Source organism: Danaus plexippus, assembly GCF_018135715.1.
Source record: "Danaus plexippus chromosome 18 unlocalized genomic scaffold, MEX_DaPlex mxdp_20, whole genome shotgun sequence".
Classification (NCBI taxonomy): Eukaryota; Metazoa; Arthropoda; class Insecta; order Lepidoptera; family Nymphalidae; genus Danaus; species Danaus plexippus.
This window is the reverse complement of record NW_026869853.1, coordinates 145,831-288,895: the sequence shown is the minus strand read 5'-3', so window position 1 is coordinate 288,895 and position 143,065 is coordinate 145,831. Positions and strand designations below refer to the sequence as shown.

At 30.5% G+C, this 143,065-nt stretch overlaps 3 protein-coding genes and 1 long non-coding RNA gene across 10 annotated transcripts; 1 reads left to right on the top strand and 3 right to left on the bottom strand.

Annotated features, from left to right (window-relative positions):
* Positions 1 to 9,237: 9,237 nt before the first annotated feature.
* Positions 9,238 to 12,302, bottom strand: LOC133320376 (silk gland factor 1-like). The gene has a single exon (XM_061528575.1). The coding sequence runs from the start codon at positions 12,285 to 12,287 to the stop codon at positions 10,971 to 10,973; it is 1,317 nt and encodes a 438-aa protein (XP_061384559.1). The 5' UTR covers positions 12,288 to 12,302; the 3' UTR covers positions 9,238 to 10,970.
* A 10,578-nt stretch (positions 12,303 to 22,880) lies between these two features.
* On the bottom strand, positions 22,881 to 34,182 carry LOC133320375 (uncharacterized). 3 transcript variants are annotated; one of them, XM_061528574.1, is made up of 8 exons: positions 33,250 to 34,182; positions 32,542 to 32,622; positions 30,222 to 30,337; positions 29,088 to 29,144; positions 25,497 to 25,588; positions 25,192 to 25,305; positions 24,900 to 24,944; positions 24,687 to 24,827 (listed from the first exon to the last, which is right to left on the bottom strand). In XM_061528574.1, the coding sequence occupies exons 1-7, from the start codon at positions 34,007 to 34,009 to the stop codon at positions 24,920 to 24,922; spliced, it is 1,245 nt and encodes a 414-aa protein (XP_061384558.1). In that variant the 5' UTR covers positions 34,010 to 34,182; the 3' UTR covers positions 24,687 to 24,827; positions 24,900 to 24,919. The 3 variants fall into 3 exon arrangements, with proteins under 3 accessions (XP_061384556.1, XP_061384558.1, XP_061384557.1); XM_061528572.1 differs by lacking the exon at positions 24,900 to 24,944 and having other exon boundaries at positions 22,881 to 24,827; positions 33,250 to 34,181; XM_061528573.1 differs by lacking the exon at positions 24,687 to 24,827 and having other exon boundaries at positions 24,926 to 24,944; positions 25,143 to 25,305.
* Positions 34,183 to 35,458: 1,276 nt separating this feature from the next.
* Positions 35,459 to 93,063, bottom strand: LOC116773175 (hypoxia-inducible factor 1-alpha). Of its 5 annotated transcripts, none has more exons than XM_061528570.1 (12): positions 92,776 to 93,063; positions 72,177 to 72,364; positions 70,865 to 71,034; positions 68,498 to 68,668; positions 66,566 to 66,765; positions 65,283 to 65,389; positions 54,044 to 54,188; positions 41,065 to 41,354; positions 40,786 to 40,991; positions 40,414 to 40,714; positions 40,202 to 40,344; positions 35,459 to 37,378 (listed from the first exon to the last, which is right to left on the bottom strand). In XM_061528570.1, the coding sequence occupies exons 1-12, from the start codon at positions 92,805 to 92,807 to the stop codon at positions 36,824 to 36,826; spliced, it is 2,508 nt and encodes an 835-aa protein (XP_061384554.1). In that variant the 5' UTR covers positions 92,808 to 93,063; the 3' UTR covers positions 35,459 to 36,823. The 5 variants fall into 5 exon arrangements, with proteins under 5 accessions (XP_061384554.1, XP_061384552.1, XP_032521468.2 ...); XM_061528568.1 differs by lacking the exon at positions 92,776 to 93,063 and adding an exon at positions 84,251 to 84,653; XM_032665577.2 differs by lacking the exon at positions 92,776 to 93,063 and adding an exon at positions 84,251 to 84,651 and having other exon boundaries at positions 41,095 to 41,354.
* LOC133320377 (uncharacterized) lies at positions 74,232 to 76,916 on the top strand. The gene is made up of 3 exons (XR_009753750.1): positions 74,232 to 74,355; positions 75,396 to 75,454; positions 75,930 to 76,916. It is a non-coding gene; the product is annotated as an uncharacterized LOC133320377 (long non-coding RNA).
* Positions 93,064 to 143,065: the final 50,002 nt, after the last annotated feature.

The following is a 143,065-nucleotide window of genomic DNA, read 5'->3' as shown; positions in this document are numbered from 1 at the left end:
ATTTTAATAAACCATTATAGGAGATTATTACAATTTATTTGACGAATATTGGAATATCTTTTTTTCAATCTTTCCGAAATAAAAATCTAATTTATAAAAACAAAAACCACAAATTTCTCGGCATACCATTTTATTATATCGGGATTCCGTTTAGCAAATGATTTGCATAAAAAAGTGTGTAATAAAACTCATAATATAATATCTCGACTTCATCCAGCAGCGTTGCATAATATCGTCCATATCCTGGCGTCGTGATTAGCCGAGACGATTTTTCCATTCAATTGAACTTATGAAAAGTCCAACGGGGTCATTGTAATCATTGTTTGATCTCATTACACAACCAAATCTAATAAACCTTTAAAGTTGTTACTCCTTAAATTTTACCATCTACATTTTCAACAAAGATCTTCATTATTCAGACGGATTTTTTTAAAACAATATTTTGTTTAATATTTTTCATAGGTATATTATTTTATGTTATCAAATAGAATGTATTAATTTAATTGACTTTGATTTTGAAAATATAAATATCCCTGCAGAGAATAAACGCATTTTCGAAATATTATAGTTAATATACCTAATGGAAATATTAAATTCACAGACGAAAGTATTTATGCATCCCTGTTAAATAGTTTTTAATGTTTATCTATCATCTACAAAAAAACTATGAGCTGTCTTTAGAATCGGTAGAAGTAGAAACATAAATGTTTTATCTTTTTGAATGAATGAAATGAATTATTACTGTCATACTTTCATCAAATATGTTTAAAACTTTAATTAAGTAAAATAGATATTACTCGAGATCCTCGCTGATAATAGTACATTTTTATATTTATTACTTAAGGAGGGTGGGTAGGTAAGTAGGTACTTAGTACACCGGTGGCCAAAAAATCATATTGTAAATTTTATTTTATCACCAATATATAACCTCAATGTGACTACCAAAATGTTTTAATTTTAGACCAGGAACGAGTAAATTGTCTTCAGGAATAAAATGAAATAATAAAACGAATTAATTTGAAACATGACATTTAATCCTTGGATAGTATTGAATTTGCACACATTTTGTAACCGCCAAAAGAATGTTTCTCTATAAAAACTAAGTCCGTATAAGTAAAGGAGGTGCTATACAATACAAATAAATAATATAATTATACATTTAGAACTATTACTACAGTTTTATAATTAATACTATTCGTTATCCGAAATATCCAACAAAAAAACAACAAATGCATCTTATACTAAAACAGTAGTTTCTTCTGTGTCACAAGTAACATGAGGCTATCAAATACAAATAGAAGCCTTCAGTTTTGATCAAAGGAGTTCGTGGCGACGCAAGTAAGAATTATTCAACGTACATTTGTCTCCAGAAGACGCGTCTAGTATTGACTGTGTCTATTGCGCATGCCTCCATTCAGGCTTGTACATGGACATAGAAATGCTAGATGCGAACAATTATATTTTAATCTATAGACAATTTTAATATGTAAAATGTATTCGTTATCATAAATTAATTTGATTTAAACTATAAGAGAGTCTGATAATAATTTCAATAGACTCTATACTGGCTCTTCCATTATTTAAGTTGTTTATACTTAGTTGGCAGAGTAACGGTACGCCAACTTGTACCGGCCTGGAAGGGATGCAATTACGTAGTGGGTCAGTAAAGATGTCCCTGTAACTCTATATTAGTAATTCATATATTTACATTTTGGCAACATTTATAAAAATATATAATATATCATTTAAAATTATATTTGGTTAGAAGATGATGTGACATAAAAAATTCAGCCACATTATACATTTTATTCAACCTCCTTTATTAATTAACAAACTTCAACACAATTAAATCGGTTATTACAACTTATTAAGTCAGAGCTCTCACATTTAGTCTGAATTTATTTATATCCTGAGATAAATTAATTGATACAAAAACTTCTTCCCGCCATATCATTAACTGTTGAAGATTATAATTATGCATCTGGCCGAAGAAACAAAAACAAATACATAAATCAAAAAAAGAACAATCCATTAGTGGATCCACAATAAAAAAGAAGCGCCGTCCTGATTGGACGAGAGTCGGCTGCGATCATACGATTGGCTGTAGACGCACGTTCGGGAATCCGATACTTTTTAATAATGGCTCCTTTAGCTAATGCGATCTTTTATATTACGTTTAGTATTTTATTACATGGGCCTAATGTGGCTGTGAGAGAGCGGTTTGTGTCGGATTTCCTGCGGTCAGACCGAGGGATGGTGGATGGGGGAGTTCTGTTAATTTTGGTAATTTCGTTAATGGTTATCAATGATTCCATTTATATTAAGATCATTGCTAATGCTTTAACATTACACATTTTGGTTAATTAATATAAAATTACTTTTGTTATTTTTTTTTATTAACATGTACATATGTAAAGGTTAACAGCGCCATCTATGGCACGTGATTAAATTTAAAACGATCTGGAGACGTCTTAAGAATATGAAAAATATTCATAGAAAATTAATAGCAATCATCGCAATAGATAAAAGGAAAATCACAACACAATCTAAAGAGGCGGGACTAATCACATCACAAGCACTGTAAGCATTATCTAACAAGTTATTGCTCAAATACTCTATACTAGACTCATTGATGGTGTTGACAAACAGAAGTATCGACTATATGATAACAAAGAATCGATATCGACCGGCCCAGCGATACAGCGAGCAAATACTAAGACGATAAAAACAGCATGCCTCAATTACACTCACCATACTGGATTATTTATTTTTAATTGCTCTATTCTTCTAATAATAATTAATTAAAATATATTAATATATATATTTATTATACTTTAAATCATGGCAACCCTATTATTTGTGGAAGACCTCAATACGCAAATAATATAAGACCTTGAATATACATTATTAATGTCAATGGAGACGTCACGATCCTTTGATTTCATATTTATAATTCAAGCATATTAATATATTTTTAATTCAACCTCTTTAAACATACCTTTAAAAATTACTATCTATATAAAATATATCAACTTTAAGAAATATTGGCATTTAGATATATTTTATATAGAAATAGAATTGTTGATAAATTACCATGACTATTTAATTGTCCTTGAGGCCTCATCAAAATGAATTATACTGTCCCCACTCTTACACGTGTTCACAGTATTGTCAGGACAAAATTCAGTAACAAATACTTGTTTAATAATATCGATAACTCGAATGATTCGCTTCAGAAATATGCATAAATTATATCGATTAATGTTTGTCCATCACTAACAAATTACCTGTTATTCGTATAAAACATACTTAATAGGTACATGGAAAGATGATAGCAGCAAGTTTTCTATATTTATATGCCTATAAATATATGGAACATATAAAATATTTGACGTACCCATTGTCTGTCACTTGTCAAATCAAACGTGTATATTTTGACACGTGTTTGTAATTTACTACAACTTGATCTGTCATTGTACCGCGCATGATATCGTTATTTTAAACGTTAGTTCAAAATTACGCTACTGTGTATTTATTAAAGTTATTCAAACACTTATTATGTTTATTTGTTTTGATCTAACCACGCTATCGTTTATGAATTTGGCATGTACCTGTACGGATTGATATTGGTTTGTTATATTTTTTATAATTCACTAACTTTTATAGATAATTTTTGTTGAAGTAGATTGATCGTGTAAATTTTTTATCGATCATCATTCGAAAATTCTTAGGAAAATTTGAATATAGGTTCTTATATATATTAATATATTTTTCTAGTTAATTGCATTGCTATTAGCTGAAACTAAGGCAACTTTTACGATTGAGTTATCATGTATGACTTTAAAACTTACATTACTGGTGTTTTAGTAACAACTTCACACTAAAACCGACTATTTCAAACCAATACATCTTTTAGAATTACGAAGAAACAAAAAGAAATCGAATGAAATCGTAAAATATATAAACTTGGACTTTATTACATTATTAGTACATTTAAAGTTACTTTCAGGTTCAATAACCTCGACACATATACTGTGCAACAAAAGATAAACTTCGCCAATCGAGTCTCGACTCTCGACAAACGCAACATGCAATTACTCATGGTTAACGCGGAACTTATTCCTGGAATCATAAATATAACTGTCAATGAACATTATGAAAGAACAACATAAATTTCTCAAGGATATACCGACTATGTAGGAAAAATATAGACGTGAGTTACCTACACGGAGGGAATCAATTCGGCGTGCCCTCCAACTTTTCCGACGGCGAAGACCGATAAATCATAATGCTTGGACTCACTGTGAAAGCTGAATTTCGATTATAAATTCGTTTTATTTATAAATAATTTAAAACAATTTCTTTTTGTGTTTTAGAACGCATTTTTTTATTTATCTGTACTAAAAAGAATGTGGGATACAATAATAATTATAATATAAAAATATTGGTTCATTACAGCGCTTACACAATATGTAATACAACGAAACGATCTCTTATATTACATATAATTCTATAAATGTGTAATATTTATGATGGTTCGTATCGATTGCCGCGGAACCCTATTCAATGTAAAATACAAGGTCCGGTGTTCATTCCAGCAATACAGCTAAGTGCCGTTCGCTGATGGATGGTGTTTGTTCAACAAATAGTTTTCAATTCTGTGTCGCCGACCGACGTCCAAGATTTCACTTCACAAATTGATATTAGGGATCGGAGACCGGTAACTCCGAAACTAGCTTAAAACTAGGATAACCACGTCCGTTTTAATGGTATCGATAATGGAATGAGAATGCCAGCTGAGATTTATTATCCTTCAACAATAGACTTCAGTTAGGACCTAGCTTTGATGTGACAGTATAGTGGTGGTCAATAAAATTGAGTTGGACAATATATTGTGTTAACTATAATTTAATATACAATAAAAGTTACTGTTCTTATTATGTTTGTAAAATACACAAAAACACTTTGACCTGTCTTTGAAATGTCTAAATATATCTATCAATGTTCCATTAATACATATGTATACCTACCTAAGTATCATTTTAAGTATGTTGCTATTGTTTCAGACTAAAACTTTTTATTCAGCCATAATTTCACAACCGGCCATGTTTGTTAACAACAAAAAAGGTTCTACCATGAGCCGACTCCCTCGCAGGACATACATCAAACCTACGTCTTCCCTATCATCACCTGAACCCAGACATGTACACTTCTTATATTCATTATAATTTTATTTTATTACGACGCCGACGGTAGCTGTGCGCTAATAATATAATGGATTAATGTACCGTAATTTTACTTTTCGTTTCCTTTATAGAGTTAGATAATATTCACTGGAGGTGTATAATATTTATATAAAAAAAAATCAAGTAAGCAATGAAATATTTGAGTACCTCCATATTTTCAGAGTCTTTTCTTTTTTTGTCTTGATCAAAACAATATAATATGTAATAATTTACTTACATATACAATTGCAAACTACATTCCATTTATTTAACAATAATGTTAATTACAACGAAGATTAATTTTTTTCACAATTACGTAATAACAAAGAGGGTAGGTATGTCGGTGGTATCCAAACCTCCTTTTCCTGTAATTTGGTTATAGACACTCATGAACTTTGTTTTTATAAAACAAACATTAAAATTAAAGCTAAATATTAATAAGACAAACATTTCTAGATCATATATATTTGAATAAAATATTCTGTGTAGGTAATTAAATTACTTTTCTAACCACATTTCATAAAATTTATATATACATACATAGACATCTATAGATAACAAATTCTTAACCACAGAAAATAAACAAAAAAAGTCAAATCTTAAGTACAGTTTAAGGAAATAAAGGAAAAACGAACGCTTAATAAAATATTATGTTAAAGAAGTTTGTATGAAAAAAAAATTGTTTATTTATGTAGTTATTAGTATGATAAAATAATAAAACAGCTATAATGTATGAGAATTCATATGTATGTAATATATTTATATAAAGGGAATTTACAATATTATATGTTCTACATTTGATTATTAAGATATGACCGAATCTGCTGATAGTTTACGGTTTTAGTATCCAGATAGATGCATAAAAATAAAATTCAATAAGTCAAAGTCTAGAAGAAGGGTGTCTTTTATAAACAAACGTGAAAAAATTCGGAAGAAATCCAATGAAACGTATACGTGAATACGCTTAGATTTGTACGCTTACTATAAGTTAACGTCGTCGTACTCCATACAAAGCGTTTCCCGTTTTTCACTCCATAACCTACTTTAAAAATACAATGCGCGATGAATGAATCACTCGATACTCTCCGTATGTAAAGATGTGCAAACTTTTGGTAAGGACAAGCAACTTAAACTAATCAGATATTTAGTAAATAAGATTTAAAAAACAAAATTACTATAACACAGGAATTACATTTAATATTCGTGTTAAATAAATTATTAAGAAGCCTGATTTTTTTTATAACACTACTCTTTTAGTATTTAATATGCGAAAAATCATATATTTTTTTATTAGAAACCAAAAACTGATTATGTAAAGTTGAAAAGTTTATTTCATAGTGTGATTTAATCTTATTTTTTGATCATATAATTGTGATGGGATGCTGTGAGTATCTACTAAGTGGTTTTGTATGTAAGAAACGATGATTTGTCGAACTTGAAGTGCTGTTACGTCACATCGGACGCAACACTAGAATGCTTGCTTAATACAATGTTTATTTAATTGGCCAATCTTACATCTAGTTATTAAATAAACATGAAGCTTTTTTTTCATTTAAAATTAAAGTTTTCTGAAATCTGACACTGTTATAGTATATACAATTGTAATTTAAATATATCTCTACATTAATTACATTTAATACGGAAACAAAGTTGGGTACGAATTCGAGTTTTTTGTACGCTCAAGTAAGTATGTGACAAAATTTATACAACCGTTGAAAATTCTTTTCAATATCGGCAGCTTCACAAAATCGACATGAGACTCATTTGTTAGCAACCTCTTTAAAATATAATTAAAACAAAAAAAAAAAACAAATTTGTTTCGATCGTTAGCACAACAAACCTACAATAACAAAATACAATACATTCAGTTATAATGAAAGTCGGTTTAAAAGCTCGTTAGCCAAATTAGGATTATTACAATAACAATATTTACAGCACGGACTACGCTAGTTTGGTATTGTGATACTGTTTGGGCACAGCAAATAACATGAGGCCGAAGATTCAGAGTCATCTTTATATTGAACTACAGTTATATCTAAGATGTTACATTAACACAACACACTACTAACTCGCTGACATAATATTACATTGGTTTGGATAAAAGTAAACAAAATAAACAAAAATGCTACTTCGAGTGATCACAAGACTTACATGAAAAACTTGCAGCCCTTATTTAACGTGAATAAGGTTCAGTTTCGTTTAATTTTTTTATGATGATTCTCTGATGACTTGTGAAGGTTTTGAATGGCGAGTGTGAAGCCCGGTAGCATGGTCCAACGAGTGCCGTGTTAAATAAATTGCCCACACACAATAGGGTTGTTCTCCAGTCATACACTAAACTATTCTTTAACCACGGTTCACTTCAATATACAATATTTTAAATAATAATTATACCAAATAATATATTTGTCATAAATTACTATACGATTTATTTCTATATGAGAATCGTATCGGGGAAGTTCACGTGATACTACCGTACAAAGCAAATGCAAGCCACGTCATTAATTTAAATATTTGTTGTGTAGTAAATTTTTCTAATAATTTGAAAGTAAATAAGTATTCAAATTAATGTGAATGAATGAAGCATAGCCATTCATCGTATAGAAAACGACAGTGGGTCAAGTCGCTTTATGGAGGTTGTAAACCTACCGCGGAGCCTTCGTTCTTATGGCAATAACTTCTTTAATATATTAAATATTTATACACCACACAATCACTATATTTAACACTGTTTTGTATTCGTCTAAGTTTTCTTTATAAAAGAAAAAAATTGTTAAGTATATTTTTTTATCTTATTTAATAAAAACATAATTATCACATTATTATTATGGTCAGTAGCGTTGCTTCAAAGATGTAATGCTTACAAACATTTCTATTATATCAGCTTCCTTATTTTTTATGACACGGTAACTTTAATACGACTTGTAAATAATTCGCTATTCATGTGAGGCTTTACAGAAAAACTGAGGTGGAGATAAACTTATAGCCACTAATGAACGTAATTTGCACTTACGTCGGCGGTTTTTAGCTATAAGAATGAACACCCGGACGTATGGTGGGTTTAAAAAATGTTTTATAATATTCATTGTCCTTTAAGTTATTGAGATTTAACCTTATCAGAGGACTTGACACACATCAACTAAATACTTCCTTCAAAACACAAAGCCTGGATCAGATAAGACTTCAAAAATTTTATATTACTCAGTGATAATATACGAAAGAGGTTGATTAAAATTAAGAAGACAATTTATAATATATTATACGCATTTTAAGCTCAATAACATGTAAACCATCATTCGTAACATCGAAACTACGCCCCGGATGACGAGTTTCGGTCGCTTGTCAAACTGAGCTATAGTGTCTCTCCTAGAGTTTGTGAATTAAGTGAACACCATACTAAATTTAGGCCATATTATTAAATATAGTAATCAATAATATAGTTTTTTATAAACAATACAATAGCTTAAATATTTTTAATATAATATAAGTGTATAATTTTAACCTTAAAGCGACACGGTTTTTGATTAGCGTGTAACATTAGTTTGCAGTTTTGCCGATACCTTTAAACAAATTAACACCATTCTACGTGTTAACCCTTTGTGGTTTATGGCTTTATGATGTTGGATCGTTGCTGGCTGAGATAACTTGCGCAACGCCGACAAAAGTGAAAATAATAGTAAAAGTTAACACTGACTGCGATAAGTATTTTTTATTGTTTGTTACACTAGCGCCGACGTCAGTTGCCCTTTAGGTTAGATTATTTTAAATATCTGCTGTTTTGTTCATGAGAACAGTGTAAAGGCTTTAACAACAGGAAGACAACAACAACAAAAGCTTGTGATTGTTACTGTGGTCGGCCATTGTTCATTTCATTCTAATCATAGGCACATTTAAATTTTTAAATCCCAAAAAGTTTTTATGCATCCTATACCATATAGTATTTAAATATACTTAAACAATAGTCTGCTGTATGTATGTATGTATGTGTAAATAATAAAAAGCATTTATTTTGTAAACTTAATTTTATTAACTCTGAAACTAACAGATGATAATACAAGTGACCTCTCTAGTATCCTATAACAATATGTATTTATAGCTACAAGAATGAATTTAGCATAAGTATCATATTCAACAGCAGGCGGCGTACGTGCGTAGTTTACGTAACGTAATATAACCGATCACGTAATGATCAAACATACGGATATATCATAACATAGAAATCATTATAATCCATATATATCTATATTAATTATAAAAAACAACGCCCAGTGAATTTTCTTATTAAACGCGGTAGCGTATTTTATGTTTTGTTGATACGTGTGATGTCATCATCAAAAATTATTACGGCTGCGACTTTTCACAAGGTTACGTCTCAAGGCGATCAACAATTGAAACACTCACTTCAATGAATAGACGTTTTTGTGGAATCTGAATAGCATTTAATATGATCGGACATAAAGATATTTTTTACATATAAACAAAAACTATAATAATCGATTGATTCTCATCAATTAAGACCGGATGGTTTGATCACAGCGCTGCGTACGTACGCCTTTCATAATAATATAAAATAATGCTAAATTTACACTTGAGTATAAACATATATAGGTAGCGTGCTGAACATAGATAGGTTCTCAGTTTACACCAAACACCATAATTTAGAAGATCTTATATATATATTTACAACTTAAAAACTCCTAAATGCCATGTTCACAGGACAAGAACTCCGCCTTTTCCTATCTATTAGAAGTAAATATATTTTACAAATTTGTTACAAACATTGCACTGTTCGTTAGATATGATACGATAAAGACTTTGTAGAGCGGAAAACTCGTAGTTCTCATGGTTCAGTTGTTAAAACGACTCCGTATTATATAGCCGGTTCGAACTCTAGAATTTTCCGTTCCATTAAAGATATCTATCGCGCATTCTTATACCAAATCTTCATATACTTTTATTTTTACAAAATAATAAATCTAATTCATATTTCAATAAACATTTTCATTTTCTCCATCTACACCTCTGTAACACAAAGCTATGTGCAATCTCATCGAAATAAAACTAAGAATTCTTATTATAATATAAAGTTATTTACATTCATAATTATCTCTCTCGTCCCTCTACAACATAAATAATATAACTATTATGTAATGTAATTTACATTTTTTATTACATCTGTCGATATTTATGGACTTTAATGAGAATTTAAATTATATATTTATTATATTTAAACAAAAGACATCAACGCGTCCAAATAGCATATCAGTGGGTGTCAACAGATAAGGCCATAGTATCGACTATCGATCGTATCATCGCCACGATTACTGAACACATTATATCATAACGAGATGATTGTTTGGGCGGAAAAATATACGTTTTGTTGAATGGGACCAAACAAAAAACACAGACGTAGAGTGACGCTGTCAAAGACGAGTATTCAGTTACGATTCCAATAAGATTTGGTATACGAATGGACATCGGTTCGCAAACACTTGATAGTCTGAATGTTCGGTTTAGGCCTAACTGTGCCGCCGCTCGGGGCTCGTCACCCGTGCCTGAACATCTACTACTAAAATGCACAACGACCCAAAAATATGTACACAATAATTTACCCCGAACGGCGCTATCACAAGAACACAAATCACTCACACGTGTCCGTAAAGTTAGTGAGATTAGTCCGCAAAGTTAGGCATAGCGGGACTTACCCGCGGCTGGTGCAGGGCGGGCCTACGCCAGCGGGTATTGTCACAAGGGAGGCTGCGCGTGCGCGTGGGCATGATGATGGTACAACGGAGACTGGTAGTACTGGTCGGGCGCGTGGCCGTAGCCGTAGTTCACGTCGTACATCTTCAGGTCGGATTTGGTGTCAGCGCCAGGGAGGAGTCGTGTGATGCTGAACGGATGAGGCGCGGGAGCGTAGCCTGTGGGTTCCTGTTTGAGCTGAGCGTAGTGCTCGAGTGAGAGCGGCGTGTGCTCGGGCAGGCAGAGCTCGGGCGCCGCATGGAGCTGAGCCAGCAGCTCGTCTCGCATCTCTTTCTCTTCACCAGGCACGGCGCCGCCGCCACTCTTCTCATGTGAGTGCTCACGCTTGTCATGCCCTCCATGGTGCCCGTGACCCTGAGCCACCTTCTGAGCCTGTCGTAGAGATTCCTTCTTCTCATCTTTGAAGCGTTTTTGTCGTCGTAAGAAGCAACCGTTCTCAAACATGTTGCCGCTGTCCGGGTGCAGCGTCCAGAAAGATCCCTTACCTGGCTTATCAGGAGTGCGCGGCACTTTCACGAAGCAGTCGTTGAATGAAAGCGAATGCCTTATCGAGTTCTGCCAGCGCTGCTGGTTTTGTCGGTAGAACGGGAACAGGTCCATGATAAACTGGTAGATCTCGGACAACGTGAGCATTCGCGATGGGTTATTCTGGATGGCCATCGTTATGAGAGATATGTATGAGTATGGCGGTTTCGCGTGAGTGTAGGAGCGTCGGTAGGTCTTATCGTTGCGGGCTCGCTGCAGCGCCGACGTCGGCGAGGCGGCCTCCTGCTCACGAGGTAGCGATCCGTAGGGTACAGCTCCGCCGCCACCCATACAGGACGCCATGGTGCTGGGCGGCGAGTAGCCGACCCCAGGCGAGACCATGCAGGATCCTCCAGCGACCATGTTGTTGGTGTAGAGGTTCGGATAGGGCTGCGCCGGCATGCAGCCCATGCCGTTAACGTACGGCGGCGCGAGGCCCGGCGACAACGAGGATAGCGACGTGGACGTCGGCACGTCGCCGTAAGACAGTTTCTGCGAGATCATGGCTAGCGCATCACCCGCGCGTGCACGCCGGCCAGGGGCAAACACTCGCACTGATTGAAAGAGTAAATAGAAGCTAGGGGCCCGGGCTCCCCTCCACGGACGTGGGGGCCGGGGGGCGTAGTCGCCGAGACTCCGCCTCTCGGACCGCGCAGGTCCCCCTCGGAGCCTCCGCACCCCGCGCGGGTCCCCCTCGGAGCCTCCTCGCCCCGCGCAGGCTCGGCCGCGGCCGCCCGCTGCTAATAATACCGCAGCTCGGAGAGATAAAAACATGGAATAATCATAAGTGCGTTAGCGGGAAGGTGAAGTTGTGTGGAGAAGAAAATGTTAGCGAAATATACTTTGAATGTCACGATCAACTGACACTGCGGCGACATAATACACGTAGACAAAAAATACGTTTATATTTAAACATTAATATCACATTTGAATAATCTATTAATTTATTTTCTTTCGTGAAAAGGTAATAAGTATTGTAAGATAACGTACCAAAATTTCAGTGATTACGTTCCGCAGCCAAAGATATCACTTTTCTTGTTTGTAATCTTTTACAAGGTGGGTTGATAGTTTTTAAATAATTCCATATGTTTCAAAAATTTCCATATTAATGAAGATAATAAATTCCCTTAAAGATAAAGAGAATAAATTGCATTTGTATTTCTCTACATACTTTTAGATAGGTGCATCTTAGCCGTCGGCGTGTAGCAAGAATTTGATAAAATATGAATGATTTTAATGTTATATTAAATTTTATTTAAGGACATAATATTACGGACACATATTTATATATTATGTATTAAAAAAAAAACAGTAAAAATATATATAAAAAAAGTTTATGGACTTACAAAAGAATTTTATCAAAGTGCTTTAAAGAAAGATAAAATTATCTATAACATATACATACATATATGTTATCAGAATATTACCAATCAATAACTTAACAAATAATAATTACGTTTTTATTAGCCTACTACCTCAATTTATGTTATCATGTACACATACATATAGCATTGCACTGTTATATACATGAAAAAATCTGCTCTACAACACGAAAGAGACTTTTAAAAAATTATATTATTTTTTTTATAATCTGAAGGTTTTATGACGTCGGTTTAGAAACAAGTCACATTGGCAGAATATACAGATGAATGCTAGGAAAGGTCATAAGCGTAAGAAATACGTTTACGTTGAGATATTTATCTTTGGACAGTTATATGATTTATATTAAGGCTTGAGTCCTGAGTGTTTTATAATATAAGTCTGTTATATTGGTAACAATATAATAATTATGTAGAAAATCAATTTGTTTGGAACATATCTTTCTTTGCGAAGAAATAATTAAGTCTGTTAGTTCCTGTAATTAAGTTCCTCTAAATTCTTTTCATCTTAAATACTCTGCAAATACTCGCATAGCTTTAAATAATATACCTAGCATGTTATATTTTTGAAAAAACCTTAAAATATAATAATGAATTATAAACTTAGTTTATGAGAAAATCTCGAAAAAATTGCGAAATAATTTGAATAGTTTTCATAAACATACAAAAAATATCCCCTTATGAATTGCACATATCAGTAGATGACTAACAATAAGTAAAATATAAAAAGAAACGAAAAATAGTACAATTGTAATGACTTATTTTAAAAGATATAAGGAAATATTCTGAACATGTATTATATTATATTTATATGAACCCCTTTCTAATATATAATATGATAAATTGAAACGAAGCCGTCACCCGACACCGGATACAGGCTAATGGTCGATGCGTGTATGTAACATGACCTCACGATATACACACGGACATACACATCACTAGAGGAGCTCCAGGGAAAATGCAGCTGTCTATATACAGACGATAATATAATAACGTCTCCCTTATTTGACAATACAAAGATTTTTATGTCTTAATCTTTTGAACTCTGTACCTAGCCATATTTTTCACTACTTATTACGTATTCTGTGCCACTATTGTTGTAAATGTAATAGATTTTTGTGTGTGTTTTTGCTAAATCATATAGAATCATATAGAATCTGAAAAAGTCGTGGTGGCCTGGAGGTTAAAAGGCCCGCTTCTCACACGTGAGGGCGCGGGTTCGAAACCTTGCAAGTACCAATGTGATCTTTTCCGAATCATATGTACTTTCTAAGAGTATATAGGCACCACTGACGGACGGTGAAGGAAAACATCGTGAGGAAACCTGGACTTATAATTTCAAATTATGATATTGAAATCGTCAACCCGTCTTGAGCAAGCGTGGTGATTAATGCTCTAACCTACTCCATGTGAGAAGAGGCCTTTGCTCAGCAGTGGGCTCCGATAGGCTGATGACGATGATGATGATAGAATCTGAGATATAATTTGAATTTAACTTATATTTAGTTAGAGTAAGTAAGCTGCTTTCATCTCACAAACCAAATAGAGCGTAATATGTGGTTAATGTATGGAAGTGACACACAACTGATATATGTATATGTATTAGTTTTGCACCTGAGTATATATATATATATATACTTTCTTACTTACTTACCCTTACGTATTTAAGTAAGTATAAAAAGAGGACAAATAAATAATCAAATTTATTAGCAATAAATACTTTGGCATATATAGTTGTTTAAAGTCATACATGTATGAGTAAAAAAGTATAGATATAACAAAATCTATAAAAAGATGAAACATACATCAGTAAGATATTAATATAATCGCAATTATTAGTAAAAAAAAAAAATTAAATAAAAAAATAACAAATAAATTTTCATACAGCAAGTTTTATTTTGACGTAAATATTGTATCAGTTATTATTAAGTGACAGTTCCTGTCTCAATATCTCAGTCGGATCTGTGATGATATGTACATCACCAATTAAAATCGCTCACAATCAATACTAACAAGGCAATAACATCCGTACTTGATAGACATTATGTCAATATCAATTAATATAAATACTCCATTAACAACATCACATTAAGAAGCGAAATTTGTAAAATTCTCAAAACGAAACAATGTTACGGATAAAAACGAGGACAATAACAAATATATTTATTTCAAATCGCAAGTAAACAAGACAGTTAATGAGGTAAACAAGCGTCTTCGGAACAAAGCTAATTAGTAAGCCCCGAGCTGAATTAATAACTACTAGATATTCTTTATAACGTAAATATTTATTTTGGAAGTTAACGATATATTAATAAAACTTTAACCTTTTGTTTGTTACTGTAAGCGTTTCGTCTGGATAAAATATTTTTATGGAATAAGTGCATACATGTACAGCTTGCTGCTTGTGACTTGTGATAGATTTTTTCATTATGGATACTTTATACTGTGAATGTATATATTAAACTGAAACAATAAAATACTATTAAATAACATATCTATAAATCAATATCTGTATCTAAAATTATTTGTATTATTGATTTAGTACTGAATAAACTATTTAATCTTGTGCATTTTTACATGCCGTTTATATAAGTTAGGTGACGGACCCGGCGCCCGCACGGTGAATCCGTCGAATGCTGACGAGTTCCGTCTCATTTTGTTTTCGTACCCGTTGCTACAGATCTTAGCTTTAGTTAAAATGTTATTACCAAGCAAAAAGCTGTGCTACGGAATTGTGAAATTTGTATGTGAAAATAATGTCTTAACACTAATTAACCAGATGTTTGGTTTTGTCTTGGCCTTAAAAATAGATATTGATTATTATCTGAGAATAAAAAAGATTTCTAAGTCTATGGTATTCAAAAATGCATGTTAACTTCTGAGTTACAATAGTGCACGAGAGCTCAAACAAGTTCAATGATCCAAAAACTCCAGTTTGGGCTGCATTGAACACTTTTCTTCCGTTTAGGAATCAATTTTTGGGACATCTTAAGTTCGAAATCAAACAAAAAATGTATTTTAATAACTGAGAGGAATTTGTTTTTTATATAACGTAATTAATTAAACGAATCTTGGCTTTATAAAAAATAAAAATAGATAAGTTTATATTATTTAAGCAATGACAGCGAAACTTTCTTTTAAAGATGTATATTTTTTTTATTACGTCCATTGTCAGACACGTGACTTTAAAATATCACAAAGGTGAGGGAGAACAAAGGCTTTCAGATAACAGTGACCATCACCTTAACGAGATAAGTCAGGTAAATAAGCTAAATCCTGTAAACAGAATCACGTAAATCCAACCATTCATGTCAGTTGGTGAAGACGGAGCTGGAAATGACGTGAGAACTCGTCGAAATTTGACGACACTCCCACAAAGTCATTGATCGATTCATTGATTTATTTTTTTTTAATTACTCGACGATTTTTCACCAACGACAAATTGAATTCGTAAGAACGTTCTTAATTTTTTTCCTAAAAAACCTCTTTCTTTGTTACCACCGTATTTAAAAATTACATTTATTGATTGCCAACGAAAGGCCGGATATATTTTCCAATAGAAATCGATATATGTGAGTTAAAATAAATGAAAATGAAAGTTTGTGTGTTTTAGTTCGTGATGTTTGAGGTTATGAAGTTAAAGTGGAAATTAATTAATTATACATCAAATTACAATATTGTTAGCCATCCAGCGAGCTTCCATACTTCAGAGAAGTGGCTCGTTACACACACTATTATATTCGAATGTTTGGTTGCTTTTAGTTTTAATGTTTTTTTATCTAACTGTAGATAACAACCATTTTGTTTCTGAATTAATCACGAGTATATTTTAAATATATATATATATATATATATATATATATTTGATTAAAGCTCTTTATCATTTAAGAGACTGAGTTATATTAGGTACTAAAAGAAGTAGTCTATAAACAAATCTATATTTTCCCAATGGAAAACTATATTTTTTTTGTGTCCAATCAGTGAATTTGGCCAACAGTATTCAATTTATAAAAATAAACAGCTCTAAAAGGTAGGACGGAAATAATATAAACAAACTCTAAGCAAAAAATTTAAAGATACTATATTTTAACTCATAAAACATAGCCTTTACGTCTAAGTTAAAGTCGGTTAAAAATAAGGATTTAACTCATCCAGAGATAAAAACGTAAAATTCCTATATCAACTAATACTAAAGTCATAACTGAAGGTTGATATTTTATTAAGTGAGTTAGTTTTCGGGTTTTCCGACCCAGTGGGTGGTCCGCATCCAACCACTTAGCGGGTCACAAAAAATATTACCAAAAATATGGAAATATTATTCACAACAACTGCTTGTGGACATACCTTTACACTTAAAGTCTTGAATAATTTAAAAAATAAATATTTTTTTTTTTTCTAGAATTTTAATTGTATTATAGACTGCATAATACCTAATAAGTCGAGGTTATTTTTAATTTCCTAATAGTAACAGGTCATATCCATGTTAAGTATGTCGTTTGTTTTCCTAGGTCAGGTACGATGCGCCGGCGCACAGGTAAGTTGAAACCTTTGAGAGCTTGTTTCCTTTGCTTTTTCAAACGATAATGAAATAACATTTCTCCTAAGCGGAGGTAAAACGTGACTTAGTTGCATATAAAAACATGTTTATATAGCCAGCGTCCTTCATCATCTTGATACTAATAAAAATATATCTCAAACCAAAGACTGGGTACCAAATTTTTGAAATTAAATTCAAAAACGTTCTTAAGAAAACGCATAATATCGACAATTACCTTTCATTAAATTAATCAATCACTTTTATTACGAATTATGTTTATTTAATCTTAATAAACAATGATAATCAGCCTCTTCAAACATTTTAGTTTAGGCTATTTCAATTTGTAAAAATGTGAATATTGGAAAAAATAAATTGTTAATCAATTAACGAATATTCTATCTCAGCTGTTCATCTTAAATTTTTCCTTATAAACAATTCTTTAAAATGTTTAAACATTACACATGATACGTGAAACATAGAAGAGGAACAATTATGAAGCCGTATTTTGATTGCTCTACAAGTTAACAGTCGTTTGAGTACCTAGCACTAATGTTTTGGCAATTTTAGGCTCAATACAATATCGTACCCTTTAAATAAGTAAGGGTTACGGATGCAATTTTATACAACAATAAACTTAGTGTCCGAGTGCTTTATTTGAGCAAGAATAGAATATATATTTTACTAAAAACGTACCTATAATAAATTTATGTTTTTTCAACCAATACAACGCTTAAACTTTTGATTGATTTTAATATAACTAAATGCCAATTAATTGGTATTAATCGTAAGTAATCCTAACGATTCCGTAACACCGGTAGCCCCGGGCGAAGAGTTCGCGAACATAGCCGCGAGCCGATAATCCTGGACAAGTGGCCTCCGAGGTCCATGGGAACCTCATTACAACCCACGGCTTAAAACTGTGGGACCTACATTATTTCTGTATTAATTCAAGTTACCCTAAGTATCGTTAAGCCTTGTGTTTCGCGGTGTAGGGTACAGTGATGTATTTTTAAGTGGTGTTTCATTGATTTGCTTTTGACTATTCCGTTGTATTATTTCTGTCCTTTGATCTTTTATTGTGATGATATTTTCACTCATATTCATAATCTATACTTAATTTTTACTTCATTCATAATAGAAAGCATCATCGGTATCACGTATTCATCTTTTTGTATATCTGTACCCGCACGATCGTAAGGGAAGCAATGTAAGTAAGGAATGTAATGATATCGTAAACTTGTGGTAAGGCTACTGAGAACACAATAGAATTGGATTTTATATCAATTAAGAAATTATGTTTTCGTAGTTTATAATTTAGATTCTCTGTAACTTTCATTTTATACATAAACTGTTAAAATTATGACTGGCTTATTTTTATCTCAGACCTCGTTAAGGTGTGATGTGGGGGTGGATGCATCTAATCAATGGGGGGATGGTGTTGGGGGTTGGGGGAGGGGTGGTAAGTACACGGTAGCGGGCGTTAAGTGGCCCTCGCACTAAAACCATCATAAACTCATGTCTTGAATAAGAAGTATAGACACATGATCTTATGGTGTTGAATTAATATTAATTTTAATAGTATTCAAAATAGAAACGACTTTCGTTCGTTCCAAATTTTGTTATTATAATTTTCTGAATTTCAGTTTTTTTTTATTTCGATAATAAATAACACAGTGAACTACGCTTTTGCCGATCACATCTACATATTTGGAAATGCTTTTAAAAGTTTAAAAATAGTACAAAAAATGGGTATACAATTTTCAATCGTTTTTATAACTTTAAAGCAATGTTTGATAGAAAAATATAATCAATATTAGAATTCAAGATGACTGCTACGGCAGTCTCCTTTGTCTATACCAGACCACCCGAGCTCAAGTATTCTTGAACTCTTGACTAGTTCCTTGAGTCGGTCACTTCTACTTAAGTTTCAAAATATTAGACATTTTAAAACACATTTTATATGTATTCTATTAATTTGAAACTTATTTCTCTTACACTTAAAATTATTGATCAGTTAGTTATAACGAAATAATAATAAAATCCGGCATTAGTATACATAAGGTATCCTTTGTCATATCGTTGAAGATTAATTCAATATGAACAATAAAACTTTTTATATTTATAAAACAAAATAACTTTTAATATTTATAAAAAGGTTATTTATATATTCTATTTAAATCACATACTGTACATTTAATGTACTGAAAATATATACGTAATACAAATCGCGAAAAAAAACCCGCCTATTAACATAATGATCACCCAGCAATGGGACAAAGTCGGGTTATTTACTATGTCTGGGTAAATCAACCCTTGATAAACCAGAGCTAAGAAAAGGCAATAAATGTTTAAGCTAGCAATTAAACGGGGGCAAAGCAAATACTTCGTGGGTGGTATGTTCTGTGGTCTGTAGACTATGGCCCAGTCGGTGTGAACTAACCATGCGAAGTGTTGAATTTTGTGTTGTCATGCTATTTTTGAAGGGCACCTTAAAGGTAAGAAATCGTAACCGATGTTTGTTTTTTCTTACGATATTTATAAGAATTTAATATATATTGGATTTTTAATACATTAAATAGTCAAGATATATCGCAGGACGTATTGTTCTTACTACTGAGAAGATTTTAAACATTTTTATTTACCAACAAATTATAGTTATTACATTCGTGTACCACACAGAAATCCGGTGTATTTCGTTGGTCGAGTTCTAATGTTTGTTAAACTTCATAGTACGCCGTTTCTAAAATTATAAGTAGTTACTGTTTGAGTATAGTCGAACACGAATTCAAACACACAGGTCCATTTGATTCGTTTCAGTCTAAAAAGTACCTGGGAGTGATAATGATCATTACAACAACAACAGAGTCCTCGAGGAACGATTCGTCACAACAATATTAATTTAATTAAAAGCAAATAAAGCAAAGAACGCGTGCCGACCGCTCGCCCTCCTCGCCGGGCACGAGTGGTCGGACGACGGATTCAAAAAACGATTTCGCTTTAACCGCGCAATACTTTATCTATAATATATTGTACGATTCAAAATAATCTCTCCCATTATACTATAGGGCGCACATTACAAGGACTTATTGTTCATGAGAAAAGCGTTCTGGTAACAAAGTCGCCGCGAAACCAAAGGGTCAGACGTAATTGGAGTACAATTTGTTTATATTGGGGTCTTAGGAGATAATAGAATACTTTATGATTAATATTGAAGATCCTATGGAAGTGATCAATGACTTTCCCACGAATACTAAATTAACAAGTCAATCAAAATATCTACCCTTTTATCTTTAAGTGGAAATTAGGAAAATATTTATACAATTCGCTCATATAAAATATAAATGTAGCTATTGCAGTTTTGGTTTAGTGGCTTGATACATTTTTAATAACATTTTCCTAACGATTAAAAACCGTTGACAGCTTTAATGAAGTGTATAACACGATTGCTCCTAATCTTTTTAAGTCCGCCACCTGGCGCTGAGCACATTATGATTCTGATCCCTCTGACAATACCTGGATCCACCTACCCTCTCTATCCCACGCAACCCCAATGCAACTTGTAAAAATATAATTATAATAACATGCACGCGCTCAACTTCCGCAGTATTTTTTATTGAAGAGGGTAGTGTAACTGCCAGTTTGACGTGAGCTTTTTAGTGTTGCCAGTATTAATATGTAATTTGTCGGGATGGGTTTTGTGATAAGCGAGTTTGATTGATTAAATAAGTGTGCGCGCCAGATAGGTGTTTAATGCGTTCGAATGATACGAACTTTAATGGAGCGACTCACGATGCGTCGGCTAATATTTTTTGTATTTTTATAATTCATTATTAGACTTTCTGATGAATTTAGCCCACATGATAGTAGTTTTATGCTGTAGTATTGGGTACATATAAAATAAAACATTTAAATTTTAAACTACAGATGTAATTAAAAATTTGAAAAATAAATATCTACCTACTAAATACTTTTCAAATTATTGATTTTGACGTCGTTACAAGTATAAATATAAACTCATAATTTCAGATGTTTTCTACATATTTAAAAATTATCTAAATAATCTTTACGTGCTGTAATCCGATCTCACTAATGAGGACAGAATTTATGTGCACGTTTTAATCCTTCATGTAATGCACTTAGATTTTTTATAGCTAGCAACAAAATATACGATATAGAATAAATATGATTTTTCCATAATTGAGATTGGTCAACTGTTACCCATTTTGTGTAACCGCTATAATTTACAAGATAATTGCAACACCTACACTTTAGATTACAATAACTATCAAAAACCATAGACGCACGAACCCTCGTCATGGCGCGGTCTCCACGCAGGTGGGGCTTAATCAAATTATACAAATTGCAACATACAATATTCATGGGCTAGGGATGGACTCCACTGCAACTTCACTATTATATTATGAATGTATTTACCATGAATATCATTTACAATTTCCTATTTAAGTACATTTATATTCTATACTACACACATCTGTTAATTTTCTTACTCTACCTGACGTAATTTAGCTTGAAAATCGATTTTAACTTAAAATAGGTTATTCAGTCTATTTTTATATCCATAGAGATAAAAAGTATTTATATACACGCGAATTTGACTAATATGTCACGTACATATTAGTGAAATTAATTCTGATATGAACATATAGCTTCTGTACATTATATACAAACTATGTTCTCTCAGCCTCTCGCATTATTATCGATAAACATGTCATCCCTACCCACAATCGACAAGTGTGATTAATTCATGTACAATAATGAGGTCGCTTTTTAGCTCGCCGCGAGCAGCCGCCATTGATTTGTGCCCAATTTGTCGCTGCGGTCTCTGAATATTTGATCTGTCTGCTTTATATTTAATTATTTAAAATATAAAATGAAAACTCCAGTCGTTTATGAAGCGGTTGTTTCCGCTTATTAAGTATGAGCTTTATGTTGCCAACTCATTACCTGTGTTGTCTGCACCGAGCGCATGAAGCTGATGGGAGAAAAATGAAAATATATCGAAAAATCTATAAACTGTTTGTGAAATTTATTAAATTATAAGAATAACATAAGAATTCTGTCAACTTAATTTCCTCGGTAAGTTTATATATGAATGTATACGATGTGATAACAAGGAAGGCCATTTCAAAGCATTTATAGATCTTTTTTGGTGGCGTTTATCAAGCGTGATGACGTCACAGACGCCTAAAACAACAGATAACTAATTACCCCAGTAATGAGACAATCAAATGATTTCCCACAAAACAGAACGGATATTCCCACCCATCCGCCACGCGGCGGGCGCGTGCGCCTGCGCATTTAGCGTTTATTGAAAACGCTCTAAAACAACACCCCAGCACACAAGGGTTAAAAAGCAGTTGAACCACCGGTCGTAGTCTATATTTAAACAACATTTCTTTTGTTTGTGACATTATAAATTATACACGGACATATTGTTACGTTTTATTAAAACCTTTACATAACGTGTTATGTGACATTACAGAAAAACAAAAAACTGTATTGAGTATTGAAAGTGCTGGTGATTTTTGGTAGTTTATTATGTTAAAAAATAAAATGACATATAATACAATAAAGTAATCAGCTGTAAAAATAGCGATAAAACATTGAATCAAGCGAATGGCACACGAAATACAACATATTATTTTATATAATAAAAAATAAACGGGCGGATATAATTACGTTTAAGGCACCACAGATTATATTATATTACAGATAAGTATCTAGCGTACTTATATGCAAATGTCACTTTAAATCGACGTAATAGTGACATTGACATATAAATACTTTTTTTTTTCATAACAAACATCGTGACATTTACATACTAAAGTTTATTAATAAGTTAATCCTATGTGTTTAACCTACTTATATTAAAAAAATTTGGTATAAAAGTTGAAATTATAATATACTCATGTATCGGTGGTCGCTACGAGCGAATCATTAAATAGTTATAACAGACTCGCGTTGTTTAAGCCATCTTTATATAGATGTTAGTCGAATTAATATTGAAGGACAAGAATGACAAATGCTTACAGACTAGATGTGACAGAAAGCTAATGTAAGGTAAATAAAATTGTATTTTTTTTTTTATTATAAATTTCAATAATCAAAATATATTACGATACTTAAAAATACTACGTTACAACCTACATCACTATAACTATTCCTACATATTTCCTGTAAGAACTTCAATATATCTAACTATTTTGAGTATTAGGACATTTTCACAGAAGCACACACATAGAGAGACCAATGTATATCACACACAAACAAAAAAAATATATAAAATTACAGAAATCGCTTCCTAATGATAATTATAATGAAATTATTGTCCTTGTTGATGGAAGGAAATAAAAATATCCTTTGTCCGTTCATTAAAACATGACATGTAGAAATGTTCAAAAAAAAAAATTTTTTTTCTTTAACAAAAACAAAAACCAATCGTTATCTCGTTAAAATTATTAATTAACGAATATCTAAATCTTATGATGTAATTATTATAATAATCAATATTTTTCGAGCAGTCTGTAGGTCGACTAAGGTTTTGTTTCTACCTTCCTATAAAGTTACGCCTATTAATTATTTTTCATAACTCTAAATTATTGTAAATTTACTTATATTTAATGCAGGTGAATATGAAGGGAGCGGATTGTATTACATTTCACTATATCAAACCAAACAAACCAAACCAAAACCAAAACAAACCAAAAATTTATACGAGTACGTATAATGTCATATTTGTAGCATATATTTGTGCAGTTAAATATTAATTAGTTCAGTTAGTTTTCTATTAAAAATCATATTATTGCTTTGTTATTAGGAACGTAATTTTTTTTTAATTAAATTTTTGGGGTTTTCATAGTGATTTCTCTATCACAGTCCAAATGAGCTTTCAGATTCGATATAAGTACTAGACGCCTTCAAACCTGTTAGTTACTGGAAAATACTAACTAATATTTGGTTTACACAACACTGGCTTCTTCACACAAATCATTTTGGCTAGTATATTTTTTCTGTATTCTTATTTCAGAGCGATCCGAAGTGAGATTCGAGTAAATTATCTCAAGAGAATAACTTGGTAATGATCAGACAAATTGTATCAGAGATCTAATAAAATCCTTGGCAATGTAACAGGCAACCTGCCTTAGGGCCGTGCGCTACAAATCAGTAACCGGGCCGAAGAAACCCGAATTGGCTGTGTTGGACAAATTATTATTGGACAGGACATTCGTGAGATTAGTCAAGGATTTAGCTGAATTGGACGAGCTGATACGTCTGGGTCGGATGTCATTTTCATTTTCGCTCAGCAATGAATCCTCTCCGTTCGCCACCTGAGGACCGTTGAATTTCGATAGCAACTGCGTCACGAGACGTTCCAATCTGCAAGTGAGGGTAGTCTTAAAATATAGTGACGTCACAACTATCTACATACAAAATATATACTTCGCTTACACTGGCAGCGGCGACATCTGTTAAAAACTGATATTAGTATCCCATCTGAAAAAACAAACTATGATAGTGCGGAAGCTAAAAATGTATTACATTGAAGGTAGGAAGATAATTACGATACATCTAGTGGGTGTGTTTATATCAACTAAACTCCAAACCACTTATGCTGGAAGCTTCATAGTTTTTAAGGGTTTTCATGCATTAATACTATGTAAATATCTATACAAATTATAAATTAGTTCTAACGTCCAACTACGTGCGTCACTACACGTGTGCATGTAACCGCTGTACTGACTTGTGAGAGTGTTCTTCCGCGTTCTGTTTCGATCTCCTCATCTCTGTGAGTTCGCGTCGTAATCTCGTACGATCGTCTTCATCGTTGCCGTTCACGCGCGTTTCGCCGTCCAAACTACACGAACGCAGGTATCGCGTGAGATATAGAAAGATATACAATTCTTTTAAAATAAAATATATCCTATAAAATAAAAAATGTGTACAGTCTGTTTAAGTGTATCTGGGTTTAACGAAACTCTCATCTCGTTATTTTTTGTTCTAGTTTAATTTGTATATTTTTTTCGTCCCTATATAACGTCTACTCACCCATTCAGTCTTAAATGTCTCAGTTCGTCTTCTAGTTTAAGGATCTTGTCCACCATGAGTCGTTTGTCGGCCTCCCAGGCGCGTAACGAGCCCTGTTTCAGATAACAATTATTACACATAAAGCATTGTAAATCTATATAGCTAAAGATTAATTGTATTGAGAAATTCGTTAACAAGCCTAATATAATCTTTGTTTAATGAAGAAAAAATCAACATATGTTTTGAATTCTAACCAATCAAATGATTTTTCTTCTAATTTTTGTTACATTTTTTTGCCTTTAATTCTTGGACTGAGCCTTTTATATGGAAATAAATCAGAAAACATATTAAAATGATTTGCTTCCATAGTAACATAGCTTAGCTCATATTGGCTATACTATATTCGTATATTTTTTCCACAATTATAGAGGGCGCTGTTGATTGCTTACTATATCTATTTATTAAACACTTAAAAGTTTTATTTGAATTCGAGGCAAATAACTAGTATGGATGAGTTCACGTTACATTTTTCTCATAACAAAATCCCCGTCTATTTTCTAACCCCTTCCATGTTTTTCGACATGACTTACATTCCTGATAGCATTATATGCGAGCGAATTAAAAAAATATTAGTCATCAGTTGAAGGGAGTAGAACAATTACCAAGTACAAAAAATTTATAATCGCATAAAATATATTGAATATAAAATGTCCGTGCATTAAAATTTTAGAGCCTTAACAAAATTCCAATACCCTTTATAGTAGCGAGCTACGCGAGGGTTCACAAAACGTAATAACTAAAATATAAGACACGCACGCAAATAATAAGTACGAATATGAAATATATACAGGTACGTTTTACAAGACAAGTGTATATCATATAAGTTGCAAAAATATTTATATATAAGTATGATAAAAATTTAATAATAATATCTTGAAAGAATTCGACTTCTTCATTAGTACATAAATATATTAGCTAAGAGTTTTTATGTGTCTCTCATCTCATGTAGAAGTATATATATATATATATTATATGTTTGTTTAGTGTATAGTTTTTTTTCAAGCCTACGAAGCTTATCTACGCTACTTATGTGTAATATATTTCCCTTGGAGGTAGAACAATGTTTAGTTGGGCATGTAATGTATGCGGGGACACGGCCGGCGCGAGACCTGATCAAGGACTAGGCAATACTGGAGTATCTATTATCATGTACAGGTGAACTTATTGTGGTGATTATGAACATAATGTGTATTGATTAAATTAAATTCATTTTATACGTTGCAGTATATACGTTAACATGTTTATTATAAATGATGACTAATGTCTTCTATGTATCAATTGTACGACTCAAAAACTGTATATTATAAACTTAAAATAAATAGCTTTATATATATGTATATATATATATATATATATATATACATATATATACTTACCAATTCATTTTGAATTTATACTAGCGCCGGTCTTATTATTTACTGTAATTGAAATGTCTTTTTTTTAACCATCTCTATTTTATAATGATTTTATTCGTTTAATCTAAACATCACAGGATTCATATTTATTTGTGTAGAAATATTTTTTTTATATGGAAACGAAGTAATTTTTTCGTCATTCTCAAAGTTTAACATACGAGCGATATAAGTTACATTACAAAGTATTCACTGGTAATTGTCTAAACGAAAAATTATTTACATTTCTTTATGTTAATACGTATTTTTCGTTTACGTAATAATACTCGGTACCATCATACTCATGGCTATTTATATATAATAGTTATAGTACGCGCTAGCTTCACAGAACATGAAACACGTTTTATTAACGTCTCGTATATTTAGCGAGCCTACTGCATTATAGCCATGGTGCGAACGTTTTTGCACGCAATTAACTCATTACGATGCGCGAGCGAGAATTTTAAACGCAAATAATCTCGGTTATTGAGATTTTAACCGACTGGCATTTAACCGAGTGTCGCGTAACAGAATATCGAGGATTTCGATTACTTCCAACTGATGTTCATAGAAACGTCTGAATATATTTTCATAATTTTAATCTTTAAAATGATTTACAGAAATCAAAATGGCGGATTATAATAGCTGTCGCTTGATTTATAAGTTTTGTTCATTTGTACCAACATTGTAATAATGAAAGGGCGCTACAATGATGACTGCACATCCGTCATGTTGGTAGTGAATGTGGAAGGTATGTGACGTCACCAGGGGTGGCGCCTCGCTGCAGCCATCCACTCACATCTGCCAATATTGACACAGCCCGCCCTACGCACCCGTTCATATTTCAAATGCCCGATGGGGAAACCGGTAAAGACTACAAAATACTGAACATTCGAAACGCATTTGCACCGATATAAAAACAATTATTAATTTTATTTAGCAATTCACTTTACTTGGATATTTCGCTTAAATACGATGTTCATTATAATCAAAAACGTGGCAAGGTTTGTATTTAACGAAACTATTTTTTCATCAATAAACTAAAGTATGAAATTTTTGTAGATGAAATTAAAAAATAAAAATTAAAAACATTTTATCCATTATAATATTTTCGATCATTTCACAAAGTGTTAAGAATGCGATAAAAAATACTTCAAATATACGAGTTTATTTAATTATTAATAGATTATTTTAAAACGACGTGACGGTGTGATTGTAGCCGTATTCAACTATTGGATCGCACGTATACAGCCGGTCGGGATGAATCGATGCGTTCCACGTTTGACGGCACACGCTGATTTTATAATACCACCACCCTCTAAACGTAATCCAATTAATAAAATACAATTATTCAATAAAACACAAAACAAACACGGATAAGACGAAATACAGAAATAAAAATACAAACTGTTCGTTAAAAATAACGTCTTTCCACTTACCACAACGCATTTGACGTAAAATTCAATATGGCGTAATGGCGGTTCTATTAAAGCGCGATTTACAATAATATGACAAAGAAAAATGTATGTTAAATTGACACGAGACACGTCAATTACTACGTATTATTGAGGTGTTTCGCACAAGAACTGTGACGGACAGACCGACGAGTGCACTTCACGACCACCCACACAGTGTAAATATACATTAATAGTACAGAATAAAAACAAAAAAAAAATTGTTGAGTATTTGTGTTACATTCCGACGGAGGGTTTCGTTAGGTTATTTTTCTTATATTTGTCGAAATTAATATATATATATTTTTTATATAATTTTGATAGATATGATTTTTTTCTTCTATGATTCTTATTATAGTCCATTAACCATGTCTCAGAGAAATATTTTCTTTTCTTACTTTGAGCACTTGCAAACTAAAAAAATCTTATGTATATAACTTGTGCACTAACAAATATTGCTTAAATTATTTTAAAGTTGATATTTAATTCAAAAATATTTAGATATAGAAAGAATACAATCGATAAAATATATGCATTAATATACTTATTATATAGACAAATACAGCGCCATCTCTTCGATACCATCAAAACAAAATAGTGAACCAGCTTAAACTAATACTGAACAGAAAATGAACAGCGCCATCTACCGCTATATTTTGTTATCGCTTTTAATTACTAGATGGCGCTATTCCGAAAAATTAAATTACCTTTATTTCATCGAGAGTTCTCTCAGCCAGCTTCGACTCGGTTGAAGATAATCCGCTCTGTAACAAATTAATTACACAAATAAAAGAAGTATTTTCTTAATACGTTTAAAAATCATATTTCAAATCTTGCATTAGTAGGTATATTTGAATAGTAAAAAAAAATTGATTTTATCAACGATAACGCAATATAAAAATATTGCGTAAATTATTGACATGGCCTTGTTTGGTTTAACATAATTTTCACATTATACTGTTGTTAGTAATACGTATAGTTATTTTTCATGAAAACCTGCTTGGAAGAAAAAAATATTTTATTTACAGTCAGTCTCTTTACTAACGATGTAATCGGTTTGCCAATTTCTGATCGCATGACAGGTTATTTTTTTAGATAACATTATCTATAGATAGCGAGATAGAATTGTACATCTTGATACGAAGCTATAACAATGATGCTTATAAGAGAATTACAGATACATAATATACTTGAAACAAATATACACATAAATAATTTTAATGTTATATAAGTGACTGTTGGCGTTTATCCAGAATACTGACGAAAGGACAAACGATCACACCCAAGTATTTCTACGTTATTCACGTCACTGTGCGTTATTTACGTTAAACCGTATTTAATACTCACTCTCTAATCTGACAGCGTAATGAATTATTGAAACGCGAAAGCGTCCACTGAAACGAATGGTTTAATCAGACGCTAAATACCAATAGGCTTACTATAAGTTAGCATCGTCACTAAATACGGAGCGTTTCACGTTTATTAGTCAACAACATTGATACTATATTGAAAAACTATTATATCTCCGTTTGTTGTGTAACGATTGAAACTTATAATAAGCGTATTGTTTGTATTAAACTCACCTAAATAGATTTCAATCATATCTAAAGAGTTCGAGTGGTACGGACCTTGCTCAAAGGTTAAAAATGTGACATGTCAGCAGTATTCCTGTTCCTGTCACTATTCCATGTATGTACACAGAAGCTAGTACACATTATATTGCTTTATCTGACAGTTTATTTGGTATACATTTTGACTCGGATCAAATGGAAATTTTTAACCAAACGATATATGAGAGTCAGGTCTCTAGATTATCGTATATTTGTATGTATAATACGTACGTCTGTCTTCTCAACGAGCATGGCTCTCAATCTGGCGTACATTGCTTCCTCTCTGATCCTGGTAGCGTCTCGAATCTCCCGGACCATATCAGCGACACACCCGGGCGAGTACATACCTTGTTATGGAAATTTACACATACATACAAATTGTACATAAAAAATATTATGACAAATGGTATATCCACTTCCAACAGAAAATTAATAGTAATGTGAGACCGTGAAAAATTTCAATCGTCTCAGATCTTCACGAACTCTACAATAAATACATTTATAATACTGTAAACTCAATACAAATGGGTTTAGTAGTTATCGTAAATAAGCACAAAATAAAACAACAGTACAGCTAACTAAGAATATTTAGTCCTAATCCATATACCTCCGTTGTTACTATGTGTGACGATTCGTGAATGAAAAACTTTGAAACTGACAGTAATTTCCGCTATTTGAACTCGTGCTAGGATACTGTTATAAGCTGTGTCATTTCCTATAGTATACTGCAGCGGAGGTTTTATTTAAAGACGGTAATTTATGGCATTTGACAAACAATGCTCTTAAATTACTGCAACGTGATAACGGTTCATGTTATACAAATTAGTAATAATCGGATGTATAAACAAAATCTATGAACCCAGTCTCTAGTTTTGGAGATATAATTTGTAAAAATCATCTAAGCTTCATTTCCGAGGCCCTTGAAGAACTTGGACGAGGTCGCAGTTAGCTAGCAAGATAATAGAGAAGATATAAAATCTTAAGATATATTTACCTAATTAAATTGCATAAAAATATGAAAAATTCTAAGAGAGGCCGGAAAAACAGCTCCTAGTTTAACTTAGTTAAAAAGCACCAGACATTTTGATATACATAAAAGTCGTTTAAAATGCTTTTCCCTTAGTACGAGTTATAAGTAATACCATCAGTATCACCTTTCATGTCTACATTTAGCTTAGTTCGCTTTCCGTTCGTCGTTTCAAACTCGGACTAAATGTGTAAATGTTGTCAAAAAATTAACTATAAATCCGATGACAGGTCGTCCTGTTGAAGTTACGTGACGAGTTTCTACTAACTTATTGTCCATAACTAGGCTTAAAATGTATATATATACATATATATCTATATTTTTCTCCAAGGTTGATTACATGAATAACGAGAAATATAATTTACGAGTGAAAATTTTATAAAATACTAAAATATAAATTAATATAAGAGTTATTAAAGTAATACTATAATTGTATTAACTAACTAAACATTATGGTTTGCTAACGGACGTTCACATAAATGACTGCATGTTGCTTTAACGGTTACAGACAACGATTTTATTTATTCTGTATCCTTTCATTATTTTTAATAACATGATAATTAACGCAGTAACATAAAAAATACGGTTTTTAAAAAGATTACATTCGATATTTAAAAAAACGCAACGTTGCATATTGAAGTACTAAAAAAATATATATCAATATTAACTTCACGTTCTTAAAAACTTTCTGTAATCATATTGTAAAGAAACCGTTAGGTTAACTGTTTTATTGTAAACGTCACGAATTATGAGTACACCAAACAATTGGTAATCAATAAAGCTATCTTAAATAACTGTCTGATAAACTTTCAATGTATAATAGCGGAAACTATTTTTATCGTCGTCTGTTCGTTCAAAAAAATACCTTATAAATTGGTTTATTTTCAAATCGTGGGAGAAATTATTGAAAAATATCATTTGAGAAAAGCATTTAATAAGTATATATATATATATATTCGATAATCTCACGCCGACAAGGTTATCAGACTAGGTCGAGGACTGCAAAAATCGAATAGAAATACTATATCAATAAATAACCCTAAGTATGAGTTTACATCTGTAACTTAAAACTTACAGTATGCACGTTATCAATTAAAATATCACCGTCATGATTCATGTACTACAATTAGGTAGTTACGTGAGCTTATTATGATGAAAAGTATTATAAAAACAGCCATATTAGCAGTTACGTATTAGTGGGGAAAAATAAGAAAATGTAGAACACACGACATAGACACTTTTCTTGTAACAGGTATATATATATATTGTCTCACTTACTTTCTAATCACGAGTTACTTAGTACTGTAGTAAAGACAGTTTATTAAACAGCTACTTGGCAATGAAATAAAGAATAATAATTTTAATAACAAAAATTTATTATAATTTATTATTATGTATAAAATTTCATTGATTTAAATATTTTAAATAAAATCTTTTTAGGTATTTCTCCACTATTATGTATTTATTACATTATGTATGTCATCTATTATATATTTGTTGAGTACTAAATAATATAAATCTTACCATTGCTGTTAAGATTAGGTGCTCCCAAATTTCCTGAGCTTTTAGGAAAATAACCATTCTGCCTCAGATTATCTAGTTCAGCTGTAATAAAATATAAAAAAGATTTCACTGTACTTAAAACCTTATTTAAAAACTACACAAAGATGTTACAGGACATACTTTAGGGTATTAGAAAATATGTTCATCTTCTTAAATTACCTTAAATTAAAATGTTATTTCACTGTAAATATTTTAAACGAGTAAATTATGTATAATATACAAGAAAAAAAAATCCTCACAAAGTATATATAATTTTTTTAACAACTTTTCGACTGTACCTATAAGTATTATAGTTAAAAATTTAAAAAAAATATAAAAAAGATCTCAATTCCAAAGTATCCATTACACGAAAACAATAAAAAAAAGCTTCAATGCATTAGTATTGTTAACAAATCAAATGATATTTGTGACCTTGTCTCATCATGTTATATGATCTTGAGATAATGTGTGGGCAATGTGATATTAAAATAATATTATAGTTATAAGAAAGTGGGCAGGAAGGCTAATATATGTATTAAATATATATAAAAAAACATGATCAAAAAGGAAATAGTGAATCACAGTATGAGACAAGAAGACTAGAAAATTACCGAGTTTGATTTCAAAAAATTCTAGTTAATAACAATTATAAAATGAACATTATGTTTATTTAAATCAATGAGTACTCACCTCTAGTGTCCTGTAATTCTTTCGTCAATCTACCATTGGCTGCTTTTAGTGATGCAATTTGATCCAAAAGGCAGGTTAAGAGTCGGCTACCCACTTGACTTCCTGACAGACCAGAACTAGAACAATCTGAGTCTGCATCACCATTAGCTTGCCTCTCAGCGTCAGGCAAACCCCTCACACAGGGGTCACTGAATCTTCTTGTGTTATTTGAATCTTCTTTGTCATTTCGCTCCGGGAAATCACAGTTTGAATTTGTATCCGCCATTGATGTCACAATAGGAGGTAGACTTGCAAAATCCTGGCTGTCCGAGAAATGTTTCAGTTCCAGATATGATTTTTGGTTCATATTATCTGCTGGAAAGCTTGCTACTTCTTCGACTTTGCTTTCATTGCGCCGCCGAGGAAGCGTTTTCCGGCCTTGCATTTCTTGAGTATTTGAATTAGGATAGTCAGAGTAAGGTGGTGGTATAAAAGAGTTGTAGTATGTGGGCAATGGTGGTAGAGACATCGGCTCTGGTGCACAACTGTACGTGTTAAATTTATATGGATTAAAGCCGGGAGAAAATTGAGGATACATGTTGGAATTCATGAAGGGATCATACATTTCTAAGCTGGGTGGCGGTTCATGGATGTCACGCATTGTTTTGTCAAGCCATTTCGACAAGAACGTCCCTTTACTACGCGATTTTTTCCGTTTTCCACCCGGGCGGTCGTTATTTGACGGCGAATTACCATTCGCTTGTTTTGGTGTAGAAGCCATTTACACTGATGAGTTAAACAATTATATAAAAGCAGGAACCATAGATAGTATTAAATTGCTATTGTTTATAATTTCACTAAAACAATAAATAAAAGCACTTATTATTCTCGACTCAGTTTGCATAAATTAAAATATTTAACACAACTCCACAGTCCACTGATTCGAATATAAATGTCAACTGTTTGTCAGTTACTAAAAATAATACATATTTTGACACTTGACAACTACAAGACTATAAAAGCATTCAAAGATAAAATAAGGACGATGACTAGTGTCACTTTATGCACTGTAAATTTTTAATATTTTTTTTTTAATAAAAGTAGTAATCGAATCATTTATGCATTACAAAATATATTGTCAATAAAGTTATAAAGAGGAATCATTGTGAACTGTATAATTTACAAATAAACAAAATAACCCTAAAACGGAATGTTTTTTTTTAGTTTTGTTTACATTTTTGTAAAAAGTAAAACTAGTGAAAATAATAATAAATTTGAAATCTAAATGTATTTTAGTTATTATTTATAAAAATAACTTATTATACTATATTAAGTAGATTTTTCTTTGTAATGTTTATAGTTTATCTTATTTTATTTACAAATTAATTATTTGAAAACTAACCTTCTTATTAAATTCAAACGCAGTTAACCTATTTAGTGCTACATATTATGTTTTTAAAATGAGAGTTGGTTTAAATAAAATAAACTTTAAAAGAATCACTGTAAAATTTCAGAAGTTCAATAAATTTTAATCAAATTGCTAAAATTGGAATTGGAAAATGTTTGCGATAAAGGTAACTTTAAAATTAAAAGTTACAAATTATTAACAATTTAATCAAGTTGTTCTCCTTTAGCTTTTCTGAGTTCTTAATAAACTTGACTTACTTATTATATTTTTTTAGATGTTCCATCTAGTAGCAAACGAAAAAAACTAATTCAAAGCAGAACTTTAAAGTGATTTAACTTTTTCTTAACAGATGGCTTCTGCCAGTTTTTTAAAACGATAGGGCACTGCTTATATTTCTTTATGTTTATGTCAATTATTAGCTTCTATTTGTAAAACATATATGACAACGACTTTTTATAGGAAATATTTACTCTTGCTAGAGATGATGAGAATACGTTAAAAATATCTACCCTAATTGAGATACCGAATATCTCTTAGCTCGGGATTGTTACCGGAAAGATATATCAATTTCTCATTTGTTTTTCTGAGGCCCCTATCTATGGTTCATACAATTTTTAAATCCAGTAAATTACAGCTTTCCTTATTAATCAGATTACCCTACTAATAATCGAATTGTTTAACTAAAATTCGTATTATACAGATGGATCGCTTATTTTATTTCTACATTACTGTTTTCATTAACAAATAGATAATTCAACTCTTAGAAATAAAGATTGCAGGTATATTATCACGGTTTCCTTTATGAGACAAATAAAAAACACATTATGGACCGAAATTTAATCTCAATATATATAAAACAATTTGATTTTATTATGTATCATTTTACAATTCATTTTTAAATGTTATATATATGTGTGGACTGATGATATTTTTTCTTTCATAGATAATAAAACATATTTACTATGTACTCTATGGCACAGAGTATATTTTAATACAATACAATAAAAATTAAAAGCGATTAGTAAAGGTGAGGAAATATTGGCAGTAAAATTTAAATAATAGTGTTAGAAAAAACAATTAAAAAAAAAAATTAAAAGTATATCAACTATTTCCAGAGCAAAACCATAGAAATATAACTAGAAGCTACAAAAAAAAACACATATCTACACTTATAACTGTCATATTATTTTGCAAATAGTTTATTTAAAATGATCTAACAGAAATATAATAAGTGTAGAGAAAAAAATAATATTAATAACTATAAATCATAGCTTATTAATCTATTATTGTAGATGAATATTCTATTGAGATTTTATAATTTAAATTGCATTCAATTGATTTAATTATTCTGTGACTGTATACATTGTACTTAATATGTAAGGTGCAAGATAATGAACAGATGACTATTATTATTATTATTTAATTTTAGGCTCATAAAAAACATATCCAAATATATATAATTTATTCGAGTGCCAAATGCAAAGTGATTGTTATTAAATCACCGTAATGTACTAATTATTGTATATTAATTTATGTATTGGGACCGGGGTATTTTTTTTTCAACTATTGATCTCTTAATCTATCTGAGTATATAATTTTGATCATACAATAAAATTGAAACTTAATTATAAAAAACTATGAACATAATATTGTGTTATGATAATATTTTCTTCTGTCTGTTATAACTATACCGATAAAGTATATGGAAGACTTAAATGGTTATAGTTTTTAAATTTTTTTTAACATATTCAATCTGTATGTCCGTGTATGTTGTTGTGGACACTAAAATAACACCCAAACCTTATATAAAACTATTTATTTTTAAATCAACGAACCATTCCATTCTAAGTCACATTATATCACCGAGGATTCCACAGATTATTATCAAAATCAGTACATGATGGTTATATTTATACAACACTATAAGGATCCCTCGGGGGAGTCCAGAATTTGTTAGATATACGGTTTGTGAGGTAACTACGTGTGGAAAGTGGAATCCTTGTGGTATCTAACTATAAAAGACCCTGCATTCATTCCAGTGATTTCAAATCGAGACAACGTTTATACATCCAGCACCGACAACATTGGAATGTTATTCCCTCAACGAATTGGTCAATTCATAGTGAAGACGAATACAGGATGTTATAAACGTTATCGCAATAAAAATACAACGTAACAAGCACACGTTTACACCAATTTGACGTCGTCGAATGCTGTGAGGAGATCGCTCGTGCCTTGCAGCATCTCAGAATCAGACCAGAAGTCGGCAGATTGCAGCTGGATGTTGGAATCCATCAGCATATCTGACGTCTGGAGAGGATATCCGGGGCTAGTTTGCATTTTATTCGTCAAATACGGATCATAACCTTGCATTACTCCGGAGGGTGATAGGAGAATGTTGCTATTCGGGCTGTACATTTGATAACTACCGGCGGGTGATAAAGATTGGGGAGTGGAGTAGGGGCTCAGAACGCGATCTCTTTGGATTGGACTTATAGCTGGACTTGATGGCAGGGAGTATAATGGACTTCCGACGTTTAAAGTCAGTGGGGACATTGGATTTGATATGTTTGTGCTTATTTGATTGGTTATCGTGTTTCGGAGTTGCTGATTGGGCTGCATCATGTTTATGACCGGCACCGGGATGTTTCGGATTGGGCTTTGGGGCGAGGCTGTCGGTGGAGTGACTAGCATCTGATATTTTGGCAGCTGATTCGTCGTCTTTCCATTATTATGGACATCCTGAAACATAGAGATTTTAGCTATTTTATTGTAATCGATATATATTAACTACTAAACCTTATTTTAATGATAATGCACATTGATTGATTTTTGGGTATAAAGGAAAATTTATATTAGCTTTAACCTTGGAATTCGGTTAATGAGGTATAATTTTTACGAAGACAAATGTTCACAGGATTTAATTGAAATACAAATATTATTAACCATATGAGTTCAGACTTTTTTTTGTGTTTTATTGAAGCAAAACCAAATTTAATGCAAGTTTTTTTTAATAGCAAAACATCAAACCCACAGCAGCTAAATTGGCTCAGTTTTATCTTTATTCTGTTTGGCTTTTATTCGTTATCTTCACATACAACGATCCCTACAATTTCGGGACGGAATTCTATTTAATTTTGCCCAGCCTTTTTTTCGGGTAACCATCGTTTCTTTTACATTGCCAGTATGACGATGTGCTGATTAAACTTTATATTCGAAAATCAAATCACATTTAAATTTAGAATATTTTAACATTATAAGACACGTTTAACGAATTTTAATATGTAACGCTATTTTTTTTTCCTTCATAATCATAATTCTCAATTGAGTCATACAAATATCTAAAGATAACTTTATTTCAGATAATCTTATATATATTTTTAATTAATTTACATTATTTGATTACAAGTTCATTGACCTACGGTCTGTATGATGTAAGTTTGTCGATAATTTCTCCGAATCTCATATAATTATACATCCGAAGGCCAACAGCTCGAACGAGAAAAACAAAAAAAAATTTAAAGCCGTTCCGTGCGCAGGCGCTGCATTCTAAAAACGATTCTGAATAATTTAATTTACTATAATTCATATAACACGATAAATTATGACCATCGGAAAGTGTTTGAACCGGTCGTGATACTGAGACTTAACTCCTTTTATTACTATCAAAGACCTTTCATAGTAACAGTCTCGTAGATATTTTTTTCGTGCCCGAAATAAATAATTTCAAAGATCTTTCGTTAAAAACTATCCATGTGTTATTTTGCAGGCTCACGTAATGTTTAAAATATCACTCGACTCTTGAATCTTAATTAATGAAATCGGAAACTCTGTTCCTTAATTATAAATTTAATAATAATTATTATTCTATATGAAAGTAAATAAATTCCGAGTGGTGATTTAAGAGCCGATCAATTTCATTTTGCTTTAAACCATTCTCGTTTGTCAAGTTTAAAAAATAAACAAATTTTAGATACCTTCCTCTGAATAATATATAACTAGCATTTATTATATATTTTTTATATTATATTTTATACAATCATAATCATCAGCCTATCGATTTCAAACTTATAACTTGATTATAAGTCCAGGTTTCCTCGCGATGTTTTCCTACGCCGCTTGTCAACAGTAATATTAAAGTATTTCTGATAAATTTTGATCGTATAACATATATTACCCGAAGACGTAATAAACAAACTGATCACGTTATAATAAAGATTAAAACGCGGAAATAGTATAGAAATATAAGCTGATAGTTGGTACACACATAATCAGTTTGATAATTCCTATTATATATATCAACTCAGATATTAATTCATACATAATACGTATGAATTAAATGAAATACATTTAAATCAATGTATTGTTATGTATGAAAAAATTATACCTTCATATAAGTTTAGTTTAATTCCAACCAGCCAAAGCTAATACAGGATGAGGGAAAAGGGGGTGGGGGGGGGGTTGAGATAAATAAAATCAATGTGCACCATAAAATGATGTGATCTCAATAATTTTAATCAGAACACATTCATGCTTATTCGTTTTCATCACGTTTCTACATTAAGACTTTACACCTAAACAACAGCTTCAACTCCTCTACATCAGTTACGACTGTATATACTATAAGATATCAAACATCCTGTACATCGAGTATTCCGCAGCTATAATAGAAACACAATATCTGTTCACAAATTTATATAATAAATACTTTTCTCGCTAAAACTTTTACATAAAATTTATAAACCACAACAGAAACAGCTACACCGTCACTAAGTTGTACTTCGTATGATTTGGCAGTGACAACGGTCAAACTAATGTCAGTTTGATGCGAAACGTCGAACAACTTGCAAACTACCCGCGCTAAATAAACTATGAATGTCAATAACAGCATACCATCCGTACAGTTTATGTATAAAATGTAATAACAACATTATTAAAATACAAAAAAAAAAAACACGTAACCATAAATAAATAGAGCAATCGCAAAAACATATGTCTAATTATAAACCATTATCTCAAAAAGGATTCGACACTTCGAAAATTATTTATAGCCACAGAGATATGTATATTTATATTGTATACCTAAAACTAGGGTAGGAGTAGAACAAACCTATTTATATAGTCTGTGTACACGAGATTAAAAGTCCTTTAATATAGAGCCGGGGACAATTACGTTGCCACTAGATGTTATTGTCACAGATGTAGAATAATGGACGCGGTTATATCACATTAAACGACGCCACGATACAAGAGAGGGGGGGTTCGGGTTCAGAGTCGTTATTATCACAGTAATATGGCGGAGACACACCGGCCGGTTATGTATTGCAGCGGCCGACCTAACACCGTCCTGTGAATTGGTGACGTCAAAACACTTGCGTGATTTTAATAGGACATTGATAATTGATGTTATGATAATTAAGCAACACTGCCAATATATATCCGTGCGTACGATGAACCGATAGTCTGTCACGAGGCTAATGTATCTCTGTCTTAAGCTTTCAGTTTATGCCGCGGCCGACTTTGGACTATACAGATGTAGCCCGCGTCGACATCACAACCGCTCACCAGGAGGTTCATAAGGACGCTTGAGGTCTGATTCGTTGTCGGTGACGGACTACGCTTCACGCGTTTCGCTGAAGGCTCTTCGTCTTTGGTCAAAACACGCTTAACACCAGTGTCCCATGTTGATATCTTGCTTGGAATAAGACCTGGAATGATTGTTGTCATTGAGATTTTTCGTATTAATTTTGTTAATTTATTATGATTTGAATTCTGACCTTGATCTGAATATATATTTGTGATGAGATCTTGCGGTCGTGGCCCGGTCGGTGGCGCTGCTAGTAAGCGCTGCAACGCTGGTGCGGGGCTTTGAACTTCAGTCGGTTGAGGTCTAGCCTGACACACGTTGTCAGGCAGAGCCCCCCACATAACTGCTGGCTCCAGAAGGGGAAGCTCATCAGTAGTGGGAATGAATGGTGAATGTCCATCGTCGATGTCATTCTCAGACTTGTTACTATCAAACGCATCCAAAGACAACTCGTTCAGAAGCGACGACTGTTCGCACGATGATTCGGTTTCCTAAAAGAGCCAAATATATTCAAACGATCCGTTTCTCTATCTATAACATCGCCATATCAAAGATACTGCACCTGTGGCTCTGGGGACGAGAGTAAGGAATCCGCTATCAACGAATCTACTGGTGATCCACTAGTCAGGTCGTCACCAAGTAGACTGCAATAATTGTCACTTAAAATGAATTCGTCAAACATGTCAAAAGGGCTGTTCTCTAAAGGAATGCAAGCATCTCCAGCCGTCGGCGCCAAATGTGTGAGGTCCTCCGGCTCGTCTTTAAGCACTGAAAAATTTATATCAGCGTTGCAAAAGAAAATTTATTAATGAGTAATTTCACTAAAGCAAGCAATGAGTACCTAAGCTTTTGCAGTTCGTTTGCCACTCACTTGTAAGTCCCTCGTCAGGAGAGAACATGAGAAATCCTTTATTCATTTCCTTCTTTCTGGGTGCAAATATAAGTTCAGTAACGGGTACAGGGCGCTCTTCTTCTGGAAGGACAGCGGCCACTATAGCACCGTTAGATGGTTCAGTGGCCACACAAATCTGTGCTGGATTAGCTTCTGGTATAGTCGGAGCCACGGCAGGCTTCAAGTCTGCGTGCTGCACTTGGTGTGCAGCGAACACCTCATCTTTGCACTCGATACCGCTGTGAACAAATCAAACACAACATAGATGTGGCACTAAAACTGAACACATTTCATATACAACATGGTCTACAGATCGCGATTATTAATAACAATATGTGTAAGAACGTCTTGCATACCTATGGTGTTAATTACATTTGCAGGTAAGCGAATGTTTGGAGTTAAACAATGTGTGTGACATTGCAACAAGGTACCAATGTCGCTGATACAGATATGTGCGGTCGAGTAATGAGCCAACAATACCTCAAGGCCGCTCTTTAAACGAAAGATCATCTAATCTATTCAGTCATCAATTAAAGTTTTTTTCCATTGAGTTAAATTGTTTTTTATTCAACGGAAGATGAATGTAGCGAATATTCATTAAGTTAAATGTATTGTTTGTAACAGACGTTAGACTTAACGGAATAAACCTTCCGTAATAAAGATTTAATCATTATACATGACTGTTTATATAAAATTGGTTCAAGTGCGCCATTAACTAGAAAATGTCATTCTGATGAGATAACCTAGGGTATGTTTCTGAGGGATACATTTACGTCAATTGAATACAAGACGACGAGACCGACTATGGACATACGATAACAATTATGTTGATTAGGAAAGGGTTCATGTTATAATTAACCTAACAGATATTATAAATGCTGTGTGTGATGGAAATGTTACACTCATTATACAGATAGTGGCAACGTTACGCAACATACCAAACAGTTGTTTTCATAAACATTAAAATATGTCAACATAGCATCTTAAAATAATACCAAAAATTACCGCTATAGAATTCTGTTATTAGAGAACTTAACAATAATGATGTAATTCGAAGGTTAACAAAAAACTTCAATTGAACGAAACACAAATAAGAGTATGTTAGGTCATTTCATTTACTCGAGATAGTTTTGAAAGTGAATACGCTAGAATGGGATAGCCGTATTGGATGGTGGGCTGTTTAAGAGAGAGGCATATATTGTAGTAACAGTAACCTTGCTCTCTCACCCCCTGCCGAAAACCTCCCCATGTTATCTTTATTTCAAGGCGGCCATTCACAAGGATTGTAGTGAAATCGAATGCGTGCGCGCGCAAGAAACCACGAGGCAACTGTTATATCGATCGCCGGCATCACTTAGATTACCGACTGTCTGACCATTTTATATACAAAGCTCCCACTTCTTGAACGATTCACTCATAAATAACCTGACAACATTCTGTCTAAACGTAGAAGTCGAACGAACTTTTGAATATCTTTCCGCCTTAATGTCACAGATAATAAAGTCGTCGAATGTTAAGGAAGGTCCTATGATGCTGTGCTGGCCGTGACCTTGACAGTGATACAGTTCAATGGGCAGCTCAACTCAACATTATGTACTCCATTGAAAGAGTTTCATTTGCAGCGAAATGTTTTATAAAAATAAAATAGCATATATGTAAATTGCTATTCCAAGAAAATACTTTATAATATTCAGTTATTAAGTACGATGATTATAAGATGCATTTTAAATTAGAATTTATTCCGATTACTCACTTTTTGTTTAAAAAAAAAACATTCTTAGAGATACGGCACGAATATTACGTAGTTTTGTAGAAATTATACAATTACTGAATGTCTCAATTTTGAATTCGATTTACTATGTTACTGTACTACTGTGTACTGTATACAGGAAAATTAATGGCTTAAATCGAATAATATTGATCGAGCATAAATTGTTTAATATAACATGTTATGATATATAAGACATATGTTAAGAGGAACGCCGGGAGTCTGCGGTGTACCAGACAATATACTATCATGATAAATATTTACGTTTCAGTTTCAAGGTCGCTTGATAAGTTATACCATTGTAATAGGAAGACGTTACAAGTGCCCTAGTATTAGTGTGTATACGAAGTGTTAAACGAAATGCGACACTATTGTTATCAAATATATATATTTTAATGTCGATTCATAACAAGATTATCGACCCACTGTTAACTGACCATTTAACTATATCACATAGAGAACTGGTCGCAATTTTATTGGCTGAGCAATATGTTCAATAGTATTCTAGTTTAGAAGATCAAGAATCGCACAGCCAATGGCGTGGCTGTGATCGGCGCGGGAGTCAAGGCCAGTCGCTGGCGTGGTTATGTAACTATCGTCTGAGGACAGCGGGGGAACGCTTCAGATAATTTTAGCGCATCTCAAAAACAACACCAGCTTCATTTACAGAATGCAAACGCAGCGTTCAGAACGTTATAACCGATGACACTCATTGTATGGAAATAGCTTTACTGAGGCAGATACAAACTAGAATTAAAGATAAAATACGTATCAGATTGCAATTTACGATAAGCGATGAAATAAATATGAATCGAATTGTCGGAACACTTTTATGTGTATCTGTACTATAGACGTTATTTAATATAGAATCAAGATATTTGTATCGTAAATGCGAAGACGAAAACACATTTTATTAGCATTCTACCGTCTATATAACTTTTATATTCAATTGATATGTTTTGTTAACACTAGTGTCACATTCACGTCAATCACTGTACACTCACATATAATATCACTTTGATCTTACCATTTTGTTTATTAAGTTGTTGTTAAACTGTTACGGACGCCGGTTGGTTATGAGAAGCCAACAGCTGATCGGAACTGAATTTACAAAGCAAATGTTAGCGTGTACGCTTGCGACGAAGTCTGTGGCGCGAATGATAGATCGTATGACGGCGCACACCAACCGCGTGACTCGTTCAACCTGAACTACGATTAACTGGTCGTGCAACGAACACTACTATGATAAATACGATGAGAGGTTTTGAGAACATGAATACGTTCAGTAAGAAACGTTAACACAGAAGTTAAGACCGATCACGTACCAATTAACACGACATCATTGCCCGACGTGTGATTCTCACTCATAATAGTTTGTGTTATTGTTATATAGTTGATAAGTATTGCAACAATACTCCTGAAATGACCTCGATAAGCGATTATTCAAAATAAGATAATGTCCACTATGTAGTAAACTTATTGAATATAATGACAATTTAACATTATTTATAATAACATGAAAATATACATTGAGTCAATGAACTTTTAAAATTCGGGAATTATTATTCCTTAAATTGTGACACGAAATTAACCTAATATACGAATGCTATAATTTACAACGAATGTGCTCGTAAAGTATGTACGCATTTTTATTTTTAACTTATTTCTTATAGTTGCTAAATACAATATTATTGTTGAATTACAGTTAATCGCGTTGTATTTGCATACATTATTCCATACAATAATAGCTGATCTACATATTTATGGCTCTATATTATTTTACTGCATTTCTGTATATGGTGAGTACTGTTATGTAGATAAAGGTATAAAAAGTAATCTTTATAAGATGTTGTAACAAGTAGTAATCTGTATAAAGACATTGTATGGAACATTTAAACATGGTTATGCATTTAGTATAACTGTTTGGGAAATAGAAAAAATGCAAAAATATTTCAATGTTTTATGTCAATAAATCTGCTATAGTCTATACTGATATAAGATACTCGTCGATCAAGCCGCGTTGTTCCACAATTTAGCCGCGTAACGTGATCTTAACGCTAATGGACCCTGGCGTACTTAATGGAAATATATCCTAGTAGATATTTCATAGTTATAATGAAGAGGTAAGAATAATATACATTAATTATGATGCAACGACACGAAGCAAGCATGAACTGATACTATGGACTTCATTAAAAAAGTTAGACTTTATAAGATGTCTCAAAAATGTAAGTACATACCATTAATATTCAGATTATTCCAATAGGTCTTAATACAAGGACGGTATAATTTTTATTACGCTTCTCGTGTACTTATTCTGTATTAGAGGTATTCTCAGCTAGGCGGAAACACAACTGGCGGTCCGACTATTGTCTGGTGTGGGTGAGCGCTATTACAAATTGCACAGTGTTTTAGAAGTTAATATCTACCTGGATGACGAAATATCTTTCGATTGATGGATGCGGTTTAAATGTACATTGAGTTTTTTTTTGTTATTATAATATATTATGAATGGACTACATCAGAATACAGGTGAATTACGTACTTTATATTCATTCGTATTCGCATTAAGTTATATGGAAATATAACTATTTGTTTATACTTAGCTCGCAATTTGTACTTGGTAACTAATTGTATGTGTCTTGTAAGGCTCGATTTACTTACAAAATGTTTTATAACCGTCAGACAATATATTTTTATTACCAGTTTTAGTTTCGCTTACATTGATTTTTTTATATAGAATCTTGAAATTCGATATTTTTATAGGTTTCTTCAATAGACTAGGCTGACATTTTGTAAACATATTTAGGTCGGACAATGCATGGTTAAGTGTGATGTCATTTTAAACCCGAGATAACGGGCTTGTTATTTCTAATATATGCCCACAATATAGGTATCAGATGAAATGTTGAGAATGATACGAATAAACCTTGAAAGCCTTCGACCATTATTTGGCTATTCTATCATTGTCACCGAATATTCGGCGTATTGGATACGAGTCGTTTCAAGTCCAATACATATGAAAATTTTCCGCAACCGTCAATCAAACTCGCCAGTCAGTCATATATAAGTCTCTAACCCATTTGTTGCGTGAAATGTATCGGTTTAAATTTATTTTATAAATAATAAAACATTTTCATCATAGTTTTCTAAGTAATGAAACCACTAGTTGGAGCAATAACTTAGAATAGTTGAATGAATTCTTAAAGCCAGAACATGATATTGCACTACAGACATCCATTGCATAATACAGGATCCGTTTCGCGAGCAAACCATTATGCCAATAGGGCCGGGTCGTTGACCTCACAGCACCCTCGTTTTCAACTTGCTCCGAGTCTGTACGTGACCGAGGCAACGTCCGATAATCTTGAATTACATCACCTGTGCTGCAAATTCGTCATTTTGATTAACGGAATTAGTATCAAATAGACAAATGACTCAATAATTCATTCTTGTTGGGTATTTTCCTCCATATAATATTTGATTACTGGCCATTTTCAGTCTATTCATAATTTGTAGATTGTGTGTGGTGTAACTAGACTTAAAATTTTACTTATTTATTTATAGGTACTGCAGTTGTTTTGCGCAACCTTTTGATATGAGCATCATAATTTGCAATGTTGCACGCCTTAAAGTCATTTTTCATGTTCACTATAATTTCCTAGTTGTATGTTGAAAATGTTAATTTTAAGACCCGTTAACCGTCATTAGCGGTAATCATTTCAGGAATATGAAGTAATTGAAGGAGTGTTCTTTTGATAGAATAAAAAAAAATCCGAGGAGCTCTCACGTAATTTTATTTATATGTAATAAAACTATATATATATTCAACTATAAGCTAAGTTCATAATACATAAATGCGTTTCATTTCGTAAAGCTTACGTGACCTACCACACGAATTCCTTGGAATTCGATGGTACACAAAGAGCTCAGGAAATAGCTCTCTCCATTAGATTATTTATCAAATATATCACCGGAAGCCGGGTGTATGCTCTGAATGAGAATCAACGAAAATAACAACAGTTTAAATACATCATATTAAATATTGAGACAGAGTTTAACATGTTACAAATTTAAATTAAAATGTTCTTCCACTTCACTCTGGAATTGCTACAGGCCGTAACATTTAAACAATTCCGTGACGGATCGTACTTGATACATAACGGATGCCATCGGTTTGGATAATAACTGAACGATTCTGATTGATGACCCTCGTCAAGAGACTGTCATGCAACCAGAGATATTACTGTACTAGATTAAAAACTGTTTTAATTTACATACTATCAATTATTCCAAGATAAGATTATGTTTACTTGTCATTTAATAAGTTTCAATTGGTTTGATTTATGAAAAACTATATATAAGGATTTTTTTTTATATTAGTGAGATCTATTTGGTCAATAAACGATAAATCATTAATGCAAATTAATTAAACTTTATTAAATATATTTAGCATAGCGTGTTATCATTGTCTTATATAGTGGATTAAATACTGGTCTAGCATACGACTGAGCCAAGTAACGTAAGAGTTCAATACGTTTATAAATGCTTCTAGTTAGTTTAAATTAAAAAAAAAACGAGGTTGCCTTCATAATAAAAATAAAAATAATTTAAGAGTGCATTATTAATTCAAATGTAGACGTAATTCTGTGAAATGTTATTATATATTCAGCATCTAACTCGCCGCAAGCGAACGTCGACCGCGCCAGAGCACGCCCACGCATTTTACAATGTGAAACGAAAATGCAACTTTCCACTGGTGAATGACCTGGGGGGGTTGCATTCTAGACTACACAGCTATAGTTATCCTACAGATATATTATGGCTCACATCTAGATTCAACCAATTCAAACTATGCTAGTTTAAAAATGTTTTATAAAAGTAACAATGTCATAGAATTTAAATTGTAATTTTTTTCTTTCAATATTCATGAGAAACCTGTCACAATGAACCGATATCGAATGTATTATTCATAAAGCTGTAATAAAATTATATTTTAATAAGTAATTTAAGTGGAACAGAGTATTATGGGCAATGAATAATAGACATTAAGATGATTTACAACTATGTCATACAAAATATGAAACAAAACGGAAACAATGAAATATATAAAAATTGTACTAGTAAGCTCTGATGTAATAGATATTAATAATTAAATAAACGATACTATAATAATAGGATATATTTAGTACCACTTAACGTTAATTGAATATAAAAGTATATACACTTATATAACGAAGATTAATTAATTATTAAAACAAGTCGTCTGGATGTTATAAATATCTAATAATAACTTATTGGCCCGCAGTCTCAAATACTATAAACACGATCACATGTATTGCATTGACCCACATATGTGAAAGTAAACGCTAAGCGTTACACTGCAGGTGTGTGCAGTGTGGGGTCATTTGCTGCAATACTACAATACTTTTAAAACATACCTTACAATTTAATTGTACGTACAAATGTTAGCGAGTTGAAGCTTAACTGAATTTGATTTAATTTTTTTCATTATTCCACAGTTATTGTGTTTACCGTTAAATTAAATAAATTGAGATTGTTTGGAGATTAAAAAAGAAGAGATTTTCATTTTAATTTTTACAGAACGATCGTTGTATAACGGATAGCTTCATTAAGAATGTTATGAATATTTACTGGCAGTAATTTAATATATTTTTCCTTGATAAGCGTTAGTTAATATGGAACTATGTCATTGAATGATAGCTTTCAAATGTCCATTGTCTTGAAGGTGGAGCAGATAAAAATCTTAAATGTTTAGAAAGCGCCTCGTATATACTTATATAGCGAACGATGTCGCTGCGAGTGCTGTGTACATATAAATTGAAATAAAATGTATAATATTTTTTAATATTATTGTTGTAAAAGGTATTTTAATTATACAGAGCGCCAACAATGCGTTACACTATTTAGTGGAGAGGTCTGCTAAGGTCGCCCACACTCGTTGGAATAATAATGCATTTGTGTAAAACGCGTCTGTTACCAGACCCTTTTTACTACGGTCATATATAAAAATGTATACGTAGCTATATAATGTATACGTACCCATTTTTTATATAATAATTACGTTACGTTTTTATCACATTTTAAATATATGCAATTCGTATGATACAGAAATAAATGATGATATGAAATTACAAATTTATTTATTTATTTGTATTTTAAGGACGTTGCTATTTATACATAAAGTTAATTAAAATATTATTATATTTAGCATCGGAACGTCAGTTAATAATTATGTATAAAAATAAAATTGTGTACAAAACAATACAAATAATAACGATCTGCAATATTATTTTATATTTTCTAATATTAAAAACAAACAATAAAATGTAACGATTACTTCATCAAGAGATTTAAATTAAAAAAAATAGTAGGAAGTATAATGCTTTTATTTCTTCAATAAATAAAGAATTAGATAAATTAATTATTTCTATAAATATTAATTAAAACATATATTTTTAATTATCTAACAATCGACTTAGCACGAATACCCGTCAGTGAGTGACGTGTGAAAATTTATACAAAATAAATCAAACGTTGGTTCCTATGTAATAATTATGCCTTTATTTTTGTAACAGAATGAAAAAAAATGTACTGTCTTGTCATTATAATAATTTCAATGACAGATATTTTTATATATTTTTCTTTGTTATTATATAAAATATAACAATGAGACATCATTTCAACAGCGTTCCGGTTTCCCTTTTTGTAGTTTGTACAAAGAAAAACCTTTGTTTAAAATATAAGATATGAAAAAGAATTCTATTCGATTCCTTACTATCATTTATATTATATATTGACTTCATGAAATATCTGTGTATCAATTTTTTTATTTCATTTGACGAATTTATGATAGGTTCTTTATAACCAGTGATTTATTTACTTTTGCATATAAAAATGCGTTGTTTATGAAATTCAAATATGTTAGGACTATTAAAAGGTCATATTAACTTGACATTGGTTTTATTAAGTCGGTTTTTATTCTTTACCGCCACACAGTCAAAAATATTTATAAGATATTGTCATAAGCTTATCGCGAATATTACACTAGTTTGTCCTCCGACAGCACCCAAAATAGCTACTTCCAATTTCCTGATTGTCAAACATTGAAGAAGATGAAGTATATGTGGCAGAATAATATTTAGTAGATTGAAATTCAAGGTCATTAAATATATAGAGGTGGTTTTATTATAAGGGAAAGTAAATTATGAAACTATTATATACAAAAGTAGTATTTAAATTTTAGTTGACCGTAAAAAATATCATATACAGAAGAAAAATAAATAAAAAATTCTGTATATAAAAAATGGTTAGAAATTAATCAAAATACAAATAGACAGATATATAGATAGATAGATAGACAAATAAAAATGTCCGTTCTATGAATTCTTTATCTCTATACCAGAGATGCAGCTCATAGCAACCATTGCAACGATAACCCGTGGCTCTAGCTGCATCTGGTGTCATGGACTCTTATCTCGCGTCAACACTGATAAGATAAATTTTCCGTATTCCTAACATAAATAACCTAACTATTATGGGATTCTGACGATTTTAGGGCGTTCAGTTTCCTTTAGGATTACAGACCAAATGACGTTTAGACGTAATTTACACAGGAAAATGTTAAATGGGAATCCAGGACAGCGCTGTAAACAATATTGTTAACAAACAAATAAGTTATATATATATAATATGGTTTATATAAAGGATTAGAACGCGGAAGCCTTGGCACATTATGTACAACGCATCAAGCCAAAGCGGCTGAATGTCACGAGTCCGATAGTTTGTCGGATTGACGATACTTTATCAGGAAATATTACAGACCCCGAAAACTTAGTAATTTATTTCCTTGAGCGAAAGTTCCTTGTCATGTAACATATTGGATTTTTTTTATACAGCCAGTGATAAAGAAAAACTTCCAAGTCAATGGTTCCATATATCTTTTAAATTTATAGTATTTGTTTTGGTTTATATATATATATATAATAAATTTTTATTTTTCCTGTCTCTGATGATATTTTCGACGGTAAACATTTTAATTAATTAAAATAATGTTAAAAATATTATTTTAATACATTGTTTTCAGTACCAACGATTTTTTTTTTACAAAATTAAGCACTCCATTAAACGTGTCGTTTTATTATAAATAAATGTCGTCACTGCCCGACTGTTTTATTCCAGAAGTTCTGAATTAAAACAAACAGCGGGGACTACATTTTTTTATTACTGTATCTACTTGGAGAGTCATAAGCATTACGTTAAGAGGAAAAAGCTATATAAAACTAATGTACGTATAGAACTGAAAGTGTTATTATTGTGACCGAAAACAACGTCAAGAGTCCAAAACTGGGTTCAAGGCCCTTAGAATCAATGCTGTAGTGGGTGATGGAGCGCCGAATGGAATCAACCTTGAACTTAACCACCCAAATAATACGCTACACTTCAATCGACCAGATATTTCAGGATAAGGATGTCAGATAATGTTAGTAATTATTATACAGCAATAAAATTTAGCTTATCCCATATATAAAGCTTAACTTTATAATGTAAGGATATAAAGATTATTTATACAACCTAAATATATATTTGGAGAGCGAAAGTCGTCGTCCCAAATACGTAGAGTTATTTTTAATTCCCTCCTGACGTCAGACATTTGGGTTACCGAAACCCGTATAATTTAATTATTTACTAAAAATAGATCCGTGGGTAGAGGGGAATGTCCATTCCTGAATCCGGTATTTAATGTGATATAGTTTCTTATAGGATGTAATGATTTGATAATTTAACTTTTCGTAAATTATCACTGCTTTGGAGTGGAACAGTGTGGTTAAAGTAAGTTTTATGGATAAATGTCTATTAAGGTTTGACATGAAAACAATAAAATGGAATTTTTCATTTCATATTATGTAGATTAATAAGAAAATTTCTATATTATTTACCTATAACAAGGGATCTACGAAGTTGTAGGAAAATTATCATAAAAGATAAAGATGTCTTAGCATGTCAGCAATATTTTTTTTTTATTTATTCGCTAGGAAGACTATATAATAATACGTCATGGAAAGTTGTGCTCTTCGACTTACAAAACGAGCGTTCAGAGTCAGATATAAGTAAAGAATATCGGACAAACTTTCAGTTCTCGAATGAAATTTATGTGACGGAGGATTGATAAAACTGTTATTTTAGATTAATTCTATATTATATCTGATAATTTACGTCCAGAGCGCAAAAGCTAAAAGAATTTTACTACACACAAAAACTCATTGTAGCTGCGATCGTAAGGCTTTAACGTCCGACCGGGAGTAAATGACGCAGTAAAAATATAATGAAATGCCAGCGACGTTTGGATGGAGCGAATGTTACAACGCAATCTTACAATTTAGTAATACAACGAAATTACTGAAGATTTACTTCTCAAATTATAATTTGTCATGTTATTCAAGTAAATTTACACGGTGCATGTTTTACAGGATGTATAGGGTAATATTTTTTTGTTAGACATACTAAAATAACATTTGATGCAGCTTAGTACTCGTTCACCGGTTATTTGTTTTGCTATTGATTTATTGATGTCATGTCGGTTTCCTACATAAGATTTTTTTACCGCTATCGGTAAATATAAAACTATTTTTCCCTATCTGTAAAAGCCTAGTTTTATTAAGAGCTCATGGACGTTCAAAGCCTAAAAATTATCTCAAACTAACATAACGATGAATGGACAAATCAAGATTAAAGGCAAAGGTGAGGATGCTAAGTCTACTTCGGATTTCCTGAAGCTTTCTGGAAAATAAAAAAAAAATTCTGGTTACCTTGCACCACACAATGTAGTGTGAAGCAACGAAAAATTAAAGGAGTGATTAATGTAAATTTAATTTTTGTCATAACAATTTTATTTGCACTTATAACTAACGATGATTCACGAATTTGAACGTTATAGAGATATTCATTAGATCGATTTGTTACAAAGTAATTTATTAATAGAATAATTGTAATAAACAGCTATTGTACACTAGTTTTTTATATGTATGTATGTATGAATATGAAATTTGTCCGAAACATGTATATCAATTGTATGAGTAAAGTCACACACACAGTAAATAAAATAAAAACAAAACATTGTAAATGTAGTAAAATATATACATTGGAATCTACTATCCTAGATTGTAGCAGAAAATGAAAGTAATAAAAGAGGAGAAAAGGGCTTAGTGGCAGTCTCGAATCTCCAATGACCTACCGCAGGCCGAATTGTTACATAAGAAGACCGTCTGTGATCAAAGGATTACGTAGTACCTTCCTTTATTGTCCCATGTTACAAGAACAGAGGCGTTTTACGACATCGCGATTTGAACAAAACCGAAAGGATATCAATTGTTCGAGAAAATGTACAAGTGCGAAGGACGGTCATAATAAAACTTCAACAGAAAATCAATTTTCTATTGAAAAATATACTAGTCATTATACCCTACATAATACAAAAGTCACACTTTTCCCACGAACGCCACCACAAATCGATATTGAGAATATGAATAGAAATGATTACTTTTATTCGTATAACGTTTTCGCCTCACAAATTTGGATGTGTTGGAAAACGAAAAAAAAAGTACATCTTTATGTAACTTATACTAAGGTATATTCTTTTTTACTTCATTATAAATTTTGGCATTTGTTCAATTCTTAAAAAAAGGAAATAATTAATGGTTTCGAACAAACATGTTTAATTTCCTTTCCATCCTACTAATTAAGAAAGTGATTTTCTCGAACTTGTATATAGAAACTACAACTTGTTTTCATTACTTTCTTTAATGGAGTCGGAGCCTCGGCTTAACAAATTTTATGACTCCCTCTTTTCAAGCAATAATTTAAATTTCACCAGCAAATCGACAATTACGTTTTAATGTTGATTAAGGAGCTCGTAACAGTAGCATTATCAACGTCTTATCAAGATAGCTGATATAGCACTTTGTGTATCAATATTTGTTTAAACATTACATCGTAAAAAATGTAGACCATGTATAAAATATGTAATAATAATATAAAATTGACTTACCTTTTCGTACGTTATAAAATTGTACATATAACATTATAACTTTCACTATATCCAATGTACGTTTGACACAACCGTCTTAAATCTAGACCTACCTGATGACGTAGTTGACGCAGATGACGCTAATTGGCTTTTGTTGCTTGTCTGTGATGACGGTGGCCTGGGTTTGGACCCAGGCGTAGCCGCCCTTCTTGGCGAGGAATCGGTATTGTCCGGTCTCGCATTGTCCCTTAGAGAACACTGTGAAAATAATTTATATCAAAATCAATCAATATACAGATAAAACTTTAACGCTCATTATAAGCTCGAGAAGTTAATTTTAATCATAATTCTGGGGAAGCCAGTTTATATCTAAACATATGTTTTAAATATATATATAAATCTTATTAAATGTCATGTCATTTAATAATTTGATTAAGACTTTAGAGCCGAGGAATAAAGAAATTTTAATGAAAAAAAGATATCTTGAAGCTGTAAGACAATCGGATTATAATAAAATGAAAATGGAATCCAATGCAAAACGATTCCAATGTAAGATTCCGTTGAAGATATCTTCATCGACTAAATTGATACTTAACTAAAATGGCTTATAATTATTGACTCTGTATGTAACAGTAAAATTAACTCCGCTAAATAGATTTTGAACTAAACTTATTACAAAGTTTATCACTAAGTTACTGGGGGATAATAATTTTAATCGAAAGATCGGACAGACGATAACTTTATACCTAACTTATATTATGAAACTTTATAAACATTGCCGAAATAAATAACTTTTTGGATACAATACAGAAAATATCAATTTAGACGATATTTATAAAGTTTTAATGTATTAGTTAGTGAGTTGATGAAATAAAATTTATAACCGAGTTATACTGTACGTGTTATCAGTCGATTGATTAGTTTATAAGGGACAGAGTAAAGAAAGTAGATTAAATACAGTACATGGAATGATGTCAATGACATTGTAACACACTATTACCATAAAAACACTACGTACAAGCAAATAATAACCACAGTAATTATATTTTAATTTTACTTTTATGTTGGTAATATTATGTATACGAAAGAAGAAATTATGGACATTACTTTCTTATTACATAAAAAATTAGATGATCGGATCGGATCGGATAAGAGGATATCTACATCTCTGTTTGTGCTTTTAAATGTCTAAATTCTAAAAGTGAATAGATGGGCAGTCAGTCGTATTTCCGGCAGATATAATGTCAATCAAATTAGGTTAAGTGGTCATTGGTTCCCTTTACTGCTGCAGTAGCCTCTCAACAAGACTTGAAAATCTTACTGATGCAAATATATCTGGCAGATTAAAAAGATGATAATAATGTCTTTAGAGTGTGGGTTTTAGATTCTTTCTTAATCTTAAAATAACAAAGCTATTCATGCACTCAGATTTGAGTTGCATTAAGTGTGTGTAAAAAAAAAAGAAAATTTATATGTTTGTAATTGTTGTACGAATGTTGCTATGCGCCAAACTGGCAAAGTATCAAGCATCTGCGCTAGCATTGGAGACCGATTCAGTACGTTATTTAGGGAATTCCCTTACGATTCAACTGGTTATTACATGAAGTTAGATAGATCATTCAGTGATGTTCAGTTTCCTTTACTAATAAGAGTGAACTGCGACCCCAGATAAATATTGGTATCGGTGTAAAAATGTCATTGACCTCAAGTGGAAAAAATGTATGGTCGTTCTGGGATTCGGCCTGATACGTGCGTGATAACAATAAGATGAATAAATTATAAGGAAATAATCTTCTTTCCTGGCTACGTAATAAGTATAAGATCATATTATAAAAGTACTTGTTCATATCGATCTAATATTTGACAAAATATCTCACATTGGTATCTTTTTAAAAGATATAACGAGGTTGTAATCTAAAGCAGTTCCATTTCTTTATTTTGTCTTCAAGTGTAGAACAAAGGCATAAAACCGCAAATGGGCCAATATCATTCGGTATTGTTTCTACTAGGTTTAAACTATTCTATTGATCTTATAATAATATAATCTTTTTTTAAATATGTTTAAATTAATGGATTGTTTTTGAATTACATTTACAGACAGTTTGATGCTGACACTTTCATGTTATAATTACTTTGTTAGGTTAGCCCGTAAAGAATTCTTTACATAAAAATACTTTGAAATTAAGATAAACTTCATATCTAATTAATTTCACAAAATATAAGTTGTTGTCATGCAAGGTTAGTGTTAAAAAAACTATTATTGAATAATTCTGAAATATACCATTGCCTAGGAGAAGTCGTTTAAAAGATCCGAAAACGTTGTTTTATATTTGGTAAAAAAAAAGCGAAAATCTTAAACAGAAATTATGAAAAGTATATAATATAGAGCATATTAAGGTTGCGGAAAGACAGTGAAATGATATTATTTATTTTTTTATCATACCCTTCTATTTAGACAATAATTTGCTAATAAGTTTAGGTGTTATAAAAACCGGATTATATTTGTACGAACACAACAAAAGCTATTTGAATTTTGCTGTTGCTACCCACAGTTCGGACATAACAGAAATGTTGGAGAGTTTAAATGTTTTCTCGTTGAATTTCATGAAAAATTATAAAGGAAATTTGACTGTTAAGACACTATCGTATTCTCAAAACGTATCATCTCTTATAAATCAAAATCCATTAAATATCGGATGCAGGGAATTTAAATTAATCTTGTAGTGACTTTCTTTCAAATAAGTTTCCAGATATTCAGTTTCTTGGGTCTTGATAAATGTACAGCTAGTATTCTGATTAGGCCACAAATAAAACATTTGACGGAAGACAATAATTTTATACATTCAAAGACTATCATTTCATTTGTTAATGTTTCTATAATTAGTTGAAGCCCTTGAAGTTTTAATCATTTTGAATGTGTACTAAGGGTCCGTATTTGCTCAGCTATTTCGACAAGTTTCTAGAAAATATAAGCTCGCACAGTCGTGAGAAGGTTCTCATGCGCACTTAAAATATTGAAGACAAATATCAAAGTCGTTGAGAAGAACCTATGAGGTCAAATTAATGTTGAACTAACACACGGGAATGTCCAAAAGACCTTATTTATAAAAAAAAAAACTCACTTGTAACAAAAAATATTAAACTGTATGAAAATTGGTAATCTAAGTTTTTTATGTCACTCCTTACTTCTCGAAAACTATACCTACTATATATTATAAGTACATATAAAATTCGTTATTGTGGTCAAAGTATTTGTAGACTTGTGTTAAATTAGTTTGAGATCAATCACCTGCTGCAGTGATGCTTTTACTGTCAATCTCTAAAAACTAACAAGGCATTAACATGACCTTGAATTAGTTTTCCTAATATAAATAATTGTAAGAAATAACAGGATTACGCGAGATATAACGATATGTTGAAAAATTGTAACTGGATTAAGGGTAGATCAATACAAATGTCTATATACTATTTATTCGTATTGCTCAAAAAATATACTATTATGTTATTGTAAATTTTTACTATTTCTTATATGGAAAATCACAATAACGGACATATCAAGTTCACCTGAGAGTTAATAAAACTAATAAAACTTAAACATTTAACAATATATCTACGTCGTTAGTAAAACTTATTATGGTTTTATTTTGAAGGGTAGATTGAAATATTATGGCATCCTTTTCAACGTAAATTAAGAACAAAATTTGTCTTCACATTTGAGCCAATTAGGGAAGCAGCTCCGGGCTTTCTTTTTCACTGAAATTGTAGCCTGTTTTTGGCATAAATAATTTTTCTTTAACGTTGCTTTAAATTTACATTATCAAATTTATCGTCACTCTAAAAACGGTGATTAATATGAAAAAAATATATAAATATTGGCGACTATATGGCGACCTTATTTCAGTATTATCTCGAAACGACACGTGTAGCTTTGAATATGGCTTGTTCTAGAAAAGTTCAAAACAACTCTGCATCATGGCGTCATGAATAGTTGATGTACAGCCCTTGTAATGCAGCCCTATTCTCAATTTACAACCACATCAAACGTAATATTTCACAGAGCTGTATCATTTTTTTTAAATTTTAATTTCAGAATACCTTTCATAAGAACCGGAAAAATTGAGTTATAACTGAAATCATAAAATATTAAACTATTGGCGGCCGTAAACCATAGCTCGTTATCTGAAGGCAGTCGATACGGACGACCTCGTACTCGAGTTTATATCTTACAACAATAGGGGCTTGGAGGCCTTTACTTGGTACATTTTTATAGTGATTATATATAATTTAATACCCTAATTACGAATGAAATTAATCTTTTATTAAAAAAAAAAAAACAACGTTTTATTTACTGTGGCATAATAATGCTGATCTTTTATATCATCTGTAACAAGTATCAAGGAAAATTTCCATCCCAACGTTGAAGGACGTATCTCTTTTGAAGGGCGCTGTGAATTGTAATTCAGCAAACGAACTCCACAGTTTATACTCAGTGTAATAAATCTTGACTTGTATCTAGTTAAAGGGGTTTATTGTGTTAATAATACCCAACATAATCTTTTGCGTAACTGGTTTAAAATGGAAAGTTATCATCTTAAATAACAATATTGACGACTTATTTCGGTTGTTACAAAAAAATTCTGATAATATCGAATAATAAATCGAACGCTTTTTATAATGAAAAAAACGTATAGCAACGAAATTTTATATTCAAACTAAGCGGCTTAAAATGTTTTTAAATATAAATGTGAATTATTAAAAAAGGAAGTCACAGATTAAAGAAATAAATATCAATAGCTAGTATAGATTTGAATCGTACGGGAACAAAGAGATATAGATGATGTGCTGTCACACACGAGGTTGGTCAACTGGATGGGACCAGGTTAATTTAAATAAAGCTATTGATATAGGAATGCGGGTAATGTGGTCTCAGAGCGTCAGAGCACGTCCGTACAAATAAAATGCAGGACTTCGTTTTTTAGGGATTATTCGACGTGCTTTTAATAAATATAGGATTTACATACAAAAATTATTCTTTAAAAGTAGTGAATAAATATCGAAGTTTTGATTTATCTTGTCATAAAATTTTCGGTGAAAAATTAATCTTAAAACGGCTAATTATTTTAAATAGATATTAATATGAGAACTATGACATTTAAGTTTCACGCATCCGTCGCGTGAAAGCAGAATGTTCGCGCGGTGTGGTTAATGCCAAATTATCACAAGATGAACGATTTTTTTTTATCTTTTTATTATTTTTATCACTTGACCAAACTATAAATATTTAACAATCACAAACAATCGATAATATATATATATATACATATATTGAATTTTACTTACATAACATTCAGAAAATTAGGGTATAATATATTTACATTTTATTATTATATAATATATTGTTTTTGTATAATACATAGTACACATGAACACAACATTAGTTACTTGGTTTTTATTATCAGAAAACATACAATACTCGATATATATTACGTATTTAACATGTAAGAAAAACAATTGTTTATTCAACAATAGCTTATATATATGTATATCACGGAAATTATGTATGTATGTGTGATTGTAAAATGGAAGAATAGAAACATTAAATTTTTATATAACACGCATACAAATCCAACTCCAAGTAGATTCAAAAGTAACGATATCGAAAATATGCTAATAGGCAACGCTATATTTTTTGAAAGCGAAACTAAGCGAGTGTTATATAAACATATACACATGTATAAAGAACGAATTCGCATCAATTTATATTGAAAGGATTCCGTCCCTAGACGTCTGTAACTGGATCTCACTATCAAGCGAGGAAGTGTATCATAACCGCGACGTTATATATATCCCGAACCACATATAGCCGTTTATGTATCCATTAAACTCGGAGACAAGGCGTTTTATTACACTATGATAAATTTCAATTCTATTCCTTATCTTATCTATAGATTGTATGTTAATATTGAATTGAAAACATTCTAGAAGTATCTTGAAGTATTTATATTGGTATGCTAAAACGTCTTCTATTTGCGTGTAACACGATTTCACGGTCAAGTTCGAGGAGAATTTTTAAAACACGTTTAGCTTTCGATGACGCGTTAATATAATTTCGTGAGCGATTTAGAATGTAAAATTATACATATATATTTTATAAATTGAATTAAAAAAATAATAATAATTTTAGTATATATGTTTACGTATTTGTACAACTGCTTCTGTAATACGAAATCATTGAAATTAATTAATACTTAGCAGTTAAACAAATATGAATTGACTTAAAAAACATTAATTGTCCTTTAGATAAATAGAGCTTACAACCTTTATAAACGTCCGAAGCATTTTGAAGCAAAAATTACGTTCGTACGTTATATTACATAGTGAAGTCGTGTTGTATACACATTATATAATTGTTAGAAGGTAAAAAGCTTGCCATGCTAACATCCTACTAGAGATATAAGTAAATATTGCTCTCAAGCCAAACAAATATTTGTAGACACTACTCAGGGTTCTCGATGCTGGGCGTCCTTCATCACTCACTAAATCTAAGATTTTGACTACAGACAACAGACACACGAGTCTTTGTCTGTCTACTTCGACTTAGGTAGTTAGTTTAGTTTTAAATAAAAACATATTAAGAAACAATAGCGATTCGTCAGGCTACTTCAAGTCTTTTGCCGGTGTGGAAATTAAATATCAACGTTTCCTACATAGGTATCTGCTATCTCCTAGTTAACAAACACTCACAAATCGTAGTAAGAATTGTTGATTCATAAGTATTTTTGAATAATCACGAAATAAATTTACACGTACCATTTCTATTTTCGCAACCGGAACAGAAACCGAAGGCATTTGCTATAGTTTGGCAGAAGTCTTATTTACGAGGCCGGCAATGTCATTTCTAACATTATCGGCTGTTACGCACGTGATTTTACAAATTGAACTCACCACATACGAGCGATTTATAGACGATTCCATTAAAGAGATGTTAATGGATTTAAACCGAATTATTAAATAACTATGTTAATTCACGTGGAGAAGTTACATAACAGTATGCGTATGAACTCTCTATTTATATTGAACAGATGTTTATAATGCGTACGGCCTTGGACTTGACCTTGTGGTTGCCACAAAAATGTGCGTGTAAAATGTTTATCACGCAGCTAAAACGTTGTCGCTGCGTTTAGATAACAGTATTATAGATAAAAATTACTAGTTGTTATGGAAATTGTTGTAATTAATAATAATTTTACAAATAAATTAAAATTAGGTTATAAAATACAAGTGATTGTGGACTTTACAAAAAATAGTGATTGAACTCATATTACAGTAAGTAGATCAAATATTAATATAAAATACTGTAAGTCAATACGATTATATACAAATATTTTTGTACGATAATACTGGAAACTGTTGGTTTTTAGTCACATTCGAACTCGTATTATGGGTGCAGAATAACATATATATGTACAAGTATTTAGTTAGTAAATATTATAAAGCGTATTACGTATAGTTTAATCATTTTCGGTTCAATCAAAATTATATGTGCTGCTATTATTTGACAAGTTCAATAACATATATAGGAAAATCAATAATTTAATTTAATTCTATACAGATAACAAAAATATTATATACGTTAATATTCTATGTGAGGTTCTATTGACCATGTGATGAGATGTAAAGTATGTCAGGAATTACTTCGTATGACGAACTCAAAGAGTTGTTGATGTCTTTAAAAGTACGTCTACAACTTGTTTACAACGTCACACTTCTTGCCGGGCGCTAAAAGTTTTTCATTAAAAATCTTTGCACATTATAATATTAACGTAGGTTATTGAATGAGTAACGGGAAACGTTTCGTATGTGGTGTAACGATGAAAACTTGTGCTAAGCATAATGCCTAACTTCTTTATGCGATAATGAGATCTGAAACTAAAGCGAGTATTCATTTAAATAAAACTAATATAATCGGATTACTATGCGTTATTTTATTATTTTAAAACTACATACACTTGACGTTTGGGTTTTTTGCAGCAGCCGTGATCAACATATTTTACGAAAATATGAGTTTTATTCTTTATGAATTTTTAACGGAATATTAATATAACGAATACGAAACCAATACCTATAACTATTATCTATACTAATTAATAATATTGAAGTGTGTCACATAAAAGTATATCCGATACCCATCAAAACGGCTGTTATTATAATTTTTGCACGTCTGTCTGTTTGTTCCGACTAATCTCTTGAACGAGTGAATCGATTATGACAGTAATCTCACTCGCAGTTAGATAATGTTATTAATATTTGTAAAACTTTTATTCATAGAATTTAATGCTGATTTTCAATTTTCTTCAAATAAAAACACAGTACTGAGGTAGTTCCATTGTTACCAAGTCAGGATCTGATAAAGGGATCTTCAAGAAAACGAAGGAAACTCATAATCGAGCACATCTCAAAATTTTAGTATGCAGGTAAAGCCGCAGACAACAGCTAGTATTCAATGAACACGAATTCCGAAAGGGAACAAACGAACGAGGGTACAACGAAGTCGGTTTGGCTATTATGTTAAATTCTTAAGTCAAAAGCAATAATAAAATTTTTAAACATCAAAAATACGAAATGTCACGTTGAGAGTTCGGACCGAGCGTAAATAATTCGTTAATGTTACCAAATCATTGTTGACACTAACAAAGTTATTACACGCTTTGAATTATATGTTTGTACTGAAAATATGTAAATAAGACATTATTTTGGTTAACTTTTCAAACTATACGATGATAATTCTAAAAATAAAACTCGTTTATATCAGTCGACGTGAATTGTTTTCGTGCGGTGACTAAACTAACTGTTCTAAAAATTATTACTATCATTAATAATTCAGATAAATTGATTTAAGTACAGTATTAGATATGCCGTTAATCTTGAGACGGAAGATAGCAATAACTTTGAATGATATCCAGGCCTGGCGATGCGGGCGATGCTATCAATTTGTTCAATACTGATTCCTGACACCTTTAAAATGACCCCATTCGTATTACAATCATTTAGAGTTATGTATTGATGTGATATTTGAGAATTAATTTATTGAATGCAGTTAAATTTTTCACTGATATATTTTATAGAAATCTGATTGTATGGGAATTAGTATTTTATATAAAATTGTAGACCCTTTTGAACTTAACGTCATTTACATTGAGATTTCGACAAAGGAGTAAATAATATACGAAATACAAGGAATATTACAATTTTCTCTCAACCCCGAAGACACAAGATTTATTGAGTGATTGGATTTTTTTAAATAAATTGCGAATAATAATATGATAAATATTTAAATGAAGACATCAAATTCTTACTAATACGTCAAAACAAAGCAGCCTCGCATTTATGAAGAAAAAGGAAAAAGAACGATGTAATACCTACATACCTAGTATTAATTAATTTAAATTTTATTTATTTTATTACGGCTATAGAAAATCTCCGTTTCAATTCAGATAATGCTGGATACATTGTTTAATACAAACATAAAGAGGCTGTACTTAAATTTGAAGAGCCAGTAGTTTTCTCTTAAGGCCATTTCACGCGTACTTAGTTCACACAGCCGCTGTTTAAGACATCTATTACATTTTAACATCCACATATAAATGGCAATTTTGTTATATACAATGTACTCTGATCTTTCCTGAAGCTTAATTTTTATATTTATTGTGTGACAAGATTTTGTAATAGCAAATCTTTAGCCAAGTTAATTTTTGTCACATCCCAAACAAGTTATCGTGAACCAGTTTTGATATAAAAAATGCTCTCAGTATAATAATATTGAATTATTAAAGGTGTATTAATTTAAGTACAAACGTGCACATAATATAGAGAGGAATATAATTTAAATAGAACATAATCACATTTTAATATAGAGGCCATAAACTAAACGTTACAACCCAAATCGTAATTACGAAATAACACAACAAACATATGAAGTTTTATATACAAAGTATAATAGAATTTTATGTCATTTTATATCAGGAATCTGTTTTATTATAAACGAAATCATTATCCTATTTCCGTAACAATGACACACGCTTTTAACGTTACGTTACCAACAGCGGGACGGTTTCCCTCGTCGGTCGCGTAAGATTGTGAAGTTGCAATTCAAAAACCCCTCACCGTCATCTATTTTAGTTTGAAGAACCTAAGCTGGAACGTGTATACGAATACTTAAGAGATGGCTGTAGTCCAAGTACGAAATACGAATCAGTACGTTCTATTATTATAGGCAGAGCAAGGGCGAATCTAACTTAGATTATATATTAACCGACATATAGTTTGTAATAGTTGTAGGATTTGATTATTATCGTAACTATATACTAGTGTTAGTACGTTGAGATTTCAAAGGAAAAGAAATCGATTTTAAATTGACTTATATGTAACGATAAATGACGAAATCGATGGGGGAGTAACGCCGCGGCCAAAACATAGTGATGTATAACAGAAGTGTATTAATGATATTCTCAAAATATCAGTATCATACTTTAAATCGAAATGAAATTTCAATAAAGAAAAAATTCATGGTCGATAAATTACATATTAGTTATTAAGGTTTTTTTAATTAGTTATTAGCGTAATAGCTAAGCTAAGAAATAATTGTAATTAGTCAAATAAAATCTACTTATAACATGAAAATGAATCATTTGTATTGACAAGGGAAAACATTATGTGTGTTACATAATATATTATATTGCAATACAAACAAGGCAAAAATAAAACATAATTCGATGGATATGCCAATTAACGGCATGTGTTGTATCGAAATATTTTGTACACAAAAAAGTATTACATAACACTAAAAACTACTTAATTATCAGCAAAAGTTAAAATATCAATAAAAAAGATGCATTCAGTTTAGCTATGATTAATACTTATTTAAATGAAAAAAATGAATATTTGATTTGGATTGTCATCGCTTATAATAAAATGAAGAGCAAGTTAGACTTATATAAATATAGCATCAGTGCTGCCATCTGTTATGGAAGATAACATTAAAACCTTGCGACCGACTTTCATTATTAGATTCTACTTCTGACAATGAGATGGCGCTTTGCTTAAAAATATATAAAATACTAATAGTTCGTATGTACACATTGACTATTACTCTTAAAATAAGTTTTAAATATTACGCTAATACTGTGAGTTTTATAGTATTTCATTCATGTGCCAAGTTGACACTATCATGTGTAATTAATTATGAATAAATATCAGAAAATTGCAAGTAAGTTTTGATGATGGAAGCTTTTGGTGAGACTTGTAATTATTAAGTATTTAGTTATTTAGTAATATTGTTTATGGAGTACTCACATGATTTAAATTGCTGCAGCAGTACAGCGCTGTCGGCTGCATGATGGTAGTCATACAGGGTATGACCGACCAGATCATTGGAATCATATCCAAGGGCATTTTGAAGACTGCAACAATATATAAATTTTACATATATGTGTATATCAACCTAGTATAATCTCTTCATTACCAATAATATTATGTTTAGTTGTAATGATCACGAATTCACGGATTTATGTATATTGGGAAATACGTAAATATTAAATATAGAATGTTTTTTTTTTTATTTTTTTATAATAAACAATATATTTAAAGATCATAATAGTAAAAATTATCTATCTTTGTAAATCTTAAAACAAAAGATATCGCTTTTAAGCAAAAAACAAAAATACAACATTTATTTTTATAAATAACAATCAAATTTTAAACTAAATATAAATACCAATCTTTCCTCGAATAGATAAAAAGATATTTTATAAATGTTGAGAGATGAAAAACGTTACTAAAAACGTCTAAAACATAAGATCAACTTTATTTAAATGTTTTATTTAGTCCTTCATAGCCAGGGGTCACCTCTAACTTGACATAGTCCTTTCATTTAGGTTATGTTTACCGGTATCTAAGTAGTTAACCTTGAATGACCTATTGCCAATACATTTATACCTTTTACTATTTCTCATAATATATTACACTTACACACGTCTAGGATTTATCTATTTTAGATTATTGATTGAAATATAAACTTTATAGCTAATATAATTATCTGCTACTTACAACCGAATTCAAAAACCCCGCCACTGCATAAATCTATTCCAAAACTAACATATCGATAATTGCACGAAACACAAAATGGTAACATCACATTCACAAATCACAACACTGAAAATCCACAATATTTTTAACAACCGATCCTTATCGTGAACGGAACACGATAGTACAAAACCGCGAAATCGCATCATGTTTAACCTACAAAATACATTTGAAGGTGATATTTTGTTGATATTATACGGCCAAGTACAATAATACGCTCTGAAGCTACACGTAGTGCGGGTCGAGTGTTACCTAAATTTTGTCAGGTTATGCGAACTGTTATTGTTTACAGCGCCATCTGTCAGAGGTGGCCGGAACTACGTTAGAAACAAGCTAGCTCGGAAACGCTTTGTTTTCATTGTAACACTGGCAACAAGTAGGTCGTAAAATTTACATGAGGAGCCAATATACATTTCAAATTAATGATAAACTTATTGATTTTAATTCATAAATATATATTATTTATGAGGTCATAATTTTCAGAATAGGCTTACCCTTCATCACTATAAGTGAATTTCATGTCCAAGCTGTGCTTTGTGAGGAAAGTCATATTGTTCAAAGGAGTTTCTATGTTGGATGGATGAGGTATCGGTCTTCCCACAGCTACGAGCGCCGATTTGCCGATTTTCTTTGTATCTTTATCTCCATCAGTTTGATTTTCTTCTGTCAGCATGTGTCCAGTTACGTGGATCACCTGGTAATAAACGAATATAATATTATATACATTTACTATGACTATAGCTTACTTACAGACAATAAAAAAAAAACTATGAGCAGTGATGATTTTTATAATTAATTTTGTATTGCATATTAATATATGCAAATCGGTTATTTATTTTCAAATTTGGAAATAACACTATTTGCAAACAACACTGTCGTAATGTTTTTTATAAGTCAATATTTCACATATGTCGATATGAAAATATCTCCGGTTAGTGTGAATTAAGCTTCTTCGAATACTCGAAATAATCACGCTTTCATATGTTCGCGTTTAGCTCGAGTAAACAAATATACGTGGCACCAAAACGATCGATTGCGGCGATAGGAGATTTAAAACAAAAATATACAAAGAATATAGAAATATCCTTCAATATTTTAAATTATTATTGGTAATAACAATTTAAACCAATCAAATGTTGTTATAACAAAATATTCTGGTAAGAACCAATCGGAGAACATTATAAAACTGTTACAATATATTTAAATATGACATTAACTTACAAACCACAAGATGATTTGGGACTATTTTTATTACACAAATGTTATTTTTGAATCAGATATTAACTTAGTACGAAATGTATTGTAAAACTAAACACCGGTAGTTGGGAGTTTTTTTTTTATTTATTTATGATGTCTTCATTATTTTGGAGTAATATATTAATTAAATTAAAGTTATGGACGATCATATAATTTTTTTTCTTTTTTGCATACAACTATATATATATATATACGTATTTAATGTTTTATCTTTTGTAACACAATTATATTTACAGAAATAATGCTTGTTTACTGTGTCTAGATCACTTAATACAAGTTTCTTCCGCGTCTCCATTCTTATTAAATATTTAATCATATAAAAAGATATTTTTTTTATATTTTGCTCATATCTATTCGCCCCTAACAATTATATCTTTGATCTATACAATGTATAACATATTATATTCCTGTTTTTGTCTAGACATAACGTGACGCCACAAACTCTCATATCAAAGATTATAACGAACAAACTGAGAGACTTTAATATATAAATATAACCGCATCACGTGAATAAACACGAGCTCTTAAGAACACATAGTTATCAGACGGAGGCGTATTTTATTAAGATTTAAGAACAAGCAGCTCAGGGTTTTTAAGAATCTGCTTACGGCTATAACAAGACAAACATGCTAAAAAATTTTCAACTTTCTATATTCAAGTTAATAGCTTTCGAAAAATACGGACGTGATATCACGTGTGTGATCGTGTATTGGTATATTACGGACTCGCCTGTTAATATTGAAATGTAAACGGGAAAAAAGTCTTAAGAATTCACAGCTTTCTAGAAATGTTAATCTTCGCCGTTGTGCTACGAAAATAGCTTTAATGGATGTCTGAAATAGTTTTATGCTTAACCTAAAACTGTATTCTATAGTGTTGTCCTTTGAAGAATGTTGTTTTTTGTTTCAGATACTAAATGTATGATATTTTATAACTACATATATTAAATAAATAGGAAACCATGATTGAGAATTTAAACAAATGCTATATATATATAAATAGATTATTTTTGTATTAAATTATTGCTAATTTTAATGAGCGTTGTTTGTGTAATATTTGTCGAAATGAAAATATTAAAAAAAGACATCAGTACAGAGAAATACATAAATATAAATTTAATAATTAGTACATGAATACTTAGGAAAACTTGCATGTTTTAACCAACCAACCTTATAAGAAGCAGATTTGAGATGAACGTTCCTCCCTTTACTGGTGAGAGTGCACTTGAGACGCAACAATAGGTCTCTCTTGCCATCTTTACTTGACCTCAGAGCCTCCCTCACCTCCTCGTGGTCGCAGGGGTGACTGAACTCGAACACACTCTGACCCATGACCTCCATCTGCAAAGTTGGCACATATTATACAGTTCTACAAAATCTCGCTTAGTGAGGACATTACTCTTTCCCGTCTTTCTCTACGAGGCTGACACGTGCACCGTACGAGCTAGGGAGACGCAGAGAATAAATGCATTTGAGATGTGGTGTTTGAGGCGTATGCTTAAAATACCATGAACCGCTAAACGCACAAATGCCTCTGTTCTCTCTCATCTCTCAATCAAAACTCGGCTATCCAATATATGTTGTCAACGCGTATTGACATACTTTGGCCATATGACCGAAGAGGAGGTGAAAACCTGGAGAAGTTGGTCGAAGTGGATAACATAGAGGGCAAAAGAGCCGGAGGTAGTCCATCTACTCGATGGGCTGACCAATTTAAGGAAGCCACCTTCTCACATTTTTTTACCTTACTACGAGAGCAACAGCGGACCGGAACAAACGGAGTCAGATTGTCTGTTGCAGAATGCCACATGACCACGATCCTCAGTAATGAGGGACCGACACGAGAGATACAGTTGTACCATTTTTGCCCTCGTTTTGTCCTTATTAACTTCGGAAATTGGCTCGAAGAGAATAAAGTGTAATGAGATCCAAGACTTTGGCGAGGATTCATTTAAATGGAACTGATATTTTTCGGGTTACTTTGCTTATTTTATTATTTTAAAAAACTACATACTCCCGACGTTTCCGTTACTTTGCAGCAACCGTGATCACGGGCAGAAGACAATAAAGTGTGTTCAAACCATAGATATGGAGTATAATTCTGGGCGTCATCAGACATCAAATGACTTAGTACAAAATATAATTCTTACACATTGATTTCACGATATCTGACATAATGTAAACCCTGTCTTAGTCCAATATCTAAACTACATTATTGTAAAATTTTATCAAAATCGGTTAAGCCTTTAGGTACTGTATGCTGATTGCTGCGTGACAGATCAACAAGTAGCCATACATACAAACATTCACATTTAAGCTGCTAGTAGGATATTAAAAATATTTATTATTTAATAGAAAAACTATACTAGCTACGGCTCATGGATTCGCACTCCTTAACTATGTATAATTTAGTATTGTATTCTGTTCACTAATACTTCACTCCTATTTGACGGTTGCGTCATATGTGGCATATTTACTATACTGGATCTTTATCCAGTGCCCCATTGGGCACTTAAATCTGAGGTATCTTACCATAGGAACAGCGTTTATTAATATTAAATAAAAAAACGGCTTAGTATATAAATGTCAATGCATTGTATGTACACGAGTTGTATATAAAGTATTTTTTCATGTTACAACATATGTATGTAAATATAATTTTAGATTATTTTTATAAATAAATTCTCCTCGCATATTATATTATCAGTATAAGTGAGAAAATTCAATCCAAATTTATTATCTTATTTACCAAAAAATGTTGGTCGCCACTGTACATACGAAACAAAAACTTTGCATAAGATAATTGTAACAGGTTTAATGAATGAGAGCTGTAGAGTGAAACTAACGAGATTGGGTGATAAAACAAAATCTAGTACAGAATAAACAAAAGTAATATTTTCGGAACATCTGGACATTTTCATCTCGTCTGCCCGTGCTGCAAAGTAACCGAAACGTCGGGAGTATGTCATTTAAAATGATAAAAAAGGATAGGACACGCGAATATATTAGTTTTATTTAAATGAATACTCGCGAAAGTAAATATCATTATCATAATAGTTCTATATTCTAGACATAAATCTCTCACGTTTTATATAAAACAAATGTCTCTCTATAACCGGCCTCAATGCAGTAAACATTCGTCTGAAGTCTTAGACCATAAACTTCAAAAAATAATTTTCGTCAACAATCTGGTTTTTCCTTATATTAATGCAATTCTTTGACGCAATGAACGCTATTAGAATGCACGACGTATCGATTGATTTCCCCGATTCGTACATTGAAACCGCGACGTACAGATATATAATAAATAATTACGCGTGCCGTACATACAAGACATAGTTGATGGCTTGTATTGATTGTTACACACATTACACTAAGGGCAATGAATGCTAAAGATTACGTCAAAGTGTAAGCTACAAATAGAAAATAGTAAGTGTCCTCGAGGGAGAGCTCAGGTAAAATATAAAAATATAATGTTCTATATTTAAATTGCAAGCTGAGGACAAAGGTATGTCAATAAAAAAAAAGTTCATTGACCTGTGAAACTCCAAGATGCTCAGCAACATTCTCGCTGCAGTAGACGATGTCGCCCTGTTGGGATAGGACCAGAACAAATCCATCCAACGCTTTCATATATGAAAGCTCTGATTGGATCTCCTCCAGGCCTTTGGGACTCTGCATTAACGGAACCTCCTTATCTTCTGGCACTGAAAGAAAAAAAACATGATCTTACTATCAGATATAATACTATGTTCCCACAGATATAAAAAAGTTCGTTATACAATGATGTGTTATGACGCTGCAAATAAATATTGTTTTCACAGAAACTATAGGCGTCAGAATTATTAATAAAAATTTCTATTTTAGTCTTATATACATAACTAATGGGATGAAAGTGTGTTGAATATATTTATTCAAGACACATGCTGATGGACATAGACTTCATAACGAACGGTGTTGACATTTAACGAATTTATTGTTCGTTTGGAAAAAGTATATAAACCCTGATTTATTACAATAAAATACATTCTATAAAACAAAATTCCGGTTACGTCTAATATTGAAGGATAGGAATATCTACAGAAAAATAGGTTTATATTGGTTTTACGCCTTAGATAGTTTCGGAATTTTATTTAAGAAACGAATAGTAAAAACAAATATACAGATGTTTGGAGAAATAGTTATTGATGACAACGAAAATATTACGTAAGTAATATATGGCGAATTTCTGTAAATATTTCAAGCTACTTCTTAGTACAATAATTTCGTAACACGTACTTTTAATACAATCAATATTAACTAATCATTGCGACATTAAACGAATAGAAAATAACAATTGAATTGACGGACAATACTATTATAGTCATGGACTATTTGAATAAATTAAAAATGATATATAAATTAAAAAAAAATTAGTTTCAGCGTATTGGTTGATTAAACTGAGCAAACGATGAATTATTTCGCATATATGATAGCGTGTGATGATGTCATATTAAATCATAATGACATATAATATGATCAACGTGTCAGCGTTAGCGTTAGAACAGGCATAAAAATCTAAACGAGAACTTTTCAATTAGCTGACATCTTTATATTTATTTAAAAAAAACACCTTATATAAATCTACCTAGCAGTTTTACGTTGAATAATAACTAATAATTTTTCTTGTTCCAACTTATTTAACAGTAGGTAAATAGTCGAAGAGTTAATTCAGATAACCTACAGCCCACAAGCTACATTATCACTTTGTATGGATTTCAGAGCAATATTTTGAAAATGCCTCTATATTGTCTGAGGTTAGCGAGATAAAACGGACTTAGTATGTGTATAACGACTATTTGATACTCACACATAGACACAACATCACGCACACGTAGATATGATATGGCGAGTCTCATTATGGAAGCTTTGTCCAACTGTTCGACGTCTTCCTTCTTAGCTGGTAGTGATGCTGTCAGCTCCGCGAAGATTTGCATCTCCTTTGTCCGTCGACATCGTGCCGCCACTCGAGATTTCTCTTTACGCTTTTCATTGTTCCTGAAATATAATATAATTGACTCAATAAATAAGCGCCAGACACATAAGAACTCAAATTACTAGATTTACATCCGAGTCAAGCCTTATAAGACCCATGTCTAACTACTTCAGTGTGTTAAATTACGCGTTATAAAAAAGGATTATGGCGGCAGATGTTTAACTTAGAAAGAGATTTTTTATATTGATTACCTTTATTTTTTAAATAGTTTATATATATAAGATATTGTTTATTTTAATTTAAAGTGATTTTAATGGAAAGAATTAATTAATTTTCTATTTGATCTTCATCGTAACATACTGTATGTACATACATTACCAATTAAGTAATAAAATTGTATATGAAAAAATATATTAAAATAACTTCATAAAAATACACTTAAAGTCAGTAAGTGCCTCCTTAGTCCTTACTTATAACTTTAAACCAGTTATCATTATTTCAGCCTGTAAGTGTCAATGGTCGTTTTTGTTTTCCCCAAGAAACTTAAACTGTGTTATGCTTTTTCCTTGTATTAATAAATTCTCCTTATTGGCAAATTAAGCCAAGAGACGAATTAAATCGTTTGAGGTTTGGATACGAAGATGCAAAATATGGAAAGTACAAAATATAAGTATCTTAATAGATAGATGAGATAATTCTCATCCCACGGTATTTTTGATTTTTTTTCAAATTATAATAAAGTTAAAAAAAACACAATAATTTTGAGAAGACTGAATAATAACCAGCGAGGAGGCTCTTAACACAACGTTTATGTTGAATGTGTTATGTTAAATTAGAAGATTTTATATCCATATGTAATTAAATAAAAAGTCTAACCTTCAGTGAACCACGATCAAGTCTTGGTAAGCTATTTCTATGACGATACGTTTTATCTTTTCAGTTCAAGGCGAGTACGTTTTTTAATTTATTATACCAATTATAATATTCTGTTTAGATTTCTTATTTGTGTTTATGGAGACAAAAAGATTTTTGATATTTCACTTCTATATAATACATATCACAGCTATTCTTATAATATAAAGATTTAGATTATCAGAATTTATAAAGACAGAAATACGTTTAAATGAAACTTATTATTCGGATATACTACCCGGATTTTATTATTTAAAAACTACATAAGCCCGACGTCTCGGTTACTTTGCAGCAACCGTGATCACGGGCAGACGAATAATACTAGTTTCATTTAAATTAATAAAACTCGCGAAAATCTTAGATCTCATGACAGAAATACGGTTGAATTTGTATCTTTGTATAGTGAAATATTTTCCCTAATAGCAATATAATATCAATAATACTCCCTGGCATGACATTTACCGGCGAGCAATTACCACAATATGGATAATTACACATACAAGTAAAAAAAGTTACAGATAGCTGCTAATTCCACCAATTGGAAAAAAAACGAATAGAAAAAAAAATCCGAAATACACTCGCCCTTGAAGAAATCGTGTGTAACGAAGAAACGAGCCTATAAAATATAAATAGGTCCGATACAAAATTAAACAAGTGTCTGAATCGGGAATAGCAATAAGGAAAATATACTTAAATATATACATTGTTTGATCTATAATAAAGTACATAGTAGACAGTTATGTTTGTGTATAATTTAATGTGGAATAGTGATATATAATCAGGTAATTAAATTATGTTTGAACGCAATAAGCCGAAGTCCACAGAACAAATGCATTTCAAACGCGTTTTAGTCGGAACTTATAATTATTTTAATACAGTATTATATACAATCTGTGATGAAATATGAACCATTATCTCTAAATAATAGCATAAGTGAAAAAAATTATTGAGACGGCTGCAAAAAATTCAGTAAAACTTTTTACACTAACAAAACACTAAGCAATTTATACGTATCTGAAAGCTTTATCAGACTATAATATATCCGATTAATACTTCAATGTTATGTTAGTTTAAACGTAAAAGGTTTACCAATGATTTATTTTAAATACACGGAATAAAATGGAAAATCCATAATCATTAAGTAAGTGAATTGTTTTAACTATCATATTCAGATTAGCTGCCGGAGCTGGGTGGATGAGTTGGTATAACAATTACTAAATTATGCATGCTCTTTATTATTTAATAGTAGCAAAAAATGTATGCACCATGCACGTGGAATATAGTGCAGACTAGAAAGGAAATAGATCTGGGAATGTTTATATTGCGATAACAGTCTCACCAAAACGAATATAATTTAAAAACATAGTTTCTTATATAATCTTTAAGAAATTTCCAATATACTTGTCTAGAGTCTGGACTAGTGTAGACTAGAAACAATTCATAAATGGAATACCATCAGTCAGGAAGACTATGTTATCTATAAATCATATGTTGTATATTAGAGCGACATAGTATTTATAAGTAACTTAACATATTTTTAAAATGTATTATCATAACGTAGGTACATATTGAGACAAATTTCTAGAATATTCTAAAGATGTAATGTCTGGGGTTTGAATTATCTGAGGTCAATATAATTAATATTAATTTCCTATTAATCTGTGTTTAAACAAACATGTTGTAAATAAATGATAGCAGTGCTTAGAGGATATCACTTCAATACAAGTTTCACGACATATTACCTTTTTGTTACGGAACATAATTTTTCTCTGTGGACAATTTCGGGCGCGTCCGGAATACACATGATTTTTTTAACACGAACAATTCAAATAAACAATATGCAATAGTTATATAGCGCACATGAAACAACACTATTTAGTAGCAAGCCATGGAACGTTGTGGCGAACTGTTACAATACATATATTAATTTGTCATTAGAAACTAGACAGTAGATTTATCGTTTGTTCTAAATAGCTATTAACTAATGCGTTAGCAAATTAGTCTAAAATACACTGATTATGACGTACTTGTGGCGAGTTATGCGTTTTTTTTTCTGTTTTATTTTAACAGACACTAGCTGAAATATCTACAGAAATCTAGTGAGATTCCTAGAGCATGTTATAATCAAAATGTTGTTTGTCTCCAACATTTATAATGTGTTCATAGAGCGACTTGTTACAGATTGACGCGCAGTCGTAGGACGTGATGGGAGTAATGAGATCCGTTTGTCAATGTTCGGGGTACGTCGCTATTATTTAAGACATCAAAGTTACAGGTTGTTCATAATCCGGCTGTATATTTGTTTTTAGATTATAGGGAATACTAATTTTGGAGCTAAAACAATTAAAATTATTACATTTTAACGTATGACACTACCCGAGTATGACTAAAATCTGATATGATTTATATGAAATCAATTAAATTTATTTGTATGTGATGTTTGTCTCAAATGTATTATTAGTTCTCGATTTAACTAAAAGGTCCAATTACGTAAGAAATTCCGAAATAAATATAATTAAGACGTACTTAATTTCCAAAAAAAAAATTAAATTGCCCCGTTTTGCTAGTTTAATCATTGGTCATATTTTTTCATTAAGTTAATAAAATATTCCTTCAAAAAAAATCACTACGAAAAGTATATAAAAATTAAATCAAAGTAACGGGTTAGAAGATTTCATAATATCTATACTCTATTAAAGAAAAAACCTATTATAGCTACAGGTTATGGACGCGGTGGACTAGTTTTGTGACGATAAAAACATTTGGTGTCAGATAAGGATGGATGTATTCGAACGGTGTGGCCTGAGGAAAAACACCGCTCCGATGAAGCTGGCAGCACAAAAAATATATACATACGGGAATTTTAATATGTGTCTAAAGAAACCAGTGTTACGCTTTCTTATGTCGATATTTATCAGAACTGATGATGTATTGTGGACTGTGAATGATTATCGTTTAATATAAACCGGTTATGATATTGTTTTTTTAGGAAGTAAAGATGAAATTAATTAAAAATTTGTAAATACTTGTGAACGAGTCTTGTATTATTGATACGAAACGAGCTCAAAGTTGTTTTACTCAGTTTCTTAACTTTCCTGTATACCGTTATGTGGACTTTAATTTTAAATTTAAATCATGTATTTGAAATTACAACGAATTTATATGACGTTTCGAAAGAATAAATAGAAATCGCATGCCAATACTAACAAGACAAAGTGTTTATTTGAAAATAAAATTTGACAAATGTATGTATGCATACATATATTAATAATATTTTACTATAAGACTAATATTGTCAGAAAAAAAACATAAACCGTAAAGTAGATTAGTTAAAAATATATAATAAATGTATCGTTTCATTCTAAAATAAATTTGAACATCTTAAATGCAGTCGAAAGAAAATATTACATATAATAAAATTTATAACCTTATAATAAAAACATTAATATAAAATGACATAGCTTGAATGCATATATCAAATACTTATATGTTTTTTTTTGTTACGTTTAAACGACCTTAAACTTGAATCTAATTCATGTGATCAAAACAAAAACCAGTCTGGAGCAAGTGAAAGGCGTAGGGTCATTGGATAAGCCTAATATATTTGACAAGGAAATAATAACACTATAAAAAACTAGTAGTATCACATGCTTTTATAGAAATTCTTGAATTCTCGATTGTCAAACATCAAACATTAAGAGTACAGATATATAAAAACAATACATTTTAACAAGACATTGGTCTACTATTAGATAGTACGTTATTAACGACAAAATCAAAAACTTTTTATTACAGATTGTAAATGATTCTTGATAAAATTTAGATCTACTTTCTAATGATATTAATATAAAAAAAAAAACGTATTTATTATCATTTATATAATAATCTAGATACTATAAATCTATATGACGCTGTAACAATGAAGACATGCTACAATTGGTTGCTATTGCGAATATAATTGCGAGTCCCGTTCAAACAGGGAGTAGTGGCAAATTTGTATGTCCGTTCTTTATTGATATAACGACCTCATATAGACGGATGTGGAACATTTTATCACTAAAAAAATATCCTATAGATTTTCAGCTACGCATTATTTTTATTTTGTCTTTGAAGTATAAACCTTTATCAGAATATCATTTGTTAACGTGTAAGGAATTTACGTTTTAAATAAAGGCCTTATGTAGATTTTAATACTGAATTAATGCGTTAAGATGATTATGTTGAGATCATTTTAAAAATAGATATACAAAGGAAAATTTTGTGTTGAATTGTAATCTCATTGCTGCTGAATATAGAGTAACAATAAATATGTAGTTATGTTTCTTAACTAGTAGGATGTGTTAAAACTTTACATGAATACTGTAACGAACAAAACGTAATGTAATATTAAACTTAAATACTTCCAGTTACAAGTAATTATCTAAACGTCGACTTGAGACTACGTAAAACAAAAATCATAAGCAAATTTTCCTCAATCATTAAGTATTCTGGCGTTATTATAAAGTCATTAAAATTCAATTAATCTAAATGATATCTGACATGGTATGATTTAACAAACATAAATACTCTTATAATAAACGATAATTAAACCGTTATTTTACTAAGAAAATACAGCAGCAAATACAACACTATTGACTTGACATCGAATTATTTTTAAAGAAAAAAACAATTATTTAAATGCCACTGTAGTGAAAATTCTAAAACCTGCCATATATTATTTGATTAGCAACAAGAAATATATTTTTTTATTTGTTACAATATATCGATTGTCAGTCAATACCATCGAATGATGTATTCAAATTATCTTATCCTAAAAGTATCTCGAGACCACTCGTTGAATGACTGACAGATATAAAATATCATTGTATTTTAATAAGCCCCCAACTGACTTTAACCGACTAAATAAAACCGCATCAAAATCAGTCGAACCATACGAAAGCTACTAAGCTTTAAACACACACAAAACTTCGACGTCAAACATAACACCATAGTAAATAAGTTATTTCTGATAATAAATTATAGTTACGAAGGTAAGCTCAAGATAATATAACTTCTTTAAGTAACTTACGCGGTATCTTGAGAAAGTATACCAGGATCCAGTGACATTAAGTCAGTGCAGATTATACTACCAAGTAACATTTACCGATTTAATTATAATTGCATAATTATTTATATTTTTAAACATAGTGTTTAATAGGCAATAACTAAAAAACTCTTCGCAGCCACAAATGTATCCTTTAAGGTGTTGAAATGTATGGCGAAATTTTTTTTATATGTGCAATTTTTAAAACAGATACATATATTAAAGAAGCAATGAATATAAAATAAATATATAAATAACTTAAAAAAAATTGATCTTCATCACGACATAAACTTGCAATATTAATAGAAGATAATATAATATCATCATCATCATCAGCCTATCGGAGCCCACTGCTGAGCAAAGGCCTCTTCTCACATGAAGAAGGTTAGAGCATTAATCACAGACGCAAGACAGCGCAAGACGGGTTGGCGATTTCAATCTTATAATTTGAAATTATAAGACCAGGTTTCCTCACGATGTTTTCCTTCACCGTCCGTCATTGGTGTCTAAATACTCTTAGAAAGTACATATGACTCGGAAGAGATCACGTTTGTACTTGCTAGGTTTCGAACCCGCGCCCTCACGTATGAGAGGCGGGTATTTAACCTCCAGGCCACCACGACTTATATATATCGTATACGTATGTATAAATACACAGACTGAGAATTATAAATATAATGGCATAATATGCACGTGGAGTAATAAGTTATGTCATATATATTCAAGAGATCAAAATCTTATTACACTGTTCATTAGACTGAATCCAATTAAAATCTCTTACGTTCCGAAGAAAACCTAAATAATAATAAGGAAGACTAAATGCAAAACTTATTCAATAACAATAATTTTTAATTATTTCGGATTAATGTATACGCAGTAAGCTTTTATAAGTCAATGAATTATCAATACATTGAAATTACATCGGTTATAACATTTACAATCCTGGTCAAAAATATCAGGCACCCCATTAAAATGCATAATACATGTCTTATAATTTAACAATGAGTGAACGCTTATCATAATAAGATTCTGGGGTCCGAAATTGTTGCCTAGAATAGAAAGCGGCATATTGTATCCATTAAACACAAAGTTACCAAGACCAAAAACAAAGGATCTTGTTTTTTTGCGAGTCTACATAGGCAGCGTTCCGAGCTCTACAATAAATCAATAAATCTACTTACAAAGTATAAATTAGTGTTTTTTTTTTTGTGAGACACGGGAAACGCATATTTTTATATTCCACCCGGAGTAGTTCATGATATGCAATTATTATATAATTACTGTATGTTGATAAGACAATCGTTATCAGTACGCACCTCATGCTGGAGCGAGGTTATCACTTCCACTCGTCTAACTGACGCGACATGCGCCAGTTTTAGTCTGTCCAGACATACTCAGAACATATTGAATCATGAAAATCACATGAATGTTTTTAATCTCACGTGGTTCTATCAGCTGATGGATCGCGCCTGGCATACTTCCAGTCCGTTACCGCTATTAGTAATGTCATAAATATTCAAAAAATCCGTTTAAAAATAATAGACTCGCAACTTATTTCCTCTTTTATTAAAGGCTAGGTTTTCAGAACTTGCCATTCCTGGTTAGTGTATATATTATAAATACATTTAAGTATATAAGAATTATAATTACTCTATATACAATGTTACATATAACATAGTATAATGTATAATACAACATAGAAAATTACTGATTCAATAAAAAATATCGTACTTGTAATAAAAATTAAATGTTTTTTTATTGTAAATACAGTAGTAGAGTAATCTCAAACGTATCCGCGAAATGTTATCGTTAAAAATAAACAATGACAACTTCGTGTAATTAAACTCACGCAACAGATAAAAAATATTTATGAAACAGTAGATTATAGATAATATTCACCTAAATACATATTAAATACAAAACAAATTATAACTTAATACAAAATACTTTGTATTTAGTACATTTGAAATACATAGGATCAATTTAATTATACAGTATTCAGTGGTTTTATTAAGCCTTCGTACAATTATTCAAATTTCGAATGTTAGCTAAATACAATATATATATAGGTTAACATGTATAAGTTTTACCTACAACGAAAATAGCTCAAGAATAGTAATAAACCTCTGTAATGAAGAATTCACAAATTGATCTTAATAATAATTAAGGCACGTGTGTGCCAGTTAATTGTCAATGATGCTACATAATAGTTAAAGTCAAAGTGGATTTAAAGTGGTCCAATGAGAGTCTCATCAATTTACCAGCATGTTATATATATATGCCAGGCGACTTTAAACCTTATTTCTAATGAGGAAAGTTCCCATTTTAATATTAGAGTTCATTTCCAAAATTAAAATATATACTAGAGATATATATTTTTGAATAACCTGTTTTTAAGTCTACTTTTCAGAAAGAAATTTGAACTTATTCAAACGTATTTTAAGGTATAATGTTGTACAACAGTTAGAGCAATAGAAAGATAATATTTGTTGTGGTGGTATTTTCCGTTACTTTAAAATACTTCAGAATATTTCGAAATATGGTAAAAAATAAAAAAGAAATGTCTAGAATTTCTTACAACCCAAATCTTGTCAATGTCAAAGTTTTAGGAAAATCTATTTATTACTTTATTATTGGAAATCGCTCAAATTATTTGACATAGATAATGAATAATTTTTGTAGGTGGTAGACTGTAGAGCCTAGCTGTGGTCAAGTTACTTCCGCTCAAACATGGGCTGTCCGACCTGGGAAGTACTACCCTCTCACACGAGATCTGCGTTTCATCCGATGAGTGAGAGAGCCGGTTACCCTTTCCCTTTTCTCACCCTCTCCTACCTCCTTCCCTTCTCCCTCCCTTTCCCACTTTTTCCTCCCCCTATTCCCAAATCGAAGGTTGCAAAACATCCGCAAATCTATGTTGCTGATGTCCATGGGCGACGATACTACTTCCATCAGGTAGGCCGTCTACTCGGTTGCCCCCTTAGGCATAAAAAAAAACATACAGCAATCCTTTACCGTTTTGTTAAAAGCTTGGGTGGAAAAAAATATTTACGACTAGTCAGCACCGATTGAAGTAATAATCTAATAAGTTAATTTATTTTATTTCGAAGTTTAAAACATAGCCTCTTAAAACCAAAGTTCATTGACACATTTAAGAAAGATTTGATTAGTTCGAATAAGGTAGAAACTTGTTATCTAAGTAAAAAATTATCTTAGTATTATTTTTTTACCGGTACCATTAAGCCAATATTAGACACCTCAAGACGTAAACATGAGATTCAATATATATATCTAAGAGCAATTATTCCAGCCACATCTTTTACCGTACTAATGAGAAAGGATTAAATAATGTCTCTTTCCAAGGTACCCTGAATACCGCTGGTATATAATTACCACGAAATTCATTAACCGTTATATTATTGGTTGGGTAAAACCACTCACAACTTGTTTTCTGTTAAACGATTATTTTAAATAAAAACTAATATTTTCGGATGTACTGTGCCTTTTATTTGTATTTTAAACATACTCCCAACATTTCAGTTACTTTGCATCCATGCATGCATGGATAGAAGATATGAAAATGTTTTTGGTCTTTTTATTTGTCATCACATGACAAAAAAAATGATACGTAATCTTTATTGCTAAAGAAATATACTTACATATTACATAAATACTTTAACAAATAGTCATGTTTTTATTATTAAATTTCAATATGTAAAAGTATATCTTCATATCTAGTCACAAGTTTCTAAAACGCTACACTAGTGGCGAATCAAAATGTGACGTCACAGTCACCAATAATCATATTGTAACGAAGGCTGGATGTATGAATATTGCATGTATCTTTGACATCCTGACACCGAATATTACTAATAGGTTTATAAATGATAATAATATGCTAAATAATATAATGGGTATATAACGAAATGAAAAACCTATTTATCTTGCAGGAAAATTGTTAAAATAGACTGCATGCGTAAGTTGAAAGTATGTAGTCTAACAATACTTATCATTTTAGGTTTTATATTTTAAGCTGTACCTAAGCATTCTGTTGATCTCCAAACCTGGCTTTATAGATGCAGCGAGGATCCAACATCTACCAGTGTAGTTTTATTGAAAAATGTCTAGGTTATATTCAGTAGGCACCAGCTTCAAAATTTATGAAATCAAAAGAGACGTGTTCATTAGCGAAGACTAGTAATACATACTTCAAATAGACGTCAGTTTTCATTAAATTTTTGAAGATTACAGTAACTCTGTTCATAATATGGATAACCACCTAATGAAATATTAGAAAGCACCTTAGTACTTCGAAAAATTGACAGTTCATTATCTAATAGGTAGCATGCCAAATAAATCTAAAAATACTTTGGAATTTATTAAATTTTGTAAACCATAGTTTTGTAAGCTAAGTTCTTGCGAGGAAACTATATTAGCAACGTTTTACCAAAATGATTGTCCATTGTGGTATGAACTAAGATGTTCTCGTATTACTGATTCACAGGCTCATGAAGCAGCCCACTGTAAATAATTGCATGGGAATTGACTGAATCTATAATAGGGGCAAGTCAATGAAAAGATACAAAGGCTAAAAGAGACCGGCTCTCCGAGGAGAAGAATTCAAAAGAGTGGAACAACTAAAAATAATTAAAATTAAAAAGAGTAGTTTAAAATTATGCCGAGAAAACTCTATTGTATGTGCTTCACCTGGTGGAGTAACTGAAGATTTTGTTATGGAAGTAAAATGCCCTTTATATGAAGAAGCAGTGAATAGATATATTAATAAAGACAACAAATTTTCAAGCAGAAATTCAACTGCACTTTCATTTTTACAGTACAACTAAAGCATTTACCTGCTGTTTTAAGTGACTTTGAAATTCTAAAAATATCATTATTGACGAACCATGTTCTTCCATAACAATAAGATAATATTAATGATTGGTCACAAAAAAAACGGAAATCTGTGAAACGAATGCTTCTTTGTTATTATTCCGATAGTACGATGACGTAACAAAATAAGCACTCGTAATTGACAGCTTTATATCGTCAGAAAATTATAGGTACCAGTTAAAATTATATATTTTTTGATCATGAGTATTCCATATTTAGCATCCGTGCGAACAGTTTTAGCATAAGTAATTATGTATTTCATTTTTGCTTACAAAAAAAAAACAAATGAAAAAGAAATGTATAAATTATTAGTTATCTGTTGAGTAATTTAAATAAAACCCAAATAATTTGAATTTGGAGTACTTGCAGTATTAACATGGACTCAGGTTAAAAATGGAAATACAAGTAAAAAATATCACTGAAGGAAAGAATTTACTGGATATAAGCGACAGTTCTCTGAATTATTTTAATAAAGTAGTATTAAGATAATTCTTTTATCAAATTTTGGGAGCAAAATCGATTGTTTCCACCTGAGATAGTCTCTCAATTTAAAGATATTTAAAGGCATCATATCAGCTATGTTTCAATTCAATAAAAATCCTTTATCGACATCTCAAAGAAACGTGATAAATTTTGTATATACATAGTCATTGAATCTTCATATATAGACGCTATATAGAACCTCAAATAGTACCATCCTCTTTAAATTCGAATTTAAAATATATGAAATGTACTCCGATTGGTATACAGTTATTGAGGAACAAAGGTTTAAGATATCAAACGAGTATGACCTTTAATCCGTTTTGAAAGAGACTCGTTCTGTCTCTTATCGTTAGTATTATCCTATCGATATACCTAACAGATATACATTCGACATTTGAGGTCAGCTTTCGAACAAATACAAATTATTATTGTATTAAATATATAATGTTTTGAACTTAGAAAAACAATGTTCTTAAAACAAATATCATGACAAAAAGCATCGTCTGTTACGATTAGGATAAAATTAATACGGACGTAGTTTCTTTTTGTAATTATAATTTATCTTATGGAAAAGACTTACATGAAATCTTCTAAATCTACCACGTTTGTGTATTGGCATGGTTGGCCATCTACATTGAAACAAGCGTTGTTATAATCCCAGTCTACATTCTGGTGGCATGGCAATGGAGTTTGGAAGGTCGGCTGAGTGTACATCACTCTGTCATCACTGAACTCCTGCGGTACATGTTGCCCAGTTCCGAAGCACTGCACTGTTGAGCCATACACCCCATCGTAGGCGTTATAATCACATTTATTCACTAATGGGACTGACCATTGACCTGACATAGGGCACTGCATGTTCCAAACTGCTTCTTCGTAGTTACCAACCACGGGACAACTCCCGGGAATAGTTCCATAACTAAGAAACATCTCCCTGGAGACTTATTATAGTACAAGTAATGATGGAACATCCATCTGACTACATATTCAATGAACGACTGATGTATGGGACTTATCACACACGTTCTGTCGCAAAGTAGCAAAAATTGATATGGCAGTGATAAGACGACTTTAGATTAATTTGAAATAAATTATAGGACGAAAAGAGCTGTTTCGGTTTCCACCGTTAGAATAAAGGCTATTGTTTAATATTTTGAAATTTTAATTTAATGCCCAGCGACAAATTTTTTGGCAACATTACATTTAACTCGCTCTTTGATGCAAATACAATTTGAAGTCTGAACTACGACGGTTTAATATTTATCAAGTTTTACCTATATTCTATACTGTTTCTTTCAACCAATTTTGTTAATGTATATATATATGTTTATTTAATTATTTGTTATAGGTATGGTAATATCAATGCAAAAATCAGGCAAATTGGGAAACTCCCAAGTTTTAAGGTTTTAGAACTATGTGCAGTCAAATATATAATTTTCGTTCCATTTTCAATCGACTTTAGAAAGTTTTTATATTTTAAAATACAAATATATTCTTTATTTATGAACATAATTTTTAAGGTTATTATTATATAGGTATCAACTGTTATGTTTGATGATATGCCGAATGTCCATATTATACCTTTTTTTCAATACAAAAAAGGTCATTTCTGTGGAAAGATAGCTATAAGCAAGGGAAAGCTTTCTGATTAAAAAAGAACGAAACACAATACAAAACTCGTCCTGACACGTAAACAACGAGTGTTACGAGATCGTCGACGATTGTTACGAGATCACGCGCATCTATATCGATTGAGAAAAATTGAATTAAGATCTGTATCCGCGGCCTCGGCAACAGATATCTGTATCTGGATCAATATCTATAAATTATGAACGATGCTAAAGGAAAAATTATCGTTTAATTTCATCGAATATTTATGTAAGCTTGAAAAAAACATGGTCAATACCTTTTGAGCATACTTACGTTAAATAAAACTTATATTTTCGAATTTACAGGGCGTTTTTTTTTTTTATATTTGAAGCTAAATAATCGCGACGTTTCATTTATTTTGCAGCAACGGTTGCTATACGAAACGAACGAAATATTCGTTTTATTTTTGGAACGAAAATATTAGCTGTATTTAAATTAATACTCGCAGGTCAAAGATCTCATTATACTTGTTGCTTTTCCAAAAAAAAAAAACAAAACATTCAAAAATGTACTACCGTTTAGTTTGTAATAGTTATTGATACATCTAAATAAATTGCTGATATGTTTTAATAGGCTTTCTAAGGATTTTTTAGTTTCAAGTTATTTAGTTCAAGAAATCACGAAAGAGTGGCATTTAAAAATACTCTATGAATATTATGTAATATTATCCATTGATTCCCTTATTTTTCGAAGGGGCTGGAGAGCAAATGAAAGAGAATAAAAAGGAGATTAATTAGAGGGGAATATAAAGTAACATCAGATATTACAGATATCCTTTAACTGTGTAAGTCAATTGATCTCGTAAAAATAGTACACGTTTATTTTCTATATAAATAGAATTCACATAAGCAAAAGTGCAATTTTTTTTTAAATATTGGCAACATTATATTATCAATTCCTTGAAAACTTTCTGATATGAACTCGGTATGAACAGAATCTGACTCTTTAATCGAATTTCCAAAGGCATGGATTCTTCCAAACAAATCACAGGTTACATTGTATCTGTGTATCGAAAATTCATTAACTTTAACTCAACTTATATATACATATATAAGTATGACTTGTGTTCTATGTATTTTGCGAATAGGTGTAAGCAATATAGAACATATTTATAAGTTCCAATAAAATTAAATGAAAAGTTTATAGTAACCACACATCGCTTGAAGGTATGCTAGAAGCCTCATCCTACCAACAAAGAGAACGTACAACGAGAACATGCGAAAAACAAATTTATTATTATTAAATTTCAGAAAAAACAAGGGTTATATGGGAGCAAAATTAAAATAAACAGGCGTACAGTGTAGAGCAGATGAGATAACAACATATGTACAATAACGACGTGATAAACACGAGCATATATTATAGCGAGTTACTTGAGATGGTCGTATTGACGTAAACAAGAGAAACTGGTTCACTTATAATTGGATAGTTTTATGACTATCTGTGATTCAATATATCAATGTATGAGACACAAGTCTCGTAAATTATAGATGTATATTGGCATTACTGTACTAATTGACCTTAACTTAAGTGTTGATTCTGTTACTAGAATTATACTAGGGGACTGCAAAAAAAATTTTAATTTAATTTTGATTTACAAACGTATAATAACAACTATATATATAAAGCAACTTGTTTATTCAATGAGTATAAAAATTATTGTGTCGCTTACAAGATCAAATTACTGCAACCAAGGACGATATACAACAATTTTATTTATTAGATACGTATTTTTCATGTCTGTTATAATAATGTATTCATGAAACATTATCCCAAAACTCAAACTAACATTAAAACTTTAGTATCTGCAATATCTTTACATTTTGAGTTAAATATTAGTTACATTATACACAGTTCAAAATACTTTTAGACATACATAGCTAACAAAAAAATACGTTACGAAATATGACGTTTAGATTAATTTTGGCGCGATAAATAGTATCATAGTGGTTCAATTACAGTGTGTTGATAAAAAGAAATTTGTCGTTTTTTAATAAAATTGATTGTCTTAATTAAGATAGTTACGTAAGATAGTATTTGTTTCATAAACAAATACAGTTCCTTCGGTTATGAAAATCGATTCAATATAGTCTTATACTACTTATGACATTCGATATTATTATAATATTACAAATATATTATCGTATCTCTAATGAGATGTAATCTCTGATAAGGATATTGTATTAGAAAAAAAAAACAGTACCGTATTATAAGAATATATTAATCTTTTCTAACAATTTTTAAATTAAATGTATATTTTCAATAAAAACAAAATTTAATTCAATGTATAATACCATAATCAGGCACTCTATGACTGAATTGGTCTGTACTTGCTTGACGTCACAGACAGAACGCTTCCTAACTTTAAACTTCTAAGTATTATTACGTAGCGAACTGGCCTTTGGGATTTCCAATGTGAAGGATTTGAATTTTATTCTTATTATTTATTTATAATGCCTCAAAAAATTTGATATCGACAAAGAAAATTCATATGGTTTTAAAATACTTTCACACATACATAGGGAAATATCTTATACACACACACATATATTTCCCACATATGTATAAGTAATATGCACGAATTTTCATTTTTTTAAATATATTTTAAAAACTTTTCCAGATATTGTTTTGAATATTTATCGGATATGCGATATCGGCATTCGATAATATTTACATTATATCTATTAATATATAATTACGTCATTTAATTTATATCTAAATATCATAGATTTTTTTTATTTAGTTATATTGTAATCTGTTACATATTTTAACAGTATATAAAACATATTCATATATATATATAATGTACATTTATTTGTAGATGTGTAACATGACGAAGAATAAATACTTCGAAGTTTTTTTTTTGACAAAATATCTATGAAATATTCGGTTGTTCAGTTTCAAGTTGAGGAATTTTCGGTATAGAAACAGAATCTCTGATGGAACAAATTGAGAAAAAAATATGAATCAGAATAACAATATCATACTTTTATACACATTGTTATATTTATAGTATAAGGAAATTTCCTATATGATAATTGGAAAAAGACGTATAAACTAATTTTAACTTTATAACCTATATTATAAGGTCTCAATTTTCATAGCATCTTAGATATAGTACTAACAATTTATTGTCGAATTTGCAAGTTCTATTTGTTGAGTCAATTATGGGACATATTACATTGTTTCTATTACTTATTAGTTTGACATAATGAATAAAATAGTTTTAAAAAATTTTGGTATGTGACATGACTAACATAGACGCAATTGAGAGTTGAGACTGAAAATCAAATTTAAGAAAACAATAACATGTAAATTTTAAAAATGGAATTAAAAAAAAACTCCCGTTTATTGAAAAACAACATTTTATCTTTTCAAAAAAATGTCGTTACTTCTGATACTAAGACATATTTAAATTTTTAATTATTAAAATTATAATTTATATCTTGGAACGTATCATAAAAAAGGATATTCTTAAAAGTATTTCTTATAGATAATGAAAAAAAATTCAACGAGAAATATATAGATTTGATTGGAACTGTGAGTAAAATCATTAACGCGTTAAAATGATAGTCATGGAATGCTAAAAAAACTGTTGTATGGGAACACAACATTACGTTTATTGATATGTACAAAGATTTAATTCTGTATTGAATTCAATAAGGTGCATAAATATTTAATATATATATTACATTATAAACTTAAACAGATTTTATAGAGAATATTTCAAGGAATTTAATTTGTCTCAGAAACAGAAATATAATTTAATTACAAAACATATTTGTTAATATAATAAAAAGATATTTTATTCTGTCGTTTTTAATCGATGCTTACCACATTGCATTTCTATTAATGTGTTTGAATTAGATAAATTTAATACGTAATAGTATACACGGGCTGGAGTATGCATTTGTAAATATTGCTGACCTTATAAAACGGACAGTTCATTGACCTCACACAGAATGTACTGGAATCTTTTTTTGTTCTATTTGTTTAGAATCTGTAAATCGTAGTATATTTTAATGTAATATATGAAATAATCTAGTATTATATTTTTATATAACATTTATAGGACAACGTGTATTAAAACTTGCAAAATAGCTCAACTTGTTTTGATGTAACCTAAAAATAAGATATATACTTAATAAGAGCTAAGGATAAAAGAAACAGAAATTTATCTTAAGATTTACTTTTACTCATTTCCATCCCATTTCTTTATTAGGCCGTACCTATATAATTTTGTGAAGAAGTGTAATACTATTTTGATCCTATGTGTATATGTATCTTTAATAAATATAACCTGATAATATTATTTTAAGTAATAAAAATAAAAATGTATATAGTTATCGTAATGTTTGCTTACAATTAATAGTGGACATTGACATTGTCTAACGAAAGTACTTAAATAAAACGCGATTATTATAGATAAATAATTATTATCATAATATGAAGAAAATCCCAATGCGAAGTATTCACTTCGCATTGGGATTTTCTTTATTATTCACTGTGTAGTTCTCTCAAAGCTGTTTCCATTGACCCATTTGTAAATTGGCATAGCGGCATATCTATTATGTAATGTTGCAAAATATTTGCTCGTAATTAATCATTATAACATTAATTTATGATAAACAGAAGAAGACAGAAACAGAGCGAGTATTAAAATATTACGTTTTTAATTGTAATTGCGAATTTTACATACTTAATTAAGTTCATAGTTTAATTTCAAAATTTACTAACATATCGACAATACGTTCGAAATGTACTAGGTGTACTTTTTTCAGAATTAATTCAAGATATTGTTTTTTATTTGTCCATAGCAACAAGCAGGCTGAATAGGACTATCAATTATTGCATCGGCGGATTACATTGTATCTAAATGAGAATTATGAAATACAGTTTTCTTGTTATTTCTTGTAAATACTTTTCTTGGTGGCCACGATCTAAAAGGCTATAGGCTTAATATATATTAGTCCATACATATTGTATTTAATTTAAAAAATAATCTTAACATTTTAGAATAAAAATGTTTATAGGATGATAAACTCTAAAGCTGTATCCACGAATGTCTCAAATAATTTAATTTTCTATACATATTAGATTTAATTGATTTTTTTTAAAATATAATTATATACATATACATGCGAGGTGATATGTTTGTTTATTTTTATTTTAGTGATATATTAACATGGAGTTTTAATATCCATCCTTAATGGACACTCAACGCGTTATCATATCCACTGATGACGCACGAAACACGGAGACGTGTTTCAATTTTTAACTTTGAATTGAACTGATATGAGACGATTTTTATTATACTTTGTAACAAACATGCACCACTAAGTACTATTAATGATCATGGAAATATATAAGCCATATGATTAGTGAGAAACGAATGAAAATCCTTCTGAACATTATTAATAAACAGGAAACTTACTAAATCAAGAAATATGTGAAGCCCCAATAACGTAATATGCAATATAAAACGAACATTTCCTCGTGATTTAAAATTACATAAACCAATAATATCTGTCTACAAAAATGCATTACAGTCTTATCTTATCTTAGAGTTTGAGCGCAATCACTATCAAAAAATGTTACACTCAGTCAACCATTTAAGGAATTGTGTAAACTCTTTTGCAGCTACAACTCATTTAGATTTATTAAAATAATTTTACTATATATATATATATATATATATATATATAAATTTTAGTGCTAATAATTTCGCCATTATTTCAAACATAATTATTATGTAGTGGTGAAAAATGATATTAATATGAAAATAAGATTTTCAACTTGGTGATTCATTGCTGATACTAGAGAATTTTTGGAACGGAAGGAGTATATCTCCTAGCTAAACCTAATTTTAGTTTTAGTCATTTGGATGTAAATTTTGTTGTTATTTTATTCATTTTTTTGGTTTATAAGGAGATAACATATTACAAAATTGTAAGGAAGAAATCACGAGCAAATAAATTGATATAGTTTCTAGTACAGGAACTTTTTCATACACAAAAGCGATGAGTTTCTTTGTGAGAGTAAATTAACAAATCATGTTTTATTAAATAAAGACATAAATTTTGAAATAGGAAAATCATATATTATAAGTAGTTGTCGCATTAAAAATATAATATGTCCATTAAAAGTTTCCTTTGTATATAAAAACCTAGAAAAGAGATAGGAATTCACTTAATTATGCAAAACAAAATAACAGGAAAATCTTATCACCAGCCAACATTTCTCAGAAAAAAATTATCTTACACAATGTAAGAGTGATGTGATGACTTCATTGTAAACATTACCAAAAAAGTTCAGGGTAAAACACTTGAGATGGCAAATTCTAACTATGTATATATTCCATACTAGCATCTATATAAATTTAGATTGCATTGAAGATCCCGTTGTTTTTAGAAGTTTAATAAGTTATAAATGTTAACATAGTTCAATTATTCTGTTAATATCGAAAAATCAGTCTTAAAAACAAAATTTGAACAAAATATATTCAATTACATTTTCCCTGAGAACCATAGACTATAGACCATAGACAAATTAAATACATTTACTTTGGTGTATGTTTGAGAGATTATACTAATTTTAATTCTTCTATCTACAGTGAATCAATAAGAATAGTTAGTGTTACAGAGATCTGATCTACATTATAAAACAATCTTGCATAAGTTTTATAAGATATTTCAATGTGTCTTTTTATAAGTATACGACATACAAGTAACAATTTAGATACACTTTTAGAATTAATAAGATCTGTTTTGAGTGTTTACAACACATATTGCATGCTAATTGTTATGATGAAATAAATCATTACAGGTTTTGTGTACTCATCATGTTAATTGTCTATTTTACAGAAGAAAAAGTTCCAAATCTTTTCCTTTACATTGATAACATCATTACATAAGAAAAAAAGGTTTTGTTCATATAAGAAATTGTATTCACAAGGTATGAAAATATTGCACACTTAAGTACAATAATGTTTTATAAAAGTTATTATTTAAGTACTTAATATTATTTATATAGCATAGCTGTAACACAAATAACAATTACTAGTCCTGATTGAAGGAATATGTATTTTTAAAACAATTATATAACCAACATCGTTGAAAATATACATTACTTATCAAATTGTATCGTTGGTGGAAACAATAAATAGATGTTATTCAAAACCTTTATCAATTTAGTTACGTATGCGCGTTCACATTACAGAGAATACAAGAGGAATCAAAAAACATTTTAAATATATTTCGCAAATCCTTAATTAAGAATGGTATTAAAGGGCTATTCAGCTATTATGTTATATTTGAGGAAAATAAAGAGAAAGCTTAAATTTGTTGCAGGGCCAATTGGCATGCAACAGAGAGTTATAAGGTTAGGTGAACGAAACTTGAATTGAAAAATTTATAAGGGCCGTTTCTTAATAACATATGTTCTACTATAACTTACCTCCTTTTCTGACTGGTTGGTTTTGATGCCATTTCTGTTTTTCAGTATACTCTGTAACACTATTAAGAAACTTCGCGATATGAACACAATCTTAGAACACTGCCAAGGAGAGTAACATATCGCTTTTCACTTTTAAATATTTAGTCTTTATTATGTTTCTCTCACAATATTGTCATAAAAAGCACAATTTAGGTCATTTTATAATGCACTACACAAACAAAATACACTTTGTTGTCGTGAACTTGCACAGTAGTAGATACTAGGTAGCTGTTTTAAGAGTCAAGATTGAGCCTCATACACGAAACAACAATAGGGTGTTACCATTACAAAAATCTGTTTCTTTGGATACAATACAATTCAATTAGTGAAGTTATTCCATATTTTTTATTTATAAATTGTAAAAGTATTCTGAAAATTAGACGCAATAAAAAAGTTAAAATCTATGTATATATTTTCAAAAGTGACAGCTACTCTTTTCTACCTGGCAGCACAGAACTATAAAACATTTTATATAATTTGATAAGAATAAAGAAATAAGAATTGGCTCAGTACAGACAGATACGCATATGTAAAGTAGTTATTTGAAAGAATGCTTGGAATATTTTTATAGATCAATTTAAAAATAGGCTGAAGAATAAAAACGGAAAATACAGGGATATATATAAATAAAACTAATATTGTTCGGCGGCATTTTATATTTCGAATTTTTTTTTCTTTTATCTAAAAACAAAATCAAGTTTTCAAATATAAGTATCTAAACTAAAAATATATTCAAGTTTGTGTTCTCCTACATGATGATTACATTAAACTTTTTACTTTTACTGTGATTACAATGCTTTTTTATATTTATATAAGAATTTACGTGCTTTTGCTTGTGTTGATGAGTTTAGACCACACGACCGAAGTAGATCTTTTTGATCTTCATATATACCTATGTATTTAGTCGGAGCCAATGGCAGTCAATCCGAGACTTCCTAGGGGGTCTGTTCTTTCTGCTACTCTATTTCTGCTGCACATTAACGGTGGTTATTACCGGGTATTTTTGGTTTCACAATTGACAGCACAATTATAGGGTAACATCAGACCAGTTGAGATCCAGCCGAGATCAAATAGAGTTGAAAGGAGAAGCTATGGTAGAGCTTATTATTTTAACACTTCAGACAGTTTCCCAAAGGGACGATGCTAGTATTGTGAAGTTGAAAGTCACTAAAATACAAGCGTGTCTTTTTATTGCGAAGAGGAGTCCATTCACCTTAACTCAAACTTTTCGGAATGTATCTTGGAATAAATTGCTTAGTAATGTTTAGTCAGTCTTGGGCACAGGCTAATAGTAACAGTTTTATAGAACGCTCTTTTGAGTGTTTGCATAGTAATTACACAATTTAATTCCTTCATCCCCTTTTTACATTAGGACGACCAGATTTACGGCGATTGTCCATCCTTTCGTTGTAGATCTTTCTCGTATCAACACAAAGCTTTATGCTTTCTCCTTTCTCAGAGATACAGCAACGTATTTGACCAGTTTGCCTATAGCTGTGTTTATTACGAATTATAATTTCGGTGTCTTTAAGGCTAGAGGAAATAGAAAGTAACGGAGTCAGTACCTTCACCACCTATGAGTCCATTTCCATCTTATGATATGTCTAGTCATTATTTAAAAAAAGTACTACGTCCTTTCAAATAAATATTAGGAGCTTTCTTCATAGCTCGAGATGATAAACTTCGCTTACTGCTTTCATTGCCTTTTTCTTTGGGACAAAATTCCTCTCTAAAATTGTTTTAAAGATAAAATAGGTTTCTAAATGCAAAATTTTGACATTATTTTAACCGTGCTTTCACAAGTCTGTTAGAGAGCATAAAATCTTTTTACTACGATCATATGTATTTAATATTATTAAGTGTTATTTCTAAGTTTGGTACAGCAAACTCGTGATTTTTTTATAAAAACTGAATTGGCACGAAGTTATGTCAACTTTTTCATTCGGAATTTTTACCTTTCATTCGGCTTTATCCGTTATCAAGATTCAACCATTTCAATAAATCTTTTCTATTATTTAAAAAAAATATATTATCAGTCAGGTACCTTTTTTGCAGTATAAGTTCAGAAATGTCATTTGTGGAAGATCATTCCCATTACAACAGGCCTATATTTTTGGTCAACAGTACTCTATGTAGTTTGAAGTGTATAAATAAAAAAAAAATTGATGACTTGGAACAATTTTTCTTTAAGGAGCATTTAAAAAAAGAATAGATTTTTGTTGAAACATATTTGTGCTCTAAGCTTCCATAAAAAATAACTTTGAAGGCTGACAATTTAAAGATTAGAGTCACGAATTATTGACAAATTTATGAAAAAGAAGTAACAAAAATATACCAATTGTTAGTTTTTGGATATCAATTAGTCTTTTATTGCTATATACATATGTATGTATCTTATTTTATTATGTTAAATGAGGTAGCTCATACCTTAATATCCTATGGAGAGACTTGTTCTATGGAAAAACTAGTCGAGTCGGGATGGCATAATATGTTTTATTTGATAACCATATAAAAGTAATTTAAGTAACAGAATTAGACAAGGAAAAAATTAATCTCAAAAGGCGATAAGTGTTTTAATTCCTTGAAAGGTTTTTTGTTTGGCTTTACCAATAAAGGACAACCAAAACTATTGTGATTTTATTATCCCTTACACTTTCGATTATATACGTGAAATATTTAAAAACTGTTACTGGAAAAAAGTTCGTACTGCGAACGGAAAAAAATCCTACTTTCATAATATTTGTGGAAGTCGTTCTATGGTCAGAAAGCTATAGTGATTTAATATAACATCAGGGGAATCTTGTAAATGTGTAACTCTTTCATATCTTAGGTCATTAAGACTGACCTAAGATGGACTGCTATGCAGGGGTAGAGCAAAAATAAGAGCTATTAAATTTTTTGTCTTATTCTTTAAAGTTTGCAATAGTCGACTAAACAGCTAAAACGTAATCGTTTGGCTAGAAATTTAAGGAAAACTTTGTGCTGATTCTTTGTCGTTTATCTACGATAATAGAAGATTTTGATTGCATGTAGCTTACAAGGGTATTATGTTTATGTTGCTGCTACTGTATAAGCGAAGGAGAACAAAAAAAGACGCTGTTTTGTTTTAATAAAAATTGCTGTTTATTATGTACTCTCCCTTATCTGATATATTGGATCGTTATTCAGAAAAACATGAAAATTTCTTTTTTTGTTTTATTTAGCATATTATAGACGATATTTTATATATTTATAAGCACTAAAATATTATAAGTTAAGGGGGAGAAACGTATGTTTTTTCTTGACATTAAAGGTCACGGAAAGAGCATATTATGAAACAAACATCGTAGGTTTGTTATATTGTAGAATATTAAGTGCTTAATAGGAGTGGAAACTGATAACGAGACATTGCGTATTAGAAGCATCAAGCGTAGCATGAAATTCATAATTAAACTCCTGATAAGAATAAAAGGCAAACATTTTATTTACTAGTTTTTGGTTTATATTCCATCGACTGTAGACACAAAACGCTAATGAACGGTTGTTAGGAGTAAAATAAATCCAGAGAAAGGTGTTAAAGGGGTGATTAGGATACTGACTTCGTTATTTCTTGTCGTTTAATAAATATATTGAATAAGTTCCTCATGAACGCATGCCGCTTTGAATAACGGTGATGATATTTCAATGAAAATAAACCAGTGACGTATATTTTTTTTGAAGGTTTTATAAATATTAATAATTATTTAGGAAGATTTAATTGAAATGCGTCTATCCTTATTTAAATACAATGCTGATGAGATGCAAAATATTATATCACAAGTCCTAGAAAATTTCAGTAGATGGCAAAATAAGGAGAATAATTCAGATTTTGTTTGCATAACATTAAACTAATCATATGTAATAATTAGGAGCCTGATATTTTTATACTTAGTATAAACTATAAAGGAGATATTTAACTAATGTCTTATTTTATAAGATGTAAGAACTGTTGTGATATAAATTCAGTAAATTAGGTATATTTTTTTCGCACAGGCAACGTAGCGTAAGGTAGGTTGGTAAAGTAGCAAATAGGTATCTTGTTTATTTAAGAACTATTCTAGATCATAAATAAGTGATTTAATTTTTTATCCATTTTAATGATGGAATAGATTGGTTATCTGATTATACTTATATTATAAATGAAGAGTTTTTGATGATGTATGTATGTTTGGTTCTATGTATATATGTTTGTTAGACTTTCACTCAAAAACTACTTCACGTATTTTGTTGAAACTTTATAGTAATATTACTTAGACAATATATTGAGACATGGATAATATTAACCCTCTTTCCGTTTAACACCCAAGAGATCACATCATAGCATTTATATTATATTAATACGGAATAAATAATACGGAATAAATAAAAGAGGTTTAATATAAAATTAAACTTACCTCTTATATCAATATCTGGAATGAAAGCCGGAAGATAGTTGTTTGATTCGAGGTGATTGAAAAAATATTATTTTGTTTTACTTTATAGTAAAACTCTCTATATTATTATAGAGACACAATTTTGGGAAAGTGATAATTCAAATCCATATATTTATCTTGTGATTTACCCGTGTTTTTGAATGTTAAACTTGTATTTTACCTTTAGCGACTTTCCTTGTATTTTCATGCATTGCTGTAAATATATTATAACTCATCGCTTGTTGTAACTCATCGCTTATATTATAACTCATCACTTAAATAGGTACTCGCGATAGTCTTAGATATCATGCTCGCTTTCCTGTTTCTACATATATATTTTGTTTTCAGTCCTTTAGAGCAATCCTTTTAATATATGTTAACTAGTATTATTAAACCTCAAATATTTATCAGTTGGAAACTCATGCTTGTGAGCTTGTGGCCTGTTTTTTCTAAATGTATTGTTTTGAACACACCACTGGTGGAATATTATTTATATGTCTTATCGTTATCAGTGTCATCTGAAATAGACATGAAATTTTCGCATATTTGGTTCTAATTTGTTTATTACTACATCCATATAATTTTTCATATTATGGATTATAGGTATTGTAGACTATTTTTTTTAAATTCCGAGTACATCACTTCGATTGAAAAAAATAGCCATATTAATATTTAATGATCTAAAACGCTAAAGAAACTTTCAATAGGGAATATGTATTATTTTTTTATATAGGTAATTCTATGAATTGTAAAATGAGAAAAATATATAAAACTTGTAAAATTAAATAGGATGGTGCTGTAAGTTACCATTGAGATACCTATATATACAGAAAATTAACAAATCGTTGGCTGTAGATGATAAATAACAGGACCAACTGACAGAAACTCACACCTCGTCTGCCCGTGATCACGGTTGCTGAAAAGTAATCGAAACGTCGGGAGCATGTAGTTTTTACAAAAATAAATCACTCGTAGTTTATTCGAAAAATATTAGTTTCATTGACATGAATAAAACTCGCGATAATCTTAGATCTCAATTGTAGACGTATTTTATTAAAATTAGAATAATAATAACACAGAGAAAAAATATCTTTGGAGATTTATCTGTGAGATTCTTTAGATGGGGATTCTTTTATAATTGCATCCTGTCTTCAACTGCATGAGCAATGATGGTATGGGGGTTTAAATGTACATTTCTAAATTCACACTCACAGTATTATTCATATATATATTGATTATATTCCGGTTATCTGTAGATGCTCAATATAAATAAAATAAATTAAATGTTTAAGTTATTAAATATAAAATTAAAAATATATTATTTTATTTGTACAAAAGATTTGGACTAGTTATATTTTTCTCTCATTTTGACATGAACTCGGTTGATGACAATTAATCTTAAACACAATTTCAGATCAATAATTAAATAAAATAAGGTTTGATTTGGAACTATAATTTGTAAAAATCGTTATAAACCATTAATTAATAAAAGAGATATCAAATTGTATGTGACTTTTAATTTTTTTTGTTTCTGGAAACTAATCCTACATGACATCATTTATACCTAAAAATTAAGTAATTAGAACATGGGTTTTATGTTACCATGAATCGACAATACCGTTTTAAATAATATTTAATTTTAACTTAAAATTCCATTTTCGATTTTACCGCATTAAATAATGTAGAATAATTTATAATAATTAATATCTAATTTGATGGTTCTTTATGTCAATATTATAAAAGCGTCATCTATTACGTGCATTTTTCTGAAGTACCTAATTTGCATCCGGATAATGTAGATGGCGCTAATCTAGTCTCATTATTAATTTATTACTCGCCATCTTTGTTGACAAACTAAATTTGAACCGTTCAACTGTAATATGTTTATATTTGTTAATCCTTTAACTTTCTGTTGAAGTCTGTGGACAAAAGACCCTGTAGTGTGATAGGCTATTTGTGATGTGTTTAATTCCCTTGATTGGAGCGTCACCATACTGGATTTATTGGGATTTGGCTCGCTGGACAGCTGTTCCTTGACGCGTGCCCGCAGGTTTCTTCAGATTAAGATTTAAGGTACTTGGGCTTAATTGCTGCTTACATATCGTAATAAATTTTGATATCTGAGGATTCATCCATTAGATACCTATAACAGATCTCTTTAGGATTCAACCTTTTGTTTCATTAAAATAAACATTTCATTACAATTACGTAACATAAATATCTCATTACACAGAGGATGCTATTTTAAAATGTACTAAAGTAATCATGATCGATATCCTGATTGTAACATCTTAAGCAGGATCTGAATTAGAGAAAGATAATTCGCGTACTTGGCGGTGAAGACTGAATAATAATATAAATGGCGATTATTAATCGAAATTAAAAAATTTGAATATTTAATTAATTATTTGGCACGAAAAAAACTACCACTTCTGTTTTAACACTACCCGAATTTGACTTTCATAATATGGACGCAATTTTTTTTTCATAGTGTACTACTGGTTATTAACGACATGTTTTAGTAAAACAAAAGTTAGCCGATAATCGATATCAAAAGACGAGATATCGTGTGCGGTGACTAGCCCGAGTAGGAATACTGAGAACAGTTTAGTTTTTATTACGATTTAATTTTCGTTTATAAAACAATACGTTAAATGAATAGTGTTCATTCAGTTATAAACGTGAATGAAATTAAGTCGTTTTAAAAGTTGAGAGAAGGAGTGTATGAGGATTGCTATAAGCAATCTATTACAGAAACGAAATTAGGGGAGAGGAAAATATTAAAAAACTAGAGAATAATCAAATAAATGCTGTACAAATATAAATAGATTTAAATAATAATAAAATTAAATTTATATTAAATACTAATACAGGTAAAATTTTATTAAACCTATATTACATACAGATACATGTATCCATAAACATACATAATCTACATATATATAGTTATTCTTAAAGTTGTTAGTAGTATTAATATAAATAAGGCTTAAAATAGTCAACGAAGTAGAGATAAATTCATGATTATGGTCGTTCCCCAGTTTATTCGACTTGGTGATAAAACATATATTATAAGTTCGAGAATTGGTAATAGTTATTCCGAAACGAGTGTCATGTGATAGAGATCTGGATTTAGGTTAAACTTGAAGCCACGAAGGGAATAACGGTCTCAAAAGGAAGAAAGCTGAAAGCAGTTTTGTAAAAAATGAAGTAAAATGAGATAGTATGTGAGAGCTATGGAGCACTCTCACCGGTATTGGCTACAGTCCTGAAACTCAAAAACATGATAAAATTTTGCGTAATCCGAAAATAAAACGAATACATAAATTCTCAAGTCCCTCGTGTTTGTTCAGTCATTGTTCGACTATATTAGTACGGAATGATTTTCATCGCTTAGAATATTAGAAGTGAGTTAGCAAAAAAATTTATTCCTTAAGGGTACAAGGTATTTCTTCCTACGTGGGCTTCTGATTGTAGTGAAAATTTTCCGCCTCACTTTTAACTTGTGGGACCCACGAAGACGAGTTATAAATTAAAAGCCCAAGTTTTTTACCTACTTAACTTCAAGTTAAAAATATTAAACTGCAGAGAAGGCAAATAACTACAGTTGATTAGAGTTATTGTTAGTGTTTAGAAAAATAAAACGATTCGTTACACTGACTGGATTTAAAATGTCATCTTTTAATAACTCAATAGCATCCGTCGATGCTGTCGTTGGAGACGCAATGCACACTCGAAGATCGTCTGCACAGAGAGGACAGTATGAAGTCAGAACTTGAATAACTGAATACATAATTTGGGGTATTGACTTATATAGACAATTGTTGCAAAGTTTTATGCTTAATTATTTGTGTTCTTCATTTGAAAAAATAAGAAAGGTCTATAATTGCTTTAAATTAAAAAGATGAGTATCACTTTCACCTCATCTGCGAGTGATGACGGTTGCTGTAAAGAAACCGAAACGTATTATGTAGATATAAAATAATAAGAACGCGTAATATTCTAAAACTTTAGTTTTGTTGTACATAACTTGAAATCTTCAGATTTATTTCATTATTTATTTACTCGACTGATACAAGAACATACAATTTCGCAAAACAAAAACTTCACACATTAAGTATTCTGTTCGCATGCATTCAAAGAGAATTTGATACAGTTTCAATTTCAACTTCCAAACACAATTTTACTTGGAAAATCTACACATTAGAAACCAGCAATTTATTTGATTGTATGGAAGAGAGCAAGGTTTTATATAACTCGATATACGGCCTTCTTTGTTTTATTTTTATTGATAACAATAAAATATTTCGAAAATTAAAAAAAAAAATTATGAAAAACATATTGAACTCTTTTTTAATTTTTATTATTTTAATGTATTAAGCACGGGCTATTTGAGCAAAACTTTAAAACGCCAAATTTTTTTGCTGTAATCAGGTAAGTATGTAAATTTTATGTATGTAAAGATTCTTTACGTTCAATTTTGATCTGGAAATTGTTTCAGCATTCATTTAATTTTGTAAACTTTCCTAAAAGACTTCAAAAGTTCAGATTTAAAATAATTGTTAGATTTTTTAAATACGATTTTAAAGACAGAAGTTGCATTTGCTGTGAAGGTAGTATTATTATCCACCAGTATTAAAAGATACTCGTTTTGTGCATGTGGCAAGGAGGTAGATCATGAGATACATTTTTGTAAGGAAAGAGCCTTGGGGCTCGAATATGTTGCACTAGAATTAATTACTCCGTAACACAATACCGTTAAATTTTAATTGAATTTTGTAACAATAAATTTCGCCAGTACTTAAATGAAGCCCTAGTTTTTGCTTTATTTAAATCAGAATACTTTTGATTAAAATAAGTAAGTTGTAAAGAAATTTTTAGTATAGAAAATGAAGGTTTTTTAATTTCTATAAAATAAGTACGTAGATTTTTACATTAAGAAACAAAAAAAAAAAATCATTTACTTTTTTTTATTATTATTATGAATACTATAACGAGTTACTGATATTATAAATCTTAGAGAAAAATGATCGTATTGAATTTGTCTTATGCGATCGAATGTTACATAGTCTGGGTAATTTTAATCAATGTGTTGGACTTGGGTATAATATGAAGATCGCTGAACTAATGATAAAAGTTTGACTTCTTCACATTACACTAGAGAGACGGGTAATATATGAAAATTCGTTTTTGAACTATCTGTGGGAAAACTTTAAATGATAAATTAAGTGTGCTGTTTGAATAGATTTAAGGTTCTTCTTATTATTCCACAAAAGTAATAATTGATTTACAGTTGGAATACTAAACCTTTGTTATTGAGCTGTTAATACTAGGACATTCGAGATTTTAACATTTAATTTTGTTTAAACTAATGTAATTACTTTCACTTATTAAGTAAGTTGTGGTAATTAAAGGAATCTCTAATGTCAATGCGTTTTTTAAGATTTTGAGAAATGACTCCAATACCACCACAAAAGTCATCGCCTAGTTAAACGAAATTTCAAAGTGTCGAGAATATTATTCTTTCAATTCCAACCGTAAGAGCAAAAGAAAAAGCATACTTTACAAAGATAATAATCATAAATAGCTCGTTTCACTACAGCTTACTTAGAGTAGCAGAAGCTTAGCTCAAGGTAATTCTACCTGCTTCAAATACTTACTTCATAATATTAATAATATTTACCAACCAATTGTAGAATTGTCGTAGGTACAGACTGAGCAAACATTCATTCACCGTCAATCTGATTATTCTTTTCTCCCTTTCATAGCATCTGGACTTATCTCTACAGGTACGGGCGCGGCCTTAATTCACTTAAACATTGAACATACTGTATAACGTGTAAATATATAATATAGATATATAATAAAAATAAAAAGACTTTTAAACATATTCAGATATACATATGCTTTCAATGACTCTCTACTAAGAAGTCTTGAGCGCTGTAGTTTAAATGCAGTCACATAACTTGACGCATAAAGTTGTGTGAATTAGAAGCAGTTTTGATTTAGTCTTCAGTTGATGTGAGTTTGTAACGGATGCTGTGTTTTGGGACCGAAGCGTACATACGTCCAATTAAAATCATTACTCTTACCCATTAAATTTTATCATTAGAAGAAATAAATTAAAGGTTGATCTTTAAGTTTTAATAGAAGAAGTTGAAATTAAAAACACTATTTAGTGCATAATAATTAAATAACCTTTCAAATGTTGTGCTTACATATAAAAAGTTTTTTTTTTTAAATTTAAATTATCGCGAGGTTTAAAATTTAAATTTGTCTTTTTGTATACACAAAAAAATCTTTCGGTTTTCTAAATACTAGAATATTCTAAATACTCGAAAATTCTAAATACTCGAAAAATTCTAAATACTCGAATATTCTAAATACTCGAATATTCTGAATACTCGAATATTCTAAATACTCGAATGTACTATGGTACTTCTTCATATTATTGTTTAATAAATAATTGACAATTCTCATACATAGAGGAGTCCGAATTTTTCTTCATTTCATTTTCTTTTTTGCTATAAGAAATAAAATATTTGAAATTAATATTTGTGAATTTTAAATAAGAAGCTTTAAAAAAATATATAGTCAATTCTTCATATTTTACGAGTATTATATATGAGATAATATTTATCTTTCATGTACAGAAACCAAAACACTTGTTGACTAATTATTTTTTTATGAAATTCTTAAACATTAATTAATTTTTTTCACTATTAAGTATGAAAAAGAATAAGAAATTACAGCCATAGAAATCCAGCAAAAGATTTGATATCGTAGAGGTGGAATCTCTTAGGTACATCCGAGACTCGAGAGTAACTTTTTATCAAAATTATGTACCTACATAACTTTATTCAAACTATAATATAAATTAAAACTACGTGAATTGAGGACAAATACATGTATTTTTTAATAAAAGTACTTTTGCTGTATTAAAGAATTTGAATTGACATACATTAATAATATTTTAAAATATTTATTCACAACAAACCGTAATAAATTTGAGACGACAGTAAAGTAATGAATCGGAAAATTGCTACCATCGCTCCGGGGACTTTTGGTGTAGAGGAAGGTTAATGGTTTTGGGATTAGGGTTACTAGTACTGTCATCTCTTACACGAAACGCAACTGTCACAGCTTTAGCTCGAAATTTTGTAAGAGGTTTGTGTTATAGGGCTGAAGGCATGACGGATTACCAAATGACTGAATAGTAGACGTGGCTTTTAAAAATAGATATGTTCATTCACATTTATTTTAAATTACTGCGTATATATTACTTATGTATGTATAAATTAATAGATAAATTTTAAACACGCCCGTATCCGACTATATATAAATGGTAAAAAAAGATATGTAAAATGATCAAAATCTAATTAAGGCAAACTATTATTTTAACGACTTTTTCATTTAACAATGAGAAATAAAGGTATGGAATTAGAAAAAAAGTAGATATAGTAAAACCGTTTATACTATTCTCTATAATTGGTTAACTCGTACATGGATATAATAAATGTTATTTAATGAGGACTTCTGAGAATTCTATCATTCACTGTCATGTATCTGTCCGTCTGAAAGTCCCTATACGATACGTTATTATTGATATTTAATCCAAGGAGTGTTTGATATGACACATGATAGACACGAAACAATTTGTATATTAATTTAAAAAATATATTAATTAATAAGATATTATATTTTTGTTCTAGTAAGTTTGCAAAAATATTTATTTTATTCTTCACTCAAATTAACAAATTAATGTTAATTATAATATAATAGTTAATGCTACACGCTATATCAAGCCAATGACAAGCCTGACCTTCCGCGACGTCGTTACTTTTAATTTATCAGCTTCAAATACGATCAAATTCTAATAAGACCTACGACATAAGTTTCACATTTGAAAATTTTAAATCATCTACTTTATTCTTAAAAAAAGATTATTATTCCTTATCTCAGTTTGATAACTCAGAGCGATAAGAATCTTTATATGACGTTATCGTGTCATGGTATCCGCAGGTGATATGGAGATTGCCATATGTTATAGGTACAACGAAGGAAAATAAAATTAACGCTATATTCATTTCATTGTGACAATAATTTCAAAATCTTTAAACACATTATGAAGAACAAATAAAAATTCCTTCCAAATTCCAAATCAAATCAAATCCAAGTAAGACTTCCATTCGTGAGATCTCACATTTATTACTGTATGTCATTCGACTTGGTTAAAATTGGATGTCTCTTATCCAAATTAACAAAGAAATATAAATGGTTTTTATTCGCCAAAGTCAACATTTTCTCTTCTCAAATGCTTCTTAACCTAGGAAAAGAAATTAAGAATTTCACAGGGACGGATGAACAATCAAGCTTTCAAGTGCCTTTGTCACCAGAATTCTTTTGACTTTCTAACCAACCTTCCACAGACAGTGCACACTGTACTCATAAATTTATAAAATTCTACACATAAATTTATTTGAAGGATAACATTACATTAAATTAAATAAAAATATTTTTTTAATGTGTACGATTTAAAATCTTGATTGATGTTTGGACTTAAAGTATGTTTTAACTTATATTCTTAGTTTTTTTTCCATATTTAATAATATTTTAACAAAGTAGATAACCAACAGGTCAGTAAAAGCTTGGATCTACTATAATTACCTAACTTCTCGTTTAAATTGGCCTTTCCTCGTCTATGATTTTAATAAAACCCTTTTGTCAAAATTAGATGCAGGCATCATAAGGATGTTGAAGTTGTGGCTCGGACTCGCGATATCGGCTGATTCATTAGCTTTATTCAGGGACCGCAATAGTTTTGGGATGAGTCTAAAAAGGTCATCGGAGCACTATAAACACCTAAGAGTTTCCAAGACATATATCCTGAGGAAATCCCATGATCACGTCGTTACATTACTCCCAAAACACAAAAATGCCCCAGAGCTAGAGTCAAGACTTGAATTCCATAAACAGTTTATGATAGGAGCACAAAATAACAGAGTAGGATAAGGATCAAGTAAGAAGCCCCAAGATACGAATATATTGAAGTCTTTTATTCCGCAAGGCGAGAAAGGTAAATACAAGATCCATGCAATGTGTTTCGAGAAGCAAAGCGAGTGGTTAGACATACGAGATTTTTGCATCCCATTAGCACTTAAATGACACACCGTTATTCATGATTGGTCGCCAGTACTGCTAAAATTTTATCTCCGTTCCAAATGGCTCTCATAGATCAGAGTAATTTAGTAGAATGAGGTAAAGGTACCGAAAAAACTTGTTATATCTTTGGGAAGGCAGTTGGAACTGCTAAGCTTTTGCAGGTAGGATTTAGCTAGTGAGCCAAGAGTATTAACCGCTGATAATACTCGCATCGTCACGATAGGGTTTTGGAAATCATACGTCAAGCGGTTAGTTTTTCGGTAGCCAGAGCCCAAAAGGAAATAACCACAAACGAGTGATCGATAGGTTTTGTAATTGAGGGCACTAGGGCTATAAAAACAAAGGTTAAGCCTTACTCTATCCTTAAAGCGGCTTCGGATTGGACTATTATGATGGTTACGTATGAGAAACAATACGAAAGAGAATAATTGTGCGTCGGCCTCCAGACCAGTCATATTTATGTGTTCGCGAATTTTAAAGCGCGTTGTGATTATAGAGCTTCCGTTTCCTGGGAAACTAACGTCCCCAAAGACCATGCCATCAAGGTCAATAAATATGACAAACTCACTAACGAACTCAATTGAAATAAGTTCGTCGTGGATTTGTACGCCTTGGGCCTTGCCCAGAACTCACGTTAATTCATTCTTGGAAAGTGCTTCGAAGGCAGTCCTCGTAGGTTCTATTCAAATTTGGTTAGGTAGAGCGAGGAGCTTGGACGGGGAGGTGAGCGTTTAACGCGCGTTAGATAGGGGCCCCTTAAACCTTCACCTGGGTCGCAAGTCCCAGACACTGTTGAAGCTCCTCTCCTTGCAACGCGATTGACCTAGCACCCGCACGTTGAATCCATTGAATGCTAATGGAATAGTTTTGTCTCATAAATATTTTTTGATTACTGTTATTTAGTATTTTCTCCATACAGTGTTATTGTGGAAATTTTATGGTTAGAAAAGTGGGGTATCGCTGTGAGGTTGACAATTGTGTGTTCCATAAATATTTTTTTTATTTCTACTGACGTGATTTGAATGGGTTTAAAATATGAAATTCGTGTTAAACCTTGTTTTTGCTTTAAAATGTGACCAGTCTATCCCTTACGCTACATAGACCGATATAACATTGTAAATAGTTTACACAATGGATTTATTGAAGCTTTTTACATTTATCTTTTCTAAGCAAAGCAAGAAAGTATATTAACAAATAACAAACAAATTTAATTCCTAAATAAAAAATTAATAAATGGACATTGGATTGATATGATGAGAAATTCTATTAGAAAAAAATGTTGACGTTTTTATAGTACCAATTAAGTACTGTAATATTTTATGACAATTCATTTTGTATAATTATAAAGTATAGGAGCGATAACATTGACTATTTATAATTATCGACTATTTTGAATAAAGATTGCGTTTAGGGTTTATTTAAACTAATAATCGGAGTATGGAAAAAAATATATATTACACTTTATTCAAATAATTATATTTTTTTAGGCTTGTGACACACACAAATAAAATAACAATTATAATCCTAAAATAAAAAATTCTAAGAAACCATCGAAAGAATCAAATTTTGATCGTTATATCATTTGTACTTTGTAGTCACAAGTCCATAAACGCTGGACACCAGATGTAGTATATTTATGTGCAGGATTATAGAATGGTTTACTCTCGACACATCGGGATAGGTGGACTACAATCCTAAAAAATATTTTTAAAACTATTCCAAACTGTAAGCAGTTCGTTTCGATCCTGTGGAAAAGATTCTTTGACAGTGAAAAATTTTATTCAAATAATTCAAACTTTTTCAGACATGACAGACTGACCAAAAGAGATTTGAAAATTTTGCATAATTTTGAAATGAAACAAAAATTTTCAGGAATTGTGTTAAAAAAGGCGCAATATAATAATTTTTTAACCAACATTGCCTATTAATGTTTTAAAAATATAGCTTGTTTTTAGGATATGGTGATTAATTAAAATGAAAACAATATGTAAAGATTTGCGTTTTATATATTTTTTAAATTACATCTATTAAATCTCGTCGATTAGATTGATTTAATAATTTTAACATATTTTAATCCTTAATTTTTAAATCCAAAAAGAAATTTAAGTATAAATAATTTCAAATTATACAAGTAAAATTTTGATACGCAATATGTGCTCCGTAGTTTTTTATATAAATTTGACTTGGGTATTGCTCGGCTACCTTCCTTGATGATATTTAGAAAAATTGCCGTAAATGGCGAGTGCACTGTTTTTGTAAAACTCGTATGCGAGAATGATCTACAACGAAAGAAAGGAATTTTACCATTAATTTAAGTGTATGCTGTTAAAAAAAGGGTGTAGAAGCGAATCTTGCAATTCCTGCAGACAATCTCTGTTGTATATCATATCAAATACCAAAAGTCTGGCTTTTTTTAAGCATGTGCGCAAAAGTGAATAGATGGATTTTAATCAAATCTTGGTCTTTGGTCGATGAAATTATTCACCCTATTTTGCACGTGTCTTCACGAATCCAAAATTCAAAATTGTTTCGCGGCACCTGCACTGGCACTAGAACGTCACACATACCTTAACCAGCGACTCATAAGTTATTCCAGAGAATTGTGCTGTCATACTATGATAAGAGAAATAAGATTCCTTGACTTGGACTCCATAAACCACTCATCGAAACAATCTATGATTTCAAGGATATATTTTGAAAAAATCGAGAACAAGATCGATACTAGTTCAAGACATTTTCGAGACATCAAGTATAACTGCTTGAGGTTCAATGTTGTTCTCTAGAGCTTTTTTCCCCTTAAATATTTGACGTATACCAGAAGATGCACAGAGGACGTAGTGCATTGAAACCCTTACCGGCCTTCACTCAGAAGATCATAATCTTCTAAATATGTGAGGTGATGTGAGGTGTTCTTTCAATGAACATTTCATAACGTTACAGAGTTAATTGAATTTTCCCGAGTATTCATTTAAATGAAACTAGTGTTATTCGGATTTACTACGCGGATTTTATTATTTAAAAACTACATAATCCCGACGTTTCGGTTACTTTGCAGCAACCGTGATCACGGGCAGACGAGGTGTCATATATCAAACAACGAAAACGAAGTCCTGGGTAACGGCTACTTCTAATCTATATCAATACTGCATGTCAATCAAACAGTTCTAATAATTTATATTTATATGGGTACTTAAAAACTGGTCAAAAGTCATTTTTTGACTGTATTGACATCATAATACAAACGAAATTTCAAAGTTAATTTAGTCTTAATTTATATGAATTTAATAGGTAGTTATATTTATGACTATAAAACTTTAAACTTACGATAAAGTCAGAGGGTTTAACTCAATCGGTTTTTCTTATGGATTAGAAACTAACTTAAGTTACTTTGTTGTTACCAACTATAGAAATAGGTCACTATTGATAAAATGAAATATTAAAAATATTTGATTTTTTATTTTAATTATTATTCAACGTTTATATTATGATTACATTACTGTATTGTTCATGGGATGGTTGGATAGAGTTACATTTCACCATTATTTTTATATAAAAGTATAAGATAGAATTCTTTGTTTTAATATTTAATGTGTAAAATAATATGAATGACAAAAATAAAAAACACATCCTTATTTTATCGGTATCAATGAAAAATTTGAATTGATAAAAAAAAACTTTAAATTCTATTACGACATTGTATAGGGCGCATGAAATGTCTAAAAGCTTAAAGTTTAGTTACGGCAAAGCTCTCGGTGAGTGAGCACGTCCCGTTGCTTCGCGTTCTTCTCGATCGAATCTATTCAAACAAGAAAGAGGCGAGCCTAAAAGAGCAATTTATAAATCAAGGGTCTATTAAAATTTCAGTATGGATAAATAAAAAGTGTATTGTATGAATTTATTTACTTAATATTATCACTTATAAAAGTAGTCTTAAATTTCACTAGATTGGACGTTAACTTTAATAACGCTTATTATTTAATCAAATATTAAATTTGATGAGTTAGAGTTTGTAGAGGCAGATTTGTTTGAACTGGCGAAAAATCGCTTCGCTTCACTTCGACGGAGCAATTTAATAAAGTGCAAAGTGGCATCTCTCTGGTGAGCTCTTAGTTTTTTGGATGACCAAAAATGAATTAGTGTTCAAGTAACGAAATTTTCAAGTTTCAGAAGTCCATAACTCTCAGGTAAAATAACATTATTTTCTTTAATTTTTAATAATATTTCATAACAAATTAAAGAATTATCGTTTATTAAATTTTGCTTTAGCAATATATTTAGTTAATGCTGTTACGTTAAATTATGTCTACGTGGGAACTATTTACTCAGTAAATATCAACATTTAGATAGGCATCGTATAGATGAAAATAACAAACGTATAAATAAGTTTATAAAAGTATTTATAATAAAGAACTAAGACGTTTCGACGGATTGTTAAAATAATTAAAAGTTAATAATTTTAAACATATTTTTATGAACTTCCACCGATGTCTACATAGAAAAGTTATTATAGATTATAGATCCATGAAGATGAACACATGTTCATCCTCATGAATCTACATTCTACAAACACAAACACACACACACACAAATATATATATAGCAAACGTTTTCATCCGCAACTGTATTCCCGAAAGAATAGAGAGTCGAATATCGAGTTTTCTAGCGACATTGCATCCTAATAAGTATAAATCACCCCAAAGAAACTACGGAGATGGAAGCCATAAAAGTTTGTCCATTAACTCTTATAAATATTTAGATGTCAAAAATTTATATATATCTCAAATGGAAATACGATTACCATCGCGCGGGTTTCATGTTCAGCTGATACGATCTCAAATTTATCTTATAACTCGTACTTTCGGGTATTTTTAGAACTGTAGTATTATTATAGTATCCTTGTAGTATCATTTTAGTAGTGTGAAACAATGAGCATTCGAAATTTAGATTACCTTATTTAACGTTCCAAATACAGATCATAAACTTGAATTAACTGTTTTTTGTTTTGTTGTTCGTTACTTGATAAGAAGAATTCGATTTTAAAGATTACATTTTTGGTAATGCGGCATAGGAAGCTTTTTGAGGATCGTTAGAAAAGTACAAAAACAAAAATATTTCAGCTTGTGGTTTCCTTCTGTAGCTTTCGATGAGGGTTTTCAAAATATATTTACTTACTGCTTTAAGCAGAGCAGAGCAGACGAAGTTAAGGCTTGTATCAAAAAGAAAAATTTCGTGACAAAGACACTGGCTCCAAAAATAAGTGTGTTTAATATTAAATACATAAAACTTTATTGAAGAGAATGTTATAAAAGTGACATATAATTTTGAGATGACTCCTTTGACTACGTTCTATTTATTGTACATGAAGCACTATAAATTATAAGATGTATTACGGACAGACAATGTAAATTTAACTTATTATTTGCAGCACGCTCGAGTAGTTCAAAGTTAAAGCATAATATGTAATTTCACGATACGTGAGTTTAGGCTGTCAAGCGATCGTTGAGGAAGAATCATTACAACTATCTTATGTAGATATACACAGAGCTAAAGCGATATTCCGTGGTTTTTAAATAAATAATAACCTGTACATGCTCACTGGTTCACTTGAGTTTTTTTAATATTATTAATAAAATCTTTTATTGTTTATTATATTTGTATAACTAACTATCTGTAAATATTTATGTAACTACTAAATTGAGTTTTGAAATTGAAGTTGAAGTGGAATATTTGAAGTTTGGAGGCAATTTAAATTATTTTGATACAGACCATTTTAAAATTATTAAGAATAGTAGTATTTGTCTATTGAATTTATTGAGATATATTAACTTATCGGAAGAATTAAAGAGCGGTATATTTCGTAAATAATTAGATTATTCGCAGACTTTTATTCTACCTAAGCTGTCTGTACGTACGTAATTTGTTCGGGTAAAATCTCGCAACTTAAAGTAGATATCTTAAATGTTTTTATACTATACAAAATGTTGTATATATAATTATTAATGCACTTTCAAAAAAGAACTTGCTAAGAATAATTCGAATACGTATCCAACGATAACTACCAATATAAAAACAAGTCAAAATTAAAAAAAAAAAAGTTTTATACAGCAAGAATTATTTGGGTGCTCTGAAAGGAAACAATAATTTTTACTTTAAAACCTTCCTATCTACTTATGACCGATGACGTCATTATATAATTTATATAATAAAAAGCTTGTCGCAATATTTACTTGTCTAGACAAAACAACTAAATAGATAGCTAAATGAGATTGATTGTTACTAATAAATGTTTCAAACTATTTAGTTTAGTCATTTGAATACGAGTAATTAAATCACAGAACATTGAATTTATATCAGTTGCATAACAGTCGTTGCTGAGGATGACCGTCGATAGTGAAATATACATTGTAATTACTTATATATGTATACATATATATATTTACATTATACATCATTAACAAGACGCGATGAAGATTAAATTTTATATTAATGCTATAAACGTTTAGAATTCAAGAAAATATTAACGTATGTCGAAATGCATCTAGCTATAAAGAATGTTATATAAGGTCGATCTTAGGTAAATTAATAAAAATTGCATTACTTGTGTAGAATATTGTTAGCAATTTTATAAGATAATCTCGGATGCATAATTTATGAATAATTCCATTATTATTTCAATGAAACCCATATAAAATATCAGCGAAAGTTAGAACCATTAATAAGACAAGTTTGTATTTATAATTAAAATATATTATGGTCATAAATTTTATATGAAAACTCGATTAAATATTTCAGAAGCTGTTTGAAATGTTTTAGTAGTTACATTTAAATGAAGGGAGGATTGAAATGAAGTGCGCAGTGTTGAGAAGAAGTACTCGTTTATTGTTTGTTTTCATGTTTTCCTGTAAATTTTCTTTTGCAGTATATTCCTTAAAATTAACCAATCAATATTAATTTTCTAACAAACAAAATAAAAAGCATTGAGTTTTAAAATAAAGTACCATCGAGACGCAATTGTACATAAATTTTCTTTGGATAATATCTTCGCGACAATAAATTTACGCTTACAGTAATTTATAACACAAATGTGGGTATCTATTTTTAAAAAGCTCTATACTATTTAAATATTAAACTAAAGTTATTATCTGAGATCCTTAATTAGTTATAACTTATATGAAGGTTTAAAAACTGTTTAGCAAGTCGATTTATGTTTATTAAACACGTATTTGATTACTTTGGAATGTGTTCTGGTCGAGTTATAATGATATCATTAATGTCGAAGGTGTCAGTCATTTAACATAGCAATCATGAATCGACCGTTCCTATGATTTTTAATAACTTTGAGCTCTTTATAATCAGTTTTAAATTAAAATTAGTTTTCCATTGCCGTATATAAAAAACATTGATTTTTATTTTGAACCTTCGAAATCAATACATATTAAACTGTTGATTTAAACAGATATTTAAATGTTTTTCGGCAAAACGTAGAAAAATGTTTCTTGCATTTGTTATGTGTGTGATTTAAATGACCACGTTTTTTCACAATTTAGCTTAAGATTCGATATTTTTCTGTCTATGTTAAAAGACACATAACCAAATAATATCGTTAGCACTTAAAAACAATGAATTTTAACCGCGCAGTCTTCAGCGAAAGGTAATATTTATTATTATAGTAATGAAAATAAATAAATCATCTTAAAAAAGATAGGCATTTAATCCTTACTTATTTTATCAGGAAGTTAAAATTTCATCTATATTGTCAAAACAAACAGACAAAAAATTAATTTAAATGTTGTATGTATATAATACGTATAATCTATGCATCGGTGTGGGTAAAATGCGAATATTTAACCATTACAAAAACACCCCAATTGTATTTATTTGTAGTGATTTAAGTTATGTAAATAATAATTATTATTTAAAGTATAGTTTGCTGTCATTTAGACAGAATTAAAGATTCAACAATATATTAAATATGGTTTCGTAATTATTCGTAACAGTATGCTAAAATAAAAACTTATAGATGACAATAGAAAGGTAACAGAATCTTAACTACACTCATTTTTGTTGTACACGAGACACATCGGGTTCAAAATTTAAGGGCTTATGGCATGAATGTTAAAATTCTCAAAAACGAACTTAATTAATGTAAATCTGTATATTGAAAACAATATTTTGACTTATATTTTTAGTATTCTACTATATTACTAATAAGATATCATTAATTTTACAATATATATATATTTTTAAATATTACATCGTAAAATCTAATTTCATTTTGATCTTAATGCGAGGACTAAAAGTGTGTGGAAATCAAATTATTACGACGGTGTCCTTGAAATGATGCTTAGTGAAGTCAGCATTAATTAATGTAAATTATTATTATATATAGAATAAAGGGATCCGTCTGTTAGAAGGTTCGACGATATAATGAGAAGAGTTTTTATGATTCCCCAACCTGTCAATCGTATAGAAATTTATTGAGCTATTTTAATCTGTTTGTGTCTTGTGGCTTGTTTAGTACATAATAAATTATAAAAAATAAATTAAGTCTTCAACCATCGCATGTTTAACAAACGTTTACCCTGTCATTCTCGTATTTAACAACATTAGAAATAAATCAATTTATTTTAAATACAATGTTCATTCACACTAGATATATTTGATTTAGACAGATAAAGGATATGCAAACACATTTCCATTCTGTCATAATTCTTTTAACGTATGTATTACATAGTTTATTCTCTTATTAGGAATTTACTACCAAACACAATGCCTCATAAGTTTCTGACGTTTGCGTTTTTTTTTTTTGTATATATTAATTATTTATCTCAAATGCAATGAATTATATGTATATCAAATATGACGTGTATTTAAAATTTAGAATTAAAAACCACTAAATAAAGTAAATAAGTTAATTTGCAAACTAAATATATATGAAGAAAACTTCAAACATTTGATTACTATAGTGGAAGCCTACTTTACAGAGCCTTGTATTAAGCTAAACTATATTTGATAGATATTCTTTTTTTATGAGGGTCGCACCTATTGCGTCTTATTTTCCTCACAAAGTTGTATTAGAAAAAATTTACCCTTAATTTTTCCTTCTTTGGCATTCAACTTTTAGATGAATACCGATTCATCGGTAGAAATATCTATTATATTTCTGTCTATAATAAAAAGATAAGTTTATAGTATACACCGAAACTCTTTACCTCTATATAAAAGGGGGAATATAAGATTTACTTAATATGTATTAATACCATACATTAAGTAAGTAATATTTTGTAATGTGAACATCAGAGTTGTGCTTTCACAGAAATGTGTATATTGTGTTAAAACGATACATACAGTTACATAAATCGCTGCTTTTTCATTTTAAATAACCTAGACGTCGACTGCGGTGCCATCCACCGGCTGATTTGTGAATCTAAACCACCTGGGGCGCCATCCAGAAGCATAAAAAAAAAAATTCAAATCATTTAGGAGGAGTTCGGTGATTTATATACGTACATTGGCATTATATGTATAACATTTAAATATGAAATACCTCGCCCATTACATTATGAACAGAAAAAAATGAAATTGGTATGTTTTAGCTGCATGAAGCACTTTATTAAAAACAAGTTGTCGGATATTGTACGAGTGAATATTCGCTAATTTGACACGATCCGTAGAGTGAATGTAAAGATGAGTGACAAGGAGATAAATTTTGTAGGGTTGTTTGTTTGATATTAAAAAAATATATGAATATATGTTGTAAATGCATCAAAATAATATGTTGTGTGAATTGTCAGTGTAAGGTCAGGAGCAGGTTTGAGTAAAAGACAAAGATAAGATATAGTAAAACTTTAAGAGTTATTAATCGGTTATTTTATTCCTCTAGATCAACAGATTGTATTAAAAAGAAAACGATAAATTAGTATTTCCATATTTAAAGTTATAGCCATCAATATATTCTTCATTCTCTAAACGTATAAATTGATATAAAATTCCATTTTATTGGATCACACAACGAGAGCTTCTAATATACAAGGCACAAGAATTCCTAACAGCTGATAAGATATCTTGATTCTCGTTGCAAACCAAACAATTAAATTATATTAAAAAAAGTTAATATTGTCTTAAAATTATCTCTATTTTCAAAAATGTATTTTAATCAAAACAATAAAATATCAATGACAGCGTGACTTTAAATATTATAATGAAAAATTCTTACAAGACCCTTTAAATTTAATTTCAATCTCGGCCCTGAGACTGAATCGTTCGTCCTTGATTTATGACCGGATTGTTTAAGATTTACCTCTCGGCTTAAAGTTTATTAGACTGTGAACTGTCTCTATTGTTTTATAAAATTCAGGTCCTTTTATTCAGGAATCTAAAATCAATCAGAATATGAAACACATATTTAATTAACAAGGTAAAAAAATATTTGGTCTAGTTTTTAATTTTCAAAGGAAAATGTCTTTTTTCAAACCTCGAATTTTCATTAAAATTGAACGCATTGTGAAATTATGTGAAGTTTTGCTTACAAACAATTTAGTATAAAAAATTATAAAAATTATCCATTCTTTTAATTATTTACTGAATGAGTTCTAGTAAGAGTCTTTATTACTTCATTATACAGTTGGTTCTTATATATATATATACTATGATAATAACACAATAACTTCCAAATTGTTTTTTTTTTAAATAAAATATTGCTTGAGCATATTTTTCTTAATATAAATCGTTTTTTGTATATACAATGTTACAATTTCCGTCCTGCCATAATGATTTAGGGCAAATATACCTTTAAAGGGTAAGTAACTTTAAAGGGAAAGTAATTCAAAACGCTGTTACGCCTTTAGGGTTTTGTTGGGAAAATAATCTCTCTGGAGGCAATCAAATTTTAGGTTGTATTTTACAAATGAAGTCCTTTTATAAATGTCAATGTTATCAAACATTCTGTTCGATTCATGTTCAGTATTCGGTTTTAAAAATAAAAGTTACCTAAAATGATTATTATTAGACACAAATTTATGAATAAAGAAAATTTTTATAATAACTTTACACATGTAAAAATTTATGCGTAAAAATACTACTCTTTAAGTATTTCCTCTTCTCTTGCAGCGATTTTCTAACATTGTTGAAACAGTTCTTCTGCGTTTGGCTTAAGTTAATCAAGACGATGGAAATTCAACTATGAAATATATGTTAAAACTTACTCATAATTATATAGAGTAGTAATTTATTTGAAATGTATTTTTTTATGAAAATACAATTATATTGCACTAAATATCGTTTACAGATGTTAGGCAAACAAAACTAATGTATGTGATATCCATTTGTTCAAAGATTTATTATTAATAATAAATTTATTTATTTTACATAGAAACGACTACACGTATTTAGATCACTGCATTGTCTTACTTAAGAAACATTTCTTGTTTATTTGAAGCGAGTGTTTACGTAAACGTTTTCAAGTAAACAGACTATTTTAACTGGCTTTGATTAAAATATTTGTTGGATTGTTCCTTGTTGTATTAACTTGAAGGGATTCTCTGTAATAAAAAAAAAACAACAAATGGTGTGTAATACCAAATAGTTGCATAAAATTGATAAAAAATACTTCTTAAGTTATAATTAAAATTAACATATCTGTTGGCTGTTGAAGCAATAAATCTTAATATTATTATAAATAAAACTTTTTTAACGTTAGTAGGAACATAAATGGTAATGTCATTTGACCTGAAACTACAAGTGACCTAGTAAGTATAATAATATGAATATGTACATTATAATGAAACATTTTTATATGTTATTATATTTTCTCCATTATATAATAGTTCCTATCGCCGTATTTTTCAATAATTAATATAAAAGCTTTTATCTAATTCTCATGATATTTTTAAATTAAATGTATGTTTTCTCTTTGGTATAGGTGGTTTCAGAACTAATACTGCTAATGTCTTCTTGTTTTAAAAATAGTTCCAAGATTTACCCTTGCCACTGACTTGCTCGTTTGTTTTGAAAGTCTTAAAAATAAGACATTATTTAGAATAAAATTTCTGAAGTAAAAGAACTTAAGTATGAACTTAAAAGTTAGTTAAAGAGAAATAATGTATATATATTTAACAAATAGGACTCTTTCCAATTTACTTTGGAAGGCTCACCTGCTTATTACTCGAACAAAGACATCTATCTATTGTAAGACAATATTTAAATTAAACTTCTACAAGTTATAATATCTCTGCATTGACTGTCTGCTCATATATATATAATAAATATATTTGTTGTTAATAAGAAATTATAAAAGTCTTTGCTAAATTGTGAATACGGAGAAGCATAAAGCATTTAGCTAAATAGAACTACAGTGTCATCAGTAATTAAATGTAAATTATATGTAAGCACCTTTGTCCTCTAAAACCGTGTAGTATGCATATCACGCGGTCGTTGTGACCACTAACAACTTTATTAAAAGAGCTATTCAAACCTCATTGTGCAGTCTCTTTGGAATTCACGTGCATTTATAATAAAATTTATAATCGAGTATTGTTGATGGATTGACCATGGACTCGAAAATTTTCACGTTATAATAAAGAACATTAAGTAATGTGTATTAATAAGATATTAACAAAAAAAATATTTTAATAATAACATAATATAAGGTGAAGCACATTCCTCATAACAATTTACTTACAATTAGATTAATATCTAACATCAATCGCTTACTGGATACGCAATTTGCATCTAATTTCTTATCTTTATTGTGAATTGCAATAGAATGATGTAACGAAATGATAACCGATTGAGAGATCATTTGACAAAAACTTTATAATTATTTATACGTATTTACTATTTAGAATTTTTTTTTAACCAACCTGATAACGCATTAAATATGAAGATTGGACACGACGTCCAATATTACCTGACCTGAAGATAAAAACTACGTCTGTGATTTTGTAATTTAAATTACAATGGTGATTCTAAGCATATTACAATTTTTCTGAACATTTGTAGAGAGCAAGTCTCGAGTGTTACTTTCGGCCCTCCATGTTATACGTTCAGATGGGGCAGCACACTATTAGCTATTTAAATTCGCAAAATTTTGTAGAATGATTTATAATAGCATACTACTAGTTTTAGTAATATAAATGAAAAACAAAGAATATGAATTTAGTTATTTACGTGGCATGTAATAAAAAACTAACAATTTATAAATTTTAATTAAATACACTATACAAAAGCTTCAAAATATTTCATTACTACTTTTATTTCAGTCATAGTTTGAGTCAATAAATTATAGTTTTTAATCACTAGTTCAAATACTGCAAAAACTTAGTATAAACTATTTATAAAATTAATTTACAAAAAAGACATTTCTGCTGACGTTTTCCATATTATAAACAATTAGATAGGGATTTGATTTTGTAAAGTAAATGATTATCTTTAGTCTCTAACGGAGAAATATAAAATATTTTACTTTTCAATTTTAGGGCAACACTTAGTCTATTTTCTCATCAATTACCCTTCTTCACAAGAAACACCTATACCTATTTTATATCGATGTCACAACTACGAGTAAGAACATGATAAGACGCTCTAATTATGAACAAAATATTTTTTTTGTTTTGTGTTTTTATAGTGTTACACGATTTAATGAGATCTAATAATAATCTAATAATTTAAAAATTATATAATCCCGACGTTTCGGTTACTTTGCAGCAGCCGTGATCGCGGGCAGACGAGATGTCGGGATTATGTAGTTTTTAAAATAATAAAATACGCGTAGTGATTTGAAAAACATTAGTTTCTTTTATTACACGACTTTTTTCACTCTTTTCAAGAATTCTTAACGAAAATTTGGTTATTTACGAGTGTCTCCTTCATGACCTTTCATCTCTCAATAACAACAACACGAACTGAATCGGTAATATTTTACATATTAATAAATTTCATGCAATATGTTTTAATAAAAGAGCTTTTACTTTTTAAAATCGGGTCTTGAATTTTCATACAATTCAATATATCTTTTTTAAACGATTGTAAACGTCCCTCTTAATATAAAAATAATGGCCAGTTCCAAATACAGTCAAAACCGTTTATAACGACATCGTTTACAACGACCTATCGGTTATTATAACCAGATTGTATGGTCCCGTCCGAATCCCTAGTAAACTATTCAGTAAACAAACCGCTTATAACAACATCGGATACAGCGACATATCGCTTACAACGACGAAATTATGTCGATGTTCATCGGCTATAACGACCAACCGCTTAAATGAATATTACGCCTATGAACGTGTGCACCTTAGCAACTGAGGAAGAAATTCTTGCAGAAGCTGAAAGTAACAACCGTAACACTGACGAAGAAAACGAAGACCAACAAGACTCTGAAGAACAGTTTCAGCCAACAACGATTTCCGAGGCTCTTAACGCTGTAACAATTTTACAAAAATTTGTTGCCTTTAACGAACACTTTGATACCGGTGATACTCATTCCTTGAGGAGTATGAAACGTAAAATGCAAAAAATATTTGAGACTGGGCTAAAAAAAAAAACAGACCAAAATGACTGTTTACTTTAGTTCCTAATTATTTCGTAATAAATATTTTTGTTTCTTTTTTGACTCGTTTACATATTATAGTTTTAACATACCATATTATAACACATACCTACCTATTCTAGATAGATGACTATGATAATATAATTACATATGTATACGACATGCATTGCATACGGTCCCTTCAATGTCGTTATAAACGGTTTTGACTGTATATGATATTATGAGAAAAGTAATGGAATATTTACTTAGATTGGATGTTTATATGTTCCAGCGAGATTGTAATATATTTTGTGAATTTTTACGTTCGATTTTTCTATTTAAAAAGTAGTACGAATTAAAATATACTAATTGAACTAGTTGCATAAGTTTTTATTTATTAGGTAAATGTTTGTGTTATTGAACTCTATGGAGTTGTAACACAATCAAAATAAACAGTAACAAAATGACATAAAATTCCTACCGTAGCATACGTTTATCTAATGTACATAATACATAATATTGTCATAATGAAATCGTAAACAGATAGTCTTTTCCCCTTTCAACGGATTTACAGCATTCAAGAAACACAGTTTTCAGTAACATATATTAATAAAAAACTGAAAAACATTCTGTATTTCGTTTGATGATTCAACACCCGTACTAACGGTGATGAAATAAACATCACACATTACGACCGTCCATTTATTACATACTATATAAAAATATCACGTACCGGTTATTGTACTGAGGAGGTTTCAAAAACAATATTGAGATTTTTGCATTAAAAAAAAATTGTTTCATAAATGTCAATATAAAATGTGTTAATTATGTTACTATTTACAGTTCTAAGATATATTTATTTTCTATTATGTATAAGTTAATAGTGTCAATAAAAAAATATTTAATCTTCGTCCAGGATTTTTTTATTAAAACTGTTATTACTGGGGTTTTCGAATAGTAATCGTGATGTTACTTGTGACTGAATCACACCTAGTGTTTTAAGATTAAAAATTTCCTCGGTCCGATAAAGTAGTATTATAAGTTCCTTGTATTTTTTTTATCTTATAAATATAATACAAATCCGTTATGTTTCTACAACAATTGCCAAAAATCCTGAGTGTATATAATACAAAAGAAGGAACATTGGTTATTGAGTATGCAGTTGAAAAACTTTGAAATGTATCCTTCGATGCTTATTTTCGTACAAGATAATATAAAATGGTTTACATATGGTTTACTTCCCGGGACTCTCACGGTAAATGCTGGTTAACCCCGGAATGCTGAGAAGTTTTCGTCTTATACTAAGGGGCATTCCATAAATTACGTCACCCGAATTTTAGGACTTTTGAACCCCTCCCCCGTCCTTGTCTAAGGTTGTCACATTTTTATACCCCTCCCTCCTGATGTGACCTCGCACTTTTATTAAATTGTTTGTAAACCTATGTATCTAAAAATAATCGAGACAAGACAGCTATTTCATTTTTTTTCTTATATTTATTAAATAATAATCTAATAAAATAAACATAAAGTTCAACATTTCATACAACAATATTTTTCGCATTAGATTTACTCGAACTCCCTCAAACCTAACTGAATCCTTACCATTCAAAATACTCGTGAATTTGAGTGTCTCACTTGTTACAACGCCGCTCTGGAAGTTATTACGTTGCATGAGAGATTATCTCATAGCGAGTAGCAAATTATTAATAAATATAGATATAGTTCGTAAAATTTTCAATTCGCCACCAAATTTTGAGTTTTAGTATTTTATATTTTAATATGTTACATCACAATACTATTGACCCCCCCATGTCCCTTGTCACACGACGTCACACTCCCCATTAACGTGTGACGTACTTTATGGTTGGCCCTTAATTTGAATATATTGCGAATCATAATTTTAATTTCTTCTGTTTAGTTATAAACAAAACCTATATCTAAAGTGCCATATGAAACTGTATATACTATTTATATATATATATATTACTGTTATTAAAATTTTCATCTTAATCATTAATATTAATGAAAATATAGACAAAAGCCACGTACATTAATATATTTGAAGCTACTCTATTTTATTGAATTCTTATTTTTTTTTCTTTTATGAATAAAGTTTCAAAAATATGTTATTTACAATATTGATTATAATGTTATAGAATAAAAAAGATATTTTTGCTTTACCAGTAAGAAACGAGCCCATCGAAAGATCAAAAGGAACTCGTTTATCTTTGAATCGCTTCGGGTTTTCATATCTCCTTTTATCAGAAATGCTCTACAGATTGAGGAACTTTTATTATTTAGTTTTAAGACCCTTATGATTCCAGTCCGATATTATCTAAGTCTCTTAGGATTTCACGACATCGTATGTATATATATTTTAAAAATGGGTTATAACAATGATTCTTGCTTATTAAAATTTTAATAATAATAACTTTCAGATAGCACAGCAGCAAATAAAAATTATATGTACATAAGGGTACAATAAATTTGACATAATTGTTATTTTAAGAAGTTTATTATTATGTGTTTATGAAAAGGAAACATTGGTTACCTGACTTTGATGTCACATCTATATTGGTTAGGATTTTTTTAATGTATGGTCACGGTATGAGTCCAGATAAGTGTATCTCAATGAACAATATAAATTATAAGAAAGTGTCACAATAAGCAAATACATAGAAATGTGCTCTGTGCATAGAAACGAAACTGTATTAAGTTATAATCTAAGTTTTACGAACACTACGCGTTTTTGTTTTATAACTACATAATCCCGAAGATTTGGTTCCTTTACAGCAATCGTGATCAGGGGAAAGCTGCTAACTAGGATTATATTTATTTAGATAAGATGCAGTAATTTATTTCAACGATAGTTAGCACATGAGACGGATTAATGTATTGTAATAGACACAACATTTACTCAGAACAAAGCGCAATTTATCTCAATCCACTAAAATTACATTAACCTCAGATATGTTTATTTGTTTACTTATTATGTAGTTCTATTTTATTTATACAAACATATGTATTTCAAATACTGTTAAATTGATGTGTATTTTCGACTCTAATTAATTAATTATACATTACATATGTACGTTTTTTCGTATATTAAAGAACTACAGACAAAACGTAGAAATGATAATAGTTACAGATTTTTTTATCTTATCCTATATTAAACAAGAGAATTTAAAAAATTAAACATTAAAATTTATTAAATAAAAGAGATGAATTCAAATTATTACATTTTAATACCTTATAAAATAATTTATTTTAGTTTAAATGTGTTTTAGCTGTTAACAAGAGGTGTGTGTTATTATCTGTGGATTTATTGTAAATGCCTTCAGACATGTGTGCCAGTTCAATTGCTATTTATTGCGCTCGTTAAGTTATCAATATTGAAATGGAAAACCTCTGATTTGATATTTACACAGTTGATTGCGTTCACAGTTTTTAATATATATTTATAGTAAACTTTAGGTTTTTTCTCACTCAATATCCTATAGCAGTATGTCTCGAATTGTTAAGGAATTTTTTGGTATCGAAGAACGATTATATTTTTATTTTATTATTAGCTATAAGAATATAGAATGTAAGTTCTGATTTAGTTAACGTGTAAAGAATGTATGCTAGTTAATAAATAAATGTTAACTATGAACGTAAGCACTACTTTCATTAAACGAACTCAGTATGCAAAGTACGTTGTGGTTGCAACCACTACTCCATTATGAAAGTTCTTAATTGCATTCAATAATGCAAAGAACTGTGCTCTTTTAAAGTGCATTTAATTATTTACGACTACATTTAACGTTTAGTTTTCTTTGTATCCTAAAAAATAATGAGTTAGTAAATAAAGAGTAGTTGTAGTATTGAGATATACGTAAGAAGCCGCTTCTGTTTTTTTTCACAGAATAGCAGATTCTATATTCTACACATGGAAATAAAGCTATGAAATACTTTATTTCTTTCACCGACGTATCGTTGGTGGTAGGCTCACTTTTGGTTTATGGCCGAATTTAGTCTAGTTGAAAGCACAAGCCTTCGCTTATCTTACTGTGGTTCCTCTACAAAAGTGGTGCAGACTACTAATAAACATCAAACAAAATTTGCCAAATGTTAACATGGACATAGCTTGTGGGCCGGATGATACTCGAGACAAAGTGTGAAAAACATCTATAACTGAATTTGCTCCTAATTTGATACGTTCGCACGGCCCCTGCTTAATGACTGGAATAGAGCCTACATTGTGGAAGCTTGCAAAACCAGGCTTCTATCCCTAAGAAAGGCAGCCGAGCAGACCTGAAGATGATCCCCCAATTTCAATTACCTTCAAAATTTGTAACATTTTCTGAAGAACGTTTTTTGAACGATCATTTTATGTCAAATCTAGAAAACAACGATTTTCTCAGTAACGAACAAAAAGGGTTTTGCCAAAGTTGATCGACAGAGGCTGTTAAGATGCAGGAGACAGATTTATCGGGGAGAGCATTAGAGAACAAGGGTTAAGCTCTCACAGTTCCAGTTCAAGTCTTAAAACCTGGGTCTGGCATGATAGTCTTATTGGAAAGTTTTCTAGTTCTAGCATATCCCGTGGTCTGACTGTCAGGATATTTGACTTTCTGAGTGACCATAATCTACGAGTATTCGTTAAAAACTGTGCGTCAGAGCCGATTACGATCAACGCAGTGGTTCCTCAGAGTGTTTTTCTCTCCACTACTCTATATTTTAATTACTACATCTTAGCAAAGTTTCGACAATAGTTAAAATTATAATGAGATCTAAGATTTTCGCGAGTATTCATTTAAATGAAACTAGTATTATTCAGATTTACTACGCGGATTTTATTGTTGCTGAAAAGTAACCGAAACGTCGGGATTATGTAGTTTTTAAATAATAAAATCCGCGTAGTAAATCCGAATAATACTAGTTTCATTTAGTTACAATTATAATTTTCGTTTGAAAGATATCTGTTTTTTTAGATGAGGACTGTTTAACCTTAAGAATACATTTTTATCAATGAAAAATGTACAAACCATATTCTAATATTTATACTATTAAAATTTAAATTCCAAAAAAAAAAATCGGTATTGCGCTAAACATGTTTCATACTTCCCCGACATTTGTTTGATGAACGTCTGTCTCAAGTGTTACTCTCGGCCCTCCGTCATCGTTAGTTCAGTTCATCAATGAATATTAAAATTCATAAGTTTCCTTCATACAGACTATTTAATGTTTTTATGATTGCGATTATACACAAAAGAGTAGGATTATTCTCCTATATTCACTCGATAATCTCTAATTCTACAATATACATAACAAATATAAATCGCTATAAAGTTGGGAAAAAAAATGTTCATTTCAAATAATTAAAATACTTAGGAACAATAGTTCAAATAAGAACAAGATACTTCCGATATAAAGGAAAATTACTACTTCATCTCAATGACATATAAGTATTGTCCGTTCATATTCGAAAATTTTTTAATTTGTTGTAAATTACGTATAAAATTTTTGTCTTCCCACTATAGCGGAAGAGGGACTTCTGTAAGTCTCTCCTAACGTCTTTGTACAAATTCTGATTACAAATAACTTACTAAATAAGTATTGCTTTATTTTCGCTCTGCGTTTACTCGTCGATTTGTTCTAATGCGTCTATTTTCATGCTCTTGTGGTTCTAGTGATGATCCGTTTTTGTGGAATTTAAATAACTTTGCCCTATAACCACAAAGTGACGGCATGAATTTATAAGCCCATAGTGATAACTATTTTACTCTCGAAGCTGCATTAGTAGCAGTATGCAAGTTTATTAGTAGTGGTTGAAGCGCTGGTGGTTTGTGTATTCCTCTCTTATCTATGGGTTGAAACCCTCGAGGGTAAAATGCTGAAATCTGTGGTCACTACTGTTAATGATGCCATTAAATTGTACCAATTCAATCAAGGGATAATACATTTCCATAATTAAATTTTTTTTTGTTCAAAGCATGAAGATAGATACTTGGTTTTTGTTCGCATTCCTAGGTCGTAAATGCTGACGTGTTACAATGCTCAATGTTAAGTCATTGTTGTGAGTGCTAGATATAGACATTTTGCAAGGGTGTCTCTAGACGACCGGGTTCCAGCTTGGGAGGTCGTTGAAGAAAATTTTTGAGAAAGTAACAATTTACCGTCTCCCAGGGACAGAAAGTCTGAGCAATGTTTCAATTTAATTTGTGATGTACAGATGGTAAGGACCTCTATATTTATTGACGTTATTTTGCAGTTAAGTATTTATTTAACATATACAACAGAAGTAGTTTTGGAGTACCTACAAGAAGTTTTGGTGGTGGCTGGCTCGACCGGGTCAGTATCACCCTGTCGCAACGCATTCACAACATTCCGTATGCTGCAAATGTTTAGTTAACTTGTCAATGATATTATTAAGTTAAGTTCAGTTAAGTTTCCCATAAGCTAAATAACAATAAAATGCTGTTAAAATAAATCAAGGTCGAAAACGCATCTCCAACATCCCTTCGGCGACGGCGTCTACCTTCCACCAGGTAGGCCGTCTGCTCTTTTGCCACCTTATATTTAAGATGAAATCTTTGATATAAAAAAGTAATAAATTAACAAAAATCAAATTAATCAAACACAATATTAAGTTCGTCAATCATTATCAGAATAATAAATAAATATGTAAAATGTACCAAACATGTATATTATAGTTTTAACAATATGCTATTTTTCAGTAGATTATACATTTATTGTTGATTCTATATACATTTATTTTTAAAATCCAAAAGCGATTTAAAATACGACAGTAAAAAATATATTGAATAACTAGAACATTGTTGGAGGCACGACTTTACGATATGCGAGGCACAGCTGTAGACAATTCCAAGTCGTCTAAGCCTAGACATATAAAAAATGAGACTTCTTGAAAAGAATTGTGTAAGTTTAACATAAACTATATTATTAATAGATGTAAAGAAAGAATGAACGTTTTAATTAAAATGACATAAATTAAATGCATGTTGATTGGACTTGAGCTGTAAGGCGGTCCTAATATCAATTTATGAAGATTTATATTAATACATACAATTACCTTCCTGGAAATGCAACTTCCAATTAAACCTTTATTCCACTTGTCCAATGTTAATAATTTTTATAGCGATAGCAATTAGTTGAGAGTTGATAATATTTACAGTGAGTCTGTATATTATTTATTTTGTTTGCCTCGTATGTAAAAAATATTTAAGCCCCGAAAAGAAACTAGCACCAAAAATAGAACTGTACTTTCCACTCATGATAATAATAAAATCTTTTGTAAATTATGCTTGTTATTCTATTATTTAAAATACATTTGAATCCAATATTTTGAAGATCATGTCTGGAGTGTTACTTATGGCATTCCTTAGTATGGGTTCCGGGGTCAAGAAACCAAAAACTATAAAAATTCATAAAACATATTTTATTGCACTGTTTTCAAGTCAAGTACCAGACAAACATTGAAAGTAATAACTTTATAGTGGTACTTTGGAAACGGTTTTACTTTGTGGTGACTTTTATATAGCCGAGGCGAATATAACAACTAAGAAAGAAAAGAGAACAAAGTTCTTCTACAAAGCTATAATTTTCATAATTTTCATCTGAAAGTTTTAAACTCTCTTTCCACACTTTGATACGTATAATATTCTATTTCCTCTGCTTTTCTGTTTGATGCGATATAATTAATATGTGTTATAATGGTTAATCCAATCTCTGTGCATTCTTATTTTAAATTTATCACTGAATTATATTTGTGAATATTTTGTGTATGATACGACTTCGAGTATGTAATGACTATAAATATTAACTTTTACCAAATGGAATTTTGGGGAACAAAGACCCAAATTTCTCACCGATACCATTCATTGAAGGCTTTTTTTTCAAATATAGAGCTAAATAATATAGTTAGTTTTTCATATAAACTATTTTTTTTTATTATAAAGATTTAGTATCTTTAAGTAGGATATACATTGTCTCTGAAACAATTATAATCATTGTAACTAATTAACCTCAGACTCGTCTTAAGTCGATTGATTGTTCGTCACAATAATGTTATGGTTTAACGGATGGCCTAGTTTATTCATTATTACTAATAAAACAATTATCTGAACAACTTTAAAATTATTTACCGTGTTATATAAGAGATGTCTTATATACTAGACTATTTAATTACACATGAATATAAACGGTTATGTGGATAGGTGAAAATTAAACAATAATAACTAATACTTAAACTATTATTTTCTTTATTGAGGTGAAAATGTTGTGAAATAACAGGATAAACAAGAGTCTGAATCGAATAAAATATACCTTAAAGACGTCTTATGTTCTGTGGTCTCGTTTCTAAAGACGCTTAAATTTTATATATCTCTTGGCATGGGAGATAATATTGAGAAACAAGAGCATATACAAGACTCTATTTGGAGTGAAAAATACTTTAAGAGCAGCTTTGTTGCCCTCAGGTCTCGAGTCTAAAGACGCCAAAATTTAATATTCTAGTGGAAATTTCTCTTTGAGTTTTGAATCAAATAATGTAGGAATCCTGAAAATAGGGTTTTGCCGCTTTTGTTCTAACATATGTCATATATATTATGGAAAATATGTCAAGTGAGTAACACAAAAATATATTAATAATATACCAGACTTAAAGTAGAGTTAAAATGAATTCTTAACAATTATTCTTTCTCATCAAAAAAAAATGTACCTACGTAATTGTATATAATAAATATAGTAAGCAAGTCTCATAGCAAAAAATTTGTGAACATCAATAACATTTTTAAAAATAGAAGTCTTTCGATTAAGAATATAAATACATACATTTTTATTAATATCAATACACCTTCTTACTTTCTCTTGAGGTCTCTTACTTTTACCAAAATACATCAAACATCTTCCCTTTAATTACGTAAGAGTTTAATAAAAAGTAAATCGTTTTGATGTTTCAATTGAGCAAAATAACATTAATTATTCTTAATAAGCCTATTATTTTGCTTACGAAGTAAAATTATCGTCTGTAAGCAACTGTAGTACTTTTTCGTAATAATTAGAACATTATAAGCCTTGAATTTCATTAATATTCGAGAGTCATTAACAGTGAAGTTACATTTAGTACATTATTTGGGTTTTATGAAGTACTTTGTAGAATTGAAACATGACCTATTACTTGAAAATATTTAAAGGGTCCTTTCTCATTTAGAAACCTTCAATTTATTAAAACATTCATAAAAATTAGTTGATGTTTATCGAGCTATAAAACAAATTAATTGAGGTAGTTTTTTTATTTAAATACATCAACCGAAATTTTGCTATATTTTATTTTAATAAATAAAATGAACAGTTCCGAGAAGGATAATAAATTTTTTACATTGTACAAAATGTTACATTGTGAATTATCTTGTGGTTTCCTCAATTATCGTGAAAAACTCTTAAAGTGGTAAATGAAATAAAAAAAGGTTTATCAGGTGATACATTTTTTATATAAAGTGATTTTATCCATATCTCATTAATCAATTTTAAAGAATAAATTGTTTTTGAACTTCATATTGTACATAAACTGCATAATAACACACCATTAAAATGACATTAAAAATATATATAAAATTTATTACTGTTTGGCTGTAATAAAGACATATAAGCGGGTCTAAACGTATAACTGTAATCACTTAGCCATATTCAGAATCAAGTGGCTAAACACAATAAGTAGATGTAGTAGTAGCAGTAATTGGTAGAATAAAGAAATCATCAAAGGAAACTTAATTTCCACAATAATTATACTAAGTTAATCTGGTAAGTTTTTAAACAGTCCAACAAAGACAAACATTAAATGTTTCTCCTATGTAATTACTTTCAAGTTTCAAACTACTTATATTTTGTTATTAAGACGAATTCACAATATGTTCATAAAATGTTAAAAATTTCTTGCTCTTCACATCCAAATCACAAAAATGTATGACGAGTTTTTTTGTTAACATGTCTCATATCAGCGAATTCTTTATAAAACATAGGATTTATTAACACTTGTCCTATTTTTATATATGAACCATGTTTATATTTAAAAATTAGGAAATAAAAATGATAACGATCTATAAACTATTACGCAGAAAAAACAATTTCATACAAAATTATTATGTATTGTGTTTTATTTGGACGTGTTATATTCATTGCGTCCTGCAATTTAATAATGAATAATCGGTTTACTACAAATCTAAATAGGCAGTGAATGAATTAATTGATATAATTTAGTGCATAATTTAGTGCTACGTATAATTAAACTGTAATGATTCATTGTTTAAGTATTGTTGTATTATAAATGAAATATTTTATTCAAATCAACAATTTAACAAATCACAGATAGATAGATATTTATCAATAGAACATTCGTGTTTTCCGTAAATGATTAATGACAGAAACATCTTATTGATTTTCTATTGTGAAGATGACTTTGTATTAATGTTCTTTAGAAACTGGAATGTTTAATCGTTAATGGCTGTAGACGGTTTTGAGGTACGTATGTGTATGAACTTTTATAAATTGTACTTGCTAGGACTGTAAGAACTAGCGACAGTAATTTTTCGCCTTTCATTATGACAATAACTAATTCTCACAGACGAGGAGCGACATAAAAGCAGTTTCGTAAATTTTCAGCTGTAAAATACTATAAGTTAAATTATTTGTCACATTAAAGTTATCTCGTTCTTATACTGAGACCGAAATTTCCGTACATGTATTTTTTTATTCTATTCCGTTACGATTAGATTAGCCTAATTATTATAAATAGAAACAATTATTTCTAGTTGACCGCTGAGAAGTTTTTTAAATTTTTATACCAAATTTTCTGTACTAAAATTATTACAGAAAAATTAAATAGATTAATTTTTGGTATTCTTTTATATTGTTACTTAATTATCAGATTTACTGTTTATCAAATATATGTTTACCCATAACGATAACATTAAGGAATGTTGACAACTCTATACAAACGTGTTGCCGTATAAGTATCACTGATTTATTTTTTCCTATTAATAATTATTAGTGTTACCATTACAAAAAATATTTTAATTATTTTATTCACTGGAAACTATCTGATTTTATCAACAATAAAAGTCGATGATCTTGGAATTTGTAATCTGTTAATAATGCAAGACAATAAGCCCGATAATATCTTTGCAGATAAAGTATTTTTAATTCAGGGAAGTAAAGTAAAAGAATTAAAAGAAACATAACAATTCTTTATTTATTATGTACCTACTACGCATTTCATATATTTACAAGGTTCAGTATTGGATTTGATGCATCAATTGTGTTTTTTTCATTTAAAATTGTGCAACCTTTCTCTGATATGATATGCATCTCGTTGTTTACAAATATCTTTCTTCAAATAAGCACACTAATATACAAAATTGTTAACAATCTTATTTAATGCGTGTTTATTGACGTTAACATTGTTGTACAAAAAAAAGCTATTATGGAACATCCCTATAGTGTTCTGTTAGTTTAAATAATGGTTTTAATGATTGTCAGGGTCATGTCTCTGAAAATTTTATCAGTATGAATTAGATGATGTTGCGACCTTGAACCCTTATTATGACCGTATGTAGAGGGCACGTAGAACTTTGTCTAAAAGTATAAACTTCAGTAATGAAGAGCTAGGTTTTTTATGAATAAACATATCCGTGTAAAGAAAGAGGTGATGCTTAAAATATCTGTACTATATTCTACGAGTTCAAATGACTACAGTGTATTCGTTAGATTGGAAAACTTTGATTTAAATAAATCGTGGTTCCTGATAGTCATTAACAAAATGGTTTGACTGCTCAGACTTTTATTTGAGATTTAAAGAAATGTTACCATCACATATAGGTGCCGTATGTCATTCTTTACGTACATTCGCTTAAGTATAAAAAATATCATATTAAATATATTTTAACTTGTACCTGCAATGAAAAATATATAAAATCGTAGATAATATCAACTAATTAAAAACTCTCACTAATAACTACACACATTAATCTTCTGTGGTACAAACAGCGTTTGGGTCAGAACTTTGAAGGCTATGGTTGTAATCTATAAATTAAAATCGATGCCAAGTGAATTTAAATCAGAGTACGAAAAATTTTTCTTTTTGTTATTATTTTAGTAACCTTTATATTTGGTTTCATTGAATTGTAGTATTATAAGAAATAATTAAATATTACATGAAGAGAATAAAATATTATGTTCTGTACATAATGATATACATTATTTTATGTTGCCTGAACGTGAAACGTAATCAAGTATAACGTAGAATTTTACATGTGTTACAAACAAGTGTGTGAATATTAAATTATCTCGACTTTGTACGGAAAACTGAGGTTAGGATAGAAATGCTGGAGACAATATGTTCTGGGGTTTTCTTAGATAGGAGACGTAATGAGTTGTTGTTAACCTGACCATAAGGATTGAGACTTAACTATATTATTATTTGTATTTAAAAATTTTATCGTCTCACTTTAATAGTTGTTTAAATTGTTTTTAATCATCGTATTATTATTGAAGCTGCAAATGTTGTGATCTACGATCGAATTACCACGTTATTTTGTGGAAGGATTGTATTATTTTCTGGACATTCCTATCGCGTATTAACTTCACTGCCTACATCGTTAAAATATTTCGTATAAAGCACGATTTACTTCATGTCCATCGATGCAAAAAAAAAATCAATTGGTCCGTAAAGCGGTTTGTGGAAATGTGAATTGCAATCAGTAAACTGTTGGGAATTCGCATATTTTTAGAGTTACCATTTTTGCTTTAATAAAGAAAAGGGAATAAGAATTAAATGTAGAAGTTTCACGTTTAATTAGTTCAATTATTTAATTTAGTTAAAGAGTTTTTATTTATTTAGCTGCGAATGCGACTTTGTCGACGAGGAATAGTTTTTAAGTTACTTTGTATAAAAAAATATAATTTATAAAAAGAACCTTCTAGAAGTTCACTCATTATTTCAGCTATCTGCCTGTAATTCCATCAAAATTGTTTATATGTTTTAATTATAAACAGGGATTAAAATTCTATAAATCTTGTATGAATACAGAACTTAATTATTTTTTTTATTTTTTGATTTTTCTTGTATTTGTTTAAAACAAGGGAAACAAAATGAGTATTTAAAACTTACTGAATCAGCTGTAATGTTTTTTTATTCAGTTGTTGACTAAAAGATTAGGGGAGATGAGTAACAATAATATTCTACCAATTTATATTATACGGAAAAACAAAGCATTAAAATCTTCGAACCACAGTCTACGATCAAAGGTAGTATAAATTGTTATTAGAATTTCAACGGCTTATGGGAAAAGTAGCAAAATATTGATTTCAAAGTAAAGAAGTAATAATCATAGATATTTTATTCATTATAATTAATGGAAATTTAGTGTCAAGTTAATACGAACTTTATGACAATAGAATGTAATTTTAAAATTAATTGTATATTATTTTTAACGTCACATTCTATGAGACGAAACCTCTTAGCATTCAATGGATTCACCGTGCGGGTGCCGGGTCCATTGCGTTGCAGGGAGTGGAGCTTCAACAGTGCCTGGGACTTGCGACCCAGGTGTAGGTTTAAGGGGCCCCTAACTAACGCGCGTTAAACGCTCACCTCCACTGTCCAAGCTCCTCTCCCTACCTAACCATATTTGAAAAGAACCTACTAGGGCTGCCTTCGAAGTACGTTCCAAGAACGAATTGATGTGAGTTCTGGACAGGCCCAAGTCTTTTAGTAGGTTGTAGAGAGATTTAGCCGTTATACCTCTCGCTCCCACTTCTACCGCATATAAATCCACGACGAACCTATTTCGGGTGAGTTCGTTTGTGAGCTCGTAATATTTGTTGACCTTGATGGTATGGTCTTTGGGGATGTTGGTTTCCCAAGGAACCGTAAGCTCTATCATCACAACGCGCTTTAAGATTCGCGAATACATGAATATGTCCGGTCTGGAGGCCGACGCACAAATATCCTCGGGGATTTTGTATTGTTTTTCACACGTATCCATCATTATAGTCCAATCCGTAGCCGCTTTAAGGATGGAGTAAGGTTTGACATTTGTTTTTATAGTCCTAATGCCCTCTCTCACAAAACCTACTGATCGCTCGTTTGTGGTTATTCCTTTTTGCGCTCTGGCTACCGAAAGACTAACCGCTTCACGTATGATTTCCAGAACCCTATCGTGACGACGCGAGTATTGACCGCTATCGAGGAGTACCCTACATCCCACTAACAAGTGCCTAGCAGTTCCAACTGCCTTCCCACAGATATAGCAAGTCTTTTCGGTACCTTTACCCCATCTTACTAAATTACTCTGATCTGGGAGAGTCATCTGGAACGCATTGAGATAGAATTTTAGCAATGCTGGCGACCAATCATGGATTAAGGTGCGCCATTTTAGTGCTAATGGGATGCAAAAATCTCCTATGTCTAACCACTCGTTCTGCATTTCTAAACTTATTGCATGGATCTTATATTTATCATTCTCGTCTTGTCGAATAAAAGACTTCAATATATCCGTATCTTGGACCTTCCTACTTGATCCTAACCCTACTCTGTTACTTTGCGCTCCTGTCATAAACTGCTTGTGGAATTGAAGCCTTGACTCTAGCTCTGGGGCATCTTTGTCTTTTGGGAGCGATGTAACGACATCATCCTGGGATTTCCCCAAGATGTACCTCTTGGAAACTCTCAGGTGTTTATAGAGCTCCGATGGTCTTTTTAGACTCATCCCAAAACTATTGCGATCCCTAAATAAAGCCGATGAATCAGCCGTTAGCGCGAGCCCGAGCCACAACTTCAACATCTTAATGACGCCTGCATCTAACTTTGACAAAAGGGTTTTATTAAAATCATAAACGAGGAAAGGCCAATTTAAACGTGAAGTTAGATAATTATCGTAGATCCAAGCTTTTTTAACGTTACTGATCTGTTGGCTATCTACCTTGTTGAGATCGTTCAAAAAGCTATCTACTATACCTTCCAAAGATGGAGTACGACCTATATTATCAATCTTCCGACCGAGAAATTTAAATGGTGCATTTTCTGTAACCGTAGAAATGCATTGACCGCCTACCGATAATCCCGGATCGTATGAGGTGTATCTTGTACTCCGCCTACCGAGACACAGACAGTGACATTTACTTGGTTTTGTCCTCAATCCATCGGTCCACTCACAGAATCTATCCACTTCATCTAATAGTACTTGACAGTGTTTGGGGTTACGTGTCAGTATTGCGAGATCGTCAGCGAAGGATAAAATGGATTCCGTGTATTTATTATTAAACTTGAACCGATACCCCCATTTTTTCTCGTTGCTGGTTAATTTATCTACTAAGATGTTAATTACAATATTAAATACAATTGGAGACAAACAGCAACCTTGAAATAGTCCTACATTGTAACTAAAAGTTTTTGAATGGCCTTCTTTAGTTGTTATAGAAAACTTTAATTTTGAGTAATACGACGCGATCATATCAGTAACTAGGGGCGGAAAGTTGTACCATCTCAGCGCGAATAGCATCAATTCGTGTTGTATCGACCCGAACGCATTCTCTAAGTCTATCCAACAAACTGTAATTTGCCTCTCGCTTTTCCTAGCATCTTTTAAACTCTCCGACAGCAAAGTGTTGTGTTCTAGGCATCCAGAAATTCCGGGTAAAAACCCTTTCTGGTGATTTGGCCTAAAATACCTGTTGCTCAGCATGAATCGCGTCATTCTCGTTTGTAGAAATAGTAGTTATTGTGAAAGTAAGAAATATTTGTTTATTTTTCAGGTATGTGAACTAATGTAAAGCAAACATAGGAACTATTCGACGTCAACGATATGGTTAGCGTTCAGAACGGTGCTAAAATGTAACGTACGTATAAAGAAGAGGTAAATAAATTAAACTAACCAACTACAAGTATATAAATTTGTTTTTAACAAATGAGCTATAGTTGATTTGATTCATTTTATAATTATCTATACAAATTTTTATTGCTTATATTTAGTGCTAATAATTTGTAATAGTTTTATAATAATTAAATAGTCAAATCAATTTATGTTTTAAGTTTCTTTATTATTATAAAAAAGTCGCGTGCACACCTGGCATGTATATTATATTGTTCAAAGTTCTTTCATATACTTTATCAAAGATCATAAACTTATACGGGTATACATTCCCTCTTTTTTATTTCCGTTATACATTTATACAACTTGGACATATTATGATTACTTACTACATGATAATTATTATTTACGAGTTAACAAATAAACAGTGAAGCATTTTTTTTTATTTTAATTCATAATAATAAACAGGACGTTGAAATTTATCTTAGTTGTATATTTTTATTTTATAAGAAGTGAACTTTTGACAGAAAGGCAAGTTTGTCTTCCAAGCTGAATTGTCGTAATCAGTTATTTCACATCTGAAACCGATTTTTAGTTTTACGATGTTAAAAAATAAATAAATACGGGATATGATTGAATAAGACACATCCTAAATATCCTATAAGTCTTTTTTTTATTATAATTATGCAAAACAACATGTCATATATTCAAAATACTGTTTTAGAAAATGTGCTCATTCCTAAGCCATGTATGTTAGACGTTATATATTTAGACGTTAAAAACAAAGTTTATACTATATTATAATTAATGTACTTAAATATAAACTTTGCCGATCCAAAACTTTCAGTGTCATTTAGCACTCGTCGATTTTCTCATCGAAGTACACTTCATCCGATGAGACGGTAACTTCTTAACTTCTTAGGCTGGTGACGTAAAATAATCAATCATTATTGTCACCATCACAATCGAGTGACAACAATGAAAGCATAATATATTGATAGATTGTAGCTTACATGGATTATATATACGAAGTAGAGATACAATAGAAAATATGCGACGATCATTGTTTGCAATAGAATTTTAATATTTACCATATACCATATTTATAAATTGTAATTATGAGATCTCACGTGTGAGTAAATAAGCCATGAAGTGGTTTAGTAAGTGATAATAGATTTGGTCACTTATTAGATATACACTTTGTAGTTTTATTGTCTATGAATGACAGTTAAGTAGTTAAATCATTAATTCTTTCTTGCTCAATAGTATTTATGAGCCACTTCCTGTTATAAATGATGTTTCATGTAACCACTAATGTATAAGAACATATATATTCGCACACAGCTGCGGCCAACAAGCTATGACTCAATATTGACATGCAACTAAACGCGTAACGATCACTAAATTGTGATAATTATTGTTAATACGCTATAGAAATAGAAGGTTAAAATGATGTGCTTTTAGTTAATGGTTTTGTTCTCATTGAAATATGATACTTGAATATTTTTAACAGTTATTTATTATATATCAATGAAATCTACAATAATGTAAAACAAGAGATTATGTACAAGTATATTTTACATCAAACACAATTGTATTTTACAGCCGAGTCAACAGAATGTCGTCGTATGGTATAAAACTGGAACTTATTAAAAGAGATCCGTGGGTGGAATTCTTTATCGGAGGGTATCTTTTGTTTTTGTATAAAAAGTACGGTTACATTGGAAAATGAATAACTTGAAGGTAAACGAAGATGATATAACAGCAAATAAATTCTGAAAAATAAATATTTATTAAAAGGCTCTAAAAGCTATTAAAATGATTATAATTTTAATTCTCCTCGTTAAGAAAAAAGATATGCGACCTTGTACCTATAAATTATCACAGGAAAATAACAAAAGAGATCAAATTAATTTGATAATACGAGTTTCTCTTCTTTATACAAATAAATAAATATATAAATAAATATACTCTAAATAAATGTAAATTATTCACAATTGAGACGAAGAGACGAAACCTCTTAGCATTGATTGGATTCATCGTGCGGGTGCCGGGTCTATCGCGTTGCAGTGAGAGGAGCTTCAACAGTGCCTGGGACTGCTACCCAGGTGTAGGTTTAATCTAACGCAAGCTAAACTCACTTCCACCGTCCAAGCTTCTCTCTCTCTCATAACCCTCATAACCAATATCCCACGAATTAAACGAAACGCTACTGATTGAGTAACTTAATGTTAGCCTTTACAACTTATTGTTAATCACAAGCTTATTGGTCGATGTCAGAATTTTGAAGGAATTAAATCATAAATCATATTTGGCAAAAGCTCATTTTCTGTTACTGTACTCGTAGATGTATTCGAGTATAAAACGATCACTTTAAATGATGTTAATGACACATCAACACTATATGTAGTTTATTATGGTAAGAATATAAACAGTATAAAACTCGTACAGATAGTTTGTTACATACGAGTATTAATACTTTAAGGGACGGTGTGGTTTTTAATATTTCTTATTTACTGTGGAGTAAATTCGTAAATGAAACCAGTAAATAATTTTATAGTGGGCTTATATTAATAAAACTTGACATTATCACTTGTTAGAATTTCAGTCACTTTGTAGGATTCTTAAAAAAAAAAAAAAACAACTTCCATAAGGTTGTTAACGAGTGTGCCTTTTAACGAGTGCAACGACAGACAGTGCTAGAGATGCACCGTCCAGTTCTGTAGTACAACGCCACACATAAACGATGACAGATGTGGTTGGTGCAAGATCGAGCGGCGGACATGACGTCACTATCCGCTTCGTCGGCCACATGCCGGAATACCTCTGGATACTGGATATCGAACACATCTGGGAAATAAAAAAAATCTTTAAATTTGTTTTTTAGGAGTAACAAATGCAAGTTAGAACAAAATATAAAAGAATAATCAGAAATCCAAGATATTTAGTAAATTTACTCACCAGGTTTTTGATTTTGCTCGGAAACTACGCTCTGTGCCATTAACAGAGCCACCAGCATGGCAAAAAAGAAAGAAATGATTGTTTTCATGTTGACTATTCGCTTCCCGTTCGTCTACTTGGTATACCCGTATAGATCGAATTACGATATTTATATGCAGTGATATTATCTGATAAGAAAATGATTATAGTGAATAGGGGATGCCCTGACGGAGATAATCTTCGACCTTAATCTCTTTATTAGTAAATTATCGATAGAAATATGTTTATAAACAAATATTCTATTTTAAACTAACTACCAATACTTGATTGTTTTTATTGCCGATAAACTTTTTAAAATAAACGCTGACTCACCAGTTCTCGTTTCTTGTCCAGAATTTTCCTTAGAAGTGGTAGAGCGCATACCCATGGCTAAAAATGGTCGGCTACCTTTTTTTAGCTAGACATTCGAGATCGGCTCTTTCACTATTTATCGTATCTTAATCTGAAGGAGTGCAACCTTACTTTATCAAAACATACTTCGAAGCATGGCACAATGGATTCTACGGTGTGATCATACAAGCAGCCCCGGATGAGCAACTGATGAAGGCAAACTCTCTGTCTGTCTCTTCGATGTCTCTTCGACGCAGAACAGGTGACAGTCCTCAGAGTCCGCTCTTTAATATAAAGAATAGTTTTATATTTAATACTTCATTAAAGATCAAAAATATTTTTTTTTACTTAGTAGTAGGGTGAAAGCAGTGACTAACTCATTAGAATACTCTAGGTAGAATTTTCATTTCATCTTATATTCTCTTACGACTCGGAAAACCGTTGGAACTAAAGAATTTTTTTGCAAAGTTAAGAAAAAGTTAGCTTTGAAATGTGTAAAAATAATACTTTGAATGTAAAGTTATCGCTAATTTACCTAGCAAGATCCATGATAATGTCAGTCAGGACATCCCCTATGCATTATTTTTCGTTTGTTATCAGATAATGTATTTATATAAATACCAAAATTTAATCTGAACGATTAAACTAAGAAGCTACAAAACAAGTAGTCAACATGAAAACAATGATTTCTTTCTTTTTTGCCATGACGGTGGCTCTGCTGATGGCACAGAGCGTAGTTTCCGCGCAAAATCAACAACCTGGTGAGTGAATACTTTGTTGTATTGGATTTTATTTGCATTTTTTTCACTTGAACAATAATTAACAATAAAATTTTATCCTTTAGACGTGTTCGACTTGGAGTATCCAGCTTTATTTCGGCAGGCAGCTAGCGATATCTCTCCACCGATTGTACGATCTTGTAACCATGGCCAATGTCAGCGTCTGTGCATAAATATGGGATATAGATATGGATACTGCATGTCCATTACTACTTGTCGCTGTTTTCGTTGAATACGATATTTTAGTCGCCACAAAAAGTCCTTGAACTTAGGGACATTGTAAAAAGTAATTCATATAGTAAAAAATTGGTACTTTATTGTTTATATAATGTATGTTTTTCTGAATCTTGGAACTCTGCAATAAACTAAATTAATAAAAAAATATGAAATGCTTAGATTATTATCTTTAACTTTTCCTTTTAAAAATTAACCTAAATTAGCTTCGTCTTATTTACACGTAAGTATTGAAATCACCAGAAAATATAAAACTTATAAAGAGAATTAAAACAGCTCAGTCGCTCACGTGTACAGAGTTTAGATTATTGCTTGACAATTAAGTTGATTGCTTGATAATAATCAAATAAAAATTTACATAAATATACTTTTTCAAAAAATAGCACTTGTACTATCCAAAAAGCGCGCCACAAACAACTGTGCTACTAGACATTTAAAGCTACGCTTATCGCACTCTTGAGATGAATGAACTCAGTTCAAAAGAGACTTGTCTTCATTGTAGACACAAAGAGAGCTAGGCTAGGTAAAGCTATTAATATTTATAAGTTTTTTCAATACTTTAGGTAGGTATTTGACTTATACTGACAATGGCATCTTACCTACGAGTTCCTAAATCGTTTTATATTTATAAAATACTAGTTTTTGTGACTTCGTCCGCATTAGATAGTTTTTTTTTGTATAGTAGTATGAAAAAACCTGAGCTATACTTTTTTGTACGTATGTTTGAATTGTGCCGAGATGGGATGAGGCCATACTTAGTGTGATTGTCATAGGTTAGATTAATACATTTTAAGAAGAAGATAGGTTACTGCAATACCTATTTATATACGATGTTTTTGGTTTTTCCTTCCTTGGCCTGAAAAGTAATTTTTCCCATGGGAATGTGTTGTTTTCCCACTGTCAAAAGTAACTCGTGTCCTTTCTTCAGTCTCAAACTATTTCCTTACCAAATTTCATTCAAATCTGTTCGGTAGTTTAGGCGTAAAAGCGATCGGCCCACCTGAATGATCCCATGGGAATGCGTCATTTTCCCGGGGTAAAAAGTAGCCTATGTCCTTTCTTGGGTATCAAAATATCTCCATACCAAATTTCGTGCAAATTGTTTTAGTAGTTTAGGCGTGATTGAGTAACAGACAGACAGAGTTACTTTCGCATTTATAACATTAGTATGGATAAATAAAAAAAAAAAATGCAAATCAATCATTCCTAATAAAGTGTCTAAATACAAAGTTTCACTGTTATATCTTCAAAAATGACGATTTTCGATACGAACATTCATCACCTCTTTTTATCCATTCTCCCTTAAATTTTTTAGTGATGAAAAGTAGCCATGTTCTTTCGTTTATCATAAAGTGTCTAAATACTAAGTTTCACTGTTACAGCTTTAAAGTGACAAATTTACATATGTACAGTCATCCCCTCTTTTACCCATTCTCCCCCATTTTCTGCGATAAAAAGTAGCCTATGTTCTTTCGTTCATCATAAAGTGTCTAAATATAAAGTGTCTAAATACAACATTTCACTGTTACAGGTTTAAAAATAACGAATTTCCATATGAACATTCATCCCCTCTTTTTACCCATTCTCCCCTATTTTTTTGAAATAAAAAGTAGTCTATGTTGTTCCTCAGGGTTTATTTTACCTTTGTACCAAATGTCATCAAAATCGGTTCACTGGTTTAGGCCTGAAAGCGTAACAGACAGACAGACAGACAGACAGACAGACAGAGTTACTTTTGCATTATAATATTACTAGTACTAGTATATGGATTTAAAATAATATACCTAAAAGAATTACTATTTTTTTCCATACTTAGGATTATTTTTATATACATGCTTATTGGTCGATCCCAGAATTTTTAAGGAATTAAATCATAAATCATATTTGGCAAAAGCTCATTTTCTGTTACTGTACTCGTAGATG

Bases quoted from the DNA above. Each gene is read 5' to 3' on its own strand.
- LOC133320376 (XM_061528575.1), bottom strand. From the start codon at position 12,287: ATGTTTTTATCTCTCCGAGCTGCGGTATTATTAGCAGCGGGCGGCCGC.
- LOC133320375 (XM_061528572.1), bottom strand. From the start codon at position 34,009: ATGGCTTCTACACCAAAACAAGCGAATGGTAATTCGCCGTCAAATAAC. The intron at 32,623-33,249 runs GTGAGTACTCAT...ATTTTATTACAG, and splicing joins AGAATTACAGGACACTAGAG to CTGAACTAGATAATCTGAGG. The intron at 25,306-25,496 runs GTGAGTAGACGT...GCGTTCGTGTAG, and splicing joins AGACATTTAAGACTGAATGG to TTTGGACGGCGAAACGCGCG.
- LOC116773175 (XM_061528568.1), bottom strand. From the start codon at position 84,600: ATGTTTCTTAGTTATGGAACTATTCCCGGGAGTTGTCCCGTGGTTGGT. The intron at 54,189-65,282 runs GTGAGTACTCCA...TTATTTTCACAG, and splicing joins GCTGCAGCAATTTAAATCAT to TGTTCTCTAAGGGACAATGC. The intron at 37,379-40,201 runs GTGAGCGGTTGT...TCTATGTTTCAG, and splicing joins GCGTCCTTATGAACCTCCTG to GATGTCCATAATAATGGAAA.